General features: G+C 35.4%; 31 protein-coding genes, 1 long non-coding RNA gene, 9 other non-coding genes and 2 pseudogenes across 50 annotated transcripts; 18 read left to right on the top strand and 25 right to left on the bottom strand.

Moving 5' to 3' along the window:
* Positions 1–734: 734 nt before the first annotated feature.
* Positions 735–1,523, top strand: LOC18992136. The gene has a single exon (XM_006415496.2). The coding sequence runs from the start codon at positions 863–865 to the stop codon at positions 1,286–1,288; it is 426 nt and encodes a 141-aa protein (XP_006415559.1). The 5' UTR covers positions 735–862; the 3' UTR covers positions 1,289–1,523.
* A 2,110-nt stretch (positions 1,524–3,633) lies between these two features.
* LOC18992137 (exonuclease 1) lies at positions 3,634–7,890 on the bottom strand. The gene is made up of 14 exons (XM_024152597.1): positions 7,540–7,890; positions 7,036–7,155; positions 6,798–6,921; positions 6,555–6,692; positions 6,253–6,462; positions 5,883–6,058; positions 5,723–5,795; positions 5,501–5,624; positions 5,161–5,321; positions 5,039–5,087; positions 4,579–4,952; positions 4,379–4,424; positions 4,053–4,272; positions 3,634–3,938 (listed from the first exon to the last, which is right to left on the bottom strand). The coding sequence occupies exons 1-14, from the start codon at positions 7,698–7,700 to the stop codon at positions 3,866–3,868; spliced, it is 2,049 nt and encodes a 682-aa protein (XP_024008365.1). The 5' UTR covers positions 7,701–7,890; the 3' UTR covers positions 3,634–3,865.
* Positions 7,891–8,945: 1,055 nt separating this feature from the next.
* Positions 8,946–13,124, bottom strand: LOC18992138 (putative zinc finger CCCH domain-containing protein 9). Its single transcript, XM_024152219.1, has 10 exons — positions 12,993–13,124; positions 12,823–12,903; positions 12,666–12,743; positions 12,544–12,591; positions 12,356–12,481; positions 12,120–12,195; positions 10,337–10,387; positions 9,389–9,423; positions 9,133–9,237; positions 8,946–9,032 (listed from the first exon to the last, which is right to left on the bottom strand). Exons 1-10 carry the CDS (start codon positions 13,122–13,124, stop codon positions 8,946–8,948), a joined length of 819 nt encoding a protein of 272 aa, XP_024007987.1.
* Positions 13,125–14,881: 1,757 nt separating this feature from the next.
* Positions 14,882–17,014, bottom strand: LOC18992139 (putative zinc finger CCCH domain-containing protein 9). The gene is made up of 8 exons (XM_024152220.1): positions 17,000–17,014; positions 16,703–16,792; positions 16,365–16,610; positions 15,663–15,917; positions 15,465–15,536; positions 15,276–15,357; positions 15,084–15,145; positions 14,882–14,974 (listed from the first exon to the last, which is right to left on the bottom strand). The coding sequence occupies exons 1-8, from the start codon at positions 17,012–17,014 to the stop codon at positions 14,882–14,884; spliced, it is 915 nt and encodes a 304-aa protein (XP_024007988.1).
* Positions 17,015–17,759: 745 nt separating this feature from the next.
* On the bottom strand, positions 17,760–19,067 carry LOC112083989 (trichohyalin-like). Its single transcript, XM_024152221.1, has 7 exons — positions 19,050–19,067; positions 18,892–18,966; positions 18,613–18,837; positions 18,429–18,527; positions 18,177–18,281; positions 17,981–18,079; positions 17,760–17,885 (listed from the first exon to the last, which is right to left on the bottom strand). The coding sequence occupies exons 1-7, from the start codon at positions 19,065–19,067 to the stop codon at positions 17,838–17,840; spliced, it is 669 nt and encodes a 222-aa protein (XP_024007989.1). The 3' UTR covers positions 17,760–17,837.
* Positions 19,068–20,562: 1,495 nt separating this feature from the next.
* On the bottom strand, positions 20,563–22,458 carry LOC18992140 (eukaryotic translation initiation factor 4E-3). Its single transcript, XM_006415500.2, has 5 exons — positions 22,064–22,458; positions 21,455–21,620; positions 21,227–21,352; positions 20,922–20,987; positions 20,563–20,837 (listed from the first exon to the last, which is right to left on the bottom strand). The coding sequence occupies exons 1-5, from the start codon at positions 22,396–22,398 to the stop codon at positions 20,787–20,789; spliced, it is 744 nt and encodes a 247-aa protein (XP_006415563.1). The 5' UTR covers positions 22,399–22,458; the 3' UTR covers positions 20,563–20,786.
* A 172-nt stretch (positions 22,459–22,630) lies between these two features.
* On the top strand, positions 22,631–23,812 carry LOC112084177. The gene is made up of 2 exons (XR_002898147.1): positions 22,631–22,830; positions 23,582–23,812. It is a non-coding gene; the product is annotated as an uncharacterized LOC112084177 (long non-coding RNA).
* A 196-nt stretch (positions 23,813–24,008) lies between these two features.
* LOC18992141 lies at positions 24,009–24,428 on the bottom strand. Its single transcript, XM_006415501.1, has one exon. The coding sequence runs from the start codon at positions 24,426–24,428 to the stop codon at positions 24,009–24,011; it is 420 nt and encodes a 139-aa protein (XP_006415564.1).
* A 1,029-nt stretch (positions 24,429–25,457) lies between these two features.
* LOC18992142 lies at positions 25,458–27,529 on the top strand. The gene is made up of 4 exons (XM_006415502.2): positions 25,458–25,718; positions 26,163–26,707; positions 26,791–26,886; positions 27,282–27,529. The coding sequence occupies exons 1-3, from the start codon at positions 25,613–25,615 to the stop codon at positions 26,878–26,880; spliced, it is 741 nt and encodes a 246-aa protein (XP_006415565.1). The 5' UTR covers positions 25,458–25,612; the 3' UTR covers positions 26,881–26,886; positions 27,282–27,529.
* Positions 27,530–27,609: 80 nt separating this feature from the next.
* On the bottom strand, positions 27,610–28,707 carry LOC18992143 (membrane protein PM19L). Its single transcript, XM_006415503.2, has 4 exons — positions 28,490–28,707; positions 28,148–28,367; positions 28,007–28,052; positions 27,610–27,899 (listed from the first exon to the last, which is right to left on the bottom strand). Exons 1-4 carry the CDS (start codon positions 28,614–28,616, stop codon positions 27,813–27,815), a joined length of 480 nt encoding a protein of 159 aa, XP_006415566.1. The 5' UTR covers positions 28,617–28,707; the 3' UTR covers positions 27,610–27,812.
* A 601-nt stretch (positions 28,708–29,308) lies between these two features.
* On the bottom strand, positions 29,309–29,745 carry LOC18992144 (annotated as a pseudogene).
* A 997-nt stretch (positions 29,746–30,742) lies between these two features.
* On the bottom strand, positions 30,743–31,340 carry LOC18992145 (auxin-responsive protein SAUR64). Its single transcript, XM_006415505.2, has one exon. It carries the CDS (start codon positions 31,240–31,242, stop codon positions 30,808–30,810), a length of 435 nt encoding a protein of 144 aa, XP_006415568.1. The 5' UTR covers positions 31,243–31,340; the 3' UTR covers positions 30,743–30,807.
* A 651-nt stretch (positions 31,341–31,991) lies between these two features.
* Positions 31,992–32,081, top strand: LOC112084200. The gene has a single exon (XR_002898158.1). It is a non-coding gene; the product is annotated as a small nucleolar RNA U31b (small nucleolar RNA).
* Positions 32,082–32,131: 50 nt separating this feature from the next.
* LOC112084203 lies at positions 32,132–32,217 on the top strand. The gene has a single exon (XR_002898161.1). It is a non-coding gene; the product is annotated as a small nucleolar RNA snoR4a (small nucleolar RNA).
* Positions 32,218–32,300: 83 nt separating this feature from the next.
* On the top strand, positions 32,301–32,386 carry LOC112084239. Its single transcript, XR_002898196.1, has one exon. It is a non-coding gene; the product is annotated as a small nucleolar RNA Z195/SNORD33/SNORD32 family (small nucleolar RNA).
* Positions 32,387–32,428: 42 nt separating this feature from the next.
* On the top strand, positions 32,429–32,514 carry LOC112084241. Its single transcript, XR_002898198.1, has one exon. It is a non-coding gene; the product is annotated as a small nucleolar RNA Z196/R39/R59 family (small nucleolar RNA).
* Positions 32,515–33,149: 635 nt separating this feature from the next.
* On the bottom strand, positions 33,150–33,749 carry LOC18992146 (auxin-responsive protein SAUR63). The gene has a single exon (XM_006415506.2). The coding sequence runs from the start codon at positions 33,653–33,655 to the stop codon at positions 33,230–33,232; it is 426 nt and encodes a 141-aa protein (XP_006415569.1). The 5' UTR covers positions 33,656–33,749; the 3' UTR covers positions 33,150–33,229.
* Positions 33,750–34,798: 1,049 nt separating this feature from the next.
* Positions 34,799–35,458, bottom strand: LOC18992147 (auxin-responsive protein SAUR64). The gene has a single exon (XM_006415507.2). The coding sequence runs from the start codon at positions 35,309–35,311 to the stop codon at positions 34,871–34,873; it is 441 nt and encodes a 146-aa protein (XP_006415570.1). The 5' UTR covers positions 35,312–35,458; the 3' UTR covers positions 34,799–34,870.
* Positions 35,459–36,113: 655 nt separating this feature from the next.
* LOC18992148 (auxin-responsive protein SAUR61) lies at positions 36,114–36,608 on the bottom strand. The gene has a single exon (XM_006415508.2). The coding sequence runs from the start codon at positions 36,525–36,527 to the stop codon at positions 36,114–36,116; it is 414 nt and encodes a 137-aa protein (XP_006415571.1). The 5' UTR covers positions 36,528–36,608.
* Positions 36,609–38,701: 2,093 nt separating this feature from the next.
* Positions 38,702–42,510, top strand: LOC18992149 (probable methyltransferase PMT24). The gene is made up of 9 exons (XM_006415509.2): positions 38,702–38,837; positions 39,329–40,251; positions 40,337–40,486; positions 40,577–40,847; positions 40,940–41,050; positions 41,146–41,320; positions 41,413–41,682; positions 41,773–41,967; positions 42,075–42,510. Exons 2-9 carry the CDS (start codon positions 39,367–39,369, stop codon positions 42,301–42,303), a joined length of 2,286 nt encoding a protein of 761 aa, XP_006415572.1. The 5' UTR covers positions 38,702–38,837; positions 39,329–39,366; the 3' UTR covers positions 42,304–42,510.
* Positions 42,511–42,620: 110 nt separating this feature from the next.
* Positions 42,621–47,781, bottom strand: LOC18992150 (protein FAM91A1). 5 transcript variants are annotated; one of them, XM_006415510.2, is made up of 11 exons: positions 47,719–47,781; positions 47,257–47,403; positions 46,951–47,068; positions 46,621–46,717; positions 46,421–46,527; positions 46,077–46,199; positions 45,786–45,939; positions 45,410–45,470; positions 44,928–45,310; positions 43,196–44,798; positions 42,621–43,115 (listed from the first exon to the last, which is right to left on the bottom strand). In XM_006415510.2, the coding sequence occupies exons 2-11, from the start codon at positions 47,382–47,384 to the stop codon at positions 42,869–42,871; spliced, it is 3,021 nt and encodes a 1,006-aa protein (XP_006415573.1). In that variant the 5' UTR covers positions 47,385–47,403; positions 47,719–47,781; the 3' UTR covers positions 42,621–42,868. The 5 variants fall into 5 exon arrangements, with proteins under 5 accessions (XP_006415573.1, XP_024008646.1, XP_024008645.1 ...); XM_024152878.1 differs by lacking the exon at positions 47,257–47,403 and having other exon boundaries at positions 47,719–47,765; XM_024152877.1 differs by having other exon boundaries at positions 47,257–47,720.
* A 488-nt stretch (positions 47,782–48,269) lies between these two features.
* LOC112084090 lies at positions 48,270–48,861 on the top strand (annotated as a pseudogene).
* An 827-nt stretch (positions 48,862–49,688) lies between these two features.
* On the top strand, positions 49,689–50,276 carry LOC18992151 (auxin-responsive protein SAUR64). Its single transcript, XM_024152920.1, has one exon. The coding sequence runs from the start codon at positions 49,770–49,772 to the stop codon at positions 50,178–50,180; it is 411 nt and encodes a 136-aa protein (XP_024008688.1). The 5' UTR covers positions 49,689–49,769; the 3' UTR covers positions 50,181–50,276.
* Positions 50,277–50,957: 681 nt separating this feature from the next.
* LOC112084068 (auxin-responsive protein SAUR64-like) lies at positions 50,958–51,626 on the top strand. The gene has a single exon (XM_024152555.1). The coding sequence runs from the start codon at positions 51,105–51,107 to the stop codon at positions 51,540–51,542; it is 438 nt and encodes a 145-aa protein (XP_024008323.1). The 5' UTR covers positions 50,958–51,104; the 3' UTR covers positions 51,543–51,626.
* Positions 51,627–51,664: 38 nt separating this feature from the next.
* Positions 51,665–52,090, top strand: LOC18992152 (auxin-responsive protein SAUR64). Its single transcript, XM_006415512.2, has one exon. It carries the CDS (start codon positions 51,668–51,670, stop codon positions 52,088–52,090), a length of 423 nt encoding a protein of 140 aa, XP_006415575.2. The 5' UTR covers positions 51,665–51,667.
* Positions 52,091–53,038: 948 nt separating this feature from the next.
* On the top strand, positions 53,039–53,663 carry LOC18992153 (auxin-responsive protein SAUR68). Its single transcript, XM_006415513.2, is given in 2 exon segments — positions 53,039–53,410; positions 53,412–53,663. Coding segments are annotated over 2 exon segments (303 nt in total). The 5' UTR covers positions 53,039–53,138; the 3' UTR covers positions 53,443–53,663.
* Positions 53,664–54,381: 718 nt separating this feature from the next.
* LOC112084242 lies at positions 54,382–54,468 on the bottom strand. The gene has a single exon (XR_002898199.1). It is a non-coding gene; the product is annotated as a small nucleolar RNA Z196/R39/R59 family (small nucleolar RNA).
* A 39-nt stretch (positions 54,469–54,507) lies between these two features.
* Positions 54,508–54,593, bottom strand: LOC112084240. Its single transcript, XR_002898197.1, has one exon. It is a non-coding gene; the product is annotated as a small nucleolar RNA Z195/SNORD33/SNORD32 family (small nucleolar RNA).
* An 82-nt stretch (positions 54,594–54,675) lies between these two features.
* On the bottom strand, positions 54,676–54,761 carry LOC112084202. The gene has a single exon (XR_002898160.1). It is a non-coding gene; the product is annotated as a small nucleolar RNA snoR4a (small nucleolar RNA).
* A 52-nt stretch (positions 54,762–54,813) lies between these two features.
* Positions 54,814–54,903, bottom strand: LOC112084201. Its single transcript, XR_002898159.1, has one exon. It is a non-coding gene; the product is annotated as a small nucleolar RNA U31b (small nucleolar RNA).
* Positions 54,904–54,970: 67 nt separating this feature from the next.
* LOC112084199 lies at positions 54,971–55,061 on the bottom strand. Its single transcript, XR_002898157.1, has one exon. It is a non-coding gene; the product is annotated as a small nucleolar RNA U31b (small nucleolar RNA).
* An 8,424-nt stretch (positions 55,062–63,485) lies between these two features.
* LOC18992154 (protein MEI2-like 5) lies at positions 63,486–68,176 on the top strand. Of its 2 annotated transcripts, none has more exons than XM_006415514.2 (12): positions 63,486–63,683; positions 64,528–64,665; positions 64,754–65,193; positions 65,273–65,431; positions 65,511–65,627; positions 65,752–65,903; positions 65,987–66,075; positions 66,163–67,063; positions 67,146–67,230; positions 67,312–67,380; positions 67,475–67,657; positions 67,767–68,176. In XM_006415514.2, the coding sequence occupies exons 2-12, from the start codon at positions 64,542–64,544 to the stop codon at positions 67,839–67,841; spliced, it is 2,394 nt and encodes a 797-aa protein (XP_006415577.1). In that variant the 5' UTR covers positions 63,486–63,683; positions 64,528–64,541; the 3' UTR covers positions 67,842–68,176. The 2 variants fall into 2 exon arrangements, with proteins under 2 accessions (XP_006415577.1, XP_024007796.1); XM_024152028.1 differs by lacking the exon at positions 63,486–63,683 and adding an exon at positions 63,786–63,987.
* Positions 68,177–68,663: 487 nt separating this feature from the next.
* Positions 68,664–70,406, top strand: LOC18992155 (cold-regulated 413 inner membrane protein 2, chloroplastic). Its single transcript, XM_006415516.2, has 6 exons — positions 68,664–68,910; positions 68,999–69,136; positions 69,406–69,501; positions 69,670–69,734; positions 69,959–70,028; positions 70,102–70,406. The coding sequence occupies exons 1-6, from the start codon at positions 68,768–68,770 to the stop codon at positions 70,265–70,267; spliced, it is 678 nt and encodes a 225-aa protein (XP_006415579.1). The 5' UTR covers positions 68,664–68,767; the 3' UTR covers positions 70,268–70,406.
* A 301-nt stretch (positions 70,407–70,707) lies between these two features.
* LOC18992156 (pro-resilin) lies at positions 70,708–72,594 on the bottom strand. Its single transcript, XM_006415517.2, has 4 exons — positions 72,449–72,594; positions 71,617–72,288; positions 71,317–71,359; positions 70,708–71,227 (listed from the first exon to the last, which is right to left on the bottom strand). The coding sequence occupies exons 1-4, from the start codon at positions 72,510–72,512 to the stop codon at positions 70,996–70,998; spliced, it is 1,011 nt and encodes a 336-aa protein (XP_006415580.1). The 5' UTR covers positions 72,513–72,594; the 3' UTR covers positions 70,708–70,995.
* Positions 72,595–73,889: 1,295 nt separating this feature from the next.
* On the top strand, positions 73,890–79,188 carry LOC18992157 (putative uncharacterized protein DDB_G0268364). 3 transcript variants are annotated; one of them, XM_024152400.1, is made up of 10 exons: positions 73,890–74,220; positions 74,743–74,786; positions 75,156–75,273; positions 75,358–75,472; positions 75,936–76,492; positions 76,940–77,183; positions 77,257–77,539; positions 77,718–77,876; positions 78,148–78,645; positions 78,737–79,188. In XM_024152400.1, exons 1-10 carry the CDS (start codon positions 74,019–74,021, stop codon positions 79,034–79,036), a joined length of 2,520 nt encoding a protein of 839 aa, XP_024008168.1. In that variant the 5' UTR covers positions 73,890–74,018; the 3' UTR covers positions 79,037–79,188. The 3 variants fall into 3 exon arrangements, with proteins under 3 accessions (XP_024008168.1, XP_006415582.1, XP_006415581.1); XM_006415519.2 differs by having other exon boundaries at positions 77,257–77,533; positions 77,721–77,876; positions 78,737–79,153; XM_006415518.2 differs by having other exon boundaries at positions 73,891–74,220; positions 77,721–77,876; positions 78,737–79,153.
* Positions 79,189–80,666: 1,478 nt separating this feature from the next.
* Positions 80,667–83,247, bottom strand: LOC18992158 (U-box domain-containing protein 17). Its single transcript, XM_006415520.2, is given in 2 exon segments — positions 80,667–81,070; positions 81,073–83,247. Coding segments are annotated over 2 exon segments (2,172 nt in total). The 5' UTR covers positions 83,048–83,247; the 3' UTR covers positions 80,667–80,873.
* Positions 83,248–91,392: 8,145 nt separating this feature from the next.
* Positions 91,393–93,976, top strand: LOC18992159 (ER lumen protein-retaining receptor A). The gene is made up of 6 exons (XM_006415521.2): positions 91,393–91,670; positions 92,077–92,342; positions 92,779–92,894; positions 93,396–93,469; positions 93,558–93,621; positions 93,718–93,976. The coding sequence occupies exons 1-6, from the start codon at positions 91,580–91,582 to the stop codon at positions 93,752–93,754; spliced, it is 648 nt and encodes a 215-aa protein (XP_006415584.1). The 5' UTR covers positions 91,393–91,579; the 3' UTR covers positions 93,755–93,976.
* Positions 93,977–93,988: 12 nt separating this feature from the next.
* LOC18992160 (WD repeat-containing protein 74) lies at positions 93,989–96,640 on the bottom strand. The gene is made up of 12 exons (XM_006415522.2): positions 96,470–96,640; positions 96,265–96,380; positions 96,013–96,042; positions 95,776–95,912; positions 95,491–95,670; positions 95,346–95,409; positions 95,133–95,240; positions 94,887–95,040; positions 94,718–94,807; positions 94,571–94,626; positions 94,430–94,487; positions 93,989–94,340 (listed from the first exon to the last, which is right to left on the bottom strand). Exons 1-12 carry the CDS (start codon positions 96,549–96,551, stop codon positions 94,090–94,092), a joined length of 1,326 nt encoding a protein of 441 aa, XP_006415585.1. The 5' UTR covers positions 96,552–96,640; the 3' UTR covers positions 93,989–94,089.
* A 2,620-nt stretch (positions 96,641–99,260) lies between these two features.
* On the bottom strand, positions 99,261–101,925 carry LOC18992161 (protein transport protein Sec61 subunit alpha). Of its 2 annotated transcripts, none has more exons than XM_006415524.2 (7): positions 101,840–101,925; positions 100,978–101,361; positions 100,652–100,879; positions 100,216–100,570; positions 99,999–100,123; positions 99,782–99,917; positions 99,261–99,693 (listed from the first exon to the last, which is right to left on the bottom strand). In XM_006415524.2, exons 2-7 carry the CDS (start codon positions 101,319–101,321, stop codon positions 99,454–99,456), a joined length of 1,428 nt encoding a protein of 475 aa, XP_006415587.1. In that variant the 5' UTR covers positions 101,322–101,361; positions 101,840–101,925; the 3' UTR covers positions 99,261–99,453. The 2 variants fall into 2 exon arrangements, with proteins under 2 accessions (XP_006415587.1, XP_006415586.1); XM_006415523.2 differs by having other exon boundaries at positions 100,978–101,358; positions 101,840–101,919.
* A 2,465-nt stretch (positions 101,926–104,390) lies between these two features.
* LOC18992162 (protein GRAVITROPIC IN THE LIGHT 1) lies at positions 104,391–106,231 on the top strand. Its single transcript, XM_006415526.2, has one exon. The coding sequence runs from the start codon at positions 104,428–104,430 to the stop codon at positions 105,844–105,846; it is 1,419 nt and encodes a 472-aa protein (XP_006415589.1). The 5' UTR covers positions 104,391–104,427; the 3' UTR covers positions 105,847–106,231.
* Positions 106,232–108,956: 2,725 nt separating this feature from the next.
* On the bottom strand, positions 108,957–109,723 carry LOC18992163 (precursor of CEP14). The gene has a single exon (XM_006415527.2). It carries the CDS (start codon positions 109,616–109,618, stop codon positions 109,298–109,300), a length of 321 nt encoding a protein of 106 aa, XP_006415590.1. The 5' UTR covers positions 109,619–109,723; the 3' UTR covers positions 108,957–109,297.
* Positions 109,724–117,441: 7,718 nt separating this feature from the next.
* Positions 117,442–118,758, bottom strand: LOC18992164 (probable WRKY transcription factor 65). Of its 2 annotated transcripts, none has more exons than XM_006415528.2 (2): positions 118,440–118,758; positions 117,442–118,317 (listed from the first exon to the last, which is right to left on the bottom strand). In XM_006415528.2, exons 1-2 carry the CDS (start codon positions 118,562–118,564, stop codon positions 117,657–117,659), a joined length of 786 nt encoding a protein of 261 aa, XP_006415591.1. In that variant the 5' UTR covers positions 118,565–118,758; the 3' UTR covers positions 117,442–117,656. The 2 variants fall into 2 exon arrangements, with proteins under 2 accessions (XP_006415591.1, XP_006415592.1); XM_006415529.2 differs by having other exon boundaries at positions 117,442–118,320.
* Positions 118,759–123,517: 4,759 nt separating this feature from the next.
* Positions 123,518–124,623, bottom strand: LOC18992165. The gene is made up of 3 exons (XM_006415530.2): positions 124,546–124,623; positions 124,346–124,447; positions 123,518–123,950 (listed from the first exon to the last, which is right to left on the bottom strand). The coding sequence occupies exons 1-3, from the start codon at positions 124,621–124,623 to the stop codon at positions 123,696–123,698; spliced, it is 435 nt and encodes a 144-aa protein (XP_006415593.1). The 3' UTR covers positions 123,518–123,695.
* Positions 124,624–132,606: the final 7,983 nt, after the last annotated feature.

The following is a 132,606-nucleotide window of genomic DNA, read 5'->3' on the forward strand; positions in this document are numbered from 1 at the left end:
GTAATTTAATATGAAATGTTGGAAACATCAAAGAAATGTTTCATTTTGACTCGAATTTTTGGAAAACAGACCTACAAAAATTCCAAATATTATGTGAAAACTTATTTCTAAAAATCTATAAACTTATATCAAATTCCAAACCAATTACTATATCATTCAACTCTCTTGAACCAAAGAACCTAATGAAAGTATAATGTATCAACCAATAACATATATATCTTTTTTTCTTAAAAAAAAAAGCCAGATGTCTAATGAGAATCAAATAAAACATATTAAATGATTTGAACAACAAACCGAGTATCCAATGAGGCAAAGGCAATGACTATAAGACTCTCAAATCAACAGTTTTTTTTTTTTTTTTTTCGACGCTCTCAAATCAACATTATACGGATAAGATTTGTCCAATGTAATCGTCAAGAAAATCAACAAAAGAAGAAGAAGAATTCATTCCAATAAGAGTCCTCGATCTGCACTTATACATTATAAGATAACATTCTATTTTGAAGTCTTATAAAAATGAAAATTAAAAACAAAAATAATTAAATTTCAATCAAAGTGTCAAAAACATATACATACGATGTATAGATATAGAAAGTAAAGCGGGGTCCGCACTCAATGCCATTATGATGACATCATCACATAAGACACAAGAAACTTGAGTACTCTCTACGTTTCCTCTCTTCTTCTTCTTCCTCTATTTAAACCCTTCATGTCTCCTCTCTTCTTCTACTGTTCTCTAATCTAATCTTATTTCGATTAAACCTAAAAACCCTTAAATTTCAATAATTCCTTTCTAAATTTTATTACATTTCCTTTCTAATCTCTTTTTACACAACCTCAAAAAAACCTCTGGTTTCTTGAAATGTCGGAAGAATTCGACGAATCTGAGATAATTTTCTCCGACAGTTTCTTTCCAATTCGCCGGCGGGAAGAAGTGATCGAGAAAGAGAACCGTCCGGTCGATTTCCGTGAAAACTCAGAAAGAGCGAGAAACAAATCGAGGCGGAGCAAAACGACGACGTTGCCTTCACCGGCGGCTTTCTCAAGCTCGCTTCCGGTGAATATACCGGGTAATATGATGCGGAGGTACTCGGAGGAGGAGGAGGAGGAATATTCCGACGAAGGAGGAAGGAAAATGATTCCGCCGCATCTGATCGTTGGACGGAGGATGGAAGGAGGTCAAATGGCGTTTTCCGTTTGTACAGGTAACGGAAGGACTCTCAAAGGTCGGGATCTGAGCCGGGTTCGTAATTCGGTTCTCAGGTTAACCGGTTTTTTGGAGGCCTAAATTGGACCAGCTTCGGATTTTTATCAATCTTTTTTTTCAGTCTTCCATTTTTTTGTGGTTTTTAGTGGAAGAAATGTTTTTGTAGTTTAATCCCTTAATTGAAGATCGAAAGGAAAATGTCAAAAAAAAAAAGAACATTTAATTCCTTGTTAATCTATATTCTTAATTTCGATTTTTCTCAATTGTAATAGGAAACAGAAGAAAAAAATAATAATACCAAATTGATTGTTCTCGGCAAAAATTGAATTTCGGTGTTCATCAACTAGACAACTAGTATTACTTTTACGCGAATGGAAATAGGTTTTTTGTTGTATAATACATGACATTTATGAATATATAATACATTATGTATTATCATGAAGGTATGAAAAAAAAATGTATTATGATCTCTGCAGAAAAAAAAAGTATTTTTCTGCAATGAAGATGAGGACAAAAGACGAACTTAGACAGCTGTTCTGTTTTCATTGATTGAGAGAGACATTTCTTGCCGGTGACATCAACTCGAGAAAAAGCATTATTCCATTTTATTTAACTCAGCTCATTACACAATTTTTTTCGTCCTTTGATATAATATCCTTACTCCATAGTGCAAAGTATCAAATACCAAAACATTTTTACAAAAATTGTGAGTATAAATTAGAATACTAAAAACATGTGTTTGAGAGCAAAATGACATGGTCATTGTTCAAGAAAGTTTATCTCGTTTTGGAGAAATTATTTAGGTCGTTATGTAGTTATCGGACTAACTCTTTTAATATATTCATTAAACAACCTATATATTTAATAAAGTTGGTACTGAAATGCAGTACTAAAATAAATAAAAATTGATAGTTGAGAAGAAAACAACTTGATTAATACATCTGATTAAAAATGGAAATAAATGATTCAAACCTTATAAAAGGCATAATGGTGACTGATAATTAAGATCTTGGGATAACTAATTTTCTTTAGTAGCCATCCCTTTGAAACTTGACCGTCTCGTGGATATACTTTGACATGATTATAAAGCCGACGGTACATGCATCTAGCCATGTTCTTATCCAGTAACTTTGTTACTGACTGAATTATTTAATGTATATAATAATATTTTACTTTTAAGCTTGTTTTTCACATTTTGAAATGCTATATTATATTCATGTTTTGACAGAGAATGTATAAAATTCAAATCTAGCATGCACGATCTTAGATTAGGCAGCTTCTTTAACTTATAATCATATGCCTTTTCTAAATACAACTCATGTGTTTTTAATAAAACCGACAAGAAAATAATAAGTTACACTATACTTATATAAAATTCTCTCTGACTATCATTTAAAAAAAAAAAAAAGACCAATGCAATTATAGCGTGACTTATATTAATGGTGGTAAGAAAATCGTTTATTTTTACAAAAATAACAACGATTCTATGACTCTCATGTGTCAAAAAAACTCTTTCATAATACGAGAATAATATGTGGATTTTTGTAATACTATCTGAAAAATAAATCCTAGATATTTTATACTGTAATAATCAAGAAAATTTGAATGACCTATTTTTTTTATATATTCATCATATCAACTAGTTACACTTTGACTTTGATATATATTGTTTATTTATTACCATCAGATGTTCGATTCGTTTTATTATGACGTTTATCTCATGAACAACTAGTATATTAGATGATACTGATATAGTGATAATGATATATTATGGAAACATTTTAACTAAGTGTTTAGTAGATAGATGATGTTTCTGAACATTTATGGTTATCATGGAATAATTTTTCAAATTGTGGAAACCATAAATGTTCAGAATGATAAAGAAAAGAGTAACAAGATTAAGTTTGTTACTTTGCATTTGACGATTTAACCGTAAGCAGATCAAATGTTGGCCGATTGCAACATCCCTATCTATCTCTACCGATTTAGATATGAATTACTAAAAATGATTTTTACTAATAAAACGAAAAAAAAACAAAAAAAAAGAAGAGAGCAAAAATAAGTGTAATGACGTGGAAGTACAACTGGACCACCTGTGTGAAGAGCAGAAACTGCGAGTGGGATGATCGAAATTGTCAGAATCTGATTGGCCTAATACAAATGATATGTTTCATTGCATTCACGTGCATACCTTTCTAGCCACAATTCTCACCAAATTGATTACGTGTGCAAACAAATAAAATCCCAAATCATTTGATACAGCAACTTAGCCTGTCTTTTTCTCAATAAATCGCTTGAAGGGTTTCTGGTTTGCCCCAATTTTACATTTATTGCACACTATTGCTTTTGGATCTCTGCAACTTTCAGTTGTGAAAACGATTTTCTGTGGTTTCTCAAGAAATATCAATAAAAGAGCTAATTTCCAAGTGATGGCAAGTTGAAAGTTGTTTTCCCCAACTTATGAATCAAAATTGTTGTGTAAAAGAACCTATGAACAAGAATGTTCTGCACAGTGAAAAGCTATGAGATACAATACAACACTTAAAACAACAACAATATAATGCGACCAAAATGTTGTTTCCGCAGCGAAAGCCTTTGCTTCTTGATAAAATCTCTCACATTTTGCCCTAAAGAGGTGGCTAACGTACAACACTGAGCTCACAATCGCCTTGACTTTGTCGCGCTGCTTGATACATAACTAAACTTGCTCAAGTCTGCTTTAGGAGATACCCTTTTGTTTGACCAAAAAAAAAACAGAAAAGAAAACAAATAAATCTCTGAGATTATTGCATCAATCACCCGGAACTATTGAAGATAGTAAGCTTTGAGAGGTCAAAATGTTCACCCTTTGGACGGACAAGTGTTGCGGATATCTTTGAGAGGTGCACGCAGGCCGCTTGCACGAGAGCCAGACCCAGAATATCTGAAAGATGATATAGCTGAGACAAATCTTTCCACTGATTTCTCTGCTATTTCTGAGTAATGACCTATATGTGAAATGTTGGATCCAAACTTCTCAACATCGTCGGTTTCAAATGATGTTTCTGCATTTACAGCTTCACAGGCTAGTACAGCACAACAACAACAAAAAACGTTTTAGTCGAGGTAACATTGCCTATATAACAATTATACACGTTCAGGTATTTAGGGGGCAAGAATTCATATAATTACCAGGATCAGTTTCATCCATGCGCATGTGCTTGGGGTTCAAATTTTCCTGAAATAGTTAGAAAAGTTAATAAATGGCTAGAATAATGATGATAGCATAAGTGAAGTAGTTAGAAAAGTTAATAAATGGCTAGAATAATGATGATAGCATAAGCGACAATTAGTGGACATGGCCTAATTGAACAATACTATGACTATCTAACCTTCTGAAGGTTTTCATCTGAGTCAAGCTTCCTTTTCCCTGTTGCAGCTCCACGAAAACTATTAGTAGCAATGGAAGAGAGAGGTATAATATTCTCGGGAGTACTAAAGGGGGAACGGATCTCAACAGATGGGTTCTGATCTTCTTTATCGACCTGATGGTTTATCTCGTGGATATTTGTTGTTCTCTCAGCCATTTCTTTCATGACAGAGCAATCATTGAGGCATGGGATCGATTGTTTAAGACTTTTGTCACCCTGCTTCTGCTTGAAATACTTGCTTCTTACTACAACCTTCAAACTATCTGTCTTTGGCCTCTCCACTTTCGGTTCAACGTAGTTATGATCAAAATTCTTATGCTTCCTTTCCATTGCATCTAAAAGATTGCGACAAGTATAAGATGAGTAAGAACTGAAAGTTGAGTATTAAATCTTCCAAATTTGGAAATAAAAGCAATTTTACCATCTTCGGGTGACTCTCTTTTCTCTGTAGCTTTGCTAGTATCTTCACCCTAAAGACACGAAGAGATTAGAGCTTGTGCTACGACTTCCGAGAACTAAAATGTGGTTCTTCCAATTGCTTACCAAACTGTAAACCGGGGATTCATTTGTTGTGTCACTCGAAGGAGCATCCAAATCTGTTGTATTATCCTCAGGAGTGCTTGGAGACTCCTCTGTTTGGGTCATAGACATTGGTGATATCCTCGGAGCCTTGAATTTTCTTTTTGCCTCGAGAGATGCAAAGCCTTTCAGACGTTAAGTGAAGAACAAAAAGTCCAGATCAAACATCACTAATGTCAACAGCTAGTTAGACTCTAGAAGATATACATGACGTACTTGATCAAGAATTTTTTTTCTAAAACAAATTCCAAATGTAATAAACTGGTAGGAAATGAAAGATACGGGATGCAACATTGAAGGATACAGAAATACTTGGTGAGTAGGTTTTTCTGGACTGGTAAATCAAGCTTTTTCTTCAGAGTTTCAGGTTTGAAACTTTTAGGACGGAGAGTATCACCAACATCCAATTTAGGAGTAACACTCTCAGCCTATTCATTTAAGAAAACAAGACATCAAATCAAGAAAACATCGCCGGGAGGGAAAGAGAGGGAGAGATTAGAAATATAGATAAGTCAGCATATCGTACCTGGAACGGCAACTGTGTGAATGGATCAAGCTGGCCCAGTGCTATACCCTTAGCAATATGTTGTGGCACCGATGTGAACAACGTCAAGGAATCAATTAAAATATGTTCCTTAATCAGATAAATGGAGGCCTAAAATCAAAAGACTTGTCTCAAAGGATATGGGCCAACAAAATCTGAATTATCGGCAAGGTCTTCAGAAATGTCAGACAAGTGTACACTATCTTCAGTTTTTGGGTCATAGACCCGTTGATGCTTGAAAGTCAACATAGCTTTCTTGAATGACTCTTCATAAAGAGGAGGAACTGAAACTGTGCTGTACTTTAAGTGCTTAATTACCTAAAAGCAAATTAACCGCACATCATACAAGCAATTTTGTTTCCAGAACTATGTATACAGGATTGATCCCGGAAAATCCGAAACTAGTTCTGTAAGAATTTGTCGTAAAATTTCCAGATTTTGAATTTAATCATACTCTTGATTTACCAAATTCCTGGTTGTAAGATAAAATGAAGTGAGAAAAGAATGCGTACCCTGTCATAACTCTTGAACTTTGAAATGAGTGTGTGAGCTCTTTTGAGTCCCATTCCTGGAAGTGACTGCAAATAATCACAGCCACTCAATATGCACATCTCCAGAAGCATCTGGCTTGAAAATCCAGAAAGGTTGAGCTCTTTATTTTTGGGTAGCTTGGAGGCTTGAAACTCAACACCATGACCAAATTTGTCCATTTTAAAAATGATCTGCGATATAAACTAGTTAGCCAATAAAGGAAGAGAAAAATACAGATGAACTGCAATTGTCTGATGCAAAGCGTATGTAACAGAAAGCTTACTCTTGGGCAGCCAAAAGGAATAAGATCAGAATCCTCAGTGATAACCGCATCAATTTGCTTAGTAATAGCCAAGAATGTCATCTGTGCATCGGCTTCGTAAGGAGCAACAACGAACTCGACATTCTCCTGCCTCAGAACCTTCCATGGTGGAAAAACTCCAGTTCAAAGAGATTGACACAGCAAAGAAATCAAACAAAACTATAAATTCGTTAATCTGGAGAAAACATCCAGCTTACTGTTTACCTGTATCAGCTCATGTGCAATAGAAGGTGAAATGTCTACAGCCTTTTGATAGCACTCATAAGCAGCCGAGGAATTTCCATTTGCTTCATGCTCCAGTGCACGTGCAAGATTTTCCTTTCTGGACCTGAACTTGATTCGTTATAGAAAAGAAGAGGGCAACTTGTTCAATGATAACTAATAAACAAACACAGGTCTACACATCGTTCTTAAACTAAGTAGCTAGCTAACGTTTGCATACCTAGCACGCTTATTCTCTTGCTCTAGTTTCATCGGTAGGGGACCTCCATCGAATACCAGAACAGGCTTCACTCCATGATGGCGGAGTAAATTCACTCTATGCATACAGTACTGAATATGCCTGAAAGACAGTAAAACCCGTCATCTTTCTCCAGAGCCAGAACAGTAGCAACAAGACAACATATCTCATACTACAGCCAATTGTCAATCCCTTATAGTAACTTGAGAAATCACAATTACAATTTGGTAAAGCAAACATGAATGAGATGCATCAAGTTGGACATAAAACACCTCAATTAAAGTCAAAATCCTCATGTCTAAACGAAATATCAAATCACATATAAACCCTATTGAATCTTGGCGAGAAAAAGCTTGAATTTTTTTTCAGGGTGAGTTAAACTAATTCGAGACGAAGAAACCCAGTTTCTAAATTTGGGGAAACCAAAACCCAATCGATCTAAATCTGGATTCATCAATCAACTTGAGAGGGTGGGAGAGAGAGAACCTCGTGGTGGGTAAACCCTTGCAGAGCTCTCGGCTGCAAGATAGAGCTCCTTTGTGTAGCCATGAATATGTATCAACAGCGACGGTACAACCCTCGAGCTCCTTGATATGGATCGGAGCCATTGTCGATTTCAGCAACGGCAAAAGCCCTTGGATACCCATTTCCCCCTTTCGTCGGAACGACGATATGAAACCCTAATTTCTCCCCGGCGATAACATTTCAGGACCCTGGACTTTTGTAGCTATCGACAATGGAGGAGGGGTTTTCTTTTGCTAATTTTCACAAAATCTAGCGGGAAAATTCTCTATTTGGGGATTTTGACCAAAATTTGTGTGTGATTGAGGCGGATTTTTCACCAATTGACCAATTAATTGTCTCGGGAGATACTGCAACGATTGTATACAACATAATAATAAATTGTTTTTTTTTTTCAACATTTGACATAACTTCGTTGATATTTACCAAATGTAATGTATTTGGTTGGGTTTCTCTTAGTCAGAAGTTCCCATTGTGAATTGCGTTTTTTCTGGTCCTTTGAGATTGGACCTGGTATCATCAAATCAGTGAGTTTATTACTGTTGTATTAGTCCAAAATGGTTAGTTTTCACATTATTTCTAAATGTGGAAGATAAAATCTAGGAGATAACATGTAAATGAAATATAATTTCATAGTTAAGGCATCAGTGGTATTTTTTCAGGCTAACAATGGAAGTAAGAACATTTACCTGTAGAATGTAGTGGAGATCAGATTTATTGGGCTTTCGTAGTAGCATCTTTTTAAAGAAAAGAAAAAAAAATTAGTAACACAATATCAGCAACGCTTGAGTAAACAACAATAAGATAAACTAATCTTATTTACTATTTTTTAATGTGGTACTTAATTCTTTCATCCATTAATCTCTCATACAATGCATAGATTTTAAATGATTTTAGGTTAATCATTCTAAAACAATAAATTATTAAATATTTTTCTATAAACTTTTGATTAAAAATTACAATTTCACTTCTCAAAGTTACGGATTATTTAACAGGTTTAATGTACTACTAGTAGATTAGTTTTCAGTCCACAGGTATATTTGAACCGGAACTCAATTTAAATTCGTTTTTTTTTTTCTTCATATTTTCGTTTTTAAGAAATTAGTAACTAACTAATAAGATGTGAATGCAGCAAATTATATGACATTTCAAAACCATGTATAGTTGTATACCTATAGACTCAAATTGAGCATTAACTCAATTCTTAAGAGCGAATATGACAACTAAAAACAACCAAACACAAGATTGAAAACTTCCAAAAAATTGACCTAAAATGGCTACAGAAATGTGTTTCTTGTCTTCCAAGGAAGAAGTCTTAGATGTAACGTAACACATATGTCATCTGTAGTTATTGTAGCTCCGATTCCCTCTTAAAACCCATCGCAATCTCTAAATCCCAAATCTTTCATCAACTCTCTAGGTCGACCTAATTCGTCAAATTGAACAGTGGTTTGGATCTGAAAAAAAAAAACCAAAAAAAAAGTCAAATAAGAATCTTCATGTATTTCATATATCAAAAAAAGCTATTGATAATATCTTGATGATTTAATCAAACACCTGTTCAAGTCTCAAACGTTCCTCTTCTCTCTGTTTCTCAATATCTATTCGTCTCTGTTCCTCAAGATTCTGTTGAGCATCTATATTGCGATTCTCTGGCATCTCCTCCTGAGAGTAAATAAAACCAAAACAATATATCAAAAGAGAAATCACGATTTTTCTTCTAAAGAAAAAGAGAGAGAAATCATTAAGAACAGAGTAAGTTTCAGGGGTTTGGACTCTGTTTCCATCATAATCTCAGTTTCAGTTTCTTTACCCTCAACTCCTGTTGCTGCAGATTATTTTCAGCTTCTTTAATGGGCATTTTCTCCTGAAAATCAACGTAAAATGAAAAATTACATTTTGTTAATATACACATTCTTTCTTCTCATCCGTCTTCGTCTAAGCGATTGAAATCGGTAAAGCAAAAATGAGAACATAGTCAGGTCTTATCCAATTTCCTTACCATTTTCGCTCGCTTGATTCCATCAACTAAATCTTTGTCTTTTTCTCTTGAAGCATGCTCTTGAGAATCCGGAATAGTTCTTGCCTGCGAAACGAAAAAATCCATCTAAAGCAACTTAAACTGTAAGAAAATATGAAGATCACATTCAGTTTAGTTACCCTCTTGATCTCTGGCATGGATCTTGACTCTGTTTCATGTCTTCCCTCATCAAATCTCCATGTGGATTCACTCGCTCTCCTATCCGGAATTCTAGCCTGAGCATTGAATAAGACAGGCTCTGCAAAATCCTCGTCCTCTGTGTGTTTAAATCTACAATTTGAGCCGTACTCACAAGTTCCTTTCAGAAAAAACTGCAATGGGAGTTACAAAACTAAAATAAGCTTAAGTTACAAAAATCTCATCTTTTTTTCTAACTCTCTAGCAACAAACAATGAAATGAAATCAGATTTGAGATAATCACAGAAATCCAAGAGCTGCACCTTACAAACCGGTGGAAAATGAGGAGGATGATTGAAATGGCAACGTTTACCATAGTTACACCAACCGGTATTTCGATAATTCAGACAATCTTTTGCACCTGGACGACTCGATTGCGCTTGTTCATGTCTCATCTGAGTTCTCTCATCAAAATCAGAAGCTCTGGCCTGAGAATTTAAAATCCGAAGAAAGACGTTAACTCAAACGAAGCGTACCCGTGTGTAAAGAAAGTTACTTTCTTTACCCTCTTCTGTTGCTGGAATCTCGACTCTGTTTCATGACTTCTCCTCTGCATTTCAACATTTCTTAGTCTCTGCTGTTGCGCACCAGACTCTTTGTGATCACGGGTCTGACCCGTTTCGTTTAATCTGGAGCCCGAGTATTCTTTTTCCTGAGAAATCGGTATCGACTCTTGTTTTCTCATAATAATCAACAGTAGAAAAAAAAAACAGAGTATGTTCTTGTTCAGTTTCTTTTACCCTATTATGTTGATGGAATCTCGACTCTGTTCCATGGCTTCTCCTCTGTATATCAGCTTCTCTCAGTCTCTCATTGTGATCACGAAACTGATCCGCTTCGTTTATTCCAAATCTCGAGTATCCATAATCCTGAGAAATTCGTATCGAGTCTTGTTTCATCATAATAACTTAAAATGTAAATTAACAGAGCAAGTTCTTGTTAAGTTTCTTTACCCTATTCTCTGCCCGGAATCTTGACTCTGTTCCGTGTCTCCGATCAGTTCTCTCATCAGAACTCCTCCCTGATTCACGCCGCCGAGAATTCGGACTTCGTCCCTGAGAATCAAAATTAAACGAAGCGTTAAATCAAAACACCATTCTACGCAAGAACTTAACATAAAGGTCTTTCTCGACTCTGTTTCCATGGAGTATTTGACTTCTCTCATCAAATAACGCAAAGACCAATCAAAGTGAAATCGAAACGCCAAATCAAATGAGGAATCATAGTAAGAACATCGTAAGTTGTTAGCCCAGTTTTGGATCAGCAGAGAAGGTTCTTGTTCAGTTTCTTTCTTTTTTTTTTTTTTTTTTACCTTGTTTTCTTCCATGGATCTCGACTCTGTTCTTGTAGCGTAAGTTCTCTCGTGTTCAGTTGCTTTAGCTTCTTTCTTCGACTATCTTCTCCAGCTTCTTTCTTCAATCTTCTCTCTTAATCCGTCTTTGGTTTCTTTATTCGTAGTGCCTTTTTTTTTTTCTCTGGAAATCAAATCAGAGAATGATTTAGTTCATAAGTACGATGCTTCCATAACCGCATTTGTAATCGATCCAACGTCCCAAGATACTTTATATAGTTATATGCCATATTATTTAATTACATGTTAAGTTTTCATACGTCATAATAGAAGAAAGAAATATATATATATATATATATATATATATATATATATATATTTACACCACTTTGACTTTCATCTTTTGATTTTTTTTTAGTTGGCGGGAAAAATGTTTCTTGGTTATTTTATGGATTTTTTTTTTTAACCAATAAATGGGTACCAGTCGAAAAAAAATGGAAAACCAATAACGAAGTGCCAAATAATAAAATATAATTTGGAATTTCCCTTTCTTTCTAAATTTGAGAATTTCAAAAAAAAGTATAAAATTTCAAAAAAGATGTATAATTTGGATTTTCCGTTACTTTATAAATTTGAGAATTTAATGATTGCAAACGACTATACGTTATTTATCGGCTTACTTATATCTTGCCTATAGGCGTAAATAGTCAAATTTATCCCAAACTGAATCTTTAGAAGTTAATTTAGTCGTTGACAACAAAAAAGTAAATTTAGTCAAGACAACAACAACATTTTACCACAAAAAAAAAAAAAGAACAACAACAACCACGACATTGAAATTACGAAAGCTTCCGACCACATATCAGATTTAAAAATTTATCGCCGTCTGTCCAATGATTGAAGAAAACGGTTTGTTTCATCTGAAGAAAAAAAAATAATCATTTAAAAATTTCTCTCAGGTCATGTCATATTTCAAAAGCTAATTGAGAGAGTAATAATAGATGAGTCAATTTACCACCTGCTCAAGTTTCAAACGAGCCTCCCTCCTCTGCCTCTGAATCTCACTCAAACGAGCCTCCCTCCTCTGCCTCTCAATCTCACTCTCTCTGTTCTTGCATCTCTTGAGAGGCTGAGAACAAGCTAATCAAATGAGAACTCACAGTAAAAGAACAGAGTAAAAATAAATAAAAAACAGAGTAAACTCTGTTTCATCTTTATCAATTACTACTAGAGAACAGAATCAGGTCATGTTTCAGTTTCTTTATCCTCACTCTTTCTTCCTGCATAATGTCTTGATCCTCCCTCCTCTGCTTCTGAGTATTTTGCTGTGCTTCCTGTAGATTCTCTTTGAATTTTTTTCTTGGATCACGCTCTCGGGGATCCGGCTTAGCTTTTGCCTGAGATTTCACATATAAGTAACTTAGACCGTAAATAGACGATGACCTTTAGTTAAAGTTACCTTCTTCTCTGGCCTTGAACTTGACTCTGTTTCGTATCTCCTCTGACCCTAAAGAAGAGACTCAGTGAATCTTTTCACATTCGCTGATAAGGATTAGTCTAATAACCACGCGATGAAATTACCTGACGCATAGGTTCCCTTTCCCTTGAATGATCATACACACAACTTGAGCCGAACTTACAAGCTCCCCTCCGAAAAAACTGCAAGAGATTGTACATAGAAGAACAAAATTGTTTACCTCTTAAATTAAGTTACAAAAACTAGAACAACTTGTGTTACTTTTGCTAGATCCATCACGCTTAACACTCTATAATGCACTCGTACCTTACACTTTGGAAAACTGATCTTCTCTGGAATATCCTATTAAAAAATGTTTCAAAGAATTAAGCCATAAGGAAACATTGCAGCTTAGAATAAGCTAATTAGTATTAGATCATGTTGTTTCTCACCTTTGGATGATTGTAGCAGCAACTTTCTCCGAAGCCACATCGACCAGTTTTCATATAAAACTCACAATTTTCTATTCCGGGACGATCTGGATACTCATTCGATTGCACCATTCCGCTTTCATTTACAGTCATCCTCCTAAAGGTAATTTAATATCATACCAAACATCACATGATTATTCATAAAATATCCAAACTTGGATTTCATAGATTCATAAGCAACATTAAAAATATGATAAGACTCTTCAGGTTGTGAATTCTGAAACACCATCAATAAATCATAGACGATGAGATTCATCCCTGGCCTAGATTAACATGAGAAATTCTCAACAAAGTGAAACTTCTAGGCCCTACTTTGACTTTTTAATAAATTTCTTAATCCAAAACCAAAACTATAAAGTTTCATGTTTAAAAGTAACAGTGTTTGAATCAGACGTCCTAGGATGCATATATATGCATATTTGATGAAATTTCAGTTTTCACTTTTACACCAAAAATATGTCATAATAGAATCAAAGAAACGAATTGCAAAAAGGGTTCATATCATATCTCGGTTTCTTCACAATGTTAAGCCTTTTGGAGAAAGATCTCAATGCATAAATAACGCACCCTAAAATAGACAATCAATTACATAACACGTAACAAACTTACCCTATCAGTAGAAATTGTTGAATCGTTTTCAAGAAAATTTTCCTAGCACGGTACTCCCTTCAAGTTAATTTGTCATTTTGGTTCAATTTTCATTATTTATTGTGTAATTTTATGCTCTACAAAATTTCTCCACTTATGTTGTTTCTTTTAAGATAACACAGTATAACTTATAAAATAACTTATAAAATAACGATAAAACGGTGCGTTCTGTTGTACATTACTAAACTACAATAGATTTTCGAGTATATTAGACAGTTAATTGAATGCATGGTCAAACCGAAAATAAAAGATTTTTATAGAGCGTAAAAATCTTTCTAATTTTTCGTTTTGACCAGATAAAAAAGACACTCTTAATTCTTCATTTTGTTACCTTTAAAGTTGTGTCATTCTTCTTAACTAAAACTACAATTGTGAGTTGTGAATTTGTGATGTGGATAAGTGAAATTGAGATGGTTGTGAGAGGATTTGAACCCTAGTCCTCTAATATCCAGGATGAATATTTCAATCGTGGGATGACCATGAATTAGTTGTATTCTGTTTATAAATAAGTAATTACTGCAGCAAATCCTTGAATCTTGCAGAAAGATAATTTGTGGTCGAACCGTCAAAATTTCAGTAGAAAGTAGTAACATTTTAAACCGATGCCAGTCGAAGAGAAAGAGGTTTTTGAATGTAAAAGATCATACAACTAATGTCTCATATGATTTGATATCGGAATTTTTGAATAGGCAAGATGTCGTAATTAAAATGGGAAATAAAAGGGACAAAACGAGACATAAATTTTTTGATAAAGTTTTTGTATAAAGTCAAAATAACTAATTAAAGAGGCCAGGCCTTTGCATTGAGTTTTCATCATTCTTTAACTAAAACTACATATTGCAATTCAAAATGTGTCATCAAATGAACTGAAACGTAGAAATAATACGTATGTTTTTTTTTTCCTTAGTAAAAAACACAACAAAAATAAGTTTGAGCATTCAAGAATATAAAAATTATTGATGTGTAAATCTCTTTATGATGAGAATATATTTTTACTCGACTAGTTTCATACTAATGTGACTGTGATTGACTGTAGTACTTCTCCTAACTATATCTAGCTAAAATTTTGCACAAACGTAACCTTTCAAAGTGAATCTAAACAACAACAGTCAAAAAATTGAATTTATCGAAAGCTTGTCCAACACATATTGGTTTCTTGTGTTCCAAGGAATCCGAGAGTTGTCAAGTAACCCTGTTTCCTCTTAAAACCCATCGCCCTCTTTTCTCTCAAACCCGAGTTCCGTTAATACATCTCTGACTCGATCCCCTTCGTTGAATTGAACTGTGGGTTTCATCTGAAGAAAACCAATAAATAAAAGAGCTCTCATGAGAATCTTTCTTCCTGTTTTTTGATATTTCTCAAAAGCCAAAATTGAGAGAAATGTTGTTGAGTCAATTTAGCACCTGCTCAAGCTTCAAACGAGACTCCCTCCTCTCGCTTTCAATATCTCTCGCTGGCTTTTTCTCTTGAATATGTTAAGAATAAGTAAAATCAAATGAGAAATCAACGTAACAAAACAGAGGAAGTTTCTCTTCTCTTTTCTCCTTGCAACCCACAGTAATGAAGAGAAGCAGATCTTGTTTCAGTTTCTTTACCTTTACTCTCCGTTCCTGCAGGGTCTCTAACACCGATTATTTGCATTCTATTCCATATATTTGATTTAGCAGTTTCTTCGATCTGAAGAATACCCACAAAAAAAAAAAAAAAAAAAACAACCACATGAGATATCCAAATCTAAAACAAAATACGATTGAGAGAAAATGTTAGATGATTCAATTCAAGACCTGATCAAGTTTCAAACGTTCCTCCTTCTTCTTTCTCTGAATTTCTATCTGTCTCTCTTTCTCTACATTCTCCTGTGAATAAAGTAAATCGAAAACAGAGTAAGGTTCTCTTCTCTTTCGTCCTCGCTAACTCCTCTGGAGTACTCTGTTTCACCCGCAGTAACTAACAGAATCAGAATCTTGTTTCAGTTTATTTACCCTCATTATTCGTTCCTCTACACTTTCTTCAACCTCTCTCTGCACATTAAATTGAGCTTGTCTCTGTTCCTGCACAATCTCTTGAGCTTGTCTCTGTTCCTGCACAATATCTTCAGCTTCCATCCTCTGCCACCCAAGAAGAATCTCTCCTTCATGTTCAATACCCACTCGCTTGTAATCGACCGCTGTATCATCAGTTACATATTGGAAAAATTCTCTTGGATCACGCTCTTGAGAATCTGGAATAGCTCTCGCCTGAGAATTAAGTGACATGGAGAAGAAACTCAGTTAAGTCTTTTCACATTTGGCTGATAAGAATAATATATAGTAACCTCGACCTGAGCCTGAGGCATAGGTTCTGCTGCAACATCCTTTTCCTTTGAATGTATATATGAACAACTTGAGCCGAACTTACAATATCCTTTCAGAAAAAACTGCAATGTAGAAAAGGAAGTAGTTGCTTACAAATCAAGTAACGACTAAACTAGACAACATGATTCAACAAAATCTCGTTTTTTTTTTCTTCTTCTTTCTCTTCTTATTAAAACCAATCAGATTTGAGAACTGTACCTTACAATCCTGCATCTTCTTTGGAAAGGCCTATTAAGATGTTTCAAAGCAGCAAGCCATCATGAGAAAAAAAAAAAATTGTTAACTTAAATCTCAGCCAAAAAAATACATAAAAATTTCTTTCTTTCTCACCGGTGAAAGATGAGGAGGATGATTGAAATGGCATTTGCTTCCATAGCTACAGAGACCATTTTTTGCATAATGTCGACAATCTGCTACACCGGGACGAACTGGATATTGACTCGACCCTGTTTCATTGCTTCTCCTCTGCATCTCACCACCTCCCAGTCTCTTCTGCTGCAGATTACCTGCTATGTCTGCGTCTGATTCACGAACCTGACCCGCTTCGTTTATTCTTAAACCGGAGTCTTCGTTCTCCTGAGAAAACCGTATTGACTCTGTTTTTTTATCATGATAATAATAATCCGCAGTAAAGAACAGAGTAGCGAGTTCTTGTTCAGTTTCTTTACCCTCTTCTCTCCCCAGGATCTTGGATCTCTTTCGTGTCTCCGATTAGTTCTCTCTTCAGTTTCGCTCGGCCCCAAATCCGGTTTTCTTCCCTGAGAATCAAATTATAACGAAACACCTAAATCAAAACATCACCCTTCGCAAGAACATAGTTCGACTCTGTTTCATGGCGTCTTTGACTTCTCTAATCAAATCTTTCTATAGATACTATATTGTAAGGAGTGAAACCGAAACGCCAAATCGAATGAGTAATCACTGTAAAGAACAGAGTAAATTGTCGTTCAGTTTCTTTGTTTTACCTTGCTTTCTTCCATGGATCTCGACTCTGTTCTTGCAGAGTAAAGTTCTCGTATTAGTTTCTTTAGCCTCTTCGATTCTCTTCTCTGACTTTTCTCTTCAGCCTCGTTCGATTATTCCGTTATTGTTTTCTCTTTTCTCCGCCCGTCTTCTTTATCTGTTCTCTGGAAATTTAATCAAAGAATGGTTTTGATTCTTTATATTTAAAACGCTAAAGTTTGTTGTTCGACAAGATAGTGTCCATAACAGTATTTGTAAATTGTAATACGTCCTAAACATACATCTGTATATGCTTTCTTTTTTCACTTCCACACGAAAAACAAAATGTACTCTGTGTTAACAAGGTAGTCTCTTTACCCTCTTCTTATGTGGCAAGACTCTCGACTCTGATATTTTGATTAAAACCATTATAGTTTCAAAGTAAGAGAATGACGATCACTTTAACCCCTTAGCTCTAATCTTTCTACAGTTTATTTCATCATTTGTATTAATGTTTCATCAAATGAATTTATGCGTAGTAATAATACGGTATGTTTTTGAGGTGTAAATTTTGATATGATGAGAATATCTTTTTTATGTGATTGCACTTATAATAATTTCCCGAACTATATATAGCTATAATTTTGCATGACCTTAATCTTTACGAGTGAATTCAATCAACTGAACTAAACAACAATCACAAGACTAAAATCGAAAACATAAATCGGTTTCTTGTGTTCCAAGGAATCTGAGAGGTTCTCTTTGAAGATAACTAATTAACGACTGAGAGAAAATGTTGATGATTCAATCCAAACACCTGATCAACTCTACTACCTTCCCTAATTTCTTTCTCAACAATCTCTACGTCTCTGTTCCCCGCTGGTTCGGGTTATCATGAGCGTGCTTCTCCTGAGAATAAGTAAATCAAAACAGAGTAAGGTTCTTTTCTCTTTCTCCTCTTAAGAACATAATCAGATCCTCTTTCTTTTTGTCTGTTTCTTTACCTTCAATATTTGCTCCTCCACACTCTCTTCATCCTCTTTCCTCTGCATCTCAATATTTCTCTGTCTCTGATTCTCTTGAGCATTGACGCTGCGATTCTCCTACAATTATTTTTGTTTGAAGAGAAAGCAAGGAGTGATTGAAGTCAGTTTTTTTTTTTTAAAAGGGACAAAGTCAGGCCTTATTCAATTTCCTTACCTTCCTCGCTCGTCTGTATCCCTCCACTATTTCATCATGTATTTGAGTCTTTTGAGTTATATCTCTGAATCTTTCAGGCCCTCGGGAATCTGGAATAGCTTTTTCCTGAGGATTAAACACATCCGTATAAGTTACTCAGAACATCAAAAAAAATATAAACATCAGTCAAGCAAGCGAGTTAAGTCAAGGACTCGGGATCATAAGTGACTGTACACAGGAAAACAAGATAAGAACAAAGTCAAATTTCTTTACCTTCTTTGCTCGCTTGAATCTCTCCACTATTTCATCAGTCATTTGTCTTAATATTTCTTCGGAACCTTCATGCACTTGGGAATCCGTAATAGCTTTTGCCTAAAAATTAACAGAGTCACTGTTCCTTTTCTCCTTGCAAATCACAGTAAAGAAGAAAATCAGATCTTGTTTCAGCTTTCTTTACCTTCAATACTAGTTCCTCCACACTCTCTTCAGCCTCTTTCTCTTGTCTCTCACTATCTCTCTGTGTCGATTCGTCTTTTCTCCTTGCAATACCAGTGAAGAAGAGAATCAGATCTTGTTTCAGTTTTTCAACGTTTACTCTTTCTCCCTCCAAACTCTCTGCAGCCTGTTTCCTTCGCATCTCAATATCTCTCTGTTTCTGTTTCTGCACAATCTCTTGAGCTATCTGCCACTCATTATAATATGGATAAGAAAAACTTATCATCTGATGCTCAGGTACAACAGAAAAATCCTTGCCCTTTGGGTGAATAAATCTACAAGCTGAGCCTTTCTCACAATTTCCTCTCAGAAAAAACTGCATACAGAAAGAGAAAGTTGTTCAGTAAACAACTCTGGTCGAGAGCTTATCTATCTTTCAAATAAAGTAAAGACTAAAACCAGACAAGAAGAATCCATATACTACAGATTCTTGTTACTACTGAAATGAAGTTGAAATATGATTAGATTTTGAGATAATCCAAGAAGTTTGCACCTTACAACGAGGATGATTGAAAAGGCAACGTCTTCCAAGGCTACACAGACCAGTATTTTCATAATCCTGACAAACTTTTTCAAAGGGACGAACTATATACTCACTTAGAGACCTCTCATCAAGTATCCTTTTGGATTCACTCGACTGAGAAAATTCGTGTATCAGAGTTCTCTCATCAAATGTCCTTTTGGGTTCACTCCTTCCCCAAACCCAATCAATCTTTGTAGCCTGAGAATCAAAATTGAAAAAGGAAAAAGTTAAATCAAACAAAATATACTCAGTTTCTAACAAAGTTAGTTTCTTTTACCGTCTTATTCTGTGGCAAGAATCTCGACTCTGTTTCATGGTTTCTCCTCCGTGACACCTCAACATCTCTCAGTATCAGTTGTCTCAGTGTATCTGCGTCTAACTCTCTTTGGTCACGAATCTGACCGGCTTCGTTCATTCTTAAACCAGAGTCTTCATTCCCCTAAGAAAACGGCATCGACTCTGTTTTATCATAATGATATAATCCGCAGTAAAGAACAGAGTAGCGAGCTCTTGTCAAGTTTCGTTACCCTCTTCTTTGCCGAGGATTTTGGCTCTCTTTCGTGTCTCCGATCTGTTCTCTCATCAGATTCGTTCGGCCCCAAATCGTGATTTCGACCCTGAATATCAAAATTAAAAGCAAAACGCTTAAATGAAAACATCACCCTTCGCAAGAACATAGCCGCGAGGTCTATCTCGACTCTGTTTCATGGCGTCTTTGACTTCTATCATCAAGTAGTTCTCTAGATACCATATCGTAAGGACCAATCTAAGTGTAACCTAATCGCCAAATCAATTGAGTAAATATCACAGTAGGAACATCGTGAGTTTGAAATAGCAGAGAAAGTTCTTGTTCAGTTTCTTGTATTTTCTTACCTTGGTAACTTCCATGGATCTCGACTCTGTTCTCTGAGCTTCTAGCAGATCCTTCAGAGCGTCTGACATTAAGTTGCGTTTCTTCGACATCTTTTGTCAATGCCAACGATCTTCTCTCTTATTCCTCTTTTTTATTCTCTCTTCCTTCTTTGTTCGCTGCAAATAAAATCAAAGAAGGATTGATTCTTTAAATCCAAAACCCTAAAACTTTGATGTTTGAAAATTATTTCCGTTGTAATCCATCCAACGACCCAAGATATATGCGTGTTTAATGACTTTTCTGTTTTTACACGAAACAAACTAAAGGTTTGGGTTTGGCGGGAAATAAATTCTGGGTGATTTTTTATGGATTTTTTTTTTCTTTTTGTTCAACAGCTATTCTGTTATGGTTATAAGAAAAAACATAACCAATAACAGAGTGAGCTCCAAATGATACTTAACAAAATAAGTATATAACTATGACAATTGACTGTAACGATAAGAAATTTTAATTTTTCAAATTTTCTTTTTCTGTATACCACTATGAAAATTACGAAAAACATGTACATTTGATTACAACCTATTTCACCAATTCTGCTAGTTTGAAAGTGAGAGAATACTGATCACCTCAAACCCAAAATGTGCATCCTTTTTACAAGTAGAAGATAGAATCAGAAGCAACTAAAAGGTCCTATTCTCTCATATGACTTCCCTTTTGAGTCTTCTTTTTCTCTCCCGGAAGCTGAGAAGTCAAACGTGAATCATACAGTGTATCGAGGTTTAGCATTACGATCAAGAGTCTTTGCATCCTCCTGAAAAGAAATTGGACAAAGTCACAATAGCACGAACCAATGTAGTTTTAAGAGAACACAAAAAGATGTTGAAGAAGTACTTACATGATATATGAATCCGATTGACTCATTGTAACCAAGAAGTTCCTTCCACTGTTTCCCAATGCTTAGCTGCAGCAAACAGAACATCGGATTAAATTGCACCAATATTAAGCCAGTGTTATGAGTTTTATATGAAGGAAACAAAACAAGGATTAGAATTCTCTTATCGTGTAGATTCCCTATCAGTTTTTGGTTAAGCACTATTAGGGACCTCAGGAAATCCACTATCTACATGTTGTGTTTCCTCAAAAACAAGCCTTTTGTATTACTACATAAATCATATACATAAAAGCATCGATGAATTTTACCTGTGCCTTCTCATTTGCAGCGTTCTTTGTCCATAGAGAGATCTTGTCCCCTCTTGTTCTGAAATTCAAAACTGCCCCACAAATCTCATCTCCTTGCTCAAATTGCTCACCAACTAACGCAAGTAACTAAAACAAGCAGACAAAAGAAAAAAAAAAATCAAAAGATGCCTCCAACAAGCAACATATGGCTTAAGGAAAACTACAATCAACTCCCGAATGTTACAATACCGTGTTAAGCCAATTAGATTCCAGTTTAGCCTTAGGGAACATCATAGTCCACTTTCCTCCATCAGCACAAGTAGGATCTTCCCATTTTGGTTCAATTTTATGTTTGAAGCAGTAAAGATCAGCCCCTGGAACCCACTTGGTTGGAGGATGCATGTTATTGTAAAGACTGCATCAAGTAGTTAACAAGCCCGCGCTTTAAAACTCATCCATGACATCAAACAGGATACCTTAAGATAGAGGAAACCTAAACGCAGAAGAAAAGAAACGCAAACAAAAACCAAACTAGCTTCTCAGATGGAAACAATCACGAGCAGCTGATCAGATTCTGATGTATGACGCACAGATACAATATAAGCATTCTCCAATACAAAGCTTGAGCTAATCCAAGAAGAAACTGTTCTATTACTGTGAATTTAAGATCAAGGCAAGGGAAAATTGAGCAAAAATGCATCCGTAAACCAATAGAACAAAAGACATCGTAAGCAGAAATCACCGGATCCCTATACTACTGGTTCTGCCTCAGAATGATTTTTCCAAATTCCGTCCAGATTTGCAAAGAAAATACCAAACGAGATAACAAGAAAGAGAAGTATTCAACATAAATCTCACCTCCAGAACTCCTCGATAGTCGCGAATGTGTACAAGGTTCTCAAAGAGCTTCCCCATGTAGCTTGATACGATTTCGAGGAAGGATTATCGAACCAGATGGTCCAAGAATTCTGGAACGAGTGCGAATTTTGGATTACGGTGGTTGATTTCTTCGACACATTGTCCTTTCCACCGCACAGAATCGTTTTCCCCTTCGACGGACCTTCTTCGCCGCCGCGGATAGCCTTAATCGCCGGAACATGCTGCTTCTCTATACGGCTAGGGTTCGCGGTGTTAGGATCGAGATTCTCTTCCGCCATAATCGTCGATACTGAAGAATCCTCCTCAACCACCATTTTCTCTCTTGCTCGGCTCGATCAGTTACTTTTCCGTTTCGCTCCGTCGAGTCCGTCCTCTGTTGTAGACGGAGATGGAGAGATATATATTTGTCCAACATAAAGCTTAGTGTTAGCCCATTAACGGCCCATACTCAGCCTAATGAAAATGCGCGGGGTATTTTTATTTTTATTTTTTTTTTAATTCGGAGTAAACAGCGACAAAACCAAAGAATCCTTCACTCGCGTAACGGCAACGAGTCTCTCTCTCTCTCTCACACTCTTCTATCGATATCTGTGCTCTTTCTCTTTTTCTCTCTTTAAACCTCACTTTACTTAAATACTCAGTAAATCTAGGGTTTAAGACCATCTTCTAGTTGCCAATACAGGATCTCTGCACAGTTACGGCCATGGATTCACTTCTCTCAGCCTCGTATAGATTCGTTGGAAATGGTATGATTTGCTATCCTAGTTCCGATTTTCTTTCGCGGTAATGTGGTTCCTGATCTCAATTTGTTGTGTTGCGTCGCATTTTTCTAGTTCTCTGATGTAATGTTGGCTGTGGGTTTGTGGATTGTTAGGGTTTTAGCTTCGTAATTTCTACAAAATCATACATATCGATTCTAGAATGTGAACGAAGTTGGTTTTGCTTTTGGTGATTTTTCCCTTTTTTGTTTCGGTGGGTGTTAATTCGGAAAGTATTGCTTATTTGCTGATATGAATAGTGTTTGAAGCTTGGATTTTTGATTAACCGGAAGCCGTGAATAAAAAATGCATTGTGAAAGTTTTAAAATGGCACATTTATTTCAGTTCTTCACAGAATCTGAGCATTTGATGATAAACAACTTTGTTTTCGATTTTAGTTTTGATGTCTAATGTAATGGCTTAGCATATCATAGAAGCTTAGTGTCATAGCCCAATTAGCTGTGGTAATTTGAGGTTTGTGAAGAAGTAGTGTGGTGTGGTTAAAGTAAGGTCGCTATTAGGATTAATATGAAGCATTATTCTTTGAGGAATTTAAGGCCCTGAATACGAGTTTCTCAAGCCTCAAAGTTTTTGCTTCTATTGGCGGAAATCCTTTTTCTCTGTTCCTTTTAGCTGCTGCATAAAGTGTGTAAATTTGTTTTGGTTTTGGTCTTGCTCGGTAATCATTTTCTTTGTTGAGAACAGTTTCATATATTGCATTCTTTTCCGTTGATGTTAGGTTATATCAAACAGCAGAGATGTTGCCAAGAGCTGATCCAAGTATATTCACCTGGTTGGAACCGGTGAGTTGATATGATATGTGTATGCCTCAAAGGTTGGGGTAAGGAATGAAGCCATTGGTCCGTGCTTGTAGGATAGATGTATAAAAATTTTGATGTCTATCTTCTCTTTTATTTGTATTCCTGAACTATAATCATGTTCTGATTCTTAATTCAAAGTTCTTCCAATAGATATTTGAATCATACACATCAATCTTATTGAGATCCTGCTATACAAAGAATTTATTTTGCACTCATAATACATCTTGAGGGAGTCAGTTTAAGGTCATGGTGTAAAAAAAATTATTGACACTGAGAGATCCTATAACATCCACAGAATCAAGTTGAAAGCAATAGAAATGATCTTGTATAGTTTTGACTTTTGAGTCATGGAAGGAATGTGCTTGTGCTGTCTCTACGTGCATCATGATCTTGTGAGACTTCTTTTGAATGAGCCTTACTTTGACCAAGGCAAGAGGGCGTGAGACCGGAAGGGAATACCTTCTTTCTTGATTCATGATTCGAAGCCTTCTTTTCACTGACAGAATCCGAGAAACTCCTGAGTTCGTTAAGCCGCTTCATCTTCTCCTTCTTCTGCTTCTTCTTTTGGAAGGAGAGGAAGAATGAAGCCAAAACTCTGGTGACTTGCTTCCCAGATGATGATGATGATGATGAGGAAGAACCTTTCTGAAGTTTCAAACGCCGATATTGGCGTCTAGGACAGCTTCTGGTGATTCTGATAAGGAGTTTCTTACAACGCTGCATAATCTTCTGGTTGAATGTAACAAGTGATGCAGTGGTTCTCATCTTTGTGTTATTGCTTGTCTTAACTCTTAAGCAAAAGCAAGTTCTGAGAGAGAACAAATACAAGAAGTGGGTCTGTGTTGCTTTGTGCCTTGGTGGATTTTCTTTTATAGCCATGGATTTTGTGTTTCTTGGCAGGTGGGTTTCACGTTTTTGAGTCTTTAGCTTAAGTTTGTGGTAATCCATGATCATGCTCTTCACAAAGTCTGTGTCTTCTCTTTAGTCTCTACTGACAAAGTCCTCTTACTTAAAAAGTGTTTGGATCGTTCTCTAATTCTTAACTGTATTTTTTTTTTGTCAACACACAAACTATATTTAAAAGGTCAGAAAAAGGATATTCTGTTTTAGTTTACAAAGTTAGTTTATTCTTTTAATCTCAAATTTACAAAATAGGTTTGAAAAGAAATGTCAATGATTTATTTGATTTATCATTGGCCTACGCCTAGTGCATTGATTCGGATATGAAACCATAGGTTCTAAAATAGCAACTTGCTAAAGTAATAGTAGTAGATCTTACCGTGATAAATATAACTCGCAGTAAATAGTCAAAAACGTTGACAACGATCATGTAAATACTGTCCGGACTGGCAGTAATATTTTTCACAAATGGTTGTCAATAGAATACTCAGTGGAACAAAGATGAAAATGATAGATAAATAATTTCGTTTTATTAATTTCGTTTAAAAATATATCAATTTTTTTAAAAAAAAATTCGTTCACAAATTTAGTTTTTCCAAGGGATGAATTAATGAAATAAAAAATTCACTCTTTCATTTCAAATGATAGTTTTCTAAAGGAAAAACAAATTTCACCATATTTTTCCTTCTATTTGTACAGCATTTTCACCATCAGGTTTTATTTGGATGTATGGAAATGAATAAATAAAGAGAAAATAAATATGGAAATGCTATTACGGTTTGAACAAAATAAATTAATTTTGGGCAAGGTTGAATAGAAATAAATTAAAAAAAGAATAATCAACAACAAAACGAAGACTCTCCTTATCTCTTTCCTTTACGGGAGATTCTGGTTTCCCCAACATATTTCATATAGAGACAAAAAGGAGAACGCAGTCCACACACACACACCTACCTCACACTGCAGCGAGAGAGAAAGAGAAACTTTGAAGTGAACGGAAAATTTCATTCAAATTCTTTGGGCGAGAAAATCCATCGTCCCGATCGATCATGCCGTCCGGTGCGAAAAAGAGAAAGGCGTTGAAGAAGAAGAAGCAACAAGAAGCGATTGGAACGAGTACAAACAATAAGGGTTTCAATGGCGTTAATCTTCATGGTACATTTCATTCTGCTCCGCTCGATTTTGGCTTCCGGATTATTTGTTGTTGCTAGGTCGATTGATTTGTCTTCATTAGTATAGTCTCCGCAAGTTTATCGCGTCTCGAATTAACCATTTTCATGATTGGTGTATAGAGATCTGTTTTGATTCCTGCTTAGTAATAATCCGTGCCTTTTGTTCCGTCTAAGTTTATTCTCATCTCACTTGTTCTTTGGAATTAGTTGATTATCTGTTTTGAGCTAAGATCTTTCTATAAATTGAGAAACAATGCTTCGAGTCATGGCTTTGTTGGACTGATGAAGAAGAAGAACACACCGTCCATGACTTTCATAGGATTTGTAACAAGTGCTTGATCGTTTTCTCTTATCATTTTTTTCAGTAGCTTTCTGTGCTCAGTAGTTTTTTGTTTGATCTTTGAATTTAACCAAAAAAAAATCTCAGGACATGATGAACATGGAAGCCAAGATGAGAGGGAAAGTGATGGCAATGTGAGTTCCGCTGGTTCTCAAGGAAATGAAGAATGTGGGACAAAAGATCCATCTGCTTCTCTATCATCTGGTCCGGTGAAGGGCTCTGCTAAAGAGACATCAAGAGATGCAAATGTTATTGCTGTTGAAAGAGGAACGGATTGCCAGAAAAGTCTTGCCCGCAATTCCTCTTCTGAAAACAGTGCTCACAATGCCAAAAATGTAGCTTGTCAGGATACCTATGGTAAAACAGTCTTGCAAATCACTCCTGTTGTCGGTTCTGTAGAGCCTGCGGCTTCTGTATCCAAAGTAGTCATTTCTGAAAAGAGTAAGCACGTTGAGACCTCAACACACTCAAATTTGGTCAAGCAGAAGTCTGAGAAAGATGAAAAGCATCCATCTCCGTCACTGGGAAAAGATAATAGTAAGGTGGTTACTCTTCCAGGATCTGCTGTTGGAACAAGCAAAAAAGTAGAGAATGTAAGAGAATCTGAAGTTACAGTATCCTCTGAGGAAAAGGTAGCATCTCTTTCTCCTTCTTGCATTATCTACTTGTGAATTCCCTCTCTTTTCAGTTGGCTGAATCTCCTGGATGTATGCAGCGTCTTTTACTGCCTGGTCCACCAGCCGTCCGAACTTCGTGGTTAAGTTGCTGCGGTTTGTTTGATGCTATGACAGGATCTGACAGATAAATACAGGTTAGTCTTATCTTCCATGACCTACAATGCGTCCTGTTTTTGTGATGATTCCATGGGATCCTACGGAAACTACTTCATTTAATCTTCTAACCTTCTAAATGGTCTAGTAAGATGGATCATGGAGTTAGAATCTTGGATTGTGAGTGGCTCTTAAGTAGATTGTATACCTCAGAGTTTCAGTCAGTTTATCCACTTTGAAACCCTTCTGGGAGAGGCTTTTCTAATTATTTCTTCTACAGTTATTTGGAACTAATGTCAGATACTAAGCTATTAAAAACACAACTAGATAAGGGATCAAATCCTTTTGTGTCGTGAGTAATTTTTAACAACATTGTGTTGGTACGTATACCAGTCTCATTAACATGTCTTATCTGCATTGTTCTGCGGAAGAGCAGGATTTAGATAAAGGTGGACAGCCAAAGCTCAAAGACAACCGCAAAAACAGGATTCACAGTCCGTACACTATTCTCTGTACATTGTCTTTGATAGATAATAATGTGGGCGGCTTTTAGCAACATACGAACAAGACCAACATCCTCAACAGGGTTAAAAATGTTCATTTCTTTTTGAATTACAGTCTTCATTTGTTCATTAAATGGATTTTAGATTCATGAGACTAAATTTATATAGCTCTATTTTCTTTTATCAATTACCACAATTTTTATTTATCTTCTTCTCTATCTAGTTCATTAGATATATGTAGAGGTGTGATCCATTTGAAGCCTCAAAGTTTGATTTTATTCCATGAACACAAAGTGACACACACATAAAACAAGATCGGATCCTTTTGTACACAAAGAATGCATGAATTTATCGACTTCCTATGAAAATAAACTCACACACACACAAACACTCACACACTCAATCCCAAGTTTTGGATGATTGATACATAAGAGAAAAAAAAAAACCGAAAAGCCCATGATTCCTTAAGAAGGTCTCCTCACGCCGTGAACAGCGGCAATGTAAAGAAGCTGTGTGACTGAGAGTATGATCAAGAACGCCTCCATGGTTCTCTACAGAGAAGAAGACACAGAAAGGGAGAGTGAACATGAAGTCAATAAATTGTGGGTTTTCCAAAATTGAATCTATAAGATTTGGGAATAGCAGAGACAAGTCTCACCAGTTTTGCATTTCGCACGTGAAGCTCGATTTCTTTCCATGCGAATCTGTTGATGAAAGAATGATTAGTCTTTATCATCAATGTCTCAAAAACAAGGATGTGTTTTCGAGAGAGAGGCCAATATAGTTTTATTATTATTACCCCATGGCAAGGAGTGTGAGGGTCCATGCAATAGTTGCAGCAGTGGCTGTAGCCGGCAAGCTTCCCACGGTCCAAGAACGAATGTGGCTAAGGCCTGAGATTGTGGAAGCCGCACCAACTACTCCCGCCAGTAACGCGAATGTCACAAAGAATCCTGTGGCTGCGTTTCCCATCGGAAAATAAATTGGGGAGAAATGTGCTGGAAGATTGAAATCAGGGCCTGCTCATAATTCGTTTTCAAAAGAACCCGAAATGTTAGAAGTTAAAGAACAACAAAGAAAATACCATAAACCAACCAAACCATCATTGGAGATGAGTCAGAAGTTTGATCGTGTTCTTTACCGATTTGGAAACCATGGTCGATGGCTCGGTTCATGGCCCATCCTCCAATCCCTAGAACAATCACATACATGCAGAAGTTCAACACCAGAAGTAGAGAAGCAACAGGTTTCATTTGCTCACCCGCCATTTTCGCCTTTTGAAAAACTACAAAACCGGGAGAGAAGAGAGAAGAAAAAAGAAGATTGAGGAAAGTTAATTAGTTTTGATCTTATTGTTTTGAATGAGGCATAATGAAGCTTACTTTATATACTATCTTGCATTGTTCTTTTCTTGTTAAGGCTGCTGGTGATAAAGAAAGGTTTATTAGAGAGTTGTAAAGTTCATAGCTTCAAGTTGAAGGCAAAATTCATAAAACCCAAGATTCTTGGCTTTGCTCTTTGTACTTGTAGAAAGTATTGTCCAATTTTTCAATAGTTTTTTAAGATGATCTTACAGAAGACAAAAGCTAGATTCTTTGGCAGTTTGTATGTCTCCTTATTAATTGCTTTTTATCCAGTTGAGACATGGTACTTCTTCTTAAACAGTTCTCAATAATTTTGGCGAAATAACAGATTTTTTTTTCGTTGGTACATTAATTTAATATCCAAATAGCATCTTAGTAATTCTTCCTCGTTTATTTTTTTTTATTTTGTTTTGAGGGAAACCCTAAACTTAAAGATGGAGCAACCGAAAACCATTTCGGAACAAAAGTAATTTTTGTACTTCAAATCCAGTTTCCCCTCTTCAAATAGAGAAAAAAAGTAATTTTTGTGTAGTATAAAGTAAACAAAAATTAATCTGAATCTTTACAAAAAAATCTATATGTTCTCTTTGGAAACTCTAGAATACAAGCAATTGTTGATTACTCTGTCCTTTTGTTGCAAAGAACATTGTAAAGAACACTTAGCACTAGAGATTGACATTATCAGGGCCTTTTAGGTATCTCCATCCATTCTTCTTTCGACCGATTAGATACTCCAAGAAAATCGAATCGAATGGCAAGGTGATTGGTCCTTCCGTGGGGAGGCCAAACTCTTCTTCAGCGATCTTCAAGAGCCCTTGGAAAACAGAGTTGCTCAGGTAACTTATCGGAAAAGCAAAGCGGAGTTTATCAGCTGTGTAAACCACAAAACAGCCCTTCTCTGCAGCGGTTGAGCTACAGATCTCTGAAATGATCTCTGAAATGAGATTCTTTTCCTGTGGAGGGCTGCGCTCTGTTGTCATTTCTTGGCCATCTTGATTAGCTTCTTTGTATTCACCATTATTTTCAGGGAAAATATTTTACAGAAAGGAACGCAAAAAAGAAAAAGATTGTTAACTTCTTGTAGAACTCTCTGGATGCAAGTTGTGAGTGATGAAGAATGCAATAGGATTGTTGCATTATATATAAGGAGAGACTACTACAGCTTAGATGAACGTACTTAGAGCAACCCAACACATGCTTCTGTATTTCTTGTCTCAAGGGTCCCAAGTTAGAAATCAATCATATCTGCTAACTTGTGGATTGAAACATCTGGAGAGAAGACAAAAACCATGTGGGTATAATTCTTGTATTAATATACAGTTAACAATATTTAGATGCAGAGACATGTGCAAGTAAATTAAAGATGTTAGACGTCCTTCGATGTTCTCAGAGGAGTTGAAACCTCGAGAAAATGTAGTGGTTATGGTAGGTTAGTGGGTTCTTTGAATATTAATTTCTGTGATTCAGAATTGTCTTCGTCCTTGAATACTTGTTCACCAATCAAAGAAAAGGTAAATGAATAGAAAAAGTTTCATAGATTGAAGTTTAAAACGCCACTCCTCTGTTACCCTTTTGTCAGTGATGAATCTATAAAATTTTAGGAAATATTATATTTAAGGGGTGGATAATTTTTAAACTATGTTTTGGTAAATGTTGTAGAGAGAAGAACTTAAATCTTTGCAAATAATTCTAACTAAGTACGTAGGCTAGAACTTTTTCTTGTTCTTCATTATTTTCCCAAGTTTATCCTCTATAGCAACATAATTGGAACTTGAAGTTTGTTCAATTCGACTCACAGAATGTACATACGGCTATCTGAAAAAGGCACGCAATCTTATTGAATTGAAACGTTTGCAGAGTAAATATGTCTCAAAATGAGCTGCAAAACGGTTTCAGTGAAACGTCTAGAAGATTGTTCTTCAAAAATTTATATGAAACTGTGGCCACTACTGGTATTGAAATTAGGTCATTTGTTTTTGTTTGCAATTGAAGTTGGTTTTGATGAGAGAAAAAAATAATAGTTTGTATTTCTGAAATAACTTGTCTATCTAATCCATTATAAACTTTACAAAGCACAAATAATTTTTCTAAAACTCTAAAATACAAGCAATTGTGGAGTAATACTACTTTGTTGTTCTTGCAGTTCAAAAGAACAATGTAAAGAGCATCTAGCACTAGAGATTGACAATATCAAAGCCTTTTCCGTATCTCCATCCACTCTTCGTTGGACCAACTTGATGAGATAATTCAAGAAAACTGAGTCAAATGGCAACATGATTGGTCCACCGGTTGGGAGGCCAAACTCTTCTTCAGAGATCTTCAGAAGCTCCTGGAAAACAGAGTTGCTCAGATAACTTATTGGGAAAGCAAAGCGGATTTTATCTGCTGTGTAAACCACGAAACAGCCCTTCTCTACAGCAGTTGATTTGCTAGTAGTACTTGATCTCTGAAAGGAGATTCTTTTCCTGCTCAAGGCTGCTCTATGTTGCCATTTCTTGGCCATCTTCATGATCTTCTTTGTGTTTAACATTTTCTGAGAAAAGCTTGCAAATCAGAAAGCAAAAAGATACTAGTTGTAAGTTTGTGTTGCAGAACTCTTTGAGTTAAGGCAAGTTGTGATTGATGAAGAATGGTATAAGCTTTGTTGCATTATATAGAAGGAGTATTAATAGGATTTAGAGGGAAAGCAAAGCCAAACCAGACAGAAACACATGCTTCTCTTTTTCTTGTCTGTGATCAAAACACAAAAGGGTCCCAAGTTGGGTAACCAATCCCATCTGGAAATCAAATTGTGGATTTATATACAATATATAGTGAGAACTAAGAAGAAGACATGACCATGTGGGTATAAAAATATATTATAAGAAATATGTAGGTACAAAGACGATGTGCAAATGAATGAAAGATGTAGAAATTGTTTGTCCTTTTACGTTTGAAAAAAAATCATTTTACAAAGACATTTTGGAGGTGAAAGAAATGAAGATGGGTCCTCTTATGTTGTCACTTCTCAAGAAAAACCCCGCCAAAACCTTAAGAAATTCGGAATACCGATTTTAATTAAATTAAACCGAGCTAAACCGGAATACCCTCGTAAGCTGTACCTGTTTTCTATATAATGGCAAAGCCCTAGCCTAACTCCACAGAGACTCGAACAAAACCCCCAAATCCTTCTTTGTAGGGTTTATTATTCTTCTTCTTCTTCTTCAGTTCTTCGCTTATCATCTGCGAATCTTCTTCTCCTCTATCTTGATTACCTTCGTTCATCTATTTCAATTCAACGAAAGTGATGATTAGAAATTGTCGCCCCAGTCTTACTTGCATTCGTTGCGACGGATGTAATATGGTGATTGACTATTTTATGTCTGATTCTCTAAATTTCTTATATGTTTTGATCTTGAGTTTTTTTCTTTTTTCCGATTGGAAGTGATGAAATGGCATTTTTGTTTTGTGACACCCAGTCTGATCTGCTTCTGCAGAGTGAGTGATGTGCCATATTCTCTGATCCAAATTCAATGATTGGTTTATGTATTATTATTATAAAGATTCTGTTTTTTTTTTTCGAAAGTTCTGTTTTTTATGGTTTGAAATTGGAGGAATGAGGATTATATAACCATACGTCTGCAAATCTGAAATTCAGTGTTGATACTTAGACATGCACTACCATCTGACCTCTTCCATACATTGTTTTTGTTTTCAATCTACTTGGTTCAGTTCTCTGCAATCAATGATGAAAATTATGTCCAAGTCAATGATTATCCATGATTATTAAACACTAGATCACCATCTTTCGGCTGAGATTGCAGATTGTTCTCAAATATTTGAATCGGTTTTGTGTTGTGTTAGAGATTTGCCTATGGTATCTGATGTCCAAAGTTATATCAATTGTAGTTGGATGTTTCGTTTTTCAGAGGCAGAAAGTGAACGAACAGGCCTTTGCGACACTGTTAGCTTCTTATTACCTAAGCTACCTGTTACTTATTTACCTGTTTATATCCACATATTATCTTTTAGTCGTTTTTTGGTTTTATCTTCTTTTGTTAGCTTCGTGTTGTTGGTATCATCTTGTATCTTTTGTATTGTTCTTTTGCAGGGGCTTTGCTGGTTCTCTTGTGTGGATGTGGTTTTTCTTTTGGATAATCTTCTGATAAGAAGATTAAAGAACCATCGACTCAGTGTAGTATCTACATTGTTTATGTTGTATTTTATGTTACTTCTTTGGTGAAATCAGTTTAATGTAAATATCTTTTCAAGTTATGTTAATTCACAATAAATCTACCAATTTCCCAATATCTTTTCTCTTGATTTTTGCTTTGCAAGACTCTGATTGTATCAGTTCTGAAATATAATTAACTTAACTACGGCAGTCTGATTGTTTCTCTGCTCTAACATGAAGAACTTTTTTCTTGGATCTTTGGTTTCGTAAATAAAGATGGCAAATCTTTTATTATTTCAGTAAAGTCTAACTAAACATATATCTGATATTTACAAATTGGTTAGCCTCTTTGTTCATAGAGACACTAAAATACAAGCAAATGTTGACTAGTACTACTTTGTTGTTCTTGTTGTTGCAAAGAACACTTGGCACTAGAGATTGACATTAGCAGAGCTTTCTCTGTCTCTCCATCCATTCGTCGTTGGATCAATTTGATGAGATACTCCAAGAAAACCGAATTGAATGGCAATGTGATTGGTCCACCAGTGGGGAGGCCGAACTCTTCTTCAGAGATCTTCAAGAGCTCTTGGAAAACGGAGTTGCTCAGATAACTTATCGGAAAAGCAAAGCGTGCTTTATCCGCCGTGTAAACCACGAAACAGCCCTTCATTACAGCGGTTGAGTTGCTAGCAGATGTAATTGATCTTGGAAATGAGATTCTTTTCCTGCTTAAGGCTGCTCTCTGTTGCCATTTCTTGGCCATCTTCATGATCTTCTTTGTGTTCATCATTTTCCTGGATAAGCTTGCAAATATTGAGATCGAAATGCAAAAAAAAGGGTACTATTTGTTGTGTGTTGCAGAACTCTTTGTGTTGATGCAAGTTATTGATGAAAAATGGTATAAGCATTGTTGCATTATATAGAAGGGTTATTAGGTTTAGACAGGCTTTTGTGACAAGCTCCTGAGCAACCTAACCAGACACAACACATGCTTATGTTTCTACTCTATGTGATCAATAAGGGTCCCAATTTGGTAATCAGTTATGTCTGTAAATCAACTTGTGGACTATAAAACTTCCGTCGAGAAGACATGATCATGTTGGTATGACTATGACTTCTAAATAAACATTTATATGACAAGAGTTAGGTAGTAAGACACTGATGAAGAATGCAAGAGGCTGCTGTTACATCATCTACATAAATATAAAATGAGTAGTTGATAACTTGTCAAGTAGATAATTCTTGGAGACAAGATTAGCCAAAGAAAAACCAAGCTCATGATTCTGCATAGCTGTGTCTGTTTCGTAAGGGTCCATGTTGGTTAGTAGATTAGCTAAATGAAATGTGAGTCACAAAAATTATAGGTGAAGTAGTTATTTCAGGGGACAGCAAATCTGGTTAAAATCAATGATCAGATACAAAGAAAGACATGTGCTTGTGAAGCAGAGATGAAGGGAATGTAGGTCCATAGATTCTCTCACAAGAAAAATAGACAGTGAATCAACGTTTCTTGTGCAGTCTATGTATGCTTTTTCACAGATTTTCTTGTTCCAGATGGTTGATGTAAGGACATTCGATAAAACTCATGCTTCTCTATAGATTTTCTGTGAGCTAGACAAAAAGGAAAGGTAATAATGAAGAAGAAAAATGATGACCATGTAGATAAGTCCATAGATTAAGTTCAGATCATAGGAACGCCTCCTTTGTATATTAATATTTAGAGAATCATAAGGGCATTGGAGGAATCTCGGGGAATGAAACTTTAAGCAGTTGTACCATGTCTTAAGAAAAGTTGTAAAACATTATAGTGAATTTGTTTTGAAAATTGTTCTTCAGAAATTTTTAGAGCAAAGTGCAACCACAAGTGATACTGAAGTTTCTCAGGTTTCTTGTTTGCAATAGAAGATGTCAAGATGTTTTTGATGATGAGAGACAAAAACAATAACTGTATTTCTGTTTCTATCTAATACACTCTGGACTTTACACATACATAATTTGCTACAATCTAATATACAAGCAATTGTTGGGTACTACTACTTTGTTGTTCTTGTAGTTGCAAAGAGCATTGTGAAAAACATCTAGCACTAGAGATTGACATTAACAGAGCCTTTTCTGTATCTCCGTCCATTCGCCGTTCGATCAACTTGATGAGATACTCCAAGAAAACCGAATCGAATGGCAACGTGATTGGTCCACCTGTTGGAATGCCAAACCCTTCTTCAGAGATCTTCAAGAGCTCTTGGAAAACAGAGTTGCTCAGGTAACTTATTGGAAAAGCAAAGCGGGTTTTATCTGACGTATAAACCACGAAACAGCCCTTCTCTACGGCAGTTGAGCTGCTAGCAGTAGCACTTGACCTCTGAAATGAGATCCTTTTCCTGTGGAGGGCTGCTCTTTGTTGCCATTTCTTGGCCATCTTGATTAGCTTCTTCGTGTTCATCACCATCTTCTTGAAAGATTATTTTAATCGAAAAATCACAAGAAGATTTGTAAGTTCTGTTTGTAGAGCTCTATGAATGAAAGTTTTGAATGATGAATAATACCAGAGGCCTGATTCATTTTATAGAAGGAGAAACTATTAGGTTTAGATAGGCTTTGAGACACGCTCCTGAGCAACCTAACCAGACACAACACATGCTTCTGTTTCTACTCTACCTTATCATAAGGGTCCCAAGTTGGTAATCAATCATACCTGCCAATTAACTTGTGGACTATAAAACTTATGGTTAGGAGACATGATCATGTGGGTATGAAAGCTATATAAAATTTTAATGACAACATTTTGGTACTATGACTTTAATGAAAGTCGAAGAATGCAAGAGGAGGCTACAAGAGAAGCCAAAAAATTGTGGTTAAAATTAATGATCAGAGACAGGGAGATAGATATATACAAAGAAAGTCATGTGCTGTTGAATCAAAGAGGAAGAGCATGTAGATCATAATCAACTATTCCTGCTAAAATTTCCATTACCTTGACAAACATCAATGGAAATGTGTTTGTTAACTTCAAAAAGATGAGTTGCTTTGAATGAATTTTTTTATAACAGAAAGTTTAAGAGAAAAACAGTTAGAGTAAAACGTCATAATGGTGAAGTTATCTCAGTTTTCTGTGTTTACAATGAAATTTGATTTTGATGAGACATTCTTAAAAGAGAGCCAAAAATATTGGTTTCTATCTGAAATAATATTCTGTCTAATCTAATACACTAGAATCTTTACAAATACAGATATTGCTACACTCTAATTTACTAAAATACAAGCAATCGTTCTTGTTGTTGAAAATAGCACTGCGAAGAACATTTAGCACTAGAGATTGACATTAACAGAGCCTTTTCCGTATCTCCATCCATTCTTCGTTCGATCAATCTGATGAGATACTCCAAGAAAACCGAATCAACTGGCAACGTGATTGGTCCTTCCGTGGGGAGGCCAAATTCTTCTTCAGCGATCTCCAAGAGCTCTTGGAAAACATAGTTGCTCAGGTAACTTATCGGAAAAGCAAAGCGGATTTTATCTGCCGTGTAAACCACGAAACAGCCCTTCTCTACAGCAGTTGATTTACTACTAGTACTTGATCTATGAAATGAGATTCTCTTCCTGCTTAAGGCTGCTCTCTGTTGCCATTTCCTGGCCATCTTCATGAGCTTCTTTGTGTTCATCATTATTTTTTAGGGAAGATTTTTTTGTTTTGTAAGATTGGAAAGCAAAAGGTGTTTGTAAAAGGTGTTTGTAAGTTGTGTTGTATAACTCTTTCAATGCAAGTTATGGTTGATGAAAAATCCAATAGGCTTGTTAGATTATATATAAGAGGAAATAGAGTTTAGATAAACTTAGAGCAACGATATTAGACAGAACACATGCTACTGTCTTTGTTGTATGTGATCATAAAGGGTCCCAAAGATAGTAACCAATCCTGACTGCTCATCAACTTGTGGATTAAAAACATCTGCTGAAAAGACATGACCATGTGGGTATGAATCTTAGAAATGACAATATTTAGACGTCACAAAGACATGTGCAAATGAATGAAAGATGTAGAACTAGTAGGTCCTCTGATGTTCACAGAGAAGTTAAACCTGAAAGAAATTTCAGTGGTAGGTCCTTGAAATTCAGGTGTAATAGACTTGTAAATATGGTTCAAAGGTCGTTCCTCTAGAAATTCAAGGTTTAACTCTACAAAGGATTTTAACTTTGCAAATAAAAGACTTAACCGTTGCAATGAAACTCGATCAAATATACACACCAAGACAGAATGACATTTATCAAAGTAGTGGCTTCTTGACAACTATTTGAACTAGTTCAAACAACTGACTTGATCGTCAATGAATTCGCATCCAAGCTGTTCCAATTAATTCACTGTGGAATTCAAGATGTGATTAAACTCAACGGTCGTGACCACATGAAAAAATAGATTTCATCAATGTAAATGGAACCTCTCAGAGAATCAAATCAGATAAACAAAAATACTGTAATTGGGTCATAGTTTTTGCTTTTGAAACGGAAATGAACCTAAAATTCTTAAAATGGGCTAATGTAAATTAGCAAATATAAGCCCAATGGGCCGTATCTGAGTTCCTTTCAGTTTCAGCGAACTAAAAAAATTCCTTCAAGAGTCTTGTCTAGCTGCTGCTATATGTCGGTGACCGACGCGGGATTAGAGAATTTAACTAACAAATCAATCAAATTTTGCAAGGCTTAAATTTGTCAATCTATTCTATTAAAACAAAAACACATTTAATGCTTGCATCCAAATACTCTAAAATTTTTTTTGTAGTATTTTATTTTATTTTTATATTTAATTTCCGAAAATTAGTTATTAATTTAGATATTTTTAAATTTCCTATAATCTAGATCATCTTCAATTTAAATTTCAAATTATTAGAAATTTAATTAAATTTAGTTACAAAAATTTGCATTCAATTTAATTTAAATTCAAAAAATTCCAAAAAAAATAAAATTAAAATTTATTACGCAAATTTAGATAATAATTTTAATACTTTAGAATTTCTTAAATACAGAAAAGATTTAATTTAAAATTTTAAATTTAAATAATATTTTTATAAAAATGCATAGTTGATAAATATTTTATCATACTTATCATAAACAATCGGTCTAAAATATTAAATATTTGAGATTAATAAATATTTATATTATACAATAATATAATCGAGCTGATTAGAATTACATATATATATATATATATTTAAGGTCTATGAGTTAATTTATCAAAACATATAAGATATTAAGATGATTTGAGACAATTAAACTAACAAGTTAGTCCGTTTATATATATATATATTTTTTAATAACACAAATAGTAAATAAATATCTTATTATATTTTTCATAATTAATTGGTCCAAATATTCCATATTAGTAAATATTTATAGGGTTATACAATTATAATTATAGTCTTATACGGGTTAGTTTGTCAAAACATGTAAAATATTAAAAATGATTTAAGACAACTAAATGGATGTATTAGCAAATTCATAGATATATAGATTGTTTATGTGTAAATTTAAATTCACATAATTACAAAATTTATAATTAACATTAGATCAATGTATACTTAATTAACATATACTATTATTCTACTAATATACAAATTTTACTGTTTAAAATTAAAATATGATAACAATTTTTTGATTTAAAAAAATAAATAACAAAAATAAATTATATCTAAACAAAAAAAATAAATGCAACTTATATTAAAAATAAAAAAATAAAATATCCGCACGGGGTTAAAATCTAGTTTTGTTTTTAAAAAATAGCAAAATAAATTAATTCGGTGGAAATCAGATCCAAATTCTGGTATTTTAACACACCGTAAGTACTATGATTTGCTTCACCACTTGCTCTGGTATACTCTCGCTCTCTCTACTAGATCCCGATCTGGAAATTTCTCTACTTTCTTAACTCTGCTCATAAAGTTGCTATCTTTCGGGAAATCTGAGCTAAACCCCTTTATCTGGTAATCTTTTTACTTCAAATACAGCAGCTTCTTTCAGACTCTCTCTCTCTCGCTTTCTTCAAATGTTATTGCTTCTGGGTATTTCTGTGAATGCAAGATTCTGAAATCTAGGATCTTTTCTTTGATTAGCTCCTTACTTCTTAGCTGATGTTTGCTCTTAGTTTTGCTTAAAGTGCTGTCATTTGGGTTTGGGCTAATGATCTATTGGTTTAAGTTATATATCGAGTGTTTTGTAGATTTTAGTTTGATTTTTAGATCTGCAATTATGTGTTCGCTGATCTGTGTTGTTTTGCATCTTTTTTAGTATCATATCATCTGCTTAAGCTCAGGAATTCGACTTAACCCGTTTTAAACAAATCTTCAATAAACAAGCAGTTTCACCTTCTCGAGTAATGAGAGTAGATTAGTCAATACTGTGTAGACTGTTTTGATAATCAATTCTGTAGTTAGTCAATACTAGTCACTAAAAGTCTTTATGATTGGTTTTGCAGGTGCATGTGACTAGGGACTGTGCCGTGGGTTTAGAAACATGGCAATGGGGAAATATTCTCGTGTAGACGGGAAGAAGTCATCAGGCTATGGCTTAACCATTACCATAGTTTTATTTGTTTCTCTCTGTTTGGTTGGAGCGTGGATGTTCATGTCTTCATGGTCTGCCCCAACTGAGTCCGTTGACTTCTCTGCAACCGAGACTACAAAAGATGTGGAAACTACTACCAAGAGTGATTTCACTGACAAAGAGAATGATCGAGATTCCAAGAGTGAGGAAACGGAGGTTGTGACAGAGAGCAACGAAGAGAAGCCTGACCCTGAGAAATCTTCTGAGGAGAACTCTGGTGAGAAAACAGAGCAGGTTGAGGAAAAAAAGGAATTTGATGACAAAAATGGTGATGGTGATAGAAAAGATGGAGAGGGTGAGAAAGACACGGAGTCAGAAAGTGATGAAGCGAAGCAAAAAGAGAAGACACAACTAGAAGAGAGCTCGGAAGAAAACAAATCTGAGGATGGCAATGGGACCGAAGAAAATGCTGGTGAATCTGAAGAAAACACCGAGAAGAAGTCTGAAGAAACTGAAGAGAGCACTGAGAAGAGTAAGGATGTTTTCCCAGCTGGTGACCAGGCTGAAATTACAAAGGAGTCGAGCACTGGAAGTGGGGCTTGGTCAACCCAATTGGTTGAATCGCAGAACGAGAAGAAAGCACAAGTTTCCTCGATTAAATGGAAAGTCTGCAATGTGACAGCTGGACCAGACTACATCCCTTGTCTTGACAATTGGGAAGCTATTAGAAAGCTTCATTCGACAAAGCATTATGAGCATCGTGAGAGGCATTGTCCCGAGGAATCTCCACGCTGCCTTGTTTCTCTTCCCGAAGGTTATAAGCGATCCATCAAGTGGCCTAAGAGCAGAGAAAAGGTAAAAACCTAATATAGCCTGTTTCAGCTTCGTAATGTTTCTTGATCAGTGTTTTTGTTAATTCTTCTGTTTTGTGTTGCCACAGATCTGGTACAACAACATTCCTCACACAAAGCTTGCAGAAGTCAAGGGACATCAAAACTGGGTGAAGATGAGTGGTGAATACTTAACATTCCCTGGTGGGGGTACTCAGTTCAAGAACGGTGCTCTTCACTACATTGATTTCCTCCAACAGGTACAACTCTCTACCGATCTTTCATTCAATTGTCTACACATCTTCTCTCATTTTGACTCTTGACGTCATTATCATATGTTCTTTTTGCAGTCATATCCTGATATTGCGTGGGGAAATAGAACCCGTGTTATATTGGATGTTGGGTGTGGGGTTGCTAGCTTTGGGGGATATCTTTTTGACAGAGATGTGCTTGCTTTGTCATTTGCACCCAAAGATGAACACGAGGCGCAGGTGCAATTTGCTTTGGAACGTGGTATTCCTGCAATGTCAAACGTTATGGGAACCAAGAGATTACCTTTTCCAGGATCTGTTTTCGACCTTATCCATTGTGCTCGTTGTAGAGTCCCTTGGCATATTGAAGGTAAAAAGCTTCCCATCTTATAGTATGCGTTGGTACTTTGGTTCACTGAATAACGGTTATTCTTCCTTTTTTTGTTGTTGTTTGATCTGAAGGTGGTAAATTACTTTTGGAATTGAATCGTGCATTGAGGCCTGGTGGGTTCTTTGTCTGGTCGGCAACTCCAGTTTACAGGAAGACCGAAGAAGACGTTGGCATATGGAAAGGTTTAGAAAATATATTCCCTTTTGCTTTGGACATGAACAAAGGCTATGGCAATTGGTTTTTAACTTAACTTCTGAGATGCTTCTCTGTTTTGTAGCTATGTCGGAGCTAACAAAGGCAATGTGCTGGAAACTGATGACGATTAAGAAAGATGAACTAAATGAAGTTGGTGCTGCCATTTACCAAAAGCCAATGTCGAATAAATGCTACAACAAAAGATCTCAAAACGAGCCACCTCTCTGCAAAGACTCCGATGATCAAAATGCTGCTTGGTAGTTTATCTATGTCCCTTCTCACATCATATGACAATTAACGAGTAATCCAATGGAATTCTGTTCCTAAATTATATGTGAATCTGACGCAGGAATGTTCCACTTGAGGCATGTATGCACAAAGTGACAGAAGATTCATCAAAACGTGGAGCAGTTTGGCCTGAAAATTGGCCAGAGAGAGTAGAAACTGCTCCTCAGTGGTTGGATTCTCAAGAAGGTGTATATGGAAAACCTGCACAAGAGGATTTCACTGCAGACCATAAACGTTGGAAATCTATCGTTTCAAAATCATACCTCAACGGTATGGGAATCGATTGGTCTTATGTGAGAAATGTGATGGACATGAGAGCAGTCTATGGAGGGTAAGTAAGCAAAAATCTTTCATCAAAAGCAAAGCTGGCTCTATTTATTAGTTTCTGACTATCTCTATCTCTCTTCTTTGTGGGTATCAGTTTTGCTGCTGCGTTGAAGGATATGAAACTGTGGGTGATGAATGTAGTTCCCATCGACTCACCCGATACACTTCCAATTATATATGAACGTGGTTTGTTTGGAATCTATCATGATTGGTGTGAGTCATTCAGCACTTACCCTCGAACTTACGACCTTCTTCATGCTGATCATCTTTTCTCTGCACTAAAGAAGAGGTAAATATATGCACGGATACACTCACATATATGCATCTTCTCCGCTTTTCTGGTATTTCTTGATAGCAAAATCTGATGACCATTTGTATATAAACAAAATCCTTTAGGTGCAGCTTGGTGTCGGTAATGGCTGAAGTGGACCGAATTCTTAGACCACAAGGAACTTTCATAGTAAGAGATGACATGGAAACGATAGGAGAAATTGAGAAGATGGTGAAATCGATGAAATGGAATGTAAGAATGACACATTCCAAAGATGGAGAAGGATTGCTCTCTGTTCAGAAATCATGGTGGCGTCCTACAGAGGCCGAGACAATCAAGTCGGCAATAGCTTGAGATCAAGGAAACCAAGAAGAGTGTGGGTTAAATATAGTTTTATGACTTAAGTTTTTTCTTATATGATCACATTGATTATTACTTGTATTAGTCCAAATATCTATGTCCCTTTTTTCGCATTGAAGAAAATTGTATACTAGACAATTCTCAAAAGTGTAAACTTATAATGAGTTTTTGCTCTTGTCTTAAACACCCAAAAAACTCTGATTCTAATTATTGCAAGAACAAAGAAGAGATTCAAAACAACACAAGAATCTTTGGGAAGCGGTCAAAAGGTAGTGCATGTCGTAGAATCAACATTTTGTTTCAGAGTTGCATCAAATCAAACAAATTTCATACCGAAATTGCATAAAACCAAAAAAAAATTGGATTTTATTTGGTCATGAATTTGTAAAACCGAGATAACTGAATGCCCACACCAAAATTTATATGCAGATACAAAAGGAATGCCCAGAGCTAGATCCTAGTAATACAACTGACTATTGGACTTTGAAGACGGATAAGATTGGAAATATCAGTGTTGATATTCACTTGTTGTCCCTATGAGATTTGGATAGAGTCTAGTTTACTTTGGGGCAAGGATTGCAGATGCAGCAGCAGCTTCTGCTATAAGAGCAACTGGTTGACGAGCCTGAAGGCAAGCACCAATGTCAAAAGGGTGCAACTCCGAACCATCATAGAGAAGGTTCAGTCCTGGAAGAGTCACTTCTCGGCTCTCTGCTTCTTCAGCATCTGTCTTTGTTGTGGTTAAAGGTGCATTCTCGTCGATGGTTCTTGTGGCTGCCTCATAGACAGGGCTCAGGGTGTAGGATCTGTGACCACCCCAAAACACCTCAAAAACCGATAAAAGAAAAAAACAAAGTTCGTAAAACATGGAAGGAACTAAACTGACCTAAGGATGCTGCCATCGAAGCTCAGAACTTCTGTCCGGCAACGTTGGCGATTAGCTAGTTTCAACCGTTGAAATTCACTAGTGGCACCAGATATTGGTGAGGAAGTGTCCACGAGTGGATTCCACCTTCCGCTTGCGTAGTTCATGAGCTTACTACGAGGAGCCTCTTTTGCTTGTTCTTTCTGGTAAAGAATTTTAGCAGCTGGACCTGTTGCTTGGTACTGTGCACATATATCCTTCAACCTTTTCCTTATGCATTGCATTGCATCGTGTTGTTCCATGAGCGAATCAGCTTGAAGTAACTGTGATGAGACGATTCTTTTGCAGATATTGTTGCATAACTTTGGGCTGAAAAGTGGCAGACCAAACTCCACAGTTAAAGGGACCCATTCATACTTCTCATCATCGTCCGGAGAAAAGTGGCCTGACGAATCCTTTGCTTTAAAGAGTTTCAAAAGGCGAATGTAACCGACTGTCCACAATTCCATGTTGTTCGCCAGCTTAGTTAATAGAGAGTTCAACTTTGTATTTTCCTCAAGGGGAAGTCCAAGCTCGTCGCCGAAATGAGGAATGGAACCATCAGAGTTCTTCAGGGGTAATGGTATATCTAAAGTAACAATTCTTCCAGAGCTATCAAGATCATGCTTGCTGAGAGGCTGAACGAGAACAGCAGAACACTTGAGAAGGCAATTTAAACAGTGGAGGAGTATATTTCCCTTGACCAAGTTACCTTCAAACTTGTTTCCTAACCCACCAACCGAAGATCCATCCCAAGACCAAATGAGAGCTTTCTCACAGCCAGCTAGTGGAGCAGGAAGCATCCTCAGACACTGCCCTTTCATCAAGATAACCGACAAAGGCCCAGTGCCTACGGTTGAATACAATACCAGTTTCATCCACTGTGTCATGGATGAATGGGAGGGAGGACCGAAATGAACGGGCCCTGAAGGTCCAGGTAGAACAGTCGTAAGTGGGAGAGGAATCATTGAAACAACAATATCGTAGTCACGGGAAAACAGACGATTTAGAGTAGCTGGTGTTAGAGAAGCCAGACTTTCACAACGGAGAATATCAACGCGATATCTCTTCCTTTTTTTGTTTCCTTTACCGGTCTCGGGTCCTTCTATGGGGATTGGCTTTCCGGCATCCTGAAGGCTTAGGTTAGAACTGAAGGTCTCAGTCAAGGCAGTAGTATCAACGGAAAGTGTCGTTGAAGCTGCTTCATGCTCAGGGCTTTCAGGGACACGTTCTGTTATCAAGGGATCCCCCTGAGGGGCATCTGAAACCATCGAAGCCTCACTATTTTGGCTGGTTAAAGAATCTCCCGAATTATCAGGAAAAGTAACATCTGCAAGAAGAGTCACAGCCTCCTCATTGCTCAAAGTTCCCGAACCCATCGTATCAACTGTTGTATCAGTAGCAACTCCACCAGATATCAAACATTCCAGGACACAACGAAGGCTAAAGGCATGATTTGCAAATTCTTGCAGTTCACCCTCAAATTTTGCTCCCTCTAATGTGCTCAAATCCTGGCAAAGGTCCGGGATACTAGTATGCCCGAGTTTTCCCGCTTCATAGAGTGTTACCGCATGAGATTTCAATCCTATAACAGTCATTAGCATGAATGGAATCTATTAGAATATTTCAAAAAGTGATCCTTTTACAAAGATATGAAATTCATGGGCTGTTAATTGTTATTAGCGGGGCATCAAATGGAACTACGAAATGATACCTGGCGACACAGAACCCATCATTAGATACGATGTTATATTAGCATCAACTATGAAAGCAACCCGAACATGACTAGAACGTGATCCAGAGCTTTCTGCCCCTAAATTATCGCCATGTTGAGCTGTCTCACCATCAGCAGACATGTAAGTAAAGCCTAAACCAGCACGAGATGCAGCTTCTTCATCACTGAGGATGGCACGAGGAGACTCTGGCATAATCTTGTCATGAAGCACAGAAGCCGGATCAATTAACTTCACAGCCCATCCCAACCGGCAAACAAAAGATGCAGCAGCCTGTAACTGAGCTAGGTCAGCTTGCAAAGTGGATGCCAGTTCTGCAACTGTTGAGTTCTCATTTGAAACAACAAAAACTGCATAGAGTAATCTGCGAAATGAAGTAGCAGCTATTAGACTCATAAATAATCTCAAAGAAAACTAAATCCAAAATGAGATAAGCTTCCATGTAGCCTAATAGTTCCCTTACTCTTCAATAGGATCTTCGTACGACTGCTCTCTGTTGGATATGAACCCTTCAAGCTTTGAAACTGAAACAGGGATGCAATAGATGCATGTCAGTGAAATTCTTAGTCTCGCGAGACTGCAAATTAGAATCTGAGAGCAGACTATTGAGGAGCTTTACTGGCTTTGTTCCAAGTAAATAAAAATAACATAAAATTGTATTGGCTAGCAATGGAAAGTTTTGGTTATATGAAGAGCTGGTTATGAATCTAGTCTTGGAACCCTCTGACATGAAATAGGATGCCTTAGCAAAAATTCAACATTCTCCCCCCTTGGAGTACATAGAAGTAAGGACATTTAAAAAGAAAAAAAGTAGGGAAAAACTACAAACATAAACTCACCTTTAAAACGGTCATCCTGGTAGACTGGAACATCAAAATATACCAATCCTCTTCGGTAGAGGCCTTTTATGACTTCCGGATCAAAGAGTACATATGCATTAGCTTCCTCTTTGCAAATTTTATCTATTGTCGCCATCTCATCTTCTGAAAGTTTCTATGCAAAGAACAACGAATTAAGATCTGCTATCAGACAAGGAACAGTAGGATTGGAGTGACATCTAAGTAGTTCACTATGAGTAAATTTGGTTTCAAAAGAAAGAAGCAGAAAAGATATAGAAGAGCTTTGATCACCTTAAACTCTTCTATCGTGAAGTTAACAAGGCAAACACCCCACCAAGGGTCAATAGGGAAATCCACAGGTTGTGTAGGTAAGAACTCTTTTGCAATCGATTTGTTCAGCTTCCACATAATTTTCTGGCAAGCTCAAGACACGTATGAAAAGTAAGACATAATAGAAGCTAAATGACCTCCACTTCTTGGCTCGGGTTTAAGTGATTCTTTATGATCATATTTGACTATCCATATTATACCCAGGATTAGATTCTTCGAGTCGGAAGTCAAAGCAATAGAAAATTTGCAGAGTGTAACACTGTAACTTGCAAAGTATATCAGTAGTCTAGATGCAAAAAAAGTACCTTAGATCTGCATTTATTCATGATATCAATGAATTCATTTCTCCCTATGCCCGTAAGCCGGAAAGCATCTGCCGCACTGAAGTTTGGGATACTGTCATATGGTTGCTCTGTGTCAAATTAAAAGGAATGAGAACTGAAAAATTGTTGGCTAGAACTTTAAGTAAGTGAAAAGGGATCTGTAAAGTGAAGCAACAATATACCATTTCTCATGACTTCAAATATCATATCACAGTAGTATCTGAAAGGTGATATCCTCATCACACGGCATACATACTCCGCAAGGTGATACGGAAACAGCTGCAAGGTAATTGTTAAAAGGAATTAAGATCACAGGTCTTGTGACAGTAACAGAAAAAAATTGTCCAAAATTTTTTCCCATCTCAAAAAGCATCTCTACTTGTACCAACTGTGTGAGCCCATAGCTATCTTTAAGAATACCATCACAGAATAATGATTTGCTAATAACTCTCTCCTAAAACGCGATTAAAATAAAAAAAGACCACTTAAAGAGATTATCCATCAACACCCACCGCCAGATTCTTCCGCAAGTAACGCATCATATCTTCATAGTATTCACCTTCTTTGCAAACTTTACAAGCAAAACACGTATTCCATAGGAGTCTTTTTTTAATACAATGCTCAGTGACCCTGCATGCAAAGAACAATAACAGTGAAAAAGAATACTGCTATGCAAAGGTGGAACAAATAGAAATGGTCTAAAACAGCTTCACACCAAAATCCACAAAATGTTCATTGCTGAAGAAAGTCTAACAAAGTAGTGAAAGCAAGTCGTCTTCAGACATCACAAGAAAGTAAAAAGCAACAAAAAATCTAACCTTCTATGCCATTCATCTTTCGACCCAAGAATAGAATGAAGTCGTTTTGGGAGGTTTTCCCATGGACATTCTTCCCTTACAGCTTTCGATATTAACTGGTCCTCTATGGTAACTGGAGTGTGCTGCATCTTGCCCCAATTTTCGTATCTTCCAAGTAATAATGACATAAAAAAAAAAACAAAAAAGTCGTTCCACAGAGAAAAAACCAAGTCGTTCCACAGAGAAAAATGCAAATCCTATATCAATTTCTAACCCTGATCGGCTGCTTTTACGTAGTAGAATACTAGGCGAATGGAACACAGAAATGCAGTATAATTTCTAAGTATAAGACGCCACTAGATGAAATTCGAAGAACATCGGCGACTGAAATGGAACGATCTCGCCACTTATGATCCCAAACACATACGAAATTCAAAGACGATTTAACAAGACGATACAATGATATTGGCGATCGGAGATTACCTGAGCTCACCGGCGATTCCAGAGATACTAAAGTTTCCTTGACCGGAATCTCATGAGATCTGAAGAAGCGATGCCGAGAAAAAAAAAACAACGGCTAATGTACACGCCCTGGGCCGAATCTGGCAGTGTATGGGCTTTAGAATAATATATGGGCCCAACATCATATATCGTTAACGAATTAAATTGAAATAATTAATATTCATGAACCCAACGAACCAACCATAATCATTGAAATTGTTTGCAAGGTTTAGAGATTTCAACTTCTCTGTGAACATCAAAGGACCTACACTTATAACATCTTCCATTCATTTGCACATGTCTTTGTACCTAAAAATTCTAGTATTATACAAGAATCATACATACAAGTTGATTAGCAGATAGGACTGATTACTAACTTGTGACCCTTAATGGCCACAGACACCCTTAATGGCCACAGACAAGAAATACAAAAACATGTGTTTCTGTCTGGTTTGGTTGCTCTAAGGTTATCTAAATTCTAATACTCTTCTCTTTATATATAATGCAATAATCCTATTGCACTCTTCATCAACCATAACTTGTATTCAAAGAGTTTATACAAGCAGAACTTACATATCTTTCGATCTTTTTGTTACCCTTCTCGCTTTCCAATCTAATAAAAGTTTTCTCCTAAAAAATAATGATGAACACAAAGAAGCTCATGAAGATGGCTAGGAAATGGCAACAGAGAGCAGCCTTAAGCAGGAAAAGAATCTCATTTCAGAGATCAAGTATACTAGCAGCTCAAATGCTGCAGAGAAGGGATGTTTTGTGGTTTACACGGCAGATAACATCCGCTTTTCTTTTCCGATAAGTTACTTGAGCAACTATGTTTTTCAAGAGCTCTTGAAGATATCTGAAGAAGAGTTTGGCCTACCAATCGCTGGACCAATCACTTTGCCGTTTGATTCGGTTTTCTTGGAGTATCTAATCAAATTGATCGAACGGCGAATGGATGGAGATACAGAAAAGGCTTTGTTAATGTCAATCTCTAGTGCTAGATGCTCTTTAGATTGTTCTGTTCAACAAAGTAGTACTACTCAACAATTGCTTGTGTTTTAGAGTTTAATACATTTTTGTGTTATGTAAACTTTATAGTGGATTAGATATAGACAGAGAATTTCAGAAATAAAAACTATATATTACTTTGTTTCTTCTTTTAGATTGTCTCATCAAAGTTCAAAATCAAGTTCCATTTTGAAGGAAAAATGATCTAAATTCAAAAACCACTTCTTGTTACAATTCAACCTATCTTTCCGAAAAATGGTGTAGCTGCTAAAAAGTTCATTCACTGCAATTTATACAATTTCCATATGACTCTCTGTAAAGGTATATAATACTAAGCAAGAACAGTAGATGTTATTATAGAGTAGTCAGTTACTTGTAGTCTACGAATCTCTGTCCTAAGGAGATATGAAATCCTTGTTACAACAAGAAATGAGTAGTCAGTTACTTGTAATCTACGAATCTCTGAGACAATAATTTTTTGAAGTTTCAGAATTAGTATACGTAAAAAAGAACCTCAATCTACATTTCTAGTCATTTACAAGTCTATTACAACGCGAAAGAATATTATTCTATAGAGTTAATATTATTAAATCCAGCAACCTACCATAAGGTCCATAACCACTGAAATTTCTGCAGATTTATAGTTTCAACTTCCCTAGAGAACATCAAAGGCCTACAAGTTTCTACATCTTTCCTTCACTACCACATGTGCTTGTGTCTGAAATTTTAATATACGATTCAGTTACCCAAATCCACATGATCATGTCTTTTCAGAAGTTGATGAGCAGTCAGGATTGATTACTAATTTTGGGACCCATTATGATCACATACAACAAAGACATAAGCATGTGTTCTGTGTGGTTTTGTTGCCCTAAGTTTTTCTAAGAACTCTAAAAGTTTCTCCTTATATATAATGCAACGCACCTATTAGATTCCTCATCAACCTTAACTTACATACAACAGAGCTTACAAATCTTTTCTTTCTACTTCTTGCTTTCCAATCTAAAATCTCTGTCCTCAAAACGATGAACACAAAGAAGCTAATCAAGATGGCCAAGAAATGGCAACAAAGAGCAGCACTCCACAGGAGAAGGATCTCATTTCAAAGATCAAATACTACTACTAGCTCAACCGCCGTAGAAAAGGGTTGTTTTGTGGTTTACACAGCAGATAAAATCCGCTTTGCTTTTCCGATAAGTTATCTGAGCAACTCTGTTTTCCAAGAGCTCTTGAATATGTCTGAAGAAGTGTTCGGCCTCCCCTCAGGTGGACCAATCACGCTTCCATTCGATTCAGTTTTCATGGAGTATCTCATCAAATTGATCGAAAGAAGAATGGATGAAGATACTGAAAAGGCTCTAATAATGTCAATCTCTACTGCTAGATGTTCTTTACCATGCTCTGTTCAACAACAAGAACTATTGCTTGTATTTTAGAGAAATTATAGTGTACCCATTTAGATATGTGTTTTGTAAAATTATACTGTATTAGATACACAGATTATTTTCAGTATACAAACCATTATTTTTGTCTCTCTTTTAGAATGTCTCAACAAAATCAACTTTCATTGTAAACAAAGAAAACTGAGATAACTTCAGCATAACCTTTGTAACGTTTTACTGTAACTGTTGTGCTCTGAAACTTTCTGTCATGAAGATGGTGCAGTGGTTAAAAATTTCATCAGTTGTCCCTATGAATCTCTTTGAAGTTATACAAGAATGGACAAGAACTAGTACAGACACGAGATGTTTGTATGATCTGAGCTTAATCTATGTCAAGGAAATGTGAAATTTTAGGAAGAATAGTTGATTCGCTGGCGAGAAAATCTAAGGACCTACATGTTCTTCGTATTTGGTTCAACAGCACATGCCTTTCTTTGTATCTATCTATCTCTCAGACTCTGATAATTGATTGTAACCACAATTTTTTGTCCTTGATTTCACCAAAAGATTTGTTGTCCCCTGAATAACTACTTGATCTTATATCTTTGTGACTCACATTTAATTTAACCAACCTGTGGAGAAGCACGAGTTTGGTATTTTTGGCTTCTCTTGTATATACATGACCATGTCTTCTCACCACCATAAGTTTTATCGTCCACTAGTTGATTGGCAGGTATAATTGATTACCAAGTTGGGACCCTTATGACCAGGTAGAGTAGAAACAGAAGCATGTGTTGTGTCTGGTTAGGTTGCTCAGGAGCTTGTCTCAAAGCCTGTCTATACCTAGTAGTTTCTCCTTCTATAAAATGAATCAGGCCTATGCTATTATTCATCATTCACAACTTTCTTTCATAGAGCTCTACAAACAGAACTTACAAATCTTCTCGTGCTTTTTCGATCAATATATTTTTCAAGAAGATGATGATGAACACAAAGAAGCTAATCAAGATGGCCAAGAAATGGCAACTAAGAGCAGCCCTCCACAGGAGAAGGATTTCATTTCAGAGGTCAAGTGCTACTACTAGCAGCTCAACTGCAGTACAAAAGGGCTGTTTCGTGGTCTATACGTCGGATAAAATCCGCTTTGCTTTTCCAATAAGTTACCTGAGCAACTCTGTTTTCCAAGAGCCCTTGAAGATCTCTGAAGAAGAGTTTGGCCTCTCAACAGGTGGACCAATCACGTTGCCATTCGATTCGGTTTTCTTGGAGTATCTCATCAAGTTGATCGAACGGCGAATGGACGGAGATACAGAAAAGGCTCTGTTAATGTCAATCTCTAGTGCTAGACGATGTTCTTCACTATGCTCTTTGCAACTACAACAAAGTAGTACTACTCAACAGTTGTTTGTATATTAGATTGTAGCAAATTATGTTCATGTAAAGTCTATAGTGTATCAGATAGACACAGAAATACAAATTATTTTTCTCTCCTCATCAATATCAAATTTCTATTACAACAAAAAACTTTTTCCCTGAAAATAATGAACACAAAGAAGCTAATCAAGATGGCCAAGAAATGGCAACAAAGAGCAGCCCTTCACAGGAAAAGGATCTCATTCCAAAGGTCAAGTGCTACTACTAGCAGCTCAACGGTAGTGGAAAAGGGATGTTTTGTGGTTTACACAGCAGATAAAATCCGCTTTGCTTTTCCGATAAGTTACCTGAGCAGCTCTGTTTTCCAAGAGCTCTTGAAGATCTCTGAAGAAGAATTCGGTCTCCCAACCGGTGGACCAATCACATTACCATTCGACTCGATTTTCTTGGAGTATCTCATCAAATTGCTCCAACGACGAATAGATGAAGACACAGAAAAGGCACTGTTAATGTCAATCTGTAGTTCTAGATGTTCTTCACAATGCTCTTTGCAACAGCAAGAACAGAGTAGACACTTGCTTGTATTTTAGAGAATCAGAGTGTAGCAATTTATGTGTTTGTAAAGATTCTACTGTTTTAGATAGACAGATCATTTCAGAAACTCAACTATCATTTTTGTCTCTCTTTTGGACTTGCCTCATCAATATGAAAATCAACTTCAGTATCACTTGTTGTCACAGTTTTATCATATGGTCTGAAGAACAATCCTTGTACCATTTTACTGACATTTTACAACTCCTTTTAGCACACATATATTCTGAGACTGTATATCAAAAAAATGGTGAGGCAGACGTAAAATTGTTCTCACCAAGTTTTATCGAATGTCCTTAAATCAACCATCTGGAACAAGAAATCTGTAAAAAGGCACACATATACTGCACAAGAATGGTTGATTCACTGTCTATTTTTTCTGGTGAGAGAATCTATGGACCTACATGCCTTTCATCTCTGTTTCACAAGCATATCTTTCTTTGTATCTGATCATTGATTTCAACCAGATTTGTTGTCTCCTGAATTAACTACTTGACCTATAATTTTTGTGACTCACATTTCATTTAGCTAATGGTTCTACTAACCAACATGGACCCTCACGAAACAGACATAGCTATGCAGAATCATGAGCTTGGTTTTTCTTTGGCTAATCTTGTCTCCAAGAATAATCTACTTGACAAGTTATCAACTACTCAATTTTATATTTATGTAGATGATGTAACAGCAGCCTCTTGCATTCTTCATCAGTGTCATACTACCTAGTCATACCCACATGATCATGTCTTCTCGCAGGAAGTTGTATAGTCCACAAGTTGAATTGCAGATATAATTGATTACCAAATTGGGACCCTTATTGATCACATAGAGCAGAAACATAAGCATGTGTTGTGTCTGGTTAGGTTGCTCAGGAGCTTGTCACAAAAGCCTGTCTACACCTAATAACCCTTCTATATAATGCAACAATGCTTATAGCATTTTTCATCAATAACAACTTGCATCAACTCAAAGAGTTCTGCAACACAACAAACAAATAGTACCTTTTTTTTTTGCATTTCGATCTCAGTATTTGCAAGCTTTTCCCGGAAAATGATGAACACAAAGAAGATCATGAAGATGGCCAAGAAATGGCAACAAAGAGCAGCCTTGAGCAGGAAAAGAATCTCATTTCCAAGATCAATTACATCTGCTAGCAGCTCAACCGCTGCAGAGAAGGGCTGTTTTGTGGTTTACACAGCTGATAAACTCCGCTTTGCTTTTCCGATAAGTTACCTGAGCAACTCTGTTTTCCAAGAGCTCTTGAAGATCTCTGAAGAAGAGTTCGGCCTTTCAACCGGTGGACCAATCACATTGCCATTCGATTCGGTTTTCTTGGAGTATCTCATTAAATTGATTCAACAACGAATGGATGGAGAGACAGAAAAAGCTCTGCTAATGTCAATTTCTAGTACTAAGTGTTCTTTGCAACAACAAGAAGAACAAAGTAGTACTAGTCAACATTTGCTTGTATTTTATTTGCTTGTATTTTAGAGTCTCTATGAACAAAGAGACTAATAACCGATTTGTGAATATCAGAATATGTTTAGTTAGACTTTACTGAAATACTATATAACAGAAGATTTACCATCTTTATTTAAGAAACTTTCATGTTAGAGCAAAGAACATCAGTCGGCCGAATTTAAGTTAATGATATTTCAGAACTAAAACTCTCTATTCAGAATCTTGCAAAGCAAAAATCAAAAGATTTGGCCTCTAAAAAATGTAAACTTTAAAACATGTTCTTTTAATTTTTGTATCTGAATGATATATTCTCGGCGTTCATGTGTAATAAAGTGATGCTTTGGTACAACTGTAAGGTAGATTTATTTTGAATTAATATAACTTGAAAAGATGTTTACATTAACTGATTTCACCAACGATGCAACATAAAATACACATAATACAAACGAAGATACTACATTGAGTCGATGGTTCTTCAAGGGACTGCGTCTTCTTAGCAAAAGATAATCAAAAAGAAAAACCACATCCAACACAAGAGAACAAGCAAAGCCCCTGCAAAAGAACGATACAACAGATACAAGATGATAGCAACGATACGAAGCAAACTGATAAAACCAAAAAACCAAAAGATGAGATATGGATGATATAAACAGGTAAAAAAGTAACAGGTAGCTTAGGACATAAGAAGCTAACAGTGTCGCAAAGGCCTGTTCATTCACTTTCTGCCTCTGAAAAACGAAACATCCAACTACAATTGATAACTTTGGACATCAGATACCATAGGCAATTGCTAACACAACACAAAAACCAAATCAAAAAATTGGGAAAAATCTGCAATCTCAGCCGAAAGATGGTGATCTAGTGTTTAATAATCATGGGATTATCATTGAAATGGACATAATTTTCATCATTGATTGCAGAAAACAAAAAAAAGAAGTAGACTGAAAACAATATATAGGAGAGGTCAGATGGTAGTGCATGTCTATGTATCAACACTGAATTTCAGATTTGCAGACGTATGGTTATATAATCCTCATTCCTCCATTTCCAAACCATAAAAAAAGAAGAACTTTCGAAAAAAAAACAAACTTGAATAATAATACATAAACCAATCATTGAATATGATGGATCAGAGAATATGGCATATCACTCACTCTGCAAAAGCAGATCAGACTGGGTGTCACAAAACAAAAATGCCATTTCATCACTTCCAATTGAAAAAAAGTAAAAATCTCAAGATCAAAACATATATAAGAAATTTAAAAAATCAGACATAAAATAGTCAATCACCATGTCACATCCGTCGCAACGAATGCAAGTAAGACTGGGGCGACAATTCCTTATCATCACTTTCTCTAGAGAAAATCTCAAGATAAAACAAGAACCATACAAGAAAGAAGAGTAAATCTTTGAAAGTTTGAGAATCAGACATAAAAATAGTCAATCACCATATTACATCCATCGCAATGGATGCAAGTAAGACTGGGGCGACAATTTCTAATCATCACTTTCATCAAACTTCAAGAATCACAACATAGACACACGAAAAGCATTGACACATAACTATCTAAGAGTCCTAGACAAAACTAGAGATAATTGGCCGCCGATAATTTTATGGATGAAGGGTTTGTAAAGGTTTTAGCTTTATATAGCAGCAGAAGTCAGCTTAGGGTTTTAGGTTTTCTCTCCCACTGATCATAATCGTCGCCTCACAGAAAACCACACCGCTTTAGTTATGTGCGTAGGGCTTCTAAAGTAGATTTTTTTTAAAGCCTTAAAATAAGCCCAATTTAATATCCAAATCAAACCCACTTAGCCCATATCGATCGTCTCTCTCTCTTCCACACTCTCAACCGAAACTCTTCTAACTCAAACCATTTTTGTTTCTGACTTTCATTTATGTACAATTGGATTCTCTACAGTATAAGGACAAATAGTGTTTCTGTTTTAAAGACTAACCGTTTCATCTTTATTAATATTATGATATGGAATTTTGATTTCTTTCTTCTTCTCCTTAGTGTCCTCTTTTGTTTTGGTCCAACAAGAATTTTATACATTTTTCGTTTTATTAATATATAAGTACATATGATGTATATAGTTTGCGTAAGCATTTTGAACCCTAAGAAAAAGGAAACATACATACACCACACAAATTGCATTTTATGACGCAAAGCAAACGGAGGTCTTTCCTTTACACTCGACATCCTTTCGACAGTGACTTTTGTTTACACCAACCCCCTCTGTTTTATTTTGCCTCTCCAAGCAAAAAAAATAAAAAATAAAAAATAAAAAATCTCTATACATACTAATATTTGTAATTTTCAAAGTAACTCGCAAAGCCTTTTTCACTCAAAAGTCACCTATTCGCAAATTTAATGGTCCCTTATGGTCCTTTTTTTTACTCAACATCGCTTATAAGAACTTTTTTCTGTTAGTTAAATGGGCTCTAGTTTGTTAATTGCTACAGTATTAATTACTAAAATCAAGCATTTTGACTAGTTAAGACGATATTATGTTATCCGATCCATCAATCTGATTTTGATACTTCGATCTTAAATCAATGTAGATCCCCATGAAAGGTAAAAAAATACTCTTTAGTCGGTTTATCTATGGTTAACGGTGATGAAATAATGATGGTACGATTGTGATATCATAATTCTGATAATGATATTTCGTATGCTATACCTCAAGTAATGTCTGTAACTCTCGTTTTTAGAGACGACTCTAACAGCTTCTTACCTCCTCCAACTATTGGATTCTAAGTCAATGTCCTGATAAGATTTATTATAACTCAATAATTTTTTATTTTAAAATTGTAACCACTATTATCGGAGAAACGTAAAACTATTCCAGATTTTATATGTGTTACGTCACACCATAATTTATGTGTATTCTAATTGTTTTTGTTTCAACTACATGGAAACGGTAATATCTAAACTTTTTTTTTTTTTCCACAACCCAACTATTACATCACATTTGGCCCGTTAAGAGAATGGTCTGAAAACCGTCTTCAACTGGCTCGGTATGAATGATTTGGGAGAAAATACAGCCTCTTGCTCGAGCTCCTTTTGCAAGACTATCCGCTCGGACATTTGAACTTCTGAGGATATGGGTGAGGGTGAAATCCAAAAAGTTTTCCTGAAGGTTGCGAAAGGCTTCCAACTCTGATAAGAATGATGGCCAATCCGATGGCGATTCAGACATGCTTACAAGATCCGAGCAATCGGTTTGAAAGTATACAGATAAAATTTGTCTATCTTTTACGCAAGACATAGCCCACAATAGACTCTCCAGTTCGGCATGAAGGGCCGATAAGCTTCTACGACAGCTCTGTAGCCCAAACGTCTCGCCACCTCTTTCGTCCTTCAGGCTCCATCTGAACCCACTAACCAGGCCGATGCCTATCCAGGATGCATCAACCTGACAAATCGGGAACCTCTGGGTATCGGGTAAAGGACTGAGGAGCAAAGGAGTGTGCGGAGCCTCGTCTGATACGTCTTCTTCTTCTTCCGGTTGGTTTGCAATCATCCAACTTTCTGCTTCAACCTTGGCGTGGATCCAAGTATCTACAGAGGAAATTTCTTTCCCATTGAAGATCTTGTCATTCCTCGCTTTCCAAATATACCACAAGATCCAAGGATAGATATCCTTTTGAGGATCTGTCATACCTAACTCTTTTGTTTTTCAAAAGAGAAAGCTCATATTTTGGTAAATAGAGGTACTCGGGAAGAGACCCGGAAGAGACGGAAAGTCCGATAACGCCCAAACTTGTAAAGCCGGAGGACATAAAAACAAAAGATGATTGATAGATTCTTCAGGATTCCCACAGCGGGGACAACTCTTATCTGTTCCCATATGCCTATAGGTTAGGTTTTGGCAAGTAGCAATACATCCTGATAAAGCTTGCCACATTAAACAGATTTTTAATATCTAAACGACCATGTCAAATTTGGAATGAACAGATTTTTAATATATGCGTTCAATTGAATACTTTTATTAGATTTTAATCCCGTGCATCTGCACGGGAATTTTTCATTTTTTGTTTTTAATTTAATTTTTTAGTTTTTTTAGTAAAATTTATTTTTTTATCTATTTTTTTTTAAATCAAAAAATTTAAAGAAATATAACCTATATTTAAAGAAATCTAATCTATATTTAAGGAAATCTAACATATATTTAAACTTGATTAATTAAAATTTCTAATAATTTGAAATTTAATCTAAAAATAACCTATATTTAAAGAAATATAACAATATCTAAATCAATAATCAATTTTCGAAATTAAATAATATATAAAATAAAATGCTTTAAAAAAAATTAGGTGTGTTTGGAAACAGACACTAAAAGTGTTTCTGTTTTAATAGAATAGATGATATGATTAAATGAGTCATGTGAAATCGTTTATTAGTTTTTTCAACAAAAACAATCAAATCATTACCAATTAGCGTTAAAAACATAAAATAAAATCTTTATAATTTTCTAGTATAATGTATTTTTTCCAACACTAATTTGGATTATTACTTGGAGGATTACTATTGATAACATATCCTAATCTTTTGATGATATCGCAGGCGGTGTCAATTTGGAATTGCAGTTCCGCTCCTTTGTACATTTGTGATTTTCATGACTTTGAGGCCGATTACTTTCCCGATTAGACCCAAAAGAGAATGACCCAAATTATCATGATACACCTGCTCTCCAAGACGAAAATGTGTTAGAGTCCCCAGTTAATAATGTGGAAATAACATATTAGAGTTAAGCTTTATTTTTGTAGAGTTATGTCTCTTGGATGGTCTACACATGTCCTTGTTGCCCAATATACTTCTCATCGTTCTTCAAAGTCTCTTGCAACTACTTGAGGAATAATACATGTTATATGTTTTAGTAAATTTGAATTGAATGGATTCATTATATAATGTATTCAAGTCGATATTTTATAGTATTATTGAATGAGTCAAAGAACAAAGTTTTATACTAGTTTTCTACAATAGTGTATATCTTTCAACACTTACATATTTTGGATTAATTAGTTGAATGTTTATTCACCCAGTAGTCCGTCAATGATCTCTCGTGCTGGCTCCCATGACCATAAAAACAAAAACAAAAACTATGAGTTTGCTAAATTTTGTTACAACAGATATATTTACCACAACTTTTTAATACAAAATGGGAAATAAAAGGAATATTCATAGTAACATTATGGCATATGCTTCAAGATTATCCTGACGTGGCTTTGCAATATCTTATTTTTAACATCATCTAAGCCGTAAAGCAATACGATTAAATTTTGTGGGGAATCGGATTAATTTTACATAAAATAAAAAGTAAGTCCATGATGTTAACCCAAGTGAGCCTATGATGTTAACCTCTTAATTGTTTTTTTATTTATTTTGTACTATATTATAGCTCTACCGTGAAGAAATGAAACTAGTCATAAAGAATAGCATAATATAATTAAGGGGTCCAGTTATATGATGCAGTGTCGTATATCTTAACTTCTTGGCAAATATCTTATTGTTAATTTTCTATAATAAACTAATCATGCTGACTAGGATTCATTATTTCAAAGTTTCTCTAATTCTGTATTTAGATTCTTTGATAATGGATGTATCTATGTGCTTATTTATCTTAACATATTTTAAACACATTAAACAACGTTTTTAATCTGTGAATATTAATTACGAAATTAATATACAAATTACTTAAGCTTCATAATTCATCTTCCACGAAACAACCATACATAAACGACTATCAATTTCAAATCAGTAACTATTATATAAAGACAATTAAAAGAAAGGTTAAAGGACATTCTATTGAAATGCAAGTATTTATATATAACACTAGTTTTTCGCAAAAAAAAAAAAAAAATACAACACTAGCAGAACCGTTAAACATCACAAGAAACATATAGCTAAAAACCATAAAGATTCTCTTTTTTTTTTTTGTCATCTGATCTTATTATTATAAATTGAATCGCACACTCAAAACTACAAACAGAGCTCAAGCCACTAACCAGCATGGAAAAAAATCCATCTGGAGACAAAGCCCCAACACTAGGGAAACTTAAGAACTTAAGGATATCAATAAAACCGCATCACAAACAATGCGATCCATCTTCAAAGAAGAAGAAGCATACTCACCGAGCCAGAGCTGCCGACGGGTAGAGTAGGGCATAGAGGAAAGGGAAAAGGGACCATAAGACTCAACTAGCCGAGAAAAGACATCAAACCAGCAAAAGGGAAAAGGGACCATAACTTACATCACTTCAAATAGGCGAAAATAAATTTTCATAATCCAATTTCAGTTACGTTTTGATTTTAAATTTATAGATTCTCCAAGCATGGTAGGATAATTGGGCAATACATAAAGCTGCATTATTTTCTTCTGTGGACGATGACTTGACATCTCAATTGTTATGGGATAACAAGTATTTTATACAAATTTATGTAACATTATCCACCATTATTTAATAACGCTCATGTTGACACCTTTTTGAATCTCTTCCGAGTCATCCGGGATATAATTTGTCATATATGTTCCATTCGGTACTATATTGTATCTCACCACCATTTTTAGTCCATATTGTATTGATGATTGAAATGAATTCATCTCACCACCAACTAACATCTTAAATATGTTGCATTTGGGTCAGATATATAGTATCTGTTTGATGATTGCGTATGGTGTAAGATCAATGCCGAATATTTTTTTAAATATAAGATCAATGCAGAATATTTTTTAATACTTTTTAAGGTCATGTTCGTTTCTGTATCTGGATGCTGCATCTAGCTGTAAATATCCAAATGTTGTTTGTTTTTTCACAAAAAAATTTACATTCAGATTCAAACAAATTGATTGCATCTCAAAAATCTGGATATTCTAGATGCTGAGAAATAGAGAGTTCAGATGCAGCGTTTGCATCTAATTTATGTAAAAGATATGAATGCTCTTACTAAAATAAAAATCTCGATTTCTATAAACATCACAAAATTTTGATTTCCATAAACATCACAAAATCTCGGTTTTTCGCAAAAAAAAATGAAAAATTTTCATTTTCCGTTTTGACGTTAATTCTCGGTTTCTCGCCAAAAACAAAAATTTTCAATTTCCGCCAAAGATGAAAAATCTCGGTTTCTCACCAAAAACGCAAAATTTCGATTTTTCGCCAAAAACAAAAAACTATCGATTTCTCCCAAAACGTAAAATCTCGATTTCCCGCCAAAAACGAAAAATCTCGATTTCCCGCCAAAAACGAAAAATCTAGGTTTCTCGCCAAAAAGCAAAACCTCAAATTTCCGCCAAAAACAAAAACTCTCAATTTCTCGCCAAAAACGCAAAATTTCGATTTCTCGCCAAAATCGAAAATTCAAGGTTTCCCGCAAAAAACGCAAAATCTTTGTTTCTCGCCAAAAACACAAAATCTCGATTTTCCGCCAAAAAAAAATCTCTCGGTTTCCCGCCAAAAACGCAAAATCTCGGTTTTCCGCCAAAAACACAAAATCTCGATTTTCCACCAAAAATAAAAAATCTAGGTTTCTTGCCAAACGCAAAATCTCGATTTCCCGTCAAAAACGAATACTCTCGGTTTCTTGCCAAAAACACAAAATCTCGATTTTTCACCAAAAACAAAAAATCTAGGTTTCTCGCCAAAACGCAAAATCTCGATTTCCCGCCAAAAAAGAAAACTCTCGGTTTCTTGCCAAAAACGCAAAATCTTGATTTTTCGCCAAAAAAGAAAAATCTCAGTTTCTCGCCGGAAACGGAAACTCTTGGTTTGTCGTCGAAAACGCAAAATCTCGATTTCCTGCCAAAATCACAATATCTTAATTTTTTATCAAAAACTCAAAATTCCAGTAAAAAGTTTTCCCGTAAAATATACAAAATCATATTTTCTCACAAAAATGCAAAAAAAAACAAAATCTCATGTATTTTTAAAACTTAATTTGATAAAAATATCATTTATTAAAAAATAATAATTCAAAAGTATATATTTTTTAGTCATTTGATATATTTTGTATTCAACTATTTTTTTTAATTCAACGAACAATTTAGTATCTAAATAAAGCATCTTGATGCAAAATCTAGTTTCCAAAACAAACAGTATCTAGATGTTATATCTGAATGCAAAATCTAAATACAACATCTAGATGCAAAATCTAAATGCAGCATCTAGATCATAAAACGAATATGGCCTAAATGTTTTTAATTTCTCGTAAGAGATTACAATAGATTTAACTTTAACAGGGTCGAGTCGTTGACTACGAGCCTCACCATCCATATTCAATATAACATGTATTTATTAACTTTGAATGATACTCAGTCCCATTATTGGCTCCGTTTCAATCCAACTTTAATAAAGAAATGTTTGAGATGGTGTAAGAAGCTACGAAGATTTTATCGAAATGATTTGAAACTTTCCAAAGTCATCGCAAATTTTTTTTTCAAATCAAACTGTGAAAGATTAAAATATACTCCATTTGATTTGACATATTATCTATCGTTTAATTTTGTCTTAATTTTCAAATATATATATATATATATAAATATTACCTTAATAAAAGAAATATATATATATATCCAGATACAATAATGTGATTTTAAAATTTGTAAAATCTACCATATAAATCATACTAAACTAAATTTAAGACTCTAGATCCACCAAGAATCATATACATTATATTTGTGTTACAAAAATTTCATTTGAGAAAGAAAAAAATACACATTAACAATACGGCCGTTTACGGATAACTTCGTACGCTTTAGTTCTTAAATCGGTATATACCCCTTTGATAAAAAACGTCTAATTTAATTTCTGAGAGCATTGAAAAATATATTAATTCCGAGATTGTTATGTCGAAATATTTCATAACAAGTGTTAGTTACTTAGTTTGACAACAGTGATGGTTATTGGTTGATGACCATCATCGTACGTGTCAAAGGTATAACTGCTTTTGATATTTCCCTTCTTTAAATTTAGGCAAGATTTTTTTTTTTATATATGCAAGATTTTTGACTACAACAAAACGCCATTTTTCCAAAAATAAATATCATTTTTATAACTTTAAACTACAATATAATGTCATGCAGATTTTTTGATTGCCTCAACGTTAAACTGTAGTTGATCAATGAAGTTATGAAGACATGACCTCTTGGGCTAATCAGAGACATAACATTGTGTGTAGCCGTTCCGGAACACAAGAATTTGTAATGCGATGCAGATCTATCAGAGACAAAAAAAAGGGTTTTCCAATGATAGCGAGTGAAACCATGAACTCTTACAAAACAATTAGACTAAAAATATATGCTGCATTTAATATCGATACTCTTATGCCCAAAAATAACCAACAAAAGACTTAACTACATCAACTTTGTTTAAGGTATAAGATTATCTGTTTGCTTAAGCAAAAGCTCACGGTTTTAATTTATTACAATTTTTCTAATCTTATGGATCATCTCTACGGAAAAGTAAATGTAAACTTACCTTCTACTTATAAAAAAAATTAAATGTAAACTTAACAAAATAATTTAAATATCGAAATGCGAACTTAGATTACAATTTCATTTAGATACATTATTCCTTACAAAGATCATATAAATATATAGTTGGTTAATCCCAACCTTTAATGGATAATAAATTAAATGTAGCACATAAGGCTAGTATTTGTTAAAAATGCATCCAGATACAGATAAACTGTTCTGCGCTGATGAAAAACCAAATATTGATTTGATAAATCTTAACACATTTATGGATAATAACTGGAGATAATAAGAGATAAATACGGAAGTGTCAAAATCATAGTTAAAAAATAAAAATAAAATAAAGTGTCAAATCGGACGCAAAAATGTATTTAAATACAGTTAAGAAAAACTTCTTTAGCGCATCAATCATTCTCATCCTTTCTTGTGTTCTTCTGATATTTTTTGCCCCATTATTGTTTCTTCTCTATTAAACCCCACAAATATAAGAGAAAAGTCCAAATTTTCATCCATCTTCTCTCTTTTTTTTTTTGTTTTCATTTTTATTTTTTTGCGTGTTTGATTTATTTTCTCGGGTTTTGGTTGGTGGTAGAGAATCTCTTTCTCTTCGTGCTCTGTATCGTGATCATCGTCGGTGTTGGTAACTGCACATTTGAGGTATTAACTCTTTACCTTCTCACTTTCCAATTTTCACCCTTTTTTTCGCAACAAATTTTTATTTTTGGTTCTTGGTGTTTTCTTCACCAATTGAATGGTTTTTCTACTGAAATCTCCTCTCTTTTTTTTCTTCGTTCTGGGTTTTTGTCTAAACCCTTTCTGGAATCGTGAATGGTTTCTTCTCGTGGTCTTTTTATCTTTAAAAGCTGTTTTTTTTTCTTCTTGTGCTTTTGTCGGCGATGTCGATCAATAAGTGTGCTGAAAGGTTTAGCTTTTGATGATCTGAATAGGACAAGCTAATTGGGTTAGTTTCGTAACATGAAGCAACCTGGTTCTGTGTTTGTTTGATCTTCTGAGTGTTTAATCATGCTATTTGTTCAACGATCTTCTGTGTTTTGATTCTGATTTCATAAACTGGCGACTTATACTATAGTATTGGTATTGGATTAAAGCTCTCTATCAATTGACAGTTTTTAGACTTTCTTCAATAGCAAAGAAAAAAAAAGATTACTTTCATGCCCTTTTGGATGTGAAGTTGATTATTTCTTCACGTCTTTAGTTTGATCATAACTTTGAGTTTTGCTTCTGTCTTTTTATCTATTTATTTGGTTTTATACGCAATCTCGTATTGATTAAGCATTTTTATTGGTTTTAGGTTTTAGTTTCTTCTCTCAATCAGTCTTTCTTGCTTGCATGTTAATTTTTCAACACATGACTTGAGATTTCAAATGTGTTATTCACTCTTGTATCTTGATTTTCAACGTATATCTGATCTGTGATGTTTCCAATGTATCTGGGTCTAATCCGTTTTATCAATTTATTCCTCTTCTAATCTGCAAAGCAGACATAGATTACTGAATGGATATTCCACAAGAATTAGCTGGAGCTTGGGGGATTCCCTCTGGATTTGGTCGCCACCATCGTCCCTCCAGTGATGCTACTTTGTTCTCCAGTTCTCTACCTGTTCTTCCCCGTGGAAAACGTACAAACCAAACTCCCTTAATCGTGTTATATATATACATACATTTTCTCTCTTTTGCTTACAAGTAGTTTTTGCTTTTGTTTTGCAGTGCAATTGAGTGAAAACAGAGATGGTTTCTCATTGATAGATGATGCGGCTGCTTCTCGTCCGAACAAATTTCACGAAAGCCTTGATGATATTGAATCTCATTCCATTGGAAACCTGCTCCCTGATGAAGAGGATCTTTTGACAGGAATGATGGATGATCTTGACCTTACCGAGTTACCAGATGCTGATGATTATGATCTTTTTGGTAGTGGAGGAGGAATGGAACTTGACACTGATTTTCGAGATGGATTGAGCATCAGTGGTCCTCCAAGGTTATCCATTTCAAGTCTTGGTGGAAATGCAGTTCCGCAATTCAATATTCAAAATGGTGCGGGAACAGTCGCTGGTGAGCATCCTTACGGTGAACATCCCTCGAGAACATTGTTTGTCCGGAATATTAACAGCAATGTAGAGGACTCTGAACTCAAAGCTCTCTTTGAGGTAACTTCAACAAACATTGACCTTATAACAAACTTACTATATAGAAACTGATGGGTTTTTTTTTGTTGTTATGTGGCAGCAATACGGTGACATTAGAACACTCTATACTACTTGTAAGCACAGGGGATTTGTCATGATATCTTATTATGACATTCGTGCTGCTCGAATGGCTATGCGTTCTCTACAGAATAAGCCACTTAGACGGAGGAAATTGGATATTCATTTCTCAATTCCCAAGGTTCTTTCTTTAAATTGTGAGCGTTTCTTGATCCAGCTCTAATCGTCTCTAATTGGTCTGTTCCCTGTGTAATCTGTAGGATAATCCATCTGAGAAGGATATGAATCAAGGGACATTAGTGGTTTTTAACCTGGATCCTTCAATTTCTAACGATGACTTGCACGGCATTTTTGGTGCTCATGGAGAGATCAAAGAGGTGATAGATATATTTCTGTTTTTCTTTCTTTCTTAACAAAGCGTTGTGTATTTTTGATTCCATTGAGGTGGTTTGGAAGATAAAACATCCATGTTAAGTGCTGTTTTCTCCTCCTGAAAAGCAGATAAGGGAAACACCGCATAAGAGGCATCACAAATTCGTTGAGTTTTATGATGTTCGAGCTGCTGAAGCAGCATTAAAGGCTTTAAATAGGTGTGAGATAGCTGGAAAACGTATAAAAGTTGAACCTAGTCGCCCTGGAGGAGCTCGTCGAAGGTTTGTATCTTTCTTTGATCCGCCACATTCACTTATCATTTATAATATATCTCTGACATCTGATCATATATTTGATCTTCTAGCTTGATGTTGCAACTTAACCAAGAACTTGAGAACGATGATTTGCATTTCCTACCGCTGCTTGGTTCACCCATGGCAAACTCTCCTCCAAGTGAGTCTGTTAACTATATGCGTCTCTTCAAACAAAGTTGTAATTTTTGACATCCTTAAAGGCTAACACTGTGTGATGTGGTGGTAGGTAACTGGATGCAGCTGAACAGTCCCGTTGAAGGTAGTCCGCTTCAAAGTGTAATGAGTAGGTCACCCGTTTTCGGAATAAGTCCTACAAGGAACAGCCACTTGTCTGGTTTGGCTTCTGCTCTAAATTCACAAGGACCAAGCTCCAAGCTTGCACCCATCGGTAGGAGTCAAATTGGTAGCAATGTGTTCCAACAGTCGTCGCATTTATTCCAAGAGCCAAAGGTGGATAACAAGTACACTGGAAATCTTTCACCTTCTGGTCCTTTGATATCAAATGGAGGTGGGATTGAGACGTTATCGGGATCGGAGTTTCTCTGGGGGAGTCCTAACTCACGCTCTGAACCTTCGAATTCTTCGGTTTGGTCAACATCATCCGCTGGGATTCCATTCTCCTCAGCTCGTGCAGACCGATCTGTTCCATTTCCACATCAGCATCAAACTCAGAATCGCAGCCTTCATCATCTCCATGTTGGGTCTGCACCATCTGGTGTTCCTCTAGAAAAGCATTTTGGATTCTTCCCAGAGTCCTCTAAGGACACATCGTTCATGAACTCTGTTGGTCTTCAAGGAACGAGTGGAGTGGGTCTCAATGGTGGAAGTTTCCCGTCAAAAATGACAAATCATGGGATCATGAACCAAGGAAGCATGGCTGAGAACGGTTTCTCAAGTTACAGAATGATGTCTTCTCCGAGATTCAGCCCCATGTTCTTGAGCAGCGGTCTAAACCCAGGACGGTTCTCCTCTGGCTTTGATGGGTTGTATGAAAATGGAAGGGCACGTAGAGTCGAGAGCAATTCGAGCCAGGTCGAAAGCAGGAAGCAGTTTCAACTTGATTTGGACAAAATTATGAATGGAGAGGACCCTCGAACTACCTTGATGATTAAGAACATCCCAAATAAGTAAGCTTTTCTTTTCTTTACCATTACTTCTTGTGCAATATTGCTCGGAAAATGACTCTTCCTTTTATGCTCTTAACAACAGATACACCTCGAAAATGTTGCTAGCTGCTATTGATGAAAAGAACCAAGGAACTTACAACTTTCTGTATTTGCCCATTGATTTTAAGGTAAAAAAGATTCATTAAAGATTCGAAGGTACGAATTAATAAATGATACATGGAGCGGTTAATAAATCTGTGGCTGTGCAGAACAAATGCAATGTTGGCTATGCATTCATCAACATGCTCTCTCCAGATCTCATCATTCCATTTTACGAGGTCTTCTTCTCTCTGCGCTTTCCTTCTAAGACATTGTTAAAATTCAGTTGAGATAACTCAGAAGATGAACTAACAAAACATATTATGTTTGCAGGCTTTTAATGGGAAGAAGTGGGAGAAGTTCAACAGTGAGAAAGTAGCTTCATTGGCATATGCTCGGATACAAGGAAAATCTGCCCTTATAGCCCATTTTCAGAACTCAAGCTTGATGAATGAAGACATGCGTTGCCGTCCAATTATCTTCGATACATCTATCAACTCAGACTCTGTTGAACAGGTAAAAGCCTGTTAAAAAACATTATTCTTTGGTCTGAAACAACTACAACCCAAATGATCCCTAAGGAAGTTAATGCTGCATACATATTGAGAGGCTATGTTGTTTACAGGTTAATGTTGAGGAAAGTAAGAATGTGGATCTTCTTGAATCGGAGCTCAATGATGATGGCAGAGAGAAAAGCTGACACAAGGGGAGAGAAGGCTCAGTGTTGTGATCGTCACTGTTTTTTTTTTTTTAAGTACTAATTTTTAACCGTACATATTGGAAAAAAGGCAGAGTTAACTGATGCAGAAACCTGCAAACTGTGTTTTCGATTTGCAGGTTTTAAATGCTGCAGCTTTGAGTATCCACTCTGCTTCTTTTTTTTTTTCTCCTTCATGTTCTTTTTTGGTTTCATGGAGTATATATAGAAAAACCATGAAATACTCTCTCGGTTTTAACTTTTATGTGGGTATGATGTTGTAACTCTTGAAACTCCTTGTTTCTTTTATTAAACGCTTTGGCAATTTGTACAGTAAAGAAAAAGAGTACTCTCTTAAGTCATTTGTCCTTTTTTTTGTTGCTGATAAAATTCAATCTTGCTGCACACAACATATAAAGAAAAAAAACAATGGAAGTTCTTTTTTTTTTTGTCGTCAAAACAATGGAAGTTCTAAACAATCAACGAGAACGAATTTTTTTATTTAATTATCTTCAATTATTGAGCTAAATTGTTGATCAGCATTGGGAGTTTTGTCTTGTCCCAAGTGTAAGAAAGATCATTTTACAAAACCGAAGCAAGACCCGTGGCATGTCGGTCGTTTAATTGGATATTTCAAAGCTGACGTGGAATCCTAAGTGGTAGATTAGCATTCGAGTTTGATGCCAACGGTGGAGATTCAAGATTCTTTTGATGATTGTGATTTCAGTTTCCAATCACGTGTAAAACGGGGCCCCACTCCTTTTGCGCTAATTCTAGACCGTCCACGTGACGATCATATATATTGCATGCAATGAAATCCAATTTAACGGAAAGATCATACCGTCGGTTAAATTAAATAAAGGAATCACTCCGTCATCTTCCACCACCGTCTCTCTCTCTCTAAAGTAAACAAATACTTACTGAGCAGCATGGCGAGTCTCTGTATCTCATCGTCCCGGATCGTCTCTCTCCACCACCAGAAACCGTTTCTCTCTCTTAAACTCCGGCCTCGTTCTTCAGATCTCTCCGGTATTGGTCACGGCACGAGTGGTGTTTGCTTCAATCCGCTAAGGTAACATAGACACACAGGGATTCTAAAATTCTCTCAATCAGTGGATTTGGATTCTATTACATAATTCTTCTCGTCTGAATGTTGGCAGAGTATCGATAGATCGCCAGCGAACCGCGACGGTGTCTACGAGAGTTGAGAAGCAGCGAAAGAGAGGATCGAGTGTGGTCTGTTATGCTGTTCCGATGTCTGCTCATAATCTACAATGGATCTCCGCAATTTCATGCGTGTATGATCTCTCTCATTTTCAGTAATTGTGAATGTCAGTGAAAATACTGAACTTAGTTTCATTCGGAAATGGAACAGTGTGAATCTAGGACTTATATATACCAAAAGATTTACAGGATTCAGGAATTTTAGCTTGTATGTATTCGTTTGACTGCGAAAGTGAATTTCGATAGCTGATTGTGTAATTTCCAGTTTTTTTTTTAAAATGTAAACAGCATGAGCTCAATGTTATACTGAAATATGGTGTTTTTTTTTCTTTCTTTGTTCTAGTGGATTAATGCTTGCAAGGGGTACCGGTATTCACAAGTCCTTTGTTGTTCCACTATTTGCTCTAACCGCACCATCGGGCATTATCTCCTGGGCAAAGTAAGCTTTTTTAATGGCTATGTGATTACTTTTTTTCATTACTAATGCTTGGTGGTGTTTACTATGTAGCTTCTCTTCTTCTTCTTTTTTTTTTTTTTTTTTTCTGTTTCCGTTTAGTCGGGATGAGAGAACTTCAAGTCATTAACTTTCTGCCTCTGATTTTTGCAGGGGTGAATATGGCATCTGGGCAGCATTCCTGGCGCTTCTTGCTCGTCTCTTCTTTGCTTTTCCAGGTTTCTTTTCATCTTCAAGTGTATTTTTTTTGGTTTAACTGGCTTTTACTGGGAAAGAATTTTGAATCATGTTAATAATAAAGACCTGTTCTGTCAGAGACTAAAATTACTATATACAAACGAGATTCATGGATGTCTGTCTCATCAGATCTTAAATTTTCAGAAGTTTTATCCCTGTCTTTATGTCCTTGTAATTCTTTCCGGAATGCTTTTTTTTTTTATAGGTGAACTTGAACTGCCATTCATTGCATTACTCTTGGCGATTGTGGCGCCACATCAAGTGATGAGCATAAGGTTAGAGTCTTAGAGAATGTATCAGGGTTTACTTTTCTTTTAGTCGAGACTCAGTGGCTCCATCTACGTGCAGAGGGAAGCAAGAAGGGGCTCTCATTTCTTTGGCGATATCGTGTTTTCTGGCCTTCCAGCATTTCTCACGAGCAGGCAGCTTGCAGAAAGCGTTTGAGCAGGATTCAGTTGTCGCCACTCTAGGCATCATTGGTGTCACAGTTGTATCGATCCTGTTCTTGATATAACTATACTCGTGTGCAAAAAAGGACTGTCATCTGTAAATCACTGTAACAATGTGTATGAAGAAACAATGTACTGTATTTATTTACTCAATGTTACTCAAGTTAATGTGCTTGTGTTTATCCACTGTTTATGAGATGCTTGCATTTGGTACTATTCGCTGGTAACATCTTGATCTTTTAATCGCGTATAATTCCAAGATTAACTAGTTTTTGGGGTCGAAAATATCCACTTAGAAGATCATGAATAGAGAAACTGGAAGAGCATTGTTAAGGATATTGTGGAGCTCGTCTCTCCATCAACGGTGTGCCAGTTTTGGGATGCTGCAGGTATGTAACTACTTGAAGTAGCCATCATTTTATTTTGTTGTGTATATTTCCATTGCTATTCCCTAATTATCAATCATGTCTGATATTGCTTTTGTATTTTTTTTTAACCGTTCCCTAAGTATTTTACTCTCTAAAACTGTGGAGAGATACATTATGCTTAATGAGTCTACAAGAATGTATATATCCTAAGCCCTTTGATTTTGTAATATCTCCTAGTAAATAAATATACTTTCCATGATGAACTATAGCAAGAGAACAGATGATGAGTGCAAGGTCTTGGGATTAAAATCTTCTTTGCTGATCACGGCTTGCTTTCTTGAACTCCATACATCGTGATGGTATGTATAGAAAACACGCTTTGTGATTTGCAGAGAATGATTGAAACCCTGGAAACCCTTGTCCGTTTAAAGATAATTTTGCCTGAGCAATGGCATTAGTATCCCAATTGCTGTAAATATTGAGAGGAAGCTATGTGACACAGTAGTTGCTGAACTCGGAAGCCCTGTTGGCTCTGCTACGCCGAAGGGTGGTCCAGAACCAGGTATGCCTATAGTTGGAGTTGTTATTGGGGGTGGGTATGTAGTAGAAGGTGGGGAACTAAAATCTGGTGGACTCGGTTGACTTGGCGGGCTTGTGCTACATTTAGCAAAAATAAATCAGTTTTGTATTTCTCACTTTTTCTCACAGTTTAAAGACGTTGAGTTTCGTGGAAAGAGGAACCATACCTGACTGTTCCTGATGATGATGAGAAGCGACAGCTTCCTTTACCTGGAGCAGTATAAGAGCAGATTTGAATACCAGTCTCAAGCATAAAAGGTGAAAACTCTAGTTGTTATAAGAGCTCTTTAATACATTGGATACATATGATGGGATAGTTTATCTAATTTCATGAAACTTATCCTAAATCACTCGAAACATTGTTCAGTTGTGGAGGTCTCAAGTAGCTCACACCATTCATGTAGGTAGCAAAGAAAAATGTAGGATTTCTCTTTGAAGACTTGTACATACAAAAAAAATGGTCTTACTTGGATCTGTGCTGGTAAGTTGTGCTGCCCCACCAAAATTGCAGCTGTCTGAACCAGGATGCTTCTGGTAATAACTATTGAAAGCAAAGGAAGCATGATCACGGATAGTGTTAGGCTCATAACAGCTTGCACCTTGTTGGATCTGGCCACAATCAGCTCCTCCATACCCACAAGCGTAATCCAAAGCCACCTGCAATGATGTTGGCGAAGCATTTGCCTTAGCTATGCACCACTGGCCACCACCACCACCACCTCCACCACCTGCACCAGTGTCACCACCACCGCCACCACCAGTTGCACCACCACCACCTGCACCGGTGTCACCACCTCCACCTCCACCAGGTGCACCACCACCACCACCTGCACCGGTGTCACCACCACCTCCACCTCCACCAGGTGCACCACCACCTGTTGGTGTGGTACCATCAAGTGGTGGGTAACCACCTGTTGGTGTGGTGCCATCAAGTGGTGGATAGCCACCACCGGTAGGTGGTGTACCATCAAGTGGTGGATAACCGCCGGTTGGTGTATTTGGGTTGGTGATTGGACCAGGGAATGTTGTGGAAGGCGGAGATGGTTGTGTTATGGTTGGTGTGGTGGTACTGCCACCGGGAGATGTAGGATTAACAACTGGTATATCACCTTGTCCTCCCTGAGCTATAACATCTATAGCTGAAACCAAAGCAAATCATCACAAAAAATCAGGTTAGTTCATTGCAAAAACACTGACACTCTTTAACCTTCAACAATCCTTTCATTCTGAATGTGCAGGAAAAGAATACAAAGCAGTCTATTCACGATCCTAATGTTGTATCAGACGTAGAGTGATTACGTGAAGTGATTAGAAGACATAGAAGCATGATCTGAAAACATCGGGGAGCTAGACGGTGAGTCATTTTCTTTCCGTTCCTCCTCGTTTAGGAAAGCTTTTGAGAGAAAAAGAAAGAGAGATGGAGAGAGACTTCTCAGGTAGCCTTTGGGATTTGGTAGAGGAAAGATAGAATGCTTGCGAAGAAGTTCCCTCTCAGGTATAGATATATAATATATATAATGATGAAAGGAGAAAGAGAATCATAGAATCAAAGATTTCTTGGGATGGGAGAGAGAAGGGACGCGAAGACATGTATGAGAGGGAGAATAAAAGAAAACTTGAGAAAGGAGAAACTAGGAAGCTAGAATCCTCAAGCAAAGAGAAAACACCATAAAGAGGAAAAGGTATTTACAGATAAACTTGTTTAGTACAGGAAAAATCTATAAGCTCCTTTTTTGGTGGGAAAATTCAAACCTCTTCCAACTGTTTCATCATCTATAGTAACAAAATGAAGAACAAGTAGTGAAATTTAAATTGATTTCGAACTTAGTAATGTTTGCTAACAAGTTATATCACTTAATTTGACATAAGAAGTGAGCGTAACCAATGTTTGTTGTTTAACTTTTTAATCAACGCTGATACTTTAGAGCAATTGAAGATTGTTTTTCCTTTTAATGCTAGTAGAGGTCCCTTTTTAACTGTTTTGTCGTACTAAATCGAACAACACAAAGAAACATGTAAGTAAAACTAAACCATAACGAAAAGCTAAAGTGTTTCCTATGAAACATAAGGAATCTGCTGATTAAGCCCAGTTGCGATTCTCTCCCTTTATTTGTATCTTCTAACCTTTTCTTGCAATAGTTTTTTTTTCTCTTTCTTTATTAAGAAAGTTCATGTGCTAACTTTTGTCTGAAGTTGTAATCCAAACTAGTAAGTCTTTCATAGGATAAGATTTAAATCCAAACCAATCGGAAATTTAACTCATTTCTGATCCTATTCACGACAAAATGGTAAACTCGAACTAGGACAACAATTACTCCTTGAAGAATAGAACAATTGGTTTTTATTGGCAACATACGACGAGTTCTAGAACTCCTCCTAATAATCTTGGTTTTGTCCGAAAATAGAAAAAGTAAAAATATTTACCCACTTCATGAGAACACACAAGACTTATGTCTTTTAAAGCACTACTACATTCGGCATGGCAAATCTGGAAAGATTACATGTAACTTGTCAGATCATGCGGCATAAGTTAACGAAAAAAAAAAAAAAACCTCGGTTTGATGTGGTTTTTGTGCGGTTTAAATTAGATACGGTCGGTGGTTTAAACGAGATAACCGTAAGTAATTTTACAATTTTTTGAAAAGAAAAATAAAAGGAAAGTAAACTTTTTCCAATTAGGTGAAAAAAAAAAAAAAATCGAGAGAGGGTTTCCTTCCTTCTACAGATATATCTTCCCCTTCTGCTTCGTCTTCTTCCTCCTTTTTATTCCTTGTTCGTATTCTAGCGACTGAGAAAAGCACATAAGCGTTTGTGTGTTACTGTTTCAGATCCGAGAGAGAGAGTGAGAGGCAGTTTATCGGCTGATAAGATGAGCAGTAAGGTCAGCGTCGGCGGCGGAAGTGCCGGAGCGAGGAAGGGCAATAACGGAATTTACGATATTCCGTCAGGGTCTAGAAAAATAGTACAAAGCTTGAAGGAGATTGTAAACTCTCCCGAGGCTGAGATCTATGCTATGCTTAAAGAGTGCAACATGGATCCTAACGAAGCCGTTAATCGCCTCCTCTCTCAAGGTTCCTCTTTTTATTTTTTCCTCTCAAATTCTTGTGTCGGCGGATTGTGTTTTAAGTAAACAGTGAATTTGTGCGGCGGAGAAAAGTAGGGTTTGCATGGTTCCGGAGGAGGTTTTGTCAAAATTGAATGATTTTTTAGGGTTTCTATTAGGGTTTGATTGGGGTTTTAATTCTAAGGGACCAGAAATTTTTTTTGTTATTTTCTAGCATTGAGTCCTTCTCGAAATCTAAAGCTGTGTTTGCCTTCAGTGGTTTTTGTGGAACTGTCAAGTTTTTTAGCTGGTTTTGTTACTGAAATCCTCAACTTTTGTCTTTTTTTTTGGGTCGTCTCTGTTGCTAATGATTTGCTTTCTTAGTTCCTGATCTTCAATTTCGTACTATTCTTTTTTCAGCATTTCGTGTTTAAGGTCGTTTTAGCTTACTTTCTGGTGAAAGTTAGTTATCAGCTTAAAGGCTTGGTCTTTTATACAGTTAGCGTCTATTTATTGATATTGATACTTGTTTTATTTTTTCTCTATTCAGATCCTTTTCACGAGGTAAAGAGCAAAAAAGAGAAGAAGAAAGAGGTGAGTTAATGCAGAAACTCAGTATTCTTATGGCATTTAGACCAGGGAGTGTCTTTTTCTGATTTTCGAGTACAATTTTGGCATTTTAAATGCAAACTAATTGGCAAAAATGTGTGTACTACTGTAGTAGTACAGGTTTAGACCATGTGTGATACCATCGACTTCTGTTTCTAGTCATAATGGTATTGAAATATTGTTGCTGTTATGTTGTTATCCTGAGGACTACTTACTGCCTTACGATTGCTTTGTTACTAGCTGTCCTCATTGAGTACCTGACTCTAGATGTTTTGCTGGAATCAAATGGTTTCGAGTTTTAGCTAGTTATCTGAATTTTGGCGACTTCTCTCAAGTCTTTTCTTTTCTATTCAGACTAGGGATATTCCGGATTCCCGGCTGCGTGGTGCTAATAACACATACAACCGCGGTGGTAGAGGTACTTCTGATCGCTATGCTGGACGAAGTGGATCTACCCATTTCAGCTCTACAGGTATAAATATGCTCTCTTTGGATACATAAAAAATTATAATAGTTTCAGCCATAGTATTCATGCTTGTGTGCTTCTGTTTTTCAGATTCTGGAAACTTCCAGGGAAAATCTACAAACAAGAAAGAAAGTGGAACCCAGAGTTACACAGGTTCGTGGTCTTCTGCCTCGGGAGTGGCAAACCACCATCCGACACCACACAGGTTTTTCCTTTGACTGGTCTCTTTCTTTTGCAGTATGAAATTTGGATGCAAAATATAAAAAATCAGTGAAGTTCTGTGTGCTTCATATTGAATCAAATAAATAGTTTCATATTTTGCACATTAAGTTAATCATTGTATTGCTAGGATCCATTTAGTAATGATTCAGTATTCCGAGGTTATGATGTGCTTAAGGAATATCAATGTGATCATTTTGTTTGATCTTAGGCTGTCCTACATTAAAAACAAAGCTTTAGTTGGGTCAAACTGCGCCTGAGGGTTTAAAGAGTTTATATGACCTATGGCTTAAGTATGTAGTAGAACATCACAATTAGTTTTACTGGTTCATTGCAAGTATTTATTTTTCCGAAAGATCTGAGCTAATAACTTGACAATCTTACTTGTATAGTATCTGTTTGATTAATAACTCCCGCGGTTTCTGATGTACGGTGCATGTCTTTTGCAGTAATCCTGTTGTCACGGAAAATAAATTGCCATCTGTTGCCTCGGGCGACGGAATATCATCGTCACAGCCTGCTTCTGGACATCAAGCTGCATGGTTTGGAGCTCCAGGCCAGATGTCTATGGCTGACATTGTGAAGATGGGTAGACCACAGAACAAGACGACAACAAACTCACGACAAAATGTCAATATGCGTTCTGAAATAAATCAGGACCATGAAGTTAATGCAGATCACCAGGTCCCTGTTAAAGATGAATGGCCATCGATTGACAAGCCATTGGCTCCTAGTACATCTTCTGTATCAGTAGCACCAGCAGAGTCAGAGGTTTCCAATGGTCCAGCTGGTTTCCAGTCCGACAGAGAAGATCAACATCTGAGGGACCGGTTAGAAAATATACATTTAGCAGATAATGGCCCTTCTGAAAGTCGTGGAGTTGATCATGTGCAACCTGACTCGGTTTCTGGTAGAAATGTACAAGAAGACTCGGGAGTTTTGTCTGAATTTGATGGTAATCAATATACATATCAAACGCAGAGCCATCCTGTTGAGCACCCCAAAGGTAATATTTTGGATCTTTGAAATGGTCTCAGATATAAAATGGTGTGTGTTTGTCTGATTTTTTTTATTGCTGGCTACGTGAGCAACTTTGGACTTATGTTGTGAATGACAATATGTCTCTTCATCTATTAAATCACAATTATTGCTAGTGTGTGCCATTATAATCAAAATCTTTTTTCTGTTCCATAGTGGGGCAGGCTTGTGTTTATTGATCATGTGAATACAAATATGCTTATAGTTCTGCTGGGGGTAGATGAAAGCTTCTTTCTTTTTGGTTTGTTCCGATACTATACATTGTTTGTTACGTTTTCTTCTCTCAATTATCTTTTGGTGGTAGAGTTGATGCTCAATGATTGAAGCTTTGTCAAAAAAAAGTTTGAAACTCAGTATGAGGATCTTTTGGTGTTATTGATTGTATCTTATTCACTGTCTCATTATGACTTCTCAGATGAAGATGATGTTTCATCTGGTTCGGCCAACTTTCAACAATTAACAATAGAAGATCATGATCAAGAAGCATCGCATGAGCAGGATATACCTGCTGTTGTTATTCCAGATCATTTGTTAATCCATACAGAGGAATGCTCGCAATTAAGTTTTGGAAGTTTTGGAGGTTTTGGATCAAGGCATGTGAGCAACAATGTGGAAGAGACTCCTGATGTAGCTCCACAAATGGAACATTCTGATGCTAGGTATTCCATTACTACTAATATTTATAGGTTTCATTTATATCTTACTTACCAACTGATCAATGCTTGTTTGCAGAAATAATGAGTTCTATGGAGATGAACATCTTGAAAGTACAGCCAATGGAAACATGGCCCATGCACCTGCTGCTGGAAATTTTGATGATTCTTTAGAATCTAGGCGAGAGGTTTTGAAGCAAGAAAATTCCGAGACCGCTCAGGAGCACCAGTATACATTTGCTCAGTCTGAGCAAGGGCATGCTTATGAAGCTGCTAAGCAGCAGCTGAATACTGCATATGATGCCTCACAGACAAATGCACAGAATCAGATGCAGAATCTTGCTGCATTATCAAATGTAATGGTAAGCTCATTGCTTTTTCATAGTAGCACCATCTCGTTTCGATTTTTTAACAATGCATTTAGGCGGTTCATACTTCTGCTGAAAAAGTAGTTTTGTGATCTCTGGATGTGATGCGAGGCTAGGGATGCCTATGATATTCCGGGATGTCAACATTAATTCTTGTTTGTTTTTGCCTCAGCAGGGGTATACACACACAGCTCCCAACACTTTATTGGCACAAACAGCACAAAATGCGAGGGAGCTTGACTTCCAGTATTCACCTTTTGCACAGTCTATGCAGTCAAGGAACAGCAACAATGCTTCATCACTAGGTGGGCAAAGCATTCCCATGCCAGAGGTAAATACTCCCTTTGCCTCTAAGAAACACGAGATGTCTTTTGTTTTTACCAACTTCTCTTAGCTTTTATTTAGTAGGAAGTAGTGATATCTTGTTAACTGTCAAAGAAAAAATGTTTATGTTTACTTGACTGAAGGGAGTAGTTTCTATTCGGAAATTGATTTTCTAGATTCTTGTCTGGCACATAATTTAATCTTGAGGGATCCAACCCAATTATACAACAAGAGGAATTTGTATCATTTTGATTATATATTCTCTTACATTGCTGCAGGTTCTCCGAGGCAGTGGAATCCCGGCAACAACCCAGCAAACCTTACCTGATGCTAACATCGCTACTGGACCAGCTCTTCCACAACAGCTTCCAATGCATCCTTACTCTCAACCCACAATGCCTCTAGCACACTTTGCAAACATGATTGGCTATCCTCTAATGCCTCAAAACTATCCATACATGCCCTCCGCTTTCCAGCAAACGTATGCTGGTAACAGCTCCTACCACCAGCAACTAGCTGCATTGCTTCCGCAGTACAAAACCAATCTCTCTCCCAGTAACTTGCCTCAGTCTGCATCAGCGCCTGCCTCCGCTTATGGATTTGGAAACTCGACCAACGTTGGATCCACCGGAAACTTCCCTCTTAACCAACAGTCTGCTCCTACCGGTTATGAGGATGTTCTTAGTTCTCAATACAAAGAGAGTAATCATCTACTGGCACTTCAGCAGCAACAGCAACAGCAACAGCAGCAGCAGCTGCTGCTTCAGCAACAGCAGGTAATTTCTCTTTTATGGTCACTTTTATTACCACTTTCTATTGATTTCAGACATGAACCATTTGATGACAATCTTCCCCTTTTGATTTCAGAACGAAAACTCGGCGATGTGGCATCACGGTCACGGTTCTCGAACCATGTCAGGCATCCCGGCTAACACGTACTACAACCTCCAAGCACAGCAGCAACAGCAACAGCCTCAGCAAGCAGCAGGCGGGTATCGTCAAGCTCAGCAACAACAGCATTATGGATCTCATGGCTACCCAAATTTCTATCAATCCCAAACAGAAATGTCTCTTGATCGCCAGCAGCAAAACCCTAGAGACGGTGCAGGGGCTCAGGTTGGCCAGCCTTCGAACCAAACCCAACAGCTCTGGCAAAACTCTTACTAGATAATGAAAGAGTGTTTTTTTTTTCTGCTTCTTTCGGTTATAGAGCTTTGTGTGCATACCGTTTGAATTTGGAAACTAAAACTGTTTCACTAGAATTCGCTGATTTGGCTAAAATGATTTATCATTGACCTTTAAAAAACTTTTAGCGCTTATCATTGATCTCATTAATTCAAATTGCTTCATGAATTTGTTCTTAAGTGGCCATAACACATAGTTTAAACTTGTTACAAAACTCATTTAGTTTTGGAAAACTAATTTCCATCTATTGGTCACATAGCCAAAGTAAAATACTGTTTTAAAAACTATATCAACAATTGATATAGCATCATTATACATCTGAATAAACATGGATTATATGAGTAACACAATAACTTTGTTATAGATCTTTTAGTTCTGTGCTTAACATGATTTTGAAGCTCGTCTCAATATCTGTAGAAAGAAAAATGCAAAATCTTAAAAAGAAAAATTTGTCAATAAATATTCATGATAGCGTAAAGAGTTTAATTAGAAATTTAGAAACTTCTCATGAGCTGTATAAGTCATTGGAGGGATTGTGGACAACGTCTAAATTGAACTAATGTTATCAGTCTAGTTTTTCCAAGTAGCAAACATGCAACTGTCGAGTGTGTATTATAGTAATACAAATGTTACCATATTATACAAAATTAGGAAGAAAAGAAACTGCGTATGCATGACCATGATCTTTCATTGAATCATTGAACAAGATATCATTATATATATATATATATATACACACACATATAAGTGTATGAATTATCATAAAAGATGGTTGGATGTTAATGCGCATACGCACATGATATTAAACTCCAAAAAAGCATAGACACAATAAGTCGCATCCACTTCAAAAAAAAAAGAACAGAACAGAAAATAATGGACGACACTCTCTATCTTACTGTCAATTTGTAATCATAAATCTCCACATTATATTTCATGAAATCGACTTAAACAGAATTATAGATGATGATATTTTTTTTGTCAACGATGATGATACTTTTACTTTTACCAATGACATATTCGACCTGCACGAATCATCGCATCTTAATCGAGCTAGAGTTGAAATCTATAGGAGTTTGAAATGGAAATCTTTGTGTTTTAATAAATCAACTTCGAAATGAAAATCCTAAAAAGAAGAAGTTAAATTAGCCCCAACTCACAATTAACAAAAAGGCCATCAAATAACTGGAGATTCTCTCTTTTCTCTACCTTTTGGCTTTTGCAATGAATATGTTAACCCCTTTTGTAATATTTCTTCTAACAATTTCACAAGTGGAGAGACCATCCAAACATTACATACTTCAACCCTCACTTTTTTCCATTTCTTTGTCATGTAATTATTCTTTTTGTTGACTGTTTTTCTTAAAGGTTCCTCCATTAGTCAATACTTTAAACTTAAAGTCTTCTTACTTATCTTTTTCTTATGTCTTTAATTAAATCTAAGTACAACCCACCTTTGTTAATAAACTATAAATTTCTTTTTTACTACCTTCCTAGCAAAACCTTCTTTCTCTCCAGTTTGATTCTCTAAATATTTCGAATAAAAACGCAACTTCCTTAGTGACTATCATACTGCAACAGGTTTCATAAGCTTACATAACAAAGACAATACATATAAAGAACAACCATACACTAAACTCTTTTCTATCTCTTTTTTTCCCCCTGGAAGATACATATACATATCTTCTCTAAAATATTTATGTGATGTGTATTATACCTCCCCAACCAATAAATGTATAATAATATAGACAACAATGAAACCAAACACCACCACCCACAACAACAACAAAAAAGTTTCTTAACTAAACACAGATCATCATCATCACAACACAGGTACGGAGATGGAGATCGACATCGGAACAGAGACATCCGTCGTAAAACTGCCGCCGTCTCTATTCCCGTTCGTATTCTCCACAAACCCATAACCACCTGACCGCATCGCCGCGTTCTCCCTCCTCTGGAAAACCCGAGCAAGCGAAGCAGCTTTCCGTCTAGCCCGCTTCGTCCCCGTAAACAAAGCGTCTGCAGCAACCCGGCGATCGCCGGAGCTCTCAACACCTTCTCCGCCACGGCGGCTCCACCGCTCCTACAGAGTTCTAACAACGCAGCCACCGCGTTCTCTTTCCCTCTCGGTGTCCCGCATCTCATCATTCCCATGAGTCCCACCACAGCTGATTCCTCTTTCCCTATAGCCTCAGCTCCAAGAGACTGTCTCACTAACAAAGCCAAAGCTCCTGCTGCTTCCTCCGCCACGCCTTCGTTCTTCAGAGCTCCGACGAGGCTCGACACTCCTCCTCCTTGGATCATTCTACTGCAGTTATCAGGATGCGTCGATAAGTTATACAACGCCGTGACCGCGTCTTTCTTCCCTCTCGGCGTCCCGTTCTGAAGCAAAGACGCTAACGCCTCGACGCATTGGTCAACGATCGCTATCCGTTTCTTGTACTCGTGTACTGCTGAGAGACTGAACAATGTGGCTGCTGCGTTCTCCTGCGCTTCCACCGTGAGACCAGAGACGAGCACGCTTACTATACACTCCAAACAATCGTCTTCCTCCATGATCCGGCTCTTGTTCTTCTCGTATATGGAGAGATTAAGCATCGCGGTCACAGAGTTCTCTTGCGCGATCGCGTTTTGGGATCTGAGGAGGCGGCGCAAGTGCGGTATCGCGCCTGCTTCCGCGATGAACGCGCGGTTTTCTCTTCCGGTTTTGGCCAAAAGACGGATTTCACGCGCCGCCACTGTTTGAGCTGCTTCAGAGCCATCCGCTAGATACTGGATAAGGATAAAGACAGTGGCTTTGTTTGCTTCGACGGCAGCTTTTGTCGGAAGAGCCGACGCGAAAGCTTCGTTTGGGGAATCTGTGAACTCTGACTCGTAAGATATGCCACTCGCTGTGCACCATTGCACTATCAAATTCTTGAGAGCTCGATTGGGAACGATCCGAGAGTCCATGAGCATTTGACCCGTTTTGGGACAAGTACAGTGACCTTCTTCGATCCACCTCGCTATGGAGCTCCGATCATAAGTCTGCCCTGTGGAGATAATCACAGGATCCGTCATCAAATCTAGAGAAATCGGACAAACGAAATCCTTTGGAACTGTTATGAATGTGTCGCCAATCTCCTGCGCGACGAAGCCTTTTCTTGGTTTCTTCGGATTCTCGATTCTCCACTCTAATCCGTCTTCTTCGAATCCGAACAACAAGAATCTACAGTAACGTGTGATCGCCACGAACCCGTTGATCACCGAACCCGTGGGCTCTAAATCGCCATCGTGATTCACAATCTGCTCTTCCAGAAACTCGATTTCGGTTCTGAAACTCTTCGAATCCCTGATTCGTAATTTCTCTAAGAAGAAGGATCTAAGAGCGACCTGATTCGGTATCTTCCCGTTCTCGAATCCGTCGAGAAGCGTGTAGAATGTTTCGCGTAGCGTCTCGTCGTTGTTATCGATGTACAACCTCGATTTCCTGGATTGTCTCTGCAACAGCTCGATTTGCTCTCTAATGTCGTCGCTAAGACCGAGGTCGTTGACAGGGAAAATATCCAAAAGAGTCGAAATCTCTTGATTCAAATCATGGAAATAGCCAGAAATCGACGGGTTTTGAAGCAATAGCCATAACTTACTGGATTGAGCGCAGTAATCGACGAGGATCTTGGACCTGTAGAGGAGAAGATAAAGCTCCTTGAGACACAGCAACGCCGTCGACGACGACGAGGAGGAGGAGGAGACGGAGGTTCTTCTTGAGCCCCAGCCTGATTCGGAGAGGAACTCGAACAACACGACGAATATCTCGATCTTACGAATCAGGGAACGAGCGTTCCGGCGTTGGAACGAGAATCGTACGCCGCTGAAACAAGAGACGATCTCCGTCGAGATTGAAGCTAGGGTTTGAACAAGAGCGACGCCGGAGAGGTCAACGGGAGCCAAGAAAGCCTCTAGTGACGGCGATCTCCTCCGCCGCAGAGATGAGAATATCGCCGCGGTAGCCATAGAATCCGGCGGGATTTTCTCGTGGATTCCGAATCCGTCCCTTTAATCCAGATCGAAAGATAAAAATCCACAAAAGATTGATGTATATACGAAGAACAGAATCTAATTGAAAACGAAGAAGAACAAAAAAAAAGTCAGAGAAGAAAGAAGAAAGCGAAAAAGAGATTAATGGTACTTTCTGGGAAAGAAAGAAGAAGAAGAAGGAGAACGCGTAAGAGAGAAAAAGAAGGCTAAGAATTTTCTCACACTTTTAATTTTTTTTCTTCTTCGTTGTCAGATTTTTTTTTGTTTTTCTCTCTCTAAGAAAGTTTTTTTATCCAGCGAAAGGTTTCAGTAAAGTCAAATACTGGAAATGTGTAAGTAACGGATAGAATCCATTTTTCTGTCCATTCGATATTCTATTCCTAAAAATAAAAAGAGAAATCTAATCCAATAAAAAATCTTATAATTACTGGATATTTTTTAAAACCAATTTGTTTAAATATTGATTTACCCATTCCGACTCATAATTAATGCCTTCTGCAAAATATTTATGAGTCTCGAGTATCAACGTATGTATTTTTCATTGGAGTATAAAATATGGAATCGTGTGTATCCCATAAATAAATCATAGTTTTGTTTGACCAACCAGTAAACCATTTGTTTAGGTCGGCAACGTACATGGAACACGACATACAATAAAACAGCATTTAATTCTTGACAAAAAATTTTACTCGAATCGTTAATTGGTACGACAAGAGAAAATTCGTGACATTATTAAAACAAAATACTGACAAGGAGTCAAATGACCTATCAGCCACTTAATTATACTCCCTATAGAATTAAATTAGGCTGTAATAAAATAATACTCTTTCTATTCAAAAATATTTGATGTTTAAAGTTTTTGTATATAGATTAAAAATTCATTTAATTTTTATTTTTTTTACACTAAAAACATTGTTTATAATTTATTTAAATATAATTCAGCAAATAAAAAAATAATCTGCAGAATATAAAAGATCAAAAACAATAAAAATTTAATAAATTTTACATTAAAAAGTGAGAATATCAAATAATTCTAAACAAAAAAAATCTTCTAAAACATCAAAACAGAAAGCGTAATATAGATAGGAAAAACAGTTTTTTATAGTATAAACATTTTTATCTTATAAAAATACATTAAAAAAATTTTTTAGAAAGTTTCAACAAAATAATGTTTATATATATAACTAAATTGAATACCACCGTTTAAAAGAGAGAGAGAGAAACGCCAATTAATGAGATCCCCAAAAGCTTAGGATTATTCTTACAGAAGACTATATGAATCATGACTATTCATAATGTTAGAAGAATCCACACGATTATGAAAATATTATACGAATAAATTGGTCGGACGTATGAGAAGATTCATGTGGTATTATATCATCAATTGGTAATTCAAGTGTAACAAAATGTACTCTAGGCGATCAAAAGTATTAAAAATTGCAATGTGTCAACTCAAACGGGATTAGCAGAAACTCAAGGATAATTCCATGTTATATCTAGGCATACCGTGAAAGATTATGAATAAGCAAAAGTAACTCATTAGGCTCACTACATAATCAACATAATTGCGGTCTGCTCCACAGCCTTATTTGAACACCTGTGGAGAAACGATCCTTGATTGCCAAGCATATAAATGGAAGCAAATTGAATGATTCTCTGTGAAAACCAAATCTACTTATATTTCGGTTGGCGAATCTCTCTCCAAATATCTAAACCCTCTTCACTCCTACGTAAAGATATATCCTCCCAAGCCACCTTCGCTTTACTGGAAGCATTTTTTTTTTGTTTTCCGCTACCCAACTATTACAATCACATTTGGCCTATCTTAGAAGTGGTTTGAAAACCATCTTCGACCGGCTCATTATGATCGATTTGGGAAAAAATAACTCCTCTCGCTCGAGCTCCTTTTGCAAGACTATCCGCCCGGACATTTTGAATTCTCGGAATATAGGATAAGGTAAACTCTGAAAAGCTCTCGCGAAGTATACAAAAGGATTCCAATTCTGTCTTAAAATATGGCCAGTCTGCTGGTGATTCACACATGCTCACAAGATCCGAGCAGTCGGTCTGAAAATGCACCGACGTCATCTGTCTTTCTCTCAGGCATGACATAGCCCATAAGAGGCAATCCATCTCGGCGTGAAGAGCCGAGAGGCTTCTACGACATCCCTGTAGACCAAAAATCTCTGTTCCTCTGCCATCCTTAAAACTCCAACCAAGGCCGCTAACCTGTCCGTGATTGATCCAAGAAGCATCAATCCGGCATATCGGGGTCTGCGGTACCTCGGGTAGTGATATCGGGACCGGAGGGGGGGCCAACACCTCAACGTGAGCAGCATCATCGTCTTTAGCTTGGTTTGCTAATCTCCAACTTTCTGCTTCCACCTTCGCGTGGATCAAGGTGTTTTCCGGGGAAATTTCTTTCCCGTTGAAGATTTTCTCGTTCCTTGCTTTCCAAATAAACCATAGGATCCAAGGATATACATCTTTTTGAGGATCTGTCATGTCTTGTTCTTTTGTTTTCCAAAAATGAAAATTCATATTTTGATAAATAGAGGTACTCGGGAAGCCACCCGGAAGGGACGGAAAGTCCGATAACGCCCAGACTTGTAAGGCCGGGGGACATAAAAACAGTAGATGGTTTATAGACTCCTCAGGATCCCCACAACGAGGGCAACGTTTGTCTGAACCCATATATCGGTAGGTGAGGTTCTGACATGTAGCAATGCACCCTGATAAAGCTTGCCACATAAAGTGTTTCATTTTTCCAGGTGTACGGACTTTCCAAACATATCGTTGTAGGGCTGTGATACTCGGTTCCCTCAACGCTCCAGCTTCCCGTTCTAACTTCGTCCTTCGAAACAGATCATATCCCGACTTAACTGAATAAAGTCCCGATTTGGAATGATTCCATGCATATCCATCCAGGGTACGGGTACGGCTAGGTCTCAACCCGAGGATAAGGGAGACATCCTCAGGTTGGAAAAAGTCTCTAAGTAGGGGAACATCCCATTGCTTTGTATCTTGACGGATGAAGGAGTATACCAAAATTCCCGGGTCCCGGAATCCGATCTGCGGGGCGGCTCTTGGCGGCCGAGCTCTAAGATCCGGGATCCACGATTCGCTCCAAACTCTCGTATTTAGGCCCGATCCAATCGTCTTCCTCAAGCCCATCTTCAGGAACGGTTTTGCAGCCATTATACTCCGCCACCCATAGGATGGTGAGTAGACATTTCGGTCCTTTAGAGGATCCGATTGTCTGTAGTATCTGCCTCTTAAAACCCGAGCCAATAGGGATGAAGGATACTGAATAAGTCGTCATAGCTGTTTAGCTAGAAGGGCTAGGTTAAAGTCTTGTAAATCTCTAAATCCAAGGCCTCCCATATCCTGGGGAATGCAGATTTTATCCCAGGCAATCCAGTGTATCCCGCTGCTGTTCTGCTTTGAACTCCACCAAAAATTAGCTATAGCACTCCACAATTTATCTGTCACTCCTTGGGGTAATAGAAAACATGACATGACATAGGTTGGAACCGCTTATGCAACTGATTTTATTTGAATTTCTTTTCCACCTTTGGAAAGAAGTCTTGCAGACCAATTATTGACTCGGTTACTTAAGCGGTCATGAACATAAAAAAACACTTTCCTCTTTGATCCACAAAGTTGTTCTGGGAGGCCCAAATACATACCCATGCCGCCCTCGGATGAAATTTCAATGGCATTCTTGATACCTTGCTTAAAAACGGTCTGGAAGCATTGGATGAGTCAATTTAAATATTCAAGCACTCATCATAGTGTTTATATTTTACATTTTAGACTTAACTGACTTTACAACGTCGTTACTTTATATCCCTTGTTTTAAATACAAAAGTTGGGATCAAAACATCTAGAATTCACAAGAAGTATACAAACGAAGCAAAACAATAGATTCTAGCAATATTAAAAAATAGACAAATCAATCATAAATTTTCGTTGTCCTCGCGAAATCTTTTCTCAAAAAAAAAAAAACAACTTTTGTTATACGTATTTTCAAAGATTTTTTTGTTTGTTTGTCTTATTTCGACTGCTTCTACGAATTTAAGCGATATCAGATTTAATTATTCTTGCGTATGACTAAGATTTTTCTTCCATGACTGGCATTGGCTGTTTCTATAAAGATTAATTGTTACCATAAACTGGAAAATTGTTTAGTCCTAAGTCGTTTATTTTTTAATAAATACTGTCTGACGCTCCTTTTTTCTTTTACTGCTAAACTGTTATATATTTTGGAAATTTGGTCAGTTGAATTTGTTCGTAGTAAAGGATGTACAGTTCCTTAGATAAGAAGAACCCTAGGCTATGTAAGAAAATACTAAGAACTTTGGACAAAAAAATAAAAGAAAATGTACTAGTGAAGCGTTGACTCTAAGAAATGTGAAGTATCGATGGAAGCGCGTGGAGAAATGTAAAGTGTAAACAAAGAACGTTCACTGTTTCTTTAATTTGTTGCGTTCGTAAATTACAACCAACCAATTCAAACCTAAACCAATTTTAGATCTTGATATTGTAAATAAATTTTTTTTTTTTTTAAATAAATTTTCATCCTAAATGAGCATATGAACATATCTTCATATCTTTGCAATATGTAAATAATTTTTTTGTTCAACAATTTTCATTTCATTTTCTTTGTTTTTTGCGTTAACAGTTTACAAAATGACTCTGATTAAAGCACTACAGATCTGATTTACTTATAGCATTTATACGTAATTACATAGAAAGGAAAATTACATATAAAATTCTCAACTTAATTTTAATGAGATTATTAAATTTTTAACTTTTCGTGTATCCTAAAAAGATCCTAAGTATTTTTTCTACTCATTTTAAATTCTTAATTATTATCTGTGTAATCATTTTGCTTCAATTGGATTTAGGAATTTTGCTTCAATTTTATTGGAATTTCGTTTGTATCGAGTTTTATGTAACCATTGCTTAACCACGACGAGTTACTATAACTAATTTGTTAACTGGATTTGAATTATGTTTCCATTTTTATTAAATGTCGTTTCGTATACGGTGTAATCTAATTATACAGATAATAATTAAGGATTTAAAATAGATAGAAAAAACATTTGAAGTTTTTTTCTGGACACACGAAAAATTGAAAATTTAAAAAGTTCATTAAAATTAAGTTAAAAATTTTATATGGAATTTTTTCTACAGAGAAATCAGAAATAAATATAGTTTTTAGTATTTACGTTTTAAAAAGTCTTCCACGCACTTTATTTTCCTAAACAAAACTGAGTCCATTATGACATACTAACCTTTAAAGTTTAAATCCTCACATGTCTGAACCGCTTTAATATTTGTGACAACATGAAATTACAAAAGCCGATACTTTGTCGATTGTCGTAGTTGCAGTTTATACAGAATCACCTCACGTGATGTGCCACATAAAAAACACAACACAAATGTGGGTATAATCTTTTACATTGAATATATTATACGTACTGTTAAACGATCCAATAATTACAAAGTCCACAAACTTGTATTTTTGGTTAAAGTGTGAATATAAATAAAATTTTTTAAAGCAACTTAAAAGGTAAAAAATATCATTTTTCTTACATATTAGAGGATTGAAAAAATTTAGAGTCATATAAATATAGACACACACATAACATAGTTCAAAAGTGTGTGAAGGAGAACCAATGATCCCTTGTGCACCGCCGCCGAGCCGAGCCGAGCTCGGACTCGGGTCTTGGGTTTTGGGGAATGTGGAATGTGGACGTCATTATCACGCTGATTAAGTGCGACGCTCCTCTCTCCTTCGCTATATATATCGACCTCTCCTTTTCCATTTCTTAATCGCTCGACAAAAATTTCAATCTCTCGCGTCTCCTTTCTTCTTTCAAAAAGAAACGTTTAAAAGTATATCGTATAATTTTAGTTTGTACATTCTATAGTTGGATGTTGCGATTATACGAATATCAGTGGTTGTATCATAGAATTCATTATCTCATCCAACCGTCACATTGTGGGAGATATTTTGAATTAAGGAAAGAGATCATCTCGCCTCCACTTCTCGTTTTTCCTTAATTCGCTTTTATGAAACGTTTTTCCGTGTTTCAAATTGTTTTCTTACATTGCAATATTTGTCTCCTCTAAATTTATTTCTTACAAAACTTCTGTGGCGAGTCAGCTTAATATACATCGAGTGATATAATATTAAAATTGTATTATATTAGTAAAGCTTAATTTGCATAAAAACTTAAACACTTAGACATAAACTGAGAGAATTATATTATAAGTCAATGTAAATGTTAAATCGTTTTATGAGTTGAGAGAATTTGAGAATATTTCACATTGTTTTTTCAAATATATGTATTTTACTAGATTAAATTATTATACAAGAAAATGATGGAGTTGAATTTTAAGGTAACAACATTAAAAACAAAACAAAATGTAGAACTTCTCTCTACATCACTCGGTAGGTCGAGCAGTCCAGGCAAAAATCGGACCGACCACGGTATCTATGATCTATCGGAGGAGCATTAGTAATGCCTTCTTGCTTAGGTTTCTTTGACTAACAATATGAAAAAGAAAAAAAAAACATGTTTCATTGTACGTGTCCCATAAATCACGCACGAGTCATGACGTTCAACATCATTTTCATGTTTGTCTATTCCTTCACAAGAAAAACGATGTTTTGAACGTTGAATCTAGGCATTGAATGTTATTTTTATTACATTTCTAGTAACGTATTAGGGTTAAATCAGTGTGCACAAGCACAAAACACACAACACAAATCATAGAGTATTTTTAGTTTTAACCGTCAAAAAGAAAAAAAACTAGACCAAATATTCGTAAACACACATATGAAACACTCACAAGTCAACCACAAACATAGAAAGCAAACTATAAAATTACATGAGCACAGTTCTGTACATAATTCAAATCCTTTAGGACAGATGATTCTTCTTTAAATCAGAATATCTAAAAACTGAATTCCGGCCAATGGAGGAGATTAAGGACCGGATAATGGAGGAGATTATGGAACGAAGATCCAGAACTTCCACAGTTCATAAAAAAACACATTTATGTACTTAATTATGTAAATCATAAATAATTTTAAAGAAAACATACATCATACATGGCCAGCTATTAATTCATTAAGATAACATACTTTCCAAGTGCCTCCAACTCTTTTTTAGATTGCGACATTCCATTAGTTAGAGATGATTCTTTTTTTTAACAATATTCCATTAGTTAGATATATAAATTTATTTAAAAAAAAAAATTTTGTTAGACTTTTTTTTTGAAATTTTGGTTTTATAAAATTTTAGAAACAGTTTAATTTGACAGCAAAATTAAGCATTAAATCATAATAATTTAGAGCGATTTGTTTTAAGTTATTTTTAACACATCATCACATAAGAACCATTAAAAAATGACATGTAATAGCTAAATGAAGTAAAAATGTCTTTTTGCAGCAGAAACTCATTTTAGCGATGATACATAATCGAAATACTATAAAATAGCATGATATATCAGTAAATCACTGTATAAATAAGTATATAGATTCTGATTTAACTGGATGTACCTTGAGTTATTAAAAAAATAAAAATAATTAAAAACAAAATTTGGATTAAAAAATGTAATTGTGAGTGGGCTTACCAATTGTGATTGTCTTCTTTGTAACCGGGTTTTAAAGGGCCGTGATTCTTTCAATGTGACTACTCTTGATCACTTTGAAATCTGATTGCTCACCACTATTAAGAGATTGGATACTATACTTCACTAATTTAAACTGTTCACCGATACAAAGACCTAAACTAACAATGGTTTTTGTAATAATTATGGTTAGAATCATAAGATTAGGGACTAATATAGAGACTAGAGAGCAAAAGTGCATATTTAATAAATGATAACAGAAGGCTGAAGGCCCATATCCATTAATAAACAGTTATTAAACCGGTCCATTTAACTAACCGAGTCAGCCTAACTGTTTTTTTAATAATATCGAACACGTGGAGCACGAGAATTTTAAATATGCTAACGCCACACCATGTCGCGTACCAAGCTGCCACATCACTAATCTGATTGCCACGTGTCTTCATTCAATGCACTATACACCCACAAAAAGCTGGCACATTGAGGTTGCGACGTACCAGATAACACCACCTCTCCACTTTCAAAAAATGAAAAGCATCTTTTGGTAATTATTTATATCTAATTTAGGAAACAATTAACAATTAGTTGAATAATGAAGGATTAATTTGTAGTTTTGAGAAATAAGTGAGCCCACACGTATGAGAAGTTAGACACAGAAGACCGTTCCAGATTGCCACGTCAGCGTCTCCTCTCTAAACGAGTTTCTGCTGTTCTAGGCAAAACCTGAAACGTGCACCCTCTCTCTCTCTCCGTTTCTCTCTCGATTGGAAGAGAGAAAATCGGTCGATTTCATTTTCCTTTCTTCTGGATTCCCGGAAAATTTACGGCATCGTTTGAGTCTCCTCTTTCTTCTGGTCAACCATGAATATCTTTAGGTTTGCTGGCGATATGACTCACTTGATCAGTATCTTGATCCTTCTTCTCAAAATTTACGCGACAAAATCTTGCGCTGGTGAGTTCTATTCCCTGAATGTGTTGTATATTGTTGAAGAAAAGCTCTTGGAAACAATCGCATTGCTTTGACCTTTTGTTTTCATTTCTGTAGCTTCCAAATGCAATCGTATTTGAATCCTGTTGAGCCTTTGTGATCCATTTCCATGCGAATCCGAGTTTCTAGTTTGAAATTTCAAATCAATCAAGTGTTGAAATCTCAATCTTAGAAACTGAAACTAGAAGGGAGTTTCTAAAGGAGGGAGATCTCCTCGCCCAAATTACGTTAGGTTTAGTGGACAAATGCAGTAGAGAAATTTGATATAAGGAGTGGAAAATGCTCGTAGATGCTCATGATTTTCTCAAATTCAAACTAGACATTTGCAGCTTCTAACATTCTTTCTGTTGACTTTGCATTTGTTGGCTAGGAATCTCTCTCAAGACTCAAGAGCTGTATGCGCTTGTGTTCTTGACTCGGTACTTGGATCTGTTCACGGATTATGTGTCTCTCTACAACAGCGTGATGAAGATTGTCTTCATTGCTAGCTCTCTGGCAATCGTTTGGTGTATGCGTAGGCATCCACTTGTGAGGAGATCATACGATAAGGACTTGGACACATTTCGTCATCAATTCGTTGTGTTAGCATGTTTTGTTTTGGCACTTATCCTGCACGAGAGATTCACAATTCAAGAGGTATTGTCAGGCTGTAGCATCGTTAAAGCTTTGTTTGCTTCCAATAAGGGAATCTGTTTTGTCCTCATTGCATGTGATCCATAAGGTGCCCATAGATTAATGTTATCTGTATCTCGCCTCTACTTTTCTGGTCAAAATGTTCTTTGATGCAACTTTAGTTTCTCCTTTTACGCACTTTATATCTGTTTCCTCGCCTCTACTTTTCTGGACAAATTGTTCTTTGATGCAACTTTAGTTTATCCTGTGTCATATTCTTTTATACTTGCCTTAATATCTGTTTCTTCAATATATGCTCCTGGTAAACACTTAACCTTTGCATTTGCCTTCACGTCTCCGACCTGTCTTCTATAGTAGTTTGCAGTAATGTAGCTTGTGTGTGTTGATAGTCAGATTTTCAGTGTAACATGCTAATCCTGTGAATACGAAACCATTGCAGGTATTCTGGGCTTTTTCTATTTACTTGGAGGCAGTTGCTATCCTTCCCCAGCTGGTTCTGCTACAGAGAAGTGGGAATGTGGATAATTTGACTGGGCAGTATGTTCTCTTTCTCGGGTACGTAATTCTTTCTAGACATATATGTTGGCTTACTTGATCTCCTGGCTTTAACGAGTTCACGTGTTGGACCTCGATGTTGATATAGCATGAGTCTGAACTGCGTTTATGTTATTGTAATCTCTTCACTCTCTTGGGTTTGTTTAGACTTGTTTTCTCTTATTGGCACTTTTCCTTTCACAGTTCATGCGCTGTTGTTAATTTGATCAATGAAAAACGCTCTCCGGTGCGATATTTAGAGTCAGTACGCATTATCTCAAAAGTCTAATACAATCGTTGTTCCTTCGAACTATCATCTGTCTGGAGGTTGAGCTGAACTAATTCCTTAATGTATAGAGGAGATTAGACTGGCTTGTATTTGGCCAAAAAAAAAAGACTGGGTTGTATTTGCTATGCATTTGATTCTTATGCATTCCTTTGTGTCCACTACGCAAATTCTCAATGTGCAAACCTGAGAAAAAATTTCAGTATGGACTCACATGGACAATGATTAACTTGCAGGGCGTATCGTGGACTCTATATCATCAACTGGATCTATCGCTATTTCACAGAAGATCATTTCACTAGATGGATCGGTAATGTTTCAACAAAGAATCACCAGTTACAATTTACCCTTTTGTTTCTCCTCATTGCTAATGTTTGACATATCTGCATATGTTCCAGCTTGTGTTTCCGGTCTTGTCCAGACAGCTCTCTATGCGGATTTCTTCTACTACTACTACATGAGGTAAGGAAACCTCACCAATCTTAATATTCTCTTAACCCTTTTTAGCCACTGATCGATCATGTACTGAATTCGGATTCCTTTTTTATTTCGTTTTAGCTGGAAAACCAACACCAAACTTAAGCTTCCGGCTTGAGCAGAACCAGACAAATTTTGTGTAAAAGAAAGCAGGAGGTTACTACAATGGCGACATTAGAAACAGAAAATACATGGTTAATATTTGGTTTCTCTCTGTTGTTACAATCTAACAAAGAGTCCAACGATGCAGGATTGTTTTTTAAAATGTGCTTTTAGCCTTTCAATGCACATTGTAACTTGATTTTCACTTGAAGGTTGAAATCAAAACTAAGTCTTTCTGGGAGAACCACGCAATCTAAATAGCCAATACTTTTTTTTTTTAATGTGTTGTTCAAACAAAACTGCTAGCTCAGATTAGAGCAAAGTACAATAATGTCTATCAAAAACTTAAAACTACTCTTCTTGAATGTGTTTCACTTTCTTGGATTTCTTCTTGTGATCTCGTGTCTTCTTGCTTCTTACCTCGTCTATCTCTTCACCCCCAGAGACTTCTTCTCTACTGCGTTTATCTTTCTTTGACTTCTTCTTCTTCACAGGAGCCTCCTCTAATCTATCCTCGTTCTGCTCCTCCTCATCTTCCTGCTCCATGATTGTCATGTTCTCTTCTGATTCAGCCTCAACCACTGTGTTTGCTACAGCTATATCTGCTTCGACCATAAACCAATCATCTTACAAACATACGTAGAAAATACAGAAACAGCTGTGATGTGTAGACGGCCAAACGAAAACTAACCTTCTCCACTAAAGCCTGAGTCGAATACAAGACCTGTAAGGTGCTGCTTCAAGAAAACCTGCAATACAAGAAAAAAGACAAGTGAATAAGAAGACGCTTTACATCACAAAAGAACACTAGACTCCACGTCGAAGAGTGTACCGCAGAGATGAGCTGGCGTGTCTTCACGTCATAAACCCGTAAATATCGATCTAACCCTGAAAAAATTCAATAAAACAACACACACGTGATGAGACTGTTGTTGTAACGCATATGGAGGTTGAAGTTGTGACAACGAATGAATCTTACCGCAAGAAGCTATCACTTGTTGCTGTGGATGTCTAACCACAGATCTTATGCTTCCAGAACACTTGCCTAAAAAGCTTCCCAACAGCTTTCCTGCAACAGATAAGATTGATTACTTGTTTGACTCAGCAGCATGGTTTATGATACATTTGTTAAGGAAGAATCAGTGAACCTGTTCTTATATCGAAGGAAGCGAGGTCAGCAGAAGCATTCCCGACATAGATAGTATGACCGTCTGGGTCTTCAGAGATTGCTGTAATGGCGGTCTCACGGAAATCAAAGGACAGGACCGGTCTACGTTGAGCAGAAACATCATATAGACGAACCTGTCTCCAGCAAAAGAAAATTGTAATGTAAGTAATCTGGACAAAGCGATTTTTCATTTGGTGGCCATAGAAAAGAAGCTTCAGGATTTAACCTGGTGAGACTTGGTTCCCGTGACAAATTTACGGTGATCTTCGTTGCTCAAGAATGCAGCACAAGTGAACCAGGTGGGTGTGAAGATCCCGAGATTGTCTTTAGGAGGCTGCACCAAACAGAGATTCGTTAGAAGAGACATTCAAGGCCAGTTAGTTCAAAATCAAAGAAACTGAAGGCTATGGAAGATATAAAGACTGAGAAAGAAGCTCACTGATTTCGCACTCCAGATCTTAGTACATTGTTCAAGATCCCATATATTGACTTCAACGCGTTTCCTGCATAAAACATTCGTTTCAGTATGGTAACAACAAAAACGAGATATAACGAAATGATCCTTGAGTTTCTTAACTACTAACCCTCCAAATAAGCCGAAGTTTTCGCTCCCATCCACTTTACCAACCAACAGTTCACCAGAACCACATGCTTTCCAAGTTTTGGGAGCAGCGTCATCCGTGGAATCAGCATGTGCATCGGGGAATTTAACTGATCTGAGACTCACATCTCCCTTTTTCGTGCATGTAAGCAATGAGCAAGACCTAATAACAACATGTTTTGTTGAGAGACGTCAATGGCAATACAGCATACATAGCAAAATTCACTGGTGATGGTCGAAGAAATTGTTTCAGTGTAACAGTATATACCTTTCTGCCTGATAGTCACTTTGTTTTCTGAATAAGTGAAGGCCAGAGATTTCGTCATCCTCAGGTGAAGAACCGTCATCACCAAATACAGAGTATGCAAAGTGAAGATCACCATTACAAGGATTAAGAACCTCAACCTATGGAAAGGACATAAACGGACAAAAGGATTGGGTTAAGTGTTAGCTAAGCTGTGGAGAGAAGTAAAATTACACATAGCTAAGAGTAAGAAAAACTTACGCTGCCATCTTTTCTTGCCACAGCCAAAAGCTGCAATTAGAAGAAGAAACAAAGTTACGACTTTTCAAATTTGACGCAAAGACGAGTTAAGAAGCTCTCTCCGATTAAAAAAAAAAAAAAAAATCAGATTTCACAGTAGAACAAACAAAGTAAGGCCGCCCAAAGAACACTCAAACATGATTACTAAGCCAGGCCTAGCTGCTTCAAGCACAGCTTAGATAAAACCATAAAAAAAGAATGAAACTTTTTTACCGGATTACTTAGCCGATCATCAATAGAAGCGGCAAGAACGCATCTGGATGCATTCGTCTCGCCCCATGTATTCACTACGGTCGGAGTTCCTCTCTCTTTACCCCGAGCTTCAGTCACTGCACATCGAATTGAACATAACTTGAGTATAATTCCAGAGAGGCTAAGCTTAAGAAAGAGTGAGGGAGAGGGAGAGAGAAGTGGGCACCTTTGATTAAACCGAGAGAATCAAAGGTTAAAGCACGGATCGGAGGGCAACCGTAAGTCTCGTTGGTGATGATTCGAGGCATTTCTTCGCCGCCGTAAATTGCTCCGAGTTGCAGAGGCACGACGACGGAGGAAGAAGACAAACCCTTTATTCTAAAACCCTACTCTGGACAGTGGACACGGCAATTTTGTGGCTCTCCTTCTAAACCGGATACAAAATTAATAAACTAAGTCGGTGGGTTACCTAAACCGGGATAGTAGTAATAAATTAGGTGAACTTGAATTAAATTACTAACATGAAGCTCACATTTACATTACTAACATGAATGACAAGGATCATATACTACTAGCTGAGGACTCGTATAACTGAATTTTGACTTCATGATATATCTTGCAATTCGGTTACAAAAAAAAAAAATATATACATATCTTGCAATTGAATGTTAAAAAATGTTTGTAAAGTCGATCAAACAACCTTGTATTTAAGTGACTTACTTAGATAATAGATATCGAAATGACTTAGTTTATGATCCAATCAGGTTCAAATTCTATAATTTATATTCTTAACCTATAGGGAGAGGGAGGACAGGGAGAAGAAGATGTTGCTCTAGAAACTTTAGAATCTTAGTGCATCGAGTACTCTAAGATTCCAAAGTTTGTTTAACAAACGCTGTTATGTTACCGGCGTGTATGATCTAATTACTATCCCAGCAAGAAGAACACACTTTGGCAACTGATGGATGATCGTGGCGTTTGTGTGTGAGTTTGATTTCCTTTGCTTTGGATTGTTTTGGTTTGGTTTGGTTTGGTTTGAATAAAGCACGGTTTTCAGATTTTCTGTTTGACATACTTGTATTTCCTGGTCACCATATGATATATTCTTATTGTTATATTTTTTTATTATCATATATACTCGTATTTCAAAATTTTCTTATAATAAGTTTGCCCACGCTCCATACGTATAGTATATGTTTTAACCATATCGATTATGATATTTTTACCTTTTTTGACCAAAAAATTGATATTAATAGTTTTACCTTTGGTCTTGAGAATAAAATTGTGTTATGTATTGATTTCCACGCCTTTTCCAATACTAGGTTGTGATGATAGCCATGGTAGATTGATTTCCACGTCTTTTTTTCTTGCCATCACATTACTAAGTGGTTATTGAAATATTATTCTCTTTGTCTCCCTTTGTGATGCGTATGATGAGTCATCTTCTTCGACTGCACTTTTAGCCATGAAATATGGCACACGTTCTACTCTGCAGCAAGTGTAACTCCTGCAGATTTTGATCAATGTCTGCTTTGGTTATTCTCTCCTTTTCGCGATACTAACACTTCTCTGATTTTAAGACTTGCTTTTCAAGCCTCTTTATACGAGATTTGAGATTTGGAGGGAACAAAATGCAGGATTTCACAATTCCACCTCAATTCCGGCATCTGCGATCATTGCAGCGATCAAGCAAACGATTCATTGTAGGCTGGATCCGTTGTCGCAAGCTCAGCCAAATACTCCATCTAACAGTCTCGCTTCTAACTTCTTGGTTCTCTATGTTTTGAGCATATTGCTTTTTGTGCTAGCTTAGCAAATCCCTTCATTTTTTGGTATGCAGATCAATGTCCTTGATCTGAGAAATCATGCCACTTTGTAACCTTTCGGTTAAAATTATTGCAAAATGGAAGTTATTAAAAAAAAAAGAGATTATCCTGGAATTAAACTTTATTATGTTCGCCTATCATATCCAAATCTACGTCTACGCGATAACAGTTAACTAGCACACAAAAATCAAGCAATAATGACTATGATAAATGATCAAATGGTAAAATTATTGCTTTATAGGTACGTATGTGAGTCTACTTATCCGATAGTACCAATTGTAATACTGTTTTGGAGACCAAAAAGAGAACCTATATCATTTTTTTTTCGTTTTATGGCATTTTTACCAAACACCTGAAATGCTCAAAAGTCAAAACCCATCTGTAGAGAGGAATCAGCTAAATCCGATCAAACACTTTATTGTGTCAGGTTTAAATGGATCAGTCTTACAATAAATGGCTTTCCTCATGAATACATACATATTAAGGTAATATTCTATCCATTTCAAAATATAAGTCTATTAAGGTATTTTTACATATATTGAAAAACTATTCCATTTTCTATTTTACCTCTTATTAATTAATGTACTATATTCTATTCATTATTCACACTAATTAATTAGCTCATAAATTAAAAATATTTTCATACAAGTACTTGGGTAAGGTTTAGAGGTTCTTGCTGAACTTAAATTTTATAGAAGTATTTCGCTTAACAAAAAAAAATGAACGTGGTTGACTACTTTTTAATTCAGTACATTGAATGTAATAAGTGAAATTGGTTTGAGAAGATGATTAAAAAAAAAAAAAAGTTAACAAAAGAGAATCATATACTATTCATTCAATCATCTGACGAATTTATCAACTCTCTCAATTTGGGCCGATTCACAACTTTCGCTGTGGGTGGGCTGATGCAACCTATTCCTCTACCAATTATGTAAAGTTATTCCTAAGAACCATAGTAGTAAATTTTTGGTGTCCAATCTTCTTTAATAAGATGGCAAAAAGAAGGTTTTTTTCCTATAAAACTGGGAGATATTCCAGCCGGAGAATCAACTCAATAGTAAGTATGAAACATGCCAAAGATGTGAGCATTCATCAATCGTTTCTACTGATTTTCAGTTCGCAAATCCAAGTAAACAGCTAGAGTACTTGTTAACATCCAAATTAATAACTAATGGAAAATTTTGGTGCACCTTTTGAAGAAACAAATATAACACAATTTAACAACTAATGGAGAAAAATCTGTTGGTTCATACAACAAGTGTCTACCAAACTGCTCTATTAATCGTCTATATTGAACTTTTCGTTTGGACACCAAAAAGAAAAGCTATTTTCTCACTAGTCTCGGCAAAATTTACCCTTTATAATACGACTCTCTCGGAAACAATCAGAACCCAAAGAAGCCGAGCTCGCTGGCTTTTTCCTTCTCAAAGGTTTCAAAATACTGATATATGATTGTCACTGCTAGTAAGATTCCAGTCCCTGACCCAATCGCTCCCATGAAATCAGCCAAAACAGTAAGTGCACCGATGCACACTCCTCCAAACGCAGCTGCGGTTGGGATATAACGATTCAACTCCTTCTGCAAGTTAGACTCTCTGTGTCCCGGCATCACCATTTGTTGTTCCTATCACATTTCACAATATATATCAGTCAGTTTCAATGCCTTCAAATGCTTCACTTACTTAGCAATGGACAAACGGTTTAGGGATTACCTTGAGCTGCTTAGCTACATCTCTAGCAGAAGACCCGGAGACTTCAATCCAGGTCTTTGAGAAGAGGGCACAAGCGGTGAGCATGAAGACGATATAGAACAGAGCATGGAATGGATGAGCTGCCATCTCGGCGAAGCTGAGAAAACAAACATTCAGAGATTTGAATGGGAATTGCATTACCGTTGTATTGCAAGAGGACAAACTGATTGTGCATTACCTTGCCGGAGCTGTGATTAAGTAAGCAAGACCACTAACTGGTATAGATTGCCCACTGTACTCTGATTCTTTCCACTGTCCTAATAGGTTTACAAAGAAATTTCCACTGAATTTCCTGTAGAGAAGCTGTTGACAAGGAGGAGATGCATATCGTGTCAACTTTATGTTCTTAGCTAAAGTCCTTTATGAGGAGAGAAAAGGTATATACAAGCAAGTACCTGAGAGATGAAGTAGAGGTTTGAGACGAGAGCAGACTGGAGAATGATTGGCATGTTGGAGGTGTAGAACAGCTTGATCGGGTAAGAACCCTGTTGGCCACGGGCACTCTTTGACCTCACGGGCAACACAACACGGAAGCCTTGGAAGTAGATTACGATCAGGAAGATCAAGACTGTTGCAAGCAAGTTGGTAACATTCGGAAGGTTCTGCCTGTAGAAAGCTTGTCTGAGTGCAGCAACTTTATTCGATTTAGTTATCAGCATATGGAACAAGGCGATCACAGCGCCTTCGAACTCAGCTCCACGACCGGTGTTGATTGTTGTGGGGCTAAATGCTTTCCAGATAATGCTTTCACTGTATCACAACAATCAACTCAGCAAGTTTAAAACTTTCTGTATCTTAAAAGGAAGACGAAAGCTTTAAGCTTCAACATACCAGATATTGGTTGCTATGAAAAGGGAGATCCCGGAGCCAAGACCATATCCCTTCTGAAGAAGCTCGTCAAGGCAGATAACGATGATTCCAGCAAAGAAGAGCTGGAGGATGATCAGAATGGCATTTCCAACACCAAGCTGTCCAACAGGACCGTACATTCCAGAAAGAACATACGCAACAGCTTCACCAATAGCAATCAGAATCCCAAGAAGCTTCTGAGCACCATTCCTACAAAACACACACAGGACACAAGGCATACATGAGACAATGATTCTGATTCGTGCTCTGCTTTAAGGACGTGTATTGTCAATTTAAAAAATACTTACAAGAGAGCACGATCCTCGCGGACATTGTTGTCGACCTCGATAATCTTTGACCCTGCTAAGAGTTGCATCACGAGTCCAGATGTGACAATAGGAGTAATACCGAGCTCCATCACGGTTCCACGGTTCGACGCAAGAATGACACGCATCCAATAGAAGGGATCAGCACCGGTCGTAGAGTGGATTCCATAGAGAGGAAGCTGACTACAGACGAGGAAAATGAAGAGAGAGATCACTGTGTAGATCACTTTCTCTCTGAATGGAATCTTCCTGTCAGCACTCTGAACCTCTGGAAGAAAAGGCAAGAATGGCCTCACCAAATGCAGAACTCGAAATCCTCCTCCCATTGTAACTATCCAACAGGTTTGGTCAAGTTATCAGCTTCTGCTGCAAAATTACATAAGTTTTATACGTCAAACAAGAATGCGAATTGAGAATGAGAATGCCAAATAAAACCACAGAGATTCTCAAATTGATCCTCTTCAGTGTTCGAGGCCTTATGGTAGCAAAATTATATATGCAAAGTCAAAATATTAAACCAGAGACAACACTAGCTAAATTTTGTTATCCAATGAAATCTGAATATAGAAGACACTAAATTATTCTCGATCTCACTCCAGGAAACCAGATCCACCAAGAAGTCTCCATGATTTTTCAGATCCGCATTGCAAAATCTGAAAATCAGGGATGAATATTTTGTTCTACCGCATGCGAACTAGATCCGGACTAATCTAGCTAAAGTTTCCGCAAGCACGGAGACGATTTAGGATTATCAATATGTGTAATCGAGATCGCCGAGAAGCGTAATTACAAAGAGGGATGCTAAATCAAAATTGGTCAAAGAGGAGAAACGAAGAAGCTTTACCTCTGCGAGTTTGTGAGAGAAAGAGCGCTGCGAAGAAGAACAACAAAACAAATGTGTTGAAGTTTTTTTTTTATTTTTTGGTTTTTTTTGCTCTTCAGCTGATGATCAAGATTCTTTTAATAAAAAAAAAATTACATGTCATCAAACCAATAAGATATGAACACGTGGCAGAAAACATTCATTCTGCTCAAAGTGATGACAACATGGCAGCCTAACTCCCTAATTCTTCCCTCTGTTTTTCAAACAGTTTTCACTTTTCAGCTTATGAGTTGTGATTAAGCCCATTACGTTTCACACGAAAAAAATAAGGCCCAACCCTTTTTATGTATATATACTATATATGATGATCTTTTTTTTTTTTCGTCATTTTGCATTGATATTAAGGCCCATAAACGAGCAGATTACAACAGATGTTAAGACCCACAACTTTTAAAAAACCCAATTATAACCCAAATCAAAGAAGATAAGGATTGATAATATGGAGACACATGGTAAACACGTGGAAGGTCTGGGTTGAATGTCGGCAACGGGATGAAGATGCTGTCGATGCTTCGCCGGTCAGAGCTCCGCCGTAGAACCGAAACCCGAAGAGTTTAAACTGAGTTAAAACTCCAATCAGGACTGCACTCACTTTGAATCTGTTGTTCTTTTTTCGTTTATTTTCTTCTCCATTGAAATCCGGTGAAAAATTGAACAGCAAACTAGCTTCTTCATAAAACCACCAATCATCTGCAACTCTGGATTGATCCCTTTGCCTTAAAGGCTCACGATGGGATTCTGGTAGAGAGTTCTCCCAATCAAGAGAGGATGATATCTAAATTGAAGAAGTAGAATCACGAACTTTCACACCGGATTTTATCACCGCCTCACTTATAAAAGGTTCCAAAAGTCAGAGAAGAAAGGGCAAACACACAATCCGACTATGTCGGAAAATTATTATTGGTCAAAGTCGAAGATTATTCTCCGATAAACGGAAGAGAAGATCCGATTTTGATCGGAAATATTTACAGATGGAGAGAAAAAGTGCTCTCGATCTTAAACTAATTATAGGGAAAAAAGTTTAAAATGACAACAACAAAGATAAATAAAGATACAAAACAGGACACTTTAAATCCGCAGGTGAATGAAACGACAAAGTTTTTATAAAGAGATTAACAATGATGAGGTCTTCTCCGAGGGGCAACCTTAAACTTTTCTTGTAATGGCATTGTGAACACAATTTCAATTTTATTATTAAACTTAAAAGACAGATATCATGATGAACCCACTCACTAATTTATGCTATATATGGCTAGCTAAACTTTGATATTAAATAGCTTATCACTGTTTTACACTTTATATTTTCAGATGAACAAAAAAATAAAATTGAAGCCTTTATAAATACGGCTATGCAATTTCAAACTGTTATGGTGGGTCATCCCTCGATTGCGATATACCTTTACCTAAAATATATTTATCTGAATTTGTATTAATAGTTGGAATGAATTCGAATCCACCAATTTGTCTCCAAAATTTATACGTTTTAATCATGGAATATTATTAGGCAGCATCGATTGTTTCTTAAAGCTCAAGATGTAGTAATTATCATACAGTATGATAAGTTATCATAACACACACAACATACATGAAGAGGATATAGTATAGTAATACAAACACATATGCATTGAAGTTTTGAAATCTGATTTTAAAAATCGGCTTTACCAGTTTTTAAATGGAAAGTACCTTACATCTAACAAACAAACTAAGAGAGAAAATTGTTAACAAAAAAAAAAAAAACAAAGTAAGAGAGAATTTAGAAAACCATATTTATAAATGAAGACTATATAGCACCATTTGTTACTGACTTATTGTTCGACGTTTAGTAATTTTATATATTTAGTAATTTTATATATTTAAAGTAAGGAGAGATATTTTCTCACATTTGTTATCCTTTTTTACCTAACTTATAAATTTTCGTATAAGAATGTCCACTCACATTATTAAAGAGTACTCTTATCTGAACACACACACACACATTATGAATAAAAACAGACACATAGAATTAAAAACAAAAGAAATAGTAAAAATGTATGAAGACATAATTACGTATGATATAAGTGCTTATAATTAACCAGTGTTCTCCGACAACATCGACCCGACCACAATTTAATATCCTTGTGAAAGAAGCTTACCCACACTGTTACACATGAAGCTTATTCAATTAAGTGACTAATTCAACCACACATTTATATAATATACGACACCAACACAAACGTATAGAAAACAAACAATATATGGCAGAAAATTATAAAAAATATACAAAAGAAAAAGAGAACATAATACGATCAACCTTTCTTTTCTTCTTTCATGATTTTTCCCACGCTTTCACGCTTTGCTTCAATTTATTTATATTTTTTCCTTTAAAAAAAACAATTTGGTCACTCTTTCTCTCTTTTTGCTGTATCAGACTCAAAAAAAAACTTCTGCTCTCCCAAATTGTCTGATTTTTCTTTCCTTGTCAGGAAAAACAAAAATTCAAAAACCATTGAAACTCTGTTCTCTTTCTCTCACAAACATCCAGAGAAACTTTAATTCCAAGCTCTGTTTCAATGGAGACACTAAAGAAGAATCCGTCCATCAGAAGAAAAAACAGGATAGCGAGAACATTCCAGAAGGTATGCAGCTTGAGATCGACGTCGACGAAGGTCTCTTCCAACAACGGAATCGGAATCTGTATGTTGAAGTCACAGAATCCAAACTTCGACGACGAGGATGATGATGGAGATTCCGTCTTCGATCTGAAGAGTACTTCGAGCAGTAGCAGGAGTGGAGAGACCAAGGTTCGAGAGCGTCGGAGAGCCGTCTTAGAAGCGGTGGTTGCGAAGATCTTCGCCAGCACGACCTCCATTAAAGCCGCGTACGCGGAGCTTCAGATGGCGCAGCGTCCGTACGACAACGACGCCATTCAAGCGGCGGATACGGCGGTGGTCGAGGAGCTTAGAGCGTTATCGGAGCTGAAACGGAATTTTCTGAGGAAGGAGCTGAATCTGTCTCCTCAAGTGGCGATTATGCTCGCTGAGATCCAGGAGCAACAGAGTTTGATGAGAACATACGAAATCACAATCAAAAAGCTCGAATCGGAAGTTACTGAGAAGCAATCGAGAATCGATTCGTTGAAGACGAATCTCGAGGAAAACTCGGCGTTCAACAAATCGCTGGAAAAGAAACTCACGGCGAGTGGATCGATCTCTCCGTTCGATAGCATCCAGTTTTCGAATTTGAATTTAAGCCACTTCGTTCAGATTCTAGGTTTTACGTTGAGATCCGTACGGAGCTTCGTCAAATCGGTGGTGAAGGAAATGGAATCGGCGAGCTGGGATCTCGACGCCGCCGCTTCCGCCGCCGTATCGATAAACGTACGAAACGCCTCCACCGTCTTCGCAAGGCCGAGCCACCGTTGCTTCGCGTTCGAGTGCTTCGTGTGCGGGAAAATGCTGGAGAATTTCGAATCTCCCAATTTCTCGTTACCTAACATCGACGAGAAACCGAGCCGTGAGCAATTCGAAAACCTAAGATCCGTCGACCCGGTCCAGTACTTGACCCGAAACCCGGGTTCATCCTTCGCGAGGTTCACGCTCCAAAAGTACCTGAGCGTTGTACACGCGAAGATGGAGTGTTCCTTCTTCGGGAACTTGAACCAGAGGAAGCTGGTTAACTCGGGCGGGTTTCCGGATTCGGGTTTCTTCGCAACGTTCTACGAGATGTCTAAACGGATCTGGCTTCTACACTGCTTGGCGTTTTCTATCAGCGAAAACGTCACGGTGTTTCAGCTCAAAAGAGGTTGTAGATTCTCTCAAGTGTACATGGAGAGCGTGAAAACAGGCGACGAGTCACTCTTCCCCGGCGATAATGCAGATATCCGGGTCGGGTTCACGGTTGTTCCCGGGTTTAAGATCGGCGATTTCGTGATACAGAGCCAGGTTTACTTGACTCCGGTGCCTGGTTCTCACCCGCCGGTTAACTCATGAGAATCACATCAATAGCCAACGAAAACAAATTCAAAAGAAAATTTCACGCGCCGGCGAAGAAAAAGAGCGGTGGCGCGTGTAAAAGGAATGGGTGGGTCATGATTGGCCTTGGTGGCAGCAGGACTGGCATGTGGGACCTGTTTAGAATGTGACGGAGACAGAAAATGGCGCGAAGGGACAATCATCATCAAAATAGTTTAGTGAAAGAAAACGATAAATGATAAAAAATTTATTACAAAGTTTTAGATGATAAAATACAGCAAAGTAGGATGGCATGGAAGATGAATAGTATTCTATGTTTTTTTTTGTTTTTTACATTTTGTTATATAACTGATACTTTTATAATGTCTGGAGTTGGTCGGACAATGCTTGTAAATATTTTTATTTTGGCAGCTAAAACTATAAGTCTTAGTTATAAAGAAAAAGGTTATGAGTTATGACGCCGTAGCTAGAATTTTTCTTATAATTATGACAAGATTGTGGAGTGACTTGAGAATAAGATTAGAATCTGTTAAAAAAAAAAAAAAAAAAAAGATTAGAATCTGTTTTTAGAGTCAAACATTTGTGCTGCGGCGGCTTTAATTGACCTGATTAACTTGTTAATAGTATCAGTTTAGCTAATTTAGTGATATTAAGATTCATATTAATCAAATATTGAATGGTATGCGTGAGCTTAAGAAATTAGTAAACGTGTATAGATAATGAATGGAAAAAAAGGGAGAGTGTGAAAAAAATATTTGGTTTGGGTAAGAGAGTGAGTGAGACAGACCTGTATGACGTAAGACAATCAATCTTGTGAGATAGATTGACCAATAAGAGAGTTCCACACACGACCGATTTTTGAAATCTAACTTGTTAGGCAAACGATTAAATGCCGCTGTATAATTAATTCCTTTGATTTAATATAGATGGATGCGAGTTGGTCTGGCATGAATCAATGATGAAAATGAAAAGGAATAAATTAAATAAAAAAGGAACGAAAATTAGATATCAGTTTTCATTCCATACATTTTAATCATTGTAGATTTTATAAGTTGGCTATTTTGATGTAAGAGATATGGTCATTTGAACACAAATTCAAACGTAAATAAACAATCAGAACTAATGTAAAAGCTATTTTTCAAAGTAGTGTATTGCACTAATGATGTCAATAATATAAACTTTATTGCAGTGACTGGTCTTTTGATCATCGGTTTCTCGTTTTAAGATAACCTTGTATTTTGTGTTTCAGGCTATAGTTATAATGCGCTAATAATATTGCTATATTTTACAAAATGAGCAACAACGTGAAGCGTTGAGTTTGACGACGACATTTTCCTTCACACTTTTTTTTATATGTTTAATTCTATATAAGATGTATTTCTCCACAACTATATGAATGAGAAGTAAGAATCGATGCCCTCTATTTATATAGATGAATATCCAATATAATTAAGAAAATCAATCTAAAAGGAAAATCACGAGCATTGATTTTGTTCTTTATGAAGTACATTTTGTATTTAAAACTTAATCATAAATATACGTATCAATCACAATTAATATATATATATATATATTTGCCTTGGTGAAATCACGTATGTACTGGTTTTTGTTTATTAGAGCGTATATACTGATATTATAAAACTTATAAGTTTATACATGGCCATAGGTCGCATGTACGTATACGTACCAAACAAAACACCCAACTAATTCAGCTCTTTTCGGGTATGAGACTTAAACTTTGCGACGAACACATCGTCTAGGGCTAGTATATGTCTGTGTATGCGATAATGGGGATACACTTTTGCATACGTACGTTACGTATATCGAGTTTGCCCAGTAACGAATACTGGACTTATATTGGGTTGGATGGATGGATCATACTTTACAATATCATATCCAATCCAACTTTAAATTAATTGTTTTTATTTATTACATGGAATGGAAAATATAAACTACTTTATCCCAACATGACAACATGTCGACGCGTTAATATGTCTTGAAATTAATTTTTACAATATTATTTATGATTTTGCTAAACTTAACAGGTTTTCTTTACAGAGAGGTTTACGAATTGACGTTTTATTTTTATTGGTGAATCATTTTCAAGTAACACTGCTTTAAATAACCGATTTGCTGGTCCGATATCGACATAAGAAATCGTTTGTTGAAAATGGAATTCGGTCGGAAATTGGGTGACAATTTTGACTATCATAACAGTACGAAATTAAATCATTACAGTAGATATTAAATTAAAGGTTAATTTTAAATTCGAAAATAATAAAAAATGATTCACCAATAATTACAGTGGAAGCTAAACATGGAAATAATTGATTCCTAAAAAGGTAATGGAGTCTGGAAAACAAATGCAATGAGATTAGTCAGGAGCTTGAGATACGAATGCAATGTAATCTGTAATGGAAAAAATCCCATAAAAATGTAATAAGTTATTAGTATTACTGACCAAATATACTTATGTTAAAATGCAAAGAACTGTGCGTTAGGTGTATGTACTTATAAAAGAACAGTAGTATTATACATTATTTTCAGTTGTCCATATTTCTACAGTCGAAATATACAGGATGACATATCTCTAACTGATTGCAGTTTGAATAATCCTCAAGAAAACTATACGAATCTCTAATAAATGAGCGGTGGCCTAGGGCCAGCCAATTCAACGCTACCTCTACAAGTAACTACCAACTTTTTTCCTTTTGAGTATTAGTATGATTGAAATCTCTCATATATATATATATATATATATATATATATATATATTATACGAAGCTTGGATTATGAAGAGGTTTAGGTAAGTGTTTTGAATTTTTCCATTTGGTTCTCAACTTTTCACTATAGTTTCAGTTTCCAATAAAATCTCTATACGAATCTTAAATCGATTTAAATAAATTTGCAACACAAACATTTACGACTTGTTAATTAAAGTTCGTTAATGGTAGTATTAAACATTGGTAAGGACTATATAGCTGATATTGTTTTATAGTACTCATTCTATGATTTCTCAATGTATTATATGTAAGTTGTACTTGTAAGTTGTAACCGAATCCCCTCAACCACTAATTTCAAGAGCATGGCTGCATATAAATTTTATACTACTTATTAAATACGCCGAGTTAATAAGAATCGATCGATTATTAATCTCGGTCAATAAGGAGACAACCGTAGCAAAATGAAGAAAAATTACATAACATTTATTAATTAATTACAAGATCGTGTCATATGGAAAACAGTCAAAACACTAAACTAATTTCGACTAATTTACACAAGGAAAATTTTAGTAGCCTAAAAATGTATATATTGTTTAAATAAAATAAAAAAAATTGTAAATCCCAAAACAAAGGTCTCTACCTCCTCGTCGGAAATTTCGTATTATAGTCAGGAAAAAGAATGTAATAAATTGACAAAACAAAAAAAGAAAAAGACCTAAAATGAAATACGAAACAAACGGAGACTATCAATGGCCAACGCCGGGACTGGGAACGGATTGAAGAAGCCGATCAACGGTGGAGAGACGTCGAGATCGGAGCTTTACGGCGGAGATGGCGGCGTGACCCTTTTTGCTCGGCGTTGAGTTTGGGATTTTGCCCTTTGGCAGAGCAGTTAGGGTAGTGGTTTTGGTCACGTGAGGCACGTGACTCTTCTCTTCTTTTCTCACCGTCAAGCTCTCTTGTTTCTTCATGTCCAAGAGCTTTCTTGAAGAAACCGGCAACGGCGAGGCCAAGGCGATGACGGCTATGACTAATAAAAGCCAGAAGGTCACTAGACGAACAGCCATGAAAAAGCTTTAATCTTTCGGGTGAAGACGTGAAGTAGTCTTTTGATTTGAGAGAAAAAGAGAGAGAGAGACGAATTCGATAAACAATATAATGAGGTAAGACTTAAGGTTGCTACGAAACTATGAGGTACTATGTATATATATAGTCAATAAATAGAGAGAGTTCCTATTTTAGACTGTTGATAGAGTGACTAATTAATACAATGGTGGGAATCATTATTTGTCTTTTTGATTTTTGTTTTTTTTTCTTGAATAGTTTAAAAGTGAGACTCTACCACATGCATGCATATCAAATTAGTATAACTTGGTTAGACTTTTCAAACTCTAACACATGTTTTCCATGAAATTTCATTTATATGGTGATTTGGGGGAAAATGAAGAAATAAATTAAAAATCAACATTCCAAAAGTCATGTACAAACTTAAGAAAGAAGATTCTTGGCAGTTTCGATTGTACAAAGAATTATGAATTAAGTACTCAAAAGTCAAAGAGGAACCAGCAGCCTGAAGAGGAAAACTAAAAGGATAATTGACATAAAGGTAATATCACCAAACAAAATTGTTATTCCAAAATGTGAAAAGTCTTTAATTTGCAAGGAGGCCAAAGTCAATAGATCAAATAAAAACTAAAAGAAAATAAAGAGAAGAAGAAGAGAATTTTGACTTGAAAAGAAAGGGATTAGTCATCTTCGAGAGTACAAAGATTGTTTAGTCAGTACGAAATTATCTGAATAATCTTTAATGAATCGAGTTAAGTCCTATGTACGTAGTGAATCAAGTTAATCAATTTAATACTGTGAGACTAATTTAGTTAATTAGTTAGGTAGGCTAATTAAATCTCTTGGGATACGGTATTAGATACGATGTAACACGTGGCGGAGTTTGGTGAATGATGAAGTTGATGTTTTTCAAAGTTTGAAAGCCGCCGGCCACCATTTTCAACGGCGGTCGTCACGCCACAGCCAAATGTTAGGCTCCCAAGTTTCACAATTTCCGGTTCATGTTGTTATCCCAACTTTTTTGGAGTTTGTTTTTTCGGTCTGTGGTATATTTATTTAATTAATTCTTGAATGTTGTTAATTGTTACATGATATCTGTGTAAAGTGCCCCTATTTAAAATGGACCAACTTTACTAAAACTTGATCACCAACTTTTTATTTTGTCTAAATTAATCTTTACAATATTATATTATTATACATATTTCACAGGCATTCATCACATGTTCATTGTGACAATGCAAGATAAATTTGTTAGCATTGTTGAAATTTTTGAGTTTAAATAAAAATTTAATTGATATAATATATTGTTTCACACATACTTTCAGACATAGCTGGAATAATACTAGCAATGCAACAATTTTTCAGAAATTTTCCTTTTTTTTCCAAAATATCACTAACGTTGGTGAAAGCTTTTAATAACAATACATAGTATGTTTTTGTATCACTCTTGATTTTTTTTAATATCAAAATCGTATCCATATGTCTAAAATTTTTTTATAACTCTTCTACAAGAATTATTTTTGTTATTGTTACTTTTTTTTTTGGTTAAGGAGAATTCATACAAGAATATTTTTTGGTTAAGGCCATTACTTCTTTGAACTACTTTGTTTCGTCACTGTTTTATGATCAGTAGATAGTACAATTAGTAGAAATTATGCAAAGCGTGTTCACCACATTAATGAGCTAAACATAAATTCGTGGAGGCAAAGAAAAGTCAAAAGCATGGCCGGTAGTAAGACTCCAAAATGAGCCTCCACCGCTTTTCACGTACCATTTTTGCAACTCACGTAACCCTTATTGCTCTATAAAATGACCAATAATTTTTAACCGAACAAATATTATATACTTTTTGCTATATAACTAAAATAGAAATAATGAAGAAAAAAACACGATCGAAGATAAACCTTCGAAAGAGCATGGATAAGAAGTAATTTAGAGGTAGTATATAGATTATTATTTTTTTTGTTTTTTTGAGGGATTGAGATAGTGTTGTATTACTTAGCCAATCCAACCCTTTCCAATTATACAAATCAACTGTGTTTTCTTTTTGGTAGATGTATATATCCGTGACGTCCATGTTACAAAGAATAGATGAATCATGTTTTTGATAATTTAAAATTTAAAAGGTACGAAAAAAAGAAGGTGAAGAAATGACAAAAAGAAGAAGAAAAAAGGGTGGGTGGGTCGGGTCACATGGCCATGTTCTGGTGTTGCCGATCAACAGAGAAACATTGGCGCGTCCCGCGTTTTCATGAACACTGCCGGTCCCTACTAGTCTCCTTTATGTACACATCTGATCTCTTTGTATGTCTACATGCATACACACATATAATTTGTTATAAAGTAGCACATACAATAAATAAATACACGTGCACAACTGAATATACACGAAAATCATCAAATTCGTTTTACATGATAGTAGAATACAGTACTAAATGATGGAACAAAAGAGCAACAATAAAATGAAACTAATACCTACATGATCATCATAGAATGTTTAAAATCTAGTTGTGAATGAATATTGTTCCACATCGGAAGTTAGGAAGTTAGGATGAGACAATACTAATATATAAAGGATATAGACTACTCCAATTATCGTCAATTAATTTTGAGTTAAACGTCAATTGGTTTTGAATTAGATGTCCAAAAACTTTAACACGAGTTTTAATAGATTGACGTTTAAAAATGTGAGAAGTGGTTCACAAAATATAAAAATAATTTTGACAAAAAAATAAATATTTTTGATTAGCCGACTATTGCATATGAAAATCAAAACTGTAGTTTCTTAGGATGTAGAAAATCCGAATAAATATGTTATTTAACACATCTACAATAATCAACCATAACTAAAGTTTTGTAGAAGGACTGAAACTCTGATATTAATTTTCAAGTTGAAGCTTTATCAAAAAAAAAAAAAAATTAAGATGAATCATTTAACCAATAAACCAGCGTTTATCACTTTTTTTTTCTTCAAAACTGTTCACAAATCCCAGCGACAGGAATTCTCTCTATTATCTAGGTGATGCCAACTTTTACTACATTTTTCTTTCTCCTACTCTATAATGGAAGTATCATTTCTAAATCATAACCCTACATTCCAAACTTTTTTGGGTAAATTTTTCTTTTATTGATTATTAGACGGAATAATATGTTTCAGGCTTTGACAAAGCAGTAAACAGTGGGATTGACTTGTGCGACAATTATTCTCATTTTTATGATTTTCCTTTTCATATATTTAATTTAATGTTAAATCTTGGAACTGAGTAAAGTCGTAGTGTTTCGCAAGGTCATAAATGATATGGAAACGGTTTCTCTTTGTCGGGATTGATATTTGACTTGCAATTTTTTAAAATACTAGAAACGACGTGTTTGATCGCGTTGTGCACAACCTATCACACACTCTGTTGGAAGATATACTTAATTTATTTTTGTTATCAGAAAGATATACATATTAACAAAGCGAACTAAGCAAAAAGTTATGGGCTGCCGACAATAATTGCTTCTGCAGCTATTATAATTTATAAGATCTATAATATCGTATTCGATATATAGCTTATAAGCTACTAAATATATATATAGTGCCATATTTATTAAGTTATATCAGAAATAGTTTTGTATCATTTTTTCTTCGAAAATGAAAGCTTATTTTCAAATAATGAAAATATGGTAGCTGAATTCGGTGCTATGGTATATTAAGAAATACAACTTATTCGAACGTCGAACACGAGAGTTAGTGACGCAATTTTCCTCAACGACCTAATAAAAACACGGAAGGGTCTCTCACTGTCGTAATTGCTGACTTTACTCGTAATATTTTTTTTTTCTCATTTACTATGAGTCTATAACAAACATTATGATAACTATATAATTAATCGAAAATTTTCTAAATTAGAGTGAGAAAAAGATGATAAAAAGTTAAAAACTAAACAATGGTTCAACCGGTCATCTGTATATCTTTTTCCAGAGAACAACCAGTCATCTATATATTGAATTCGAATTTCACTACAATTAACATGACACATCAGAGTGTTTTTAAAAGGATGAATGTTTTTATTGGATCCAAAATCATTTCTTATGAAGGGATAAAGTATAGGCAAGAAGGAAATATATATGAGTGGGGCTTTTGGTGAGCAAAATGGGACCTGAAGTGTTGATCGATGTCAGTGGCTAAGGTATCTTACTTCAGACATAAAGCATTTGTTGTGCCTCACACTATTCGTTTTGTCTCAATAAAATTTGCATTTCCATGTATATTTTTTTTCTTCATCAGGTTAAGAAAAAAGATCGAGGTCGACGACAAATGAAAAAGAAAATGTGTTTTGAACGCGCATGTGTCGTAAATTTTTCATTTGTTTGTTAGTTAAAACAAAAAAAATGATTACTTTTCAAAAAAAGAAAAAATTGTTTGTTGTCGCACCGTATCATTTGCTCAATTGGATAGATAACCACGTACTAATGGTACTTTTATTTTTGTTAATGGCATTACTACTAATGGTACTTGCATCTGGATTTTCATTAAAGAGTAAACAATATTCAGTCTCTGGTTGGGCCGAAAGATCTGCACTTAATAACAATGATGATATTTTTGGACGGCTCTTGTAGTTTAGTAACATATGATAAATATTACAAAAAGGAAATAAATATAGATGAAACAAAAAAAAAGAAAAGAAATCAAAATAATGTTAAAACTTTACTAAGACCACCTCCAACGGTGGTATGGTATGGGGTTCTAATTGTGCTTTTGCAATAAAATTAATGTTTTAATGCTTTAAATTCTTTCTTGTTTTAGAGTTTTTAGAGACCCAGCTGAACCCCATATGTGGCATCATTTGATTAGTTGAGCATTTTTATTTTATTTTATTTTATTGTTTTTTTATTCAAATCCTTTTTTTCAAGTGGAGTGTTTCAAACCCCTAAACTATGATTAAAATTCAAATTATGATTTGATTTTCTGTATTCTATGTTTAAATTTTAAATTAATGAAATAATTTGTATTAATAAATTGTTTGTATTTGAAACAAAAATAATTTTTTTTTTAAGAGTCTCATTAGATACTACTATTGGACACTAAAAAAATGAAAAAATCTATAAGAGATTCTAAAATAATAAAGTGCACAAAAAACTATTAAAAATTATATTTGATCTCTTAAGTAGAGGACCATGTTTGGAGATGCTCTAAGATCCTGATTCCTGAAAGTCAAGAAAGATTCAATAAAAGTAGTTTCAGGCCCAATGCATAAGACACGAAGACATAAAACAAAAGTTCCAATACTGAATAACATTGAAATAATATAATAATAATCTTAAAGAAAAGTAAAATACCCAAATACAAAGCGAAACGAAAGCCCAAACTTTGAGGTAAAAAAATAGTATTCTCCGCTGCAGAAAAATTATGAATTGGATGGATTGCAATCACATAAGCAGAACTGAAAAGCTTCATTTGATGGCCGCAATAGTAAGAACTCATAAAATTATAATTTAAAACAAAATGGCTTAGTTTATATTTATTATTTTTTTTACAAAATTATTTCATTAAAAAAAATACCAAAAACCACTGTACATACTGCGATGACTAAAATTAAAAAAAAAAAATATTTGCTCAAGAAAACAGAAAACAAATCCGAGAAGAGGGAGCTAACTTTTCTTTTTTTGAGAAAAAACAGAGGGAGCTAACTTAATTCCACTTCTGTACGTTTTTTTCTTCTCAAATAGAGATTTCGACCAAAATGGTGGCCTGGTTTATTAAAAAAATAAACTCAAACTAGCTAGAGACCTAAGCACAGTCAAATTTACTTAAAAATATTACGATAAGATATAACTGATAAATCTCATGTTATGATAGAAATTTTGGTCTAATATACAGATTTTTTTGGTCATTAACCTTTGAAACCAAGAAGAGAGTTTCTCCAATATTTTTTTCTCTTAATATAGTATCAAGAACTAACGATCCTAACAGAATCTAAAATGCTTACATAGTTCCGCAAGTTTCTTGTGATCTAATCTACAAAGAAGATCATGAGGAATTGTATTTTAATTACAGAAAGAAAAGATCATGGAAAATACAAATAAAAAGCAAAGGTTCGTTGGGGTTGAGCACTGGTGGTGAAGAAGACGACGGTGGAAACGACGATGACTAAAACAAAAAAGATTGATTCGAAAAGTCGTCGGTGGTCTTATATTCCTACCTAGTTCGCTTTGCTTTTATAAAGGTTTTGATTTTCTTTTCCTTTTATTGGTTTTCTTCTCATGAAGTGTCTTGTGATATGAAGTATGAACGTGTTGTTAATGTTGGCCTTATGTGCTTTGCTTAAGAAAACAATTGATGATAAATAAAATAATTTATTTAACATTTATGTCTCTTATTTATTATTTTAATTCCTATTTAATGTTTGATATAAGATCTGTAGTAGTGATGAAAGGATAAGCTGTTTGGATAGTAGAAAACACAATGTTTTGATGTGTTTCATATCTTTTTTTATAAAACATTTTTATTGTTGTTGATAAAGAAACCCAAATTGTAGATTTCTTTTATGGGCAAAATATAGAAACAAAAGTTATATGAAGCGTGTATCAAAGTTTTTTGTGGCTAACTATTCCAATAAATATACATACAATATAATACGTGAATATATATACGTAAATGTATACTTCAGTTATTACAAAACATATATTTCTTTATTAATATCGATAACCATCACAACATATTCTCTAGTAAATGTTTTTTTTTTCTAATTTCGTAATACTACTACATTTTAAAAGGCACATCGTAGATGAACATACACTTAAATATACATATATAGTAAAAATTATGTAGAGGAGGTTGGGCTGCCGCAATTTTTTTAATTTAAAACTCTATAAGTCAGAAGAACTACAGTTTGAACATATATAAATGTACACAAACTTTAATAATAGTAATTACAGAGAGTTTGGCAGGCCTAGTAACGTGAATTAGATCACAACTAATTAATTCATTTGTTTATTTGTGTTATTATTCTTCGCGTAAAGTTTTTTAAAATCACGTACGTAATCATGTACCACCAATTCTTAAGTTATTATTTTTCGAGATGAAGTTCCAAAAATATGATTGTTTAGTCTCTACTATTAGGTTTTTAGATATCAAATTAACTAGCATTTTTTTATCGTTAAATGGCATTCAGGAATCAGGATCTAAGTAAAATTATGAACAATTTCTTACAACAAACTTTGATGCTAGGTAAATAAATGTCAAATACAACCCGCCGGCAAACAATTATCAAAGTGAGTATATAAAGTATCGAAAGTTTTAGTTTCAATAGGAAAATCATCAAAACATTTTTTTTTCTCACTTCCATGATTAGAAATTACTAAATACATCGCGAGGTTAGGAACAACCTACCGGCTATATATATTCCACTTATAAATTAATATTATTTAGATAAAACAAATTACCAGCTACTGTGTATATTTAGAATCTGTCAAATTTATTTTTTAAAAACGAATGAAATACAAATAATCTCAAAATCATTGATTTTGATTGGTTTCTCTCAAAAAGTTACATTCTCTTAAATTTGTTTCTTTATACCGATTTGACAGTAAACTTAGTAATTGCTCTTTTTAGTTCTTGTAAGAGAAATGCAAAACTAGTTTCCTTGTGATAAGCTTTCACTTCTCAACGTTCAACTCTTGACCATCAATGTAAAATACAAATAAAATTGACACCATCAGTTACATATACATAAGAATGAGACCATTTTTATTCAGCTAACTACATCGCAATTCAACCCACAAAGTTATAACTAAACAAAACCGAAAAAATTTAACAAAAAAGAAAGAAGGGCGAATTCTCAAAAAGTAGAGAGATATAACGAAAAAAGGATATTACAAAATCGAATCATACCTTTTTTTTTCCCATAATAATAAGTATAGAGAGAGTGGCTTCTTCTTATGATGTTTATTGTGATTACCGTTGAGAAACTTTAAAAAAAAAAAAAAAGAACAACGCCGTGCGTACAACGCCTCCCATGTGAGCGACAACAATATCCAATAAAATACGACCACGTGTTAAAAGATCTCGACTTGTGACCCCACTACGCTACTCCGGTGACGAAACACCACCGAACACTCCGGCAACTCGCCGAGATCCGCGAACAAAGACTCATCCTCCTCTCCCATCGGAAAAAACACCTCCACGTCATCCGCCTCCGCCGAGACAGCTGTCTTTTTCTCCGACGAGAATATCGGACTCTCAAGAATCGTCGAAGAAGTTGTCTCCATCTCACTAAACCACGCGAACTCGTCTACGACGCAAGAAGGCGTCGTTTCTATCTCTCTCCCAAGAACCATAAACTTATTATTATTACCCTCCTCCTCATCCTCCGGCTCCACCTCGGGTACTACTTCCGGTGCGGGTTTGGGCTCGGGTTTGGGTTTAGGTCCGTTTCTTGAAGAAGAAGTGAGAGGCCAAGGATGGTTATGGTCACAAGTGTAAGTGATGAGGATCATCGTTGGGTCGTCTCTGCTTCTCTCGACTTGCTTCCTCGCCGGACAACCTTTCGTGCTACTACAACGGTAATAACCTCTAGGGTATGGAGATCCCTTAATGGGCTTTTGGCCGTACTTACGCCAGGCCCATGAATCTGACGGTGGAGTTGTGTCGCCTTTGTGCCGAGTTCCTTCCATTTCTTTCATCGGTACGTTCACTACTCTCTTCTCTATGGATCTCCTGCTGTAATTAATCAACAAGTACTGTACATCAGTATATGAATATATATTTGATTTATTTAATGCTAAGTTTTCTCAAGAAATTAGTTATAATTCGGATCAAAGATGTGTTTATTTATGTACCTTCGTTTAGGTGAATGAGAAGAGATGCCAGCGTTGAAGGTTGAAGAATTTGGTGACTCGGGTCCGGTTTCTTGACTGCTTTCGTGATCATTGTAGCTTCTCGCCATCTCTAGACCTCGCTTCATGTTTATATTTTCTATAGACTATAGTTATATATTTACAAGAACCAAACGAGGATCGATGATATCGACCAAGAATCGGTTATTTCGTTGATCTTGGTCGCTTTTGGAAAGATGTGAGTTTCAGAAGGAGGAAGATGAGTAGAAGTAGAGAGATGGATATGAGAAAGAGAAAATGGAGAGAAGGTGGAGAAGAAGAGGAGTTGTGTATGAAAGAGGACGTGCGAGCATATGTCAATTTAATCTCTACTAGTTGTTATTCTAAACAATAATAATACTTTATATCCCTATCATTTAAGAGAGGGACCCCTATTGATTATTATTTTTAATAGATAATATTTTGTCTATAAGGCGATGGTTACATATGAACACTCTTTGTTTATGATATAATAATTTAATTGCGTTGTTTGAAGATGGGGTTAGGTATTATTAGTATACACTTGTTTGTTTTATGTTTTATTCATAATTGTTCAAACTCACTCTTCTTGTTTACAATGTATTAATATGATTGAGACATGATTAGGTTTATTGGGTGGTGTAGTGCGTGTGAACAAGGAAATGGTAACAAATCTAATCAAACTTTACTATTCGTTTAAAGATTTGTTTTAGATCTAAAGTTTATTTCTATCCTTTTCAAGAGCTTTTATATTCACAAAAAGTTTATTAGTGTTCTCATCTTCTTTATTTTTACAGCATCTAGTGTCTCTCATCTATACAAGTCAGATTAGGTCTTTAGCTTAAGTAACTCCGATTAAGAGTGCATTCTAATTAAAGAAAAATTTCCAATCATTTTTAAAATGATGTCATCTCATTAATTCATCACATTAACCCATTCAAATTGGTTATGTATTTTGACATAAATCACACCTTTTTTTTTTGAGTATTCGCTATGTTTCTTGTTTTGATTATTAGCCATAAGCCCATAACATAAGATTGCATACATAACTATATCATGTAAAATATATATTGAAAAAAAGATATTATTGTTAAAAGTGCTATCACTTATCTCCTGCATGAGATACAAACCCACTTTTCTTGTTATGTTTAACTTTATGGATTTTTGGACATCTTTTGTTGGCATATGCAGATGTTCCAAGTGTACAATACAATCCCAATGACTCTCAATTAGTTGCACTCCAAAGTACGAGCCAAAACTATAAATAAAGGATTTATTAAAATTAAAGTCTTATGACCTTTTCCTTCACCAAAAGCAACATCATGAGTGGATGAAACGCATATATAATATAGTTATAATGTTTCAGATTTAATAATTAAAATCCTTATTTCTAAGCATATAGATAATCTTATTTTATGAGCGATGATTATCATTTAGTGATCAAAGTTTACTCTTTCTTTGCGCTGATCTCAACTAGTGACAAAGAAAATGGAATATATGGACTGTAACATGGAACAGTCAGCTGTACGTAAATGAAATATATAATAAGGAAAAAAATATTTAATATGATTATCACGTCTTATTTGTCTCTTTTTTTTTTGTTCTCTTCTTTTTGAGATTTTGTCTCTTAAGATTTTCTCAAGAGGAGAGTTCCATATCGATCGGTCGTGCTTTGAACATCTTATACAATGGCTTATTTCTCCATCAAGCTGCCCAAACATCATATCACTGCGATAATTTGTCTCGCGATGCAAGCTTTCGTCTATGCAACATGGAAAAAAGTGACACAACATTGCACTCATTGGAATCTCGACATGCATTTTCTCTCATTACCGAAATCTCTTGTTCCAGTTGAGAAAAAATAGATCCGATATCCTATGCACAGAGAAACACCAAGAATTGAATCGTACCTCACTACTAGGTTTTGTGTTTCCAAACCACTCTAGAGCATTCTTCATTTGCGGTATCGTCTTTTTTCCAACGTTAAATTTCCTTATTGTTCTTTCTTGCTCTGTAAAAAAGAAAAAAAAAAAAATTCAAAGACATTAACTGTCGACCAAAATTTTAAAATACTCAAAAGAAATTTAAATACCTAAATTATAATAAAAACTCTAGGCTATCTCATAACAAAATAGAAAATTGACGGCTGGGAAATTCTAGTGATAATTAAACTATTCTTTTTTTTTCTTCTTGATAATTAAACTATTCATAGTACGTATATATTGGACAATGATTAAAACACTTGTTGCCTTGTTAGTAAGATTGGTAAAAAGAAAAAAAAAAGCAGTAAGAAAAATCTAGTAGAGAAATTATGATGGAGAGCCATATGGAGGGATAAAAGGTTATGATGGAGAGCCATATTTAGTTTGATGAAGCATTTTGAATATCCGATTCTATCTACTGAAAAATTAGTATTACATAAACTGCAACCTTTATTATTCACCTTATGAGACAAAAACCATCAAATGATTACACATTTTCTTTTCAAGGGAAAGGAAATTATTTATTTTATCAACATGAACTAATAAAAATATATAAAAAGTTTGCGTGTTGACTTGTCATTTTATTGCCATCATCTTCATGCCTCCGTTCGGTTTGATAAACAAACACAGCCGTGTTGCCAATTTGCCAAATAACTATAATTTTGCTTGAATATGTAAAATAATAACCTCTATCACAAAACGTAGTGTCTGACTGGTACTAATTTTTGATTTTTGTTTTTTTATAAACCCTGAAAGTTTCAGGTTTTCGGTTTCTAATTTACTTCAATGTACAAGGTCAATTGTTATTAATATATCGTTTAACAGATAAATAATTTTTCAAAGTGAGGTTCAATAAGTGATTTTGAGTACTCACCTAGATCATCACTTACTTAGTTTTCAAAGGATTCAGTTATTACTTTGTTCTGAAATTATAGATATATATTAGTTTTCTTTTGCTTTGTGATATTAAAGCTGTTGTTTTTTGTAGTATGAAATTTACTGTCTTTTTGATGTTTTTAAAAAACTAAGGAAATTAAGATTTAGATTTTAGATTTTAGAAAAGAATAAATTATAAAAAATAATGAAATAAAGGTGGCGCAAGTTTGTGAGAATAGTGGAATTTATTCACAGATGTTTAAACATAATGATTTTATAATTGTAGTAAAAGTTAGAAAGCATTTAATTTAACCAAAAATAGTACACCCATATTTTTTTAAAAATAATTTGACAGGTAATAAGTTTAAAAATATTAAATGATATTTTTTTGTTATTTTTTGTTTTGTTTTGGCGTATATTTTTTATTTATTTATAGTTTAAACATAAAATACACCAACTGTCTAATAAGTTTTGACAAGGAAAGGTCTAATTTTGCTAATTTGGAATTTGGATTGAATTATCTGATCTTTTGGATTAAACTGAAATGTATTGATGCGTGAAGCAATGTGGCTACAATATAATAAATTTAACAATATTATAGCCACGATTTGGCATACTATATTTAAATATATTATTGGCTGACTGCATTTATATTTGTTATTGGTGGCTAATATCATGGAATATTTTGTTATTAATAAAGGGGACTAATAATTTGGCATCTCTGACTTTTCCTAAAACCTCGGCGTGGTTCTTGTGCAACATGCATGATTTTATTTCAATATTTCTAGATATTTTTTTGGGGTCCATTTTCTTGTATTTCTACATTTTTCCCAACCAATATTTCTTGATTAATTTAATATTTTTTCATTGCTTCATGTATGGTGGCATATTAGAAACTATGTCTCATTAGGGATCTCAACGTTTGATAGAATGAGATTACTATAGTGATAGGCACAACAGTCGATATTATACAATCATGAAATCCAAATCCACTCCATCACCTTCATTCCCAAATCGCCAAACATAGACTGTTTATTGACAGTTCTTAACGACTATCATTTGTGACCCCGATCAAATGTTGCTTGTTTACATGTTGTAACAATTAGTGATTAATCATAGCGATTTACGACTCAAAATTTGAGTTGTTAAATTTTCAGCAACACTATTAAAGCAAAAAAAAATTATGAGTTCTTTATGCCTACTATAAGTAATTATTTTGGTTTTAAAACTCAAGACCTCTGCAAACGCAAATGCTTAAAAAAATTAAATATATTAATGAAAATGAAAAAGGTATATGCAACATGCTTCAAATGTTAGCTTTAAACCCAAACTAAAACACTAATAAGCGGTAAATGTAAGAAAAAATGCAAACGTAAAGTCAAAATGCAAAAGAAAAAAAAAACAAACGCGGCTGCGACATGCAAAGAAAAATATAAATGCCAAAGACTAACGTAAAGACGTATGCAAACACGAATACGAAAAGTCGAAAACTATATGCAATATGCAAACATGAATGTTAAATGCAATAAAAATGTGAACGCTACATGAAAACACAAACACAATTGTAAAAGTTAAAGGAAAACGAAAAGGCCATAAATGTAACAAAAATAATCGAATGTGAGCGCACCATTAAAACACAAACACAGTCGCTATATTAAAAGACTAACGTAATTATATTAAACGCTAACAAACATGTTAACGCCTGAATGGTAAACACAAATGTAACGCTTTATGGAAATACAACTATACAAGCATTATCGCTAAATACAAACATAAAGTTTAAATACAAATGTAATCTCAATATGAATCCGGACGGTTAGTGTAAACACAAAAACATTTTCACTACTAAACCCTAAATACAAAATACAAGATATAAAGGCAAAGCAAGTCCTAAATGTAGAAAAGTGCACTCAATTTAGTCTTTCAAAATCAACTACTGGACTTAATGGCTTAATGCCTACACATTTAGATTTTCAAAATGTTAACATCTAACTAAGAACATGACTCAAACATTTTTTTTGTTAAAGATAAAAAACCATGAATCAAATACTAAACATAAACGCAAACTCCGTATGCAATCACAAATTTTACAAATTATCTTAATTGCTGCTTATATATGAAAAATATTGTTAATCAGATATTAAATTTATCTAGTAAAAACTAGCATCAAAATACATTTTTTTTTTAAAAAAAATTCGGCATAAATCTAAACTTGAATTTTCTATGGATCTGCTACGTTACAGAAGCTAAACTGAGTTTCAGAACAAGGTCATATATATATATATATATATATTTAAAAGTCTCTATTCGAAATTGAAACTCAAGATATGAAACAAATTTTGAGCTTCTTCTTTTCTTCTTTAGTCCTTTTCCCTCCTAAATGTTAAACCGGACCACTTGGCTTGACAAGAGCTTTAACCAGAATATGGGTAATATCATCAACACTCCACATCTTGTCTTTAGATTGAGGTACAACATTGGCTTCCATGGCAAATGTATCTCGGCATGAAGCCCTTGCTTGAGTCACACTCAACCCCAAATCTTCAAATGCTTGAAGAATGTTCACAAGCTTATCGTCTCCCTTTAGACTTTTTATCTTTACTTGAAACCCTTCCCCAAGCTTCTCCACCTTTACCTCCTGTCAAAGTTTACAAGAACTTCTAATATTAAAACAATTAATATTCGGCGACTTGACCTTCGTAACTTCCCAATTAATAGAGCGCATGTGGATACCTCAGTACGTCATGCAGATATTTAAACTAAGAAGCCTATAAAAAAGCTAATTAACTCCAATTTTTGTTTTTGCTGCTTGCTTTATATGATCAAGTCTAGAATTGGTATCGTTGTATAAAAGGATTTAGTTCAAGTTTGGTGAAAAGACTTACATATCAAGGCTACTCACAGAGTTTTGAAATGAAGAAAACAGATTCTCAACTGATTATACAGAGATTAATCAATATATGACTACGTGATATATTTAGAAGAAATCAGAGAAGAAATCTGAAACTGGTGTAAAGGTTCAGTTTTGATAACCTTGAAAACTTCAGGTTCCTTCTGCAGAGCTTCTATCTTGAGTTTGAGCATGGCAATGTATAGAAGAGCCTCCCTAGTCAGCATGTTTTGGTCGTGGTTACTCTGCAAAATAGCTCATAATTGGCCTCAAACTTCCAAGCACACACACACATATATATAAGGATATGAACATATATATATATATATAATAATAAACATACAAGTTTAAAATGGTTTAGCTTTCTAAGAAAATGAGGCTTCCCTTGGCTCGCCCTCTTCTTTTGTTCACTAGCCACCATCACTTTCTCAATTTTTTTGAACTCCTTGAGACAAGGATTATTATTTTTTTGAACTTTAAAGAATATATCTCTGAATCTATATATACACACATTTTCTTGTCGTGTAGTACGAAACATACATCTTGGTGATGAACTAGCAAAGCACCATAAACCAAATTAGATTAAAATAGTAAAATATAATATAATAAACAATGTATGGTGGTTGAAGAGATATTCTTATAAAAACCTAAGATTTGACGTGTGAAATATTTAGATACTTGGAAAGTTGTTATTGAACAATACCTAATACCAAATGTCCAAAACCGAAGCAAAATCTGTGAACACCTCTTCTAACCTTAACCGGAGATCCGATTTAATATTGATTTAATATCGGGTTGGATCGATCTAATTTTTTTTTTTTTGGAGACAGAAAATCTTATTTAGATACTCGTCTGGGGATATTAAATAATATATTGTATTTATTTTATTTTTCTATAGATGATGCATCTATTGGATAAATTGTAATTTTACCAATAGAATATCGAATTTCATTAAACCCATCAGATTTATTGGGACATAAGGTGAATCGTACGTAGTCCTGAATGCTTTCCTACGTTATCTTTTAGCACGGGTTTAAAAACATCGAGGATAAAAAACAAAATGATTTCGAATAAATAATCTTGTATTATGTATATATCACAAATCACGGGAAATCAATAGAATTATATGTATGTTGAGTTTGAGCATACATCGATGAACGCGAAAGGAGAATAAAACAATGGCAAACTTCCAGATGTCAGAGACAGATACCTATGAAACAGCCATAAAAATGCTACCGACACAAACATAGCAGCGAATACAAAATGTGTTGCATACATACTTATATTATAAAAAGAATTGGGGAGGGAATAGAGATAAGATGAATCACGGGTTGCTTCTTTACGTTTGTCTCACTTCGAAAGGTACGTAAGAAAGCAGACTAAGTGGTAAGCAATGGGCTGCACTGTGATTGTTTCACATGCTTCGTTACTACCATTTTCTCTGTTTTATTCTCTATCCTTATCTTTCCTATTATAAGCAAGCGTTTTCTTTTTATTGTGACAGTAATCTATACATTCTTAAAAAAAAATTGAATTTTTCCCTTAAAAGTTAGATATAAATTTTTAGCCAAAAAAATGGTTGGTATTTTTAGCCAAAAAAATGGTTGGTATTTTTAGCCAAAAAAATGGTTGGTATTCTTTTAGTTTAATTGTACTGACAGTATCATTTGGTAGGTAGAAATAGAAAATTTTCATATTTCATAATTATACTGTCTTAAAGCTTTAAATATTTATTCACATAACTAATGAAAAGAAAACTCTAAATAAAAGAGTATTCACCTCATATTATTTTTCAATATTTTATGATTTAAGAGTTCATCGATTTTACCCGAAAACATAACAGAGGAGGATGTAATTCTTTCCCCAAAGTAATTAATACAAGAAGAGAATCTTAAAAAGTGTATGCAGTTGGTCTATATGATGCCTTGGTATCGAAATTGAACCCTTGTTAACTTAGAGTTAAGAGGAACATCTTAATAGGTACGTACGTTGGCTAAGGTTCAAGGTCTGCCAGTTAAAGAGGATTATTTATTATCCTGGTATTGCTCCAGGAGACTTGATAATACAAAAAAAAACCATTGCTTATGGATGGATAAATAGGTGGCACTAAACTAAGTAGAAAAGGAAAAAAAAAACAAATGACTAAATGAGTATCCTAAAAGACAGAATGTATACGACGAAGATTTATCACGAGACGTTTGTCGTTAAAGCTGTTAATATGAATAAAGGAAATGGGAGCAAATAGATAGAGAGTGATGAAGAGCGTTGTTGTGTGTAAAGAGAAAGCTGAAGAGGTGACCAATAGACTAAATCCAATTTTTGTATACAAAACTACAAAACAAAAACATATATGGAGAAGTTAACATTAATATGGTCTGAACCCATCAGTTGCAATTTGTCTTTTCTTATGTCATCACAATACATCTAGTATCTGCTATTTTTTTTGTACTCAGTTCAAAGTTAATAATAGGACTACCATTTAGTTATCGACGAAAGTACGTGTATCACATATATTTACCTCGATGTAGACAACTCTAGTTATAAGTAGATTGTTTGTTCACGTTTCGAGTTTGCATTTGTATTTTCATATTTTGTGATGATCAAAATGTGAAGATGCATTGTTCAAAATAAAAATTATTCGTCCAAGTTCCCTTAGTTGGGAATAGAAGAGCACTCCACGCCCATAAACATCCTCAAATCACAGCCAAAAAAATCTTTGGTTTTCCAAAGATTTTGTTTAAATTTAACCTTTTTGGTGGTTAGGTATATTAATATATTGGCGTCGAAGAATTACCGGGCAAATCTCCTTTGGCAGAAAGCTCACCACAAACAAATGCATAGTGAAGTTATATACATATGCAAGAGTGAAGTAATGGGACTCCTGCCAATAGAGATCTTGCCCTGTAATTGCATTTGCACCTTAATTGATCTTTAACTCTATAAAATACAATTTCTCTTGAAGAAATATTAGTGTGTTTATATAATATTGCAAAGAAGCATATGCGATGGGACGATGCTTTTGTTTGTTGTAAAAGAGTCTTGCGGTATGATTCCCAAAATAGTGTCTTTCAATGTATAATCTCAAAGGAATAATCTCTTACGCCTACGTACTCTCTTGCAAAAATCCAACTTGAAATGCTTTTCATTTATTTTTATTTTTATGGCATCCGAATCCTAAGTCACTATGAACGTTGAATCCGAAACGATTCAGCCGCAAGAATGAAATTGGAGGAGCAAAGGGATTTGCAATATCAATCAAAGACCCTACATTATACCAGTTTAGCCTTTTTACAAAAACATATTTAACGAGCATAATCTTGTCTCATCAGACGGTTGTTGTTATCGTTAATTGTATTTGTAGGTATGCATGTAAGATTCTTCTATAAGAAATAAAAATTCACGGGTTATTGATATGTTTGGGTTGTAATCGTTAAAAGATGTTTACATTCGAGTATTCAACAAATGACGTCAGTTTATTTATTTTGTAAAATGGGAAATATTTGTCTATTATTTCGTATAGGGATGGGAAGACTGAAGAGAAGGCATTCAAATATGTTCTATGACTTCCCAGAAATGTGCTATGAACAACTTGGTACAGGTTACAAAATGCTCTATCCCCGAAAAAAAAAGAACTAAACAAACAACAAATAAGATTAATTAAAATACAGTAGTAAAGTAGAAAAATGTTTGGTTTGAACCAAAAAAAAATAGAGAAAAGGTTTCATAAAAGTAGAAAATTGATTATTTTCTTTGAAATGGAAGATCCATGGGAATATCCTTTGCATACTCTCTTCTACTTTAGTTTTGGGCCGAATAACGTGATTGGGAATAACTATTTTTCCGATATAGATTATTTGATTTAGGTATATATAGTTTGTTTTTAATATTTATTCAGTTATTTCTTTAGCACCTAAAGGCCTTATTGATTTCAATATATTTTATTTTTAGAGTTTTGTAACATATTCAGACTCATGAATTCATATTTAAAGGCATGTCTACTTGGCTCTTTCAATGAAGATATTGGGATAAAAAAGACAGGTATGTTCATTCGTGCAAGATAGGCTGAACAATATAATTAACTCATGGTTGACTAAATTCTTATTGAAATGAGGAAAAGAAGTCCTGATCAAATCAGTCAGTCAAGCCCTTCTAACATATGTTATATTCTGCCTTACCAAAAGAGATAACAAACAAAATGAGAAATGGAATCTCCAATTTCTGGTGGCGTAATAAGAGTAAATAAATACTGGTTGGCTTGGGATAAAACTTGTTGTCCACTAACATCAGAAAGGCTTGGGTTCGAGACTTTCAAAAGTTCAATTTAGCGCTACTAGCTAAACAACTATGGAAATTATTCAAAAAAACTATGCAAATTATTGATTTATCCCATTTCGTTATTAGCACGAGTAATGAAAAGAAGATATCATCGCTATTCCAATCCCATAGAAGTCAGCAAAGCAGATGTCCTGTCTATGTATGGCGAAGCATGTAGCGGTCAAGAACCTCCTTAAAGCGGGTTTACGAAAAACTATTTGAGTCGAGGTTCAATACAAAAGTATGGAATGACTTGACGTCTTGACCTATTTTATGTAGAAAACACATTAAAGATCAAAGAGAGGTAATTCTATGGTAGGGCTGAGGCTTTGTTCTGAGAAGTATAATTATTAACTCTCTTCTTTATGGTATAAAGCTTTGTTTTACGTACAGAACATTTTAAATTAATAGAAAATTATTCAAATAAAATGATATCTCGGTTTACAAGAAAAAAATTAAAGACTAAAGGGATATAAAAGAGTCATAATTGATTGTTGAAATTTGGTGATGGATAAATGCTGTAAATGAAGTCAATTTTTGCTTGAGCATAAAGCATATCCTAATGTGTGAAAAGCAAGAAGACCGCTGTCTGAGAATGGTAGAAAACAAAGAACAATTTATAAAATATGTCTCACCTTCTACATTCATAAAAATAGGAAGAGAGATCGCCAAAATTCCATGTATGAACATGACCAAAGCCAGCACGAAGACATAAAAAGTGGAGTTTACTTATTCGCAGATTTTGATCGATCAATAGCGTGTAACTATTTTTGAAATATTGGCGCAGAAGAATTACCGGGCAAATCTCCTTTGGCAGAGAACTCACTACAGTGCAATGCATAAAGAAATGCAAAGGTCAAGTAATGGTTTCCTGCCAATAGAGATCTTACCCTGTAATGCATTTTCACCTTTGATACATCTCACCTCTCCACAATTGTAACCTGAAAAATTCAATGGTTACATTTATACAATATTTGTGAGAAGCATATTCCACGGTACAATGCTAGATTGTAAATAATACTGAGGTTTTATTCCGAGAATGGTCTATTCTTCTCCGTATAATTTGTAAAGAATAATCTTTCATGCCACAAGTTTTATGGTCAGACATTCCTAAATAAACAGCAGTCCTTAACTCTCTCTCTTTTTTTTCCCGCTATATTCTACACAACAAAGTAAAACATCGTACATGTATCATTTCATTTTACAATACTCTAACTCTAGTGTTAACCTTGTATATTACAGAAAACTTGCTAGGCCTTGTGACTAAAATCATGGCTTTTTTGTTAGGATAAAATCATGGCTTTAATTACAAGTGTCTTCTAATTGTCACAGCCCAATTTTTTCTGGTGTCATGGTGTGGTTGATTTGAGAGATTTAAAGAAGACTAATTGAGATGCTTGTGGTTTAAAAAAAATGTGTGCTTGAGACCACTTGTTTAAGAGTTCCATATGAAGTAATGACATGAAAATAAAAGAATGTTTAATGTGGAAAGAGAGAAAAAGGATGGTAAATAATTTATTCTATTAAAACAGAAGCATATTTAGTTTTTACATCCAAATACTCCTAAAGTTTTTTTATAATATTTTATTTTATTTTTATTTTTAATTTCCGAAAATTAGTTATTAATTTAGATATTTTTAGATTTCCTAAAATCTAGGTCATCTTTAATTTAAATTTTAAATTATTAAAAATTTAATTAAATTTAGATATATATATACATTTTTTAATAGCACAAATAGTAAATAAATATCTTATTATATTTTTTCAAAATCAATTGGTCCAAATATTCCATATTAGTAAATATTTATAGGGTTATACAATTATAATTATAGTCTTATACGAGTTAGTTTGTCAAAACATGTAAGATATTAAAAATGATTTAAGACAACTAAACGGATGGATTATCAAATTCATAGATATATATATTGTTTATGTGTAAATTTAAATTCACATAATAACAAAATTTATAATTAACATTAGATCAATGTATACGTAATTAACGTATACTCTTATTCTACTAATATATAAATTTTACTGTTTAAAATTAAAATATGATAACAGTTTTTTTATTAAAAAAATAAATAACAAAAATAAATTATATCTAAACAAAAAAAGATAAATACAACTTATATTAGAAATAAAAAAATAAAACATTCCCGTGCGGACGCACGGAGTTAAAATCTAGTTAACTATATAAAGTAGAGAATGTGGTTGACAAAAGAAAAAAAAAGTAGAAAATGATTCGTGAAAAGGAAGATCCGTGGGAATGTTCTTTCTATTATATCAAGCTTCTTCATGAAGACGCATAGATTGCAGAAACTCGAAACTGCAACACTATACAATTATGGTAATATATTTAGCCTATATTAATATGTCCATGAATAACGTTATTCCTCTCAATAAAGTCAAATAATCTTTGAAAAATACCAAATCTCTAATTCTGTTAAAATATTAAAGGTACATTAAAGCGATTAACTATATAAGTATAGTCATTACTTTGGGGATCAATTTCTTTTAAGTAATATTTCTAAAAATATAAGTACGTCATAGTAAAATGACATACTTTGTATCCTATTCTTGTAACACTTTGTATCATATTCTTGTATCACCTTTTAAGATTTGCGATTTTGTCTGAACAATGACACAAGACAAAATGCTCTTAGCGTTATGTAGGTACAGCATATTCTTAAGTATATCCAACTACACCAAAGTTCAGTTGTAACTTGTAACTAATATCGTCCGTTACGTATATGATTATAATTAGGTCTCTTTGAAAGTGGAATCCTTAGGATATATAACTGCAGGATCACAAGACAAAGGTGAGAATATATGTATTTATAAATTCTAGTAAAGGAAAAAGAAAAACATTTGATTAACTTTTGGCTATCGCATGCATTGTTTTTATCATATATAAGAAGAAGAAATTAATTATATATATGTTCGTATAACCTCTTTTAATTATATCGTTGAGAATTAATCATCTTTGGAGTTGGCCATGTCCACAATTTTTTTTTTCTTCTTCTTCTAAACCCCTGTCCACATTACGATGAAATGATATTTGTCGCTACGTACTACATATTTGTCGCTTTTTACATGGAAAATGGTATTATACAAGAAAAAATGTTGTAGCTCTTTCCGTCCGAGTGTTTTTTTTTCCTTTTCTTTTCGGGTATTTCCGTTCACGTGTGTTTTTTCAGAATATTTAGGATCTTAGGCCATGTTTATCGCTGGACTCTTGTTGGGTATCTGGGTGAATATTAGCCCAAAAATAAATCAAAAACTAAATTAAAGAAGAGAAACGATCTCTCTTTTATAATTTTTGGGATCGATCCCACTTGTGTACGTGTCATGTTGTGAGAGGGTGAAGAATTTAGGGGAAAAATGGTCTTCATCAACGGATAAAACAAATAAAATGTCGATGTCTGATTTCTTCTTCATCGAAAAAATGGTCGTCGATCTTTGATTTCTTCTTCTCCGATCTTCGTCTTCTCCGGTCTTGTTCTTCTCTGATCTCTGATTTCTTCTTCTCCGATCTTCGTATTCTCCGGTATTCTTCTTCTGTGATCTTTTCTTCATCGATATTTGTCTTCTCCGATCTTCCAAACTTTGTTTGCAGCTTGGATTTGTTGACTAATACTTGGATTTGTTACAGGAAAATGACACTCAGTCAAAGCAGTGATTCGTCGAGGAGCAGCAACAACTCAAGGGCTCGTCGTACTGGTTTCCACGGGATTCCATCGAGGTGCTTCTGCGGAGCTGGAACGGTACTTGTTACTTCTCATACCACCACAAATCCTGGGCGGCGCTTCTACACCTGCTCGAACAGTTCGGTGAGTTTAGAGTTTAGGTGATGATCAAAGCTTGTAGTATTTTAGGATTCAGATGGTCGCTTAACATAATTTTTGCTTGTAGGAAGGACTCCATGTTTGGAAATGGTGGGACGAGGCAATTACTGAGGAGCTGATGGAACTTAAGGCTAGTTTGAAGTCTCTTGAGGCAAGGGTTCGTGAAGATGAAGTGAAAACGTTGAAGGAGCTTAGTGCTTCGAAGACAAAGGAAGGAAAGGAGGTGAAGGTGGTTGTAGCATTGG

Source organism: Eutrema salsugineum, unplaced genomic scaffold (assembly GCF_000478725.1).
Source record: "Eutrema salsugineum unplaced genomic scaffold, Eutsalg1_0 scaffold_5, whole genome shotgun sequence".
NCBI classification, from domain to species: Eukaryota; Viridiplantae; Streptophyta; class Magnoliopsida; order Brassicales; family Brassicaceae; genus Eutrema; species Eutrema salsugineum.

Excerpts from the sequence above, each read along its gene's own strand:
- LOC18992136 (XM_006415496.2), top strand. The coding sequence starts at position 863 with ATGTCGGAAGAATTCGACGAATCTGAGATAATTTTCTCCGACAGTTTC.
- LOC18992137 (XM_024152597.1), bottom strand. The coding sequence starts at position 7,700 with ATGGGTATCCAAGGGCTTTTGCCGTTGCTGAAATCGACAATGGCTCCG. Across the intron at positions 7,156-7,539 it reads AAGGGTTTACCCACCACGAG|GCATATTCAGTACTGTATGC; the intron begins GTTCTCTCTCTC and ends ACTGTCTTTCAG. Across the intron at positions 4,273-4,378 it reads CATGGATGAAACTGATCCTG|CCTGTGAAGCTGTAAATGCA; the intron begins GTAATTATATGA and ends GTGCTGTACTAG.
- LOC18992138 (XM_024152219.1), bottom strand. The coding sequence starts at position 13,124 with ATGACTGTAAATGAAAGCGGAATGGTGCAATCGAATGAGTATCCAGAT. Across the intron at positions 12,904-12,992 it reads GCTGCTACAATCATCCAAAG|GATATTCCAGAGAAGATCAG; the intron begins GTGAGAAACAAC and ends ATTTTTTAATAG. Across the intron at positions 12,744-12,822 it reads GCGTGATGGATCTAGCAAAA|TTTTTTCGGAGGGGAGCTTG; the intron begins GTAACACAAGTT and ends AATCTCTTGCAG.
- LOC18992139 (XM_024152220.1), bottom strand. Across the intron at positions 15,918-16,364 it reads ATCCTCCTCATCTTTCACCG|GCGAGAGCTATTCCAGATTC; the intron begins GTGAGAAAGAAA and ends CTTAATTCTCAG. Across the intron at positions 14,975-15,083 it reads CTCGTTTGAAGCTTGAGCAG|ATGAAACCCACAGTTCAATT; the intron begins GTGCTAAATTGA and ends GGTTTTCTTCAG.
- LOC112083989 (XM_024152221.1), bottom strand. Across the intron at positions 18,838-18,891 it reads AGGGCAAGGATTTTTCTGTT|ATAGCTCAAGAGATTGTGCA; the intron begins GTACCTGAGCAT and ends AATGAGTGGCAG. Across the intron at positions 18,080-18,176 it reads GATACAGACGAGCGAGGAAG|GAGAATCGCAGCGTCAATGC; the intron begins GTAAGGAAATTG and ends AAATAATTGTAG.
- LOC18992140 (XM_006415500.2), bottom strand. The coding sequence starts at position 22,398 with ATGGTGGTTGAGGAGGATTCTTCAGTATCGACGATTATGGCGGAAGAG. Across the intron at positions 20,988-21,226 it reads CTGCAAATGAGAAGGCACAG|CTAAGCATTGGGAAACAGTG; the intron begins GTAAAATTCATC and ends TGTTTGCTGCAG. Across the intron at positions 20,838-20,921 it reads CAATCGGATTCATATATCAT|GAGGATGCAAAGACTCTTGA; the intron begins GTAAGTACTTCT and ends ATTTCTTTTCAG.
- LOC18992141 (XM_006415501.1), bottom strand. The coding sequence starts at position 24,428 with ATGAGAACCACTGCATCACTTGTTACATTCAACCAGAAGATTATGCAG.
- LOC18992142 (XM_006415502.2), top strand. The coding sequence starts at position 25,613 with ATGCCGTCCGGTGCGAAAAAGAGAAAGGCGTTGAAGAAGAAGAAGCAA. Across the intron at positions 25,719-26,162 it reads CAATGGCGTTAATCTTCATG|GACATGATGAACATGGAAGC; the intron begins GTACATTTCATT and ends AAAAAATCTCAG. Across the intron at positions 26,708-26,790 it reads CAGTATCCTCTGAGGAAAAG|CGTCTTTTACTGCCTGGTCC; the intron begins GTAGCATCTCTT and ends GGATGTATGCAG.
- LOC18992143 (XM_006415503.2), bottom strand. The coding sequence starts at position 28,616 with ATGGCGGGTGAGCAAATGAAACCTGTTGCTTCTCTACTTCTGGTGTTG. Across the intron at positions 28,368-28,489 it reads CGACCATGGTTTCCAAATCG|GCCCTGATTTCAATCTTCCA; the intron begins GTAAAGAACACG and ends AATTATGAGCAG. Across the intron at positions 27,900-28,006 it reads ACGTGCGAAATGCAAAACTG|AGAACCATGGAGGCGTTCTT; the intron begins GTGAGACTTGTC and ends TCTTCTCTGTAG.
- LOC18992145 (XM_006415505.2), bottom strand. The coding sequence starts at position 31,242 with ATGTTAAACACAAAGAAGATCATGAAGATGGCCAAGAAATGGCAACAT.
- LOC18992146 (XM_006415506.2), bottom strand. The coding sequence starts at position 33,655 with ATGATGAACACAAAGAAGATCATGAAGATGGCCAAGAAATGGCAACAG.
- LOC18992147 (XM_006415507.2), bottom strand. The coding sequence starts at position 35,311 with ATGGTGATGAACACGAAGAAGCTAATCAAGATGGCCAAGAAATGGCAA.
- LOC18992148 (XM_006415508.2), bottom strand. The coding sequence starts at position 36,527 with ATGATGAACACAAAGAAGCTCATGAAGATGGCCAGGAAATGGCAACAG.
- LOC18992149 (XM_006415509.2), top strand. The coding sequence starts at position 39,367 with ATGGCAATGGGGAAATATTCTCGTGTAGACGGGAAGAAGTCATCAGGC. Across the intron at positions 41,051-41,145 it reads AGACGTTGGCATATGGAAAG|CTATGTCGGAGCTAACAAAG; the intron begins GTTTAGAAAATA and ends TCTGTTTTGTAG. Across the intron at positions 41,683-41,772 it reads ATGAGAGCAGTCTATGGAGG|TTTTGCTGCTGCGTTGAAGG; the intron begins GTAAGTAAGCAA and ends TGTGGGTATCAG.
- LOC18992150 (XM_024152877.1), bottom strand. The coding sequence starts at position 47,423 with ATGTCATTATTACTTGGAAGATACGAAAATTGGGGCAAGATGCAGCAC. Across the intron at positions 46,718-46,950 it reads ACTTGCGGAAGAATCTGGCG|CTGTTTCCGTATCACCTTGC; the intron begins GTGGGTGTTGAT and ends ATTACCTTGCAG. Across the intron at positions 45,471-45,785 it reads CCAGGATGACCGTTTTAAAG|TTTCAAAGCTTGAAGGGTTC; the intron begins GTGAGTTTATGT and ends TCCCTGTTTCAG.
- LOC18992151 (XM_024152920.1), top strand. The coding sequence starts at position 49,770 with ATGAACACAAAGAAGCTAATCAAGATGGCCAAGAAATGGCAACAAAGA.
- LOC112084068 (XM_024152555.1), top strand. The coding sequence starts at position 51,105 with ATGATGATGAACACAAAGAAGCTAATCAAGATGGCCAAGAAATGGCAA.
- LOC18992152 (XM_006415512.2), top strand. The coding sequence starts at position 51,668 with ATGAACACAAAGAAGCTAATCAAGATGGCCAAGAAATGGCAACAAAGA.
- LOC18992154 (XM_006415514.2), top strand. The coding sequence starts at position 64,542 with ATGGATATTCCACAAGAATTAGCTGGAGCTTGGGGGATTCCCTCTGGA. Across the intron at positions 65,194-65,272 it reads AACTCAAAGCTCTCTTTGAG|CAATACGGTGACATTAGAAC; the intron begins GTAACTTCAACA and ends GTTATGTGGCAG. Across the intron at positions 67,064-67,145 it reads ATTAAGAACATCCCAAATAA|ATACACCTCGAAAATGTTGC; the intron begins GTAAGCTTTTCT and ends TCTTAACAACAG.
- LOC18992155 (XM_006415516.2), top strand. The coding sequence starts at position 68,768 with ATGGCGAGTCTCTGTATCTCATCGTCCCGGATCGTCTCTCTCCACCAC. Across the intron at positions 69,502-69,669 it reads GGCATTATCTCCTGGGCAAA|GGGTGAATATGGCATCTGGG; the intron begins GTAAGCTTTTTT and ends TGATTTTTGCAG. Across the intron at positions 69,735-69,958 it reads TCTCTTCTTTGCTTTTCCAG|GTGAACTTGAACTGCCATTC; the intron begins GTTTCTTTTCAT and ends TTTTTTTTATAG.
- LOC18992156 (XM_006415517.2), bottom strand. The coding sequence starts at position 72,512 with ATGACTCACCGTCTAGCTCCCCGATGTTTTCAGATCATGCTTCTATGT. Across the intron at positions 72,289-72,448 it reads ATGTCTTCTAATCACTTCAC|CTATAGATGTTATAGCTCAG; the intron begins GTAATCACTCTA and ends CTTTGGTTTCAG. Across the intron at positions 71,360-71,616 it reads ACTTACCAGCACAGATCCAA|GTAAAGGAAGCTGTCGCTTC; the intron begins GTAAGACCATTT and ends ATACTGCTCCAG.
- LOC18992157 (XM_024152400.1), top strand. The coding sequence starts at position 74,019 with ATGAGCAGTAAGGTCAGCGTCGGCGGCGGAAGTGCCGGAGCGAGGAAG. Across the intron at positions 74,221-74,742 it reads TAATCGCCTCCTCTCTCAAG|ATCCTTTTCACGAGGTAAAG; the intron begins GTTCCTCTTTTT and ends TTCTCTATTCAG. Across the intron at positions 75,473-75,935 it reads CACCATCCGACACCACACAG|TAATCCTGTTGTCACGGAAA; the intron begins GTTTTTCCTTTG and ends TGTCTTTTGCAG.
- LOC18992159 (XM_006415521.2), top strand. The coding sequence starts at position 91,580 with ATGAATATCTTTAGGTTTGCTGGCGATATGACTCACTTGATCAGTATC. Across the intron at positions 92,895-93,395 it reads CAGTATGTTCTCTTTCTCGG|GGCGTATCGTGGACTCTATA; the intron begins GTACGTAATTCT and ends ATTAACTTGCAG. Across the intron at positions 93,622-93,717 it reads TTCTACTACTACTACATGAG|CTGGAAAACCAACACCAAAC; the intron begins GTAAGGAAACCT and ends ATTTCGTTTTAG.
- LOC18992160 (XM_006415522.2), bottom strand. The coding sequence starts at position 96,551 with ATGCCTCGAATCATCACCAACGAGACTTACGGTTGCCCTCCGATCCGT. Across the intron at positions 95,241-95,345 it reads AGATCTGGAGTGCGAAATCA|CCTCCTAAAGACAATCTCGG; the intron begins GTGAGCTTCTTT and ends TGTTTGGTGCAG. Across the intron at positions 94,488-94,570 it reads CACGCCAGCTCATCTCTGCG|GTTTTCTTGAAGCAGCACCT; the intron begins GTACACTCTTCG and ends CTTGTATTGCAG.
- LOC18992161 (XM_006415524.2), bottom strand. The coding sequence starts at position 101,321 with ATGGGAGGAGGATTTCGAGTTCTGCATTTGGTGAGGCCATTCTTGCCT. Across the intron at positions 100,880-100,977 it reads CGCGAGGATCGTGCTCTCTT|GAATGGTGCTCAGAAGCTTC; the intron begins GTAAGTATTTTT and ends TGTGTTTTGTAG. Across the intron at positions 100,571-100,651 it reads TTCATAGCAACCAATATCTG|TGAAAGCATTATCTGGAAAG; the intron begins GTATGTTGAAGC and ends GTTGTGATACAG.
- LOC18992162 (XM_006415526.2), top strand. The coding sequence starts at position 104,428 with ATGGAGACACTAAAGAAGAATCCGTCCATCAGAAGAAAAAACAGGATA.
- LOC18992163 (XM_006415527.2), bottom strand. The coding sequence starts at position 109,618 with ATGGCTGTTCGTCTAGTGACCTTCTGGCTTTTATTAGTCATAGCCGTC.
- LOC18992164 (XM_006415529.2), bottom strand. The coding sequence starts at position 118,564 with ATGAAGCGAGGTCTAGAGATGGCGAGAAGCTACAATGATCACGAAAGC. Across the intron at positions 118,321-118,439 it reads TCTCATTCACCTAAACGAAG|CAGGAGATCCATAGAGAAGA; the intron begins GTACATAAATAA and ends GATTAATTACAG.
- LOC18992165 (XM_006415530.2), bottom strand. The coding sequence starts at position 124,623 with ATGGTGGCTAGTGAACAAAAGAAGAGGGCGAGCCAAGGGAAGCCTCAT. Across the intron at positions 124,448-124,545 it reads AGCTAAACCATTTTAAACTT|AGTAACCACGACCAAAACAT; the intron begins GTATGTTTATTA and ends GCTATTTTGCAG. Across the intron at positions 123,951-124,345 it reads AGGAACCTGAAGTTTTCAAG|GAGGTAAAGGTGGAGAAGCT; the intron begins GTTATCAAAACT and ends AAACTTTGACAG.